At 40.8% G+C, this 144,179-nt stretch overlaps 6 protein-coding genes across 6 annotated transcripts in view; all 6 read left to right on the top strand.

Moving 5' to 3' along the window:
• Positions 1-283: 283 nt before the first annotated feature.
• Positions 284-12,150, top strand: LOC311170333 (fetuin-B-like; the record flags this gene model as incomplete). The annotated part of the gene is made up of 7 exons (XM_084232709.1): positions 284-511; positions 818-928; positions 2,207-2,294; positions 4,402-4,580; positions 6,117-6,218; positions 10,668-10,751; positions 11,686-12,150. Exons 1-7 carry the CDS (start codon positions 287-289, stop codon positions 12,148-12,150), a joined length of 1,254 nt encoding a protein of 417 aa, XP_084088835.1. The 5' UTR covers positions 284-286.
• A 14,529-nt stretch (positions 12,151-26,679) lies between these two features.
• LOC311170067 (fetuin-B-like) lies at positions 26,680-36,600 on the top strand (the record flags this gene model as incomplete). The annotated part of the gene is made up of 7 exons (XM_084232395.1): positions 26,680-26,904; positions 27,535-27,645; positions 28,904-28,991; positions 31,254-31,417; positions 32,110-32,211; positions 35,268-35,351; positions 36,238-36,600. The coding sequence occupies 7 exons, from the start codon at positions 26,680-26,682 to the stop codon at positions 36,598-36,600; spliced, it is 1,137 nt and encodes a 378-aa protein (XP_084088521.1).
• Positions 36,601-46,019: 9,419 nt separating this feature from the next.
• On the top strand, positions 46,020-92,790 carry LOC311170331 (kininogen-1-like; the record flags this gene model as incomplete). Its single annotated transcript, XM_084232707.1, is given in 22 exon segments — positions 46,020-46,214; positions 48,841-48,951; positions 50,351-50,432; positions 58,501-58,664; positions 59,052-59,159; positions 59,997-60,180; positions 60,503-60,690; positions 62,039-62,111; positions 66,069-66,232; positions 66,922-67,069; positions 72,051-72,171; positions 74,124-74,283; positions 76,425-76,535; positions 82,398-82,505; positions 87,408-87,492; positions 88,364-88,527; positions 90,301-90,408; positions 90,525-90,611; positions 92,035-92,175; positions 92,177-92,539; positions 92,543-92,726; positions 92,729-92,790. Coding segments are annotated over 22 exon segments (3,111 nt in total).
• Positions 92,791-98,089: 5,299 nt separating this feature from the next.
• On the top strand, positions 98,090-105,355 carry LOC311170330 (fetuin-B-like; the record flags this gene model as incomplete). The annotated part of the gene is made up of 6 exons (XM_084232706.1): positions 98,090-98,317; positions 98,631-98,741; positions 99,924-100,011; positions 102,230-102,393; positions 103,060-103,161; positions 105,287-105,355. The coding sequence occupies 6 exons, from the start codon at positions 98,090-98,092 to the stop codon at positions 105,353-105,355; spliced, it is 762 nt and encodes a 253-aa protein (XP_084088832.1).
• A 5,154-nt stretch (positions 105,356-110,509) lies between these two features.
• On the top strand, positions 110,510-130,503 carry LOC311170329 (kininogen-1-like; the record flags this gene model as incomplete). Its single annotated transcript, XM_084232705.1, is given in 13 exon segments — positions 110,510-110,704; positions 112,825-112,935; positions 113,911-113,992; positions 118,593-118,765; positions 120,100-120,207; positions 125,098-125,182; positions 126,086-126,219; positions 128,026-128,133; positions 128,250-128,336; positions 129,753-129,893; positions 129,895-130,385; positions 130,387-130,439; positions 130,442-130,503. Coding segments are annotated over 13 exon segments (1,830 nt in total).
• A 7,880-nt stretch (positions 130,504-138,383) lies between these two features.
• The window catches only part of LOC311169357 (fetuin-B-like), a gene marked incomplete at both ends in the record, with an annotated part of 7,611 nt that continues 1,815 nt past the window's right edge, over positions 138,384-144,179 (top strand). The window contains 5 exons of the mRNA XM_084231209.1: positions 138,384-138,608; positions 138,921-139,031; positions 140,246-140,333; positions 142,223-142,386; positions 143,044-143,145. Coding sequence (XP_084087335.1) covers positions 138,384-138,608; positions 138,921-139,031; positions 140,246-140,333; positions 142,223-142,386; positions 143,044-143,145 — 690 coding nt within the window. The remainder of the gene's footprint in view (positions 138,609-138,920; positions 139,032-140,245; positions 140,334-142,222; positions 142,387-143,043; positions 143,146-144,179) is intronic.

Here is a 144,179-nt window from a genome sequence, read left to right as displayed (position 1 = left end):
GGATTTCCTAGGAAAAGATTAGGAAACAAATTTGTTTACATGTACACATTAATAGAGATTAGGGACCTAAGGTTAGAAAATTTGGCAAATCTTCTCCCAAGTACTGACTCAGGGAAATCTACATTTGTTATTCAAGGAGATAAAATGGGACATCATGTTTCAAATACTGATCACAGGTTCTGATTGTGATTGTAAAACACCTCTGTTTGGCCTTACAGAGCATTATATAACGCCTCCTCTCTGCAGTTCCCTCCACTGCCACCTCGTGGGATCTGCTCCCCACAGAATGGGTCTGCTCCTGCCCCTGGTGCTCTGCGCCCTGGCTGTGGGCTCTGGGGCTACATCTCCACCCCAGCAAGTCTTCAACCCATCGCCTTTACTCTCCCGTGGCTGCAATGACTCAGATGTGCTGTCATTTGCTAATTTTGCCCTGGGGGACATCAACAGGGACCGCAAGGATGGCTACGTGCTGAGCCTCAACCGAGTGAGCGATGTCCGTGAACACAGACAGGCAAGTGATGGTCCCGTACCCGGGCAGGTGCTCGCTGGGCTGGCCAGGGCTGGAGACCAGGGACACATGTTGCCAGTGCGTTCCAAATTGGAAGCTGCTGAGCAGCTCTGCTCTCCTCTGCCAGGGTGTCTGCAATGCTCTCACTGTCACTAGAGACAAAGCTAATCGCTACCCTTGTCTAGTATTGCAGATGTGATGAGAAGTTTTGACAGGCATCTTAGCCTTGACTGTGCTATAAAACAGAGACTTTTGGGGCCAGTCCATAGGAGTTGCTGCTCATGTTTGTTTCTCCACCCCTGCCTACAGGATGGACCAGCAGCTCTGTACTATCTCACCCTGGACGTGGTAGACACTGACTGCCATGTGCTCAGCAGGAAGTCATGGAAGGACTGTAATGTGAGACCACTGTTGGAATCAGTAAGTGCTTGTGTCCAGGGACTCCAGGGGAGAAAAGAGGTGTCCTCTAGCTTTGGGGTAAAGATTGTTCAGGGTGCACCATCTTTCAAATGCCAGTCAATATCATCTCCTGGACATGGTGTCTTGTGCTCATTCTAGTTCTATAACCAGAACAGTGTTTAACTCATGTTCTGAGGGGTTTCTGAGAATCCACTTGGAATTGTGAAACCCAGAATTGGAAAGTTGCCTAATTTATTTTCTACCTCCAGGACTCTCCTGTAGATGCTAAGCCAGTGTTTAACTTGTGAAATAAAGGTCTGAGGTGAAGTCCTCTGTTGTGGGTGTAAGGAAAACTGTATAAATGATGATGGGATAGCATTTAGTTTTTGTTGCTTGATTTTATTTTAATGAGCATTGGTGTTGATTTGTTGCTGAGAGAGGGAAGCAGGATAGAATTCTCAGATATTTCATGGGAGAACTGACTAGAATGGCAAGTAAAGGGCTTCAGAGTTGAGTCTTTAAAAGATGACCACTGAAGAGTCTTGAAAATCACAGAATAAGTGTTTTTACTTTATACTTAATCATTCAGTGGTTTTTCTCCACGGTTTAATAAGAATTTTATAACTTGAATGCAAGATCGTATTAGTAAACTGTTTAAGATATCTTTCCTAATCATTTAATCACACTATCCAAGCTGACTTTTGAAAAGCAAATAATCTATTTACCTGCTGAAAATTTAATACTTTAAAAGGAGGTACTAGCTGTGTACTAGACTTAAAAGTGTGTGCTGATTCCAACATGACAGAAGTTTGTTTCCTGCTCATGTAAAGTTCAAAATAGAAATGTCTGAACAAGAAGGGGTTTTCTCCAAGAGTGATTAGGGGTCTTTCTGCTTTGTGGCTATGACTCTGCCACCTCCTAGTCCAGGCTTCTGGGGTCACCAGCACATCTGCCTCAGCTCTGGCAAGAGAACCAGCAGCAGGACAGATGGCTCAGGGGAGGTCTTCATGAGCCGGACCTGGCAGTGATTACAGTCACTTCCGCTCACCTTCCTGCGTTACAACACAGTTGTGCCCAGTCGCACGGGACCAGGAAGGAGTGTGGGGGATGAGGTCTGGCTGTGCCCTGGAAGTAGGTTAAACTGCTTGATAATCAGCTGGTGGTTTCCCACAGTCAAAGCCACCAGAATAGTCCTTCAGCTTTTCAGAACTTAAAAATAAAATGTTCAGTTTGGGTTTTTTTTTTTTTTTAAAGTCTTAGATTTTCTTCCATGTCATAAAATGCATGTGTTTGTTCCAGGTTTATGGTCAATGCAAAGCATTATTTTATATGCACAAGACAGCAAGAATCCTCTATACACTTTCTTATAACTGTACTCTTCGCCCAGGTAAGACATTCATTTGATTTTGCTCATTTTATTAAATAAAATAAGGGCAAATAGCATTTAAATAGGGCAATGCCCACATATATAGAATTTTTCCTTTCCTTACTATCTATTCATTCATTCCAAGACCATGTTCCTGCTATATCCAGTACTGGCACTTCCCACAATCACCCACAGTAATTACTCAGCATTGGGTATGAAATCCTAACTCTTTGGTCTGTTACAAATGTCATAATTTCTACATCTGGTGCTCAGGTGCCCTTTCTCACCATGTCTGAAAATATGGTGGCTATCTCTGTGAATGCACCACTCTGCACTCCACGCAGCTGGATGCCCCCCTCTTTTCTGAACACACCTTACACTTTCCAGCCTGGGCTTCTTGCTCATTTGGCTCCCTCTGCTGAGGATGCCACCCTGATAGCCTCTGTCTTGAACTCATAGCCATTCTGGGAGCACGTTGATGCAGCTACTTCTTCCACAATGTTCTCTGTTCAAGAAATGACTAGTGCTGTCCTCTCTACATCCCAGTAAAACCTTAATCAGCCCACTCCAGGAGCTCACATCATGCGTTGATTTACTTGCATTTTCTTCTTTATATAATGAAAAATTATCAATTCTTCCTCACTGTCACATGTTAGAAGTCCATAATTAATCTTTAAACTCACTTAAATGTATCAATGTTCTGGAATGAGGATAAGGCTCATGATTTTTGATATATGTACTGTCAATCATTCTGGGGCTTGCTTGGGGAAGCAGCATCCAAGGCCCAGGAAATAGGATATGACCAATTGTCAAGCTATTATGTGCATGGCTCTCCCCTGCTAGATCATGTTCAAGTGCAGATTCTGATTCTCTGTCTGGGGTGCTGACTTGAGTGTCTGTATTTGAAACAAGCTTCAGGTGATAACAATGTGGCTGGTTATTTGGAGGGACAAGGCAACAGAGCAAACATTTTATTTGCCACAGTTTAAGCTTCCTAGTTGTGAACATATGAGTCTCCTAAAAATAAATTAGAGAACAATTACTAAGAGTCAGAACATATAGCCACCGAAGGTATGAGAATGGAGGAAGTGACCCCTGGCGATGATTCCAGTTGACAAAACCAATGTGTTTGTGCTGCTAAAAACAAGTTAGAGTAAATTCCTTAGCCAACTGGCATACAGGGATTGCCAGCCCCATTTCCACCTAATCAGAAATTCTAACTGTACCATTAGTGTAATTATACTATCCAATATCATGGTGATTTAACCATTATTTTTCTGGTTCACTTGCACTTTCTACCGAAGAAGGTATGCACCCACCTTCTGTTAGTTCATTCAGTCACTCATTCATTCAATGAGCATTTGGTAAACAAGGAACATATTATATTTGGTGTTAGGCACCAAATTGTGAGTAAGACATGACAGTACTAAAATCCCAAGCTTTTAAGATATTCAGTCTCACTTAGAGGTGATGCTTTTAGAAGATGTTTAGCTAGTTGAGAAAAAAATGTTCATATCAATATAAATACATATAGCATGTGTTTTTGAATAAAATTCCTAGAGTAAATAAATATATGTGAAGTAAGAAAATATTAGTTTCTTAATTATAAAAGTAACACATGCATATACTAGAAAATTCATTTTTTATCCAGACAGCTTTCTATCCAGAAAATATCTTTTCTTTTTTTTTTTTTAAAAAAAGATTTATTTATTTATATATACAAGAACTGGGGTAGAGGCCAGAGGTGTGGTGGGGGGGGGGGTCAGGGGAGGGGTGAGTGGATTCACCAGAGACAGAGTGGGGAGCAGAACAGGCAGACTGACTGAAAAACACTGCTGAGGAGAGCAGCGGGCGAAGCAGGAGAGGTCTGCTGTGCCATGTGTGTTGCTACCTGGCTGACCAGGGATTGAACTCGTGCTGCAGAGGCTACAGATAGCTTCATAATGCTGTGCGTAACCCCTTGTGCCACCAGGGAGGCCACGGAAAATACCTTTTCTATTGCATCTTTGCTGAAATTTAGTATTATCTTTTTTTTTTCAGTCTTTGCCTCTGTTGTGTTTATATGGTTAGCAGGATTAAAAATCATTAAGGAGCTTTGTTTTAAAAGTGCTTTCTTTGGCATCAACAGTTTCTAGTGGAAGCATTCGTCGAATGTGCCCTGACTGCCCAGTGCCTGGTGGTTCTGTCTCCCGTGACTTCTCAGATCCCAAGGTCTTGGAAGCTGCCACTGAATCTCTTGCAAAATACAACAGTGAGAGCACTTCGAAGCAGTATTCTCTGGTCAAAGTCACCAAGGCTTCTAGCCAGGTGAGACTGAAAGCCCTTGGTGGTTACACCAACAGTGAGTCTCCCGCATGTAGCCATGGAGCCAGAGCTGAGAGGAGGCTGTCAGGGGTGCCTTTTGATAAGCAGCCTCTTGGGTTCTTGTCTTGGAATACCTGATGCCCGCACAATTATGTTTCAGTGTCTGAGCTAATCACATGATTTCCACAAGTGTGTGACTCCTTTATTTCATTGGTCTTAAGGCAGGGAGGGAAATGTGAAACCTAGTGTCTGGGTTTCTCTACTTGGGGTCACTGTTTATTGCTACATTTCAGATCTGAGTGACCAAGGGCCATTCAACAAGTCAGCTTCTGGTCATGTTAGGGTTGGGAGTGGATGCTGAGGGAAATGGAGGCTCAATTGTATTTGCATTGTATTGCGATCTATCAAAGTGGGGAAAATTAATCTAAAAATAAATTTACCTGAGGAAAAATAAGGTCACCCAAGTGAAGGCTGCTGCAGGAGGCCTTGTTGCTCCAGCCAGAGAGGATACTGACAAGCAGCAAAGAGAAAGGGCCTCACACCGTGGGGCTGAAGATCTGGCATCCCTTTGCTTTTTGTTCTTGGTCATAGAGAGAAAAATTTATCAGAAAGTATTTTAGGCAATAAATTATATGTATCAGCATACTGTAAGTAAATAGCACGAAAAATTGTTTGTTTAGAAATTAGTTGTTGGGCAGTTTGGCCCACTTGACAATGGGAGATGGTTTGTTGAACATGCCTGACAAGCATTACAATACAATAATTATAGTGGGTCCTTCTTTTGCCTTCCCTTGAAGTTTCTTGGGAAAGTTTTTAAATGAAGCTATTTGAGTTAGGAGTTTCTAAATAAAAAAAGTTCTGATAGCTGAGTAGCAGCCAGCTCCTGCTGCGAAGGCCATGAGAATAAGAAAAGTCCTTTCTTTGCTTAGGCTTTAGCTGATAGGGATGTACTGGCGGCTCTCAATTGTCTTAGGTTATTGTTTAGCTGAAACAATGAATTTTAGTGTAAGACTTAGTTTTTTTATTAACCTTGAAGGTTGCCTTCTTGCTGAGAGCACGGAAAAAGAGATGCACTAGTTGTTTCTGCTTTGTTTCTATGCACTTGATAATGTAATCTCAATGCTTGCAAAAAATGTATAAATAAAGAACCTGCTGAGCCTTTAGGCAGAAGATACTAGCACCTCACCAAGTGTCAGTGTCTCCTCATTCTACCTCATCTCCTTCCCCTCAGCCCTGTCGTTTTCGCTGACGCCTCTCATCCTTTCAGGAACCCCTGACAGGACATTTTGCCGGAGGCTGGTCCCCGGCAGAAGACTTTTAGAGCCCATTCATTCCTGAGAAGGGGAGGGAGGTGTGGTGGTTATTTTCTACATATCAGGATCCTGTTACATGCTTTGATAATGGTGGGGTTACAGGGACACTGGGATACCCCCGCTAACCCAACTTGGGCGTGTATGGTTCTGTAAAAATCATGCTGCCAATCAACATTTCCCCATGTGGAAAGTCTGATTTTTATTTCTCAACTATTGTCTCATTCAGTGGGTGGCTGGACATTTATACTCTGTGGAATATTTAATCAAAGAGGCACCTTGTACCAAATCCCAGGACAGCAGCTGCACGCATCAGTCTCCTGACTCAGAGGTGAGTATCTCTGAATTTCTTCAGAATTTAAGATTTGTGTTCACACGTGAGAAATATTTAGCAGGCTTATTTGTTAGTATAAATTACACATGAGGTTTTATAAGGCATGAGATGCTTTTGTTCACCTCAGGAAACAACGGGCTAGTTGGAGATTGTGCTGGCCCACACACATTAATAAGGTTTTATTCGCTTGTAAGGAGAATTTTCATCAACAATGTGATGCCTCTGAAAAAGAATGATCTTAGGAGACTCAAAAATATAGATGAATCTTCTCAGTGGTGTTAATGGTTCTGATTTTATGTAAAAAAAAGTCCAGTTACATTTGTAATACTGCTTGTGAAATAGAGGCTCAGTTGTAGTTGAATTATGTTGATATTATCAAAGTGAGGAAAATTAACCTAAAAAACAAATCTACATGAGGAAAAACAGCTCTTTCCACAGTTTTCAGAGGTACTTAATTTCTCTCAATGATATTTTGTAGTTTTCAGCCTACAGAGCTTTGTGAACCTAAATAGTTTATTCTCTCAGGTAGTAATGTGATGGAACGATTTCCTTAGTTTCATGTGGATTGTTCATTGCAAGTGTATAGAAATAAAACTTATTTTTTAGATTTATCTTCTATGCTATAAGTTTGATGAGATCATCTAATCATTTTCTGGTAGATTCCTTGTGGTTTTTTATATACAAGATTATGCCATCTACAAATTGGTGTTTTACTTCTTCCTTTCCAATCTGCACACCTTTTAATTCTTTTCCTTGATTTATTTTCCTGAGTAGAACTTACAGTACAATGTTGACTAGAAATGGGGGTAGTAGACATCCTTATGTTAGTCCAGATTTTAGGGAGGAAGCATTCAATATTTCATCATTTAATAAAAAGATTACTGTAGGTTTTCCATGCCCTTTATCAGAGTTGCAAGTTCTTTTCTATGCCTAGTTTGTTAAATGCTTTTATCAAGAAACATTGTTGGAGTATGTAAATGCTTTTCCTAGTTGATGAGATAATTGTGTGAATTTTTTCATCTTTAATATATGAGTATTACATATTACAATATTGTTTTTCATGTGTTAAAACAATATTGCACTTCAGAGATAAATCCCAGTTGGTCATGGTGTATAATCCTTTCAAAATGTTGCTGAATTCACTTTACTAGTGTTTTTTTCTTTTTTTTTTTTTTCTTGTGGGACCCTTGCTGGTGGCCGGGGAATGAACCGGCTCTGCAGAGGCTCGCAGCCCAGCACTCAACCACTGTGCCACCAGGGGAGGCCCTTTACTAGTATTTTTGTTTTAAGAATATTCAAATATATGCATTAGAGGTATTGGTCTTTTTAGTTTTTGATGTGGTCTCTGCCTGATTTTTCATGAGTTTAATATTCACCTTTAGAATGACTTAGACAATTTTTTCACCCTTATATTTTATTCTTGAGACTCTGAATTGGTGTGTTCATTCTTTTGAGACTCTGATTGGTGTGTTTATTCTTCTTTAAATGTTTGTTAGAATTCATCAGAGAAGTCATCTGCGCCGGGACTTTTCTTTATGGAAATTTTCTTTACATGAAAAAAAAAAAAACTACTCATTTTTTATAGTTCTGTTCATATTATCTACTGTTCTTCAATTTTTGTAGCATTTCTCCTCCTTGGAATATATTTAAGTTATCTAATTTGCCACCATTGTAAGGACCATGGGTTGTTCTTATATTATTCCCTTAGAATCCTTTTTATTTCTGAAAAATTGGTAGTAATGTTTCATTTTTCATTCCAGTTTTAGCAATTTGAGTAATTTTATCTTCATCAGTCTAGCTAATGTTTAGCCAATTTTATTATCTTTACAAAACCCCTTACTTTTAGTTTTGTCTATTCTTTTTTATTGTCTGGTTCATTTATTTCTTCCTTATTATTTATTACTGCCTTCTTTTTCTTGCTTTTGGCTTAATTTTTTCTTTTTCTAGCTTAATAAAGGAGAGATTTAGGTTACAGATGGCTAGTTTTCTTTTTTAACATAAGCATTATACAGGCAGAAATTTTTCTTTTCAGTAATGCTTAGATCCACCTCAGAAGTTGTGAATGTTTGACTCAAAGTATTTTCTAATTTCCTTTGTGATTTCTTCTCTCACCAATTGGTTCTTTTGGGTCATGTTTTTTCATTTACACATATTTATGAAATTCTAATTTCTTTCTGTTATTCATTTCTATTACTATTCCATTGTGGTTGGAGAACATACTTAGCATGACCTCAAATCTCTTGACTTTATTAAAGCTTGTTTTATGTTATACTTTAGTAAAAGGTGCATCTTGGAGAATATCCCATGTACACTGAGGAAGAATATATTCTACTGTTACTTTAGTTGGTTTATAGTGTTATTCACACTTCTATTTCCTTCTTGAGGTTCTGCATACTTATTCTAGTCTCTATCAAACTGGATATTCCAATTATTTTTGTAGATATGCCTACATGTCTCTTGAATGTTCTCAGTTTTTGCTTTGTTGTTAGCTGCATATGTATTTAAAACTGTTACATCTTCCTAATAAACTGATACTGTTACTATTATAAAACATATTTCTATTTCTAGTTACAAGTTTTGTCTTAAAGTCAGTTTTACCTGATACTTGCATAACCATTCCAACTTTCATTTTTTTATGATGATTTATTCATTTAAGCATACAAGAACTGGGGTACAGGCCAGATGTGTTGGGGGTGAGAGGATTCACCAGAGACAGAGTAGGGGACAGAACAGGTGGATTGACTGAAATACACTGAAGGGAGTTGCCGGCGAGTCAGGAGAGGTCTGTGCCATGTGGGTGGCTCCCTGGCCAGGATCGAACTCCTGCTGCAGTGGCTATGAATAGCTTCATAGGTTGTGACTTAATCCCTCATGCCACCAGGGAGGCCCATTCCAGCTTTCTTTTGATTCCTGTTGCATGTATATTCTTTCCATCTTTTTTTAAATTTCAACCTATGTGTGTGGGTTTGAATCTAAAATGTACTCTCAAAAAACCTTTGAAATCAGTCCATTGAATATTCTCAATTTGTTCAAGAAATAATTAGGGAAATTTCTTCACTCTCCTCTGTGTGACCTTTCTCATTTGCCAGTAACATCTTGAGCAGATTCCATCACTTTCTAGTCATTTTTAGAAGAAAATTTCACTTAGGTAACTAAGATTAACTTTCATATATGAAAAAAGTTTTCTTCAGTCAATTCTGAATCAAACGTTTATTTCTAATTCAATCAAAAAATTTTCCCTCTGTAGCTCAAGGTGGATGTAGAACTTAAGGTCTGCTGTAAAGAAGTGGTCAAGATCTGTTTCACTCTTGCTTTCTCTCTTCCATTTTTGCTTAACTTTGCTCTTCCAAGTTCTAAGAAGATTAGAGACAAGAATACAATGTCTTTCACATAACAAACTTGCATTTACAATTTTCTCTTGTTCTACATAGGCTCTCTATGAAATGCGCTCTTGCTGGTTCTCTTAAGTGTTACAGGTGTTGGTTCATCCAGAGATTCAAACTATCTTAGCAGGATGATGTATTCTATAGCTGACTCCTTTGAACCACCTCTGTGTTAACTATTTATTCCCCCTATTTAGTCTCTGAAAGATCACCCACTGGTAGTTACTAGCAAAATAGCTGTACCATGATATTTGCTTTTCCCATGAAACCCTTGTATATGTCTACTATCGCAAAGGTAGAAATAGCCTTCCTTGTGCTGTTCACTCCACTTACACACTAAGGTAGACTATTTAACCATGTTCCTGATCTCAAAAAGTTCTGAGAGAGAAACATACTAATTTCCATAGCGTATGTGTCCCCAAACTCTATAGTTCATATATTTAGTACAACAGCTAAGTCTATGAATTTTGGTAACTCAGTAAATCCTAGACAGAATCGGAGTGGCCAGGTTGTACTTACTGTGGTATCTGATTCTCTCCAGAACGTTCTCTTAGAGCCCTTCCCTTATGTGACTTGGTTATGAACAGGAGAAGGGAAGGGCTTATGTCCCATTCGCTAGGAACTTCCTACTTTAATGGAGTTTCAAGCCTGAAAAATTTCTAACCTGCTCATTGTATGACCTGGAGATAGGCAATAGAGAATCATTGCGACAATCTGTTTAAACATAATGTGGTGAATTCTAGATCATTGTTCTTCAGTGCTCTTGAAGTCAAGAGGCAGAACTACACAGATTTTCTCCTACACACACACACACACTAAATTCTAATAATCAGAGTTTGTTTGCCAGAAACACTTAGTTTCTTGTCATTGATCAACTTAGTATACTTTATGTGATTATTTGCTAAGGATCATTTTGCAGGAGTTAACAGATAGCCTGCCTATTGCATGCAGGTACATAAAAATGTTGATTGGTTGTGTGTCCGCATGAGCAAAAATCAAACTGTTTTTCATTTAAAATAATAGATAATCATAATATGCTTCACTGTATTTTTCCTTTCCTTAGGCTGTTGGCCTTTGCAAAGGTTCTCTGTTAGAAAATGGCAACGTAAAGTCTGTCTCTGTGACATGTGACTTCTTTAAATCACAGGTACTTTTCAATATATTTGTCTTGCTGAGAAGAAATGCAACTATACATATGTAAATTATATATAAATATGTATTATATTTGTGTTTAGCTGTGCCTACCTCACCTTACCTTTCACCTCCCTAAAATCCATGATCACCACTTTACTCATAGTGCTTTAAAGCCATACCCACAAGGTAGCTAGTAAAAGATCTGTTTCTAAAACATTGTTTTAGAAACAATGCTGTCTGCAGAATAAATAAGACTCCTTTAGAAAGAGGGACCTACTAGCTGGGATGACTCAGGCCTCTGCAGCATTATTAAATTCAGTTTCCTAAACCCTTATGCATACCTGTCGGGTTAATTGTTTCCAAAAGGCATTCAATCAATTCCACAATAATTACTTAGCACATACTTGGAGTAAGTATAGTGTAGTAAGGGGATGGTTGAGATGAGCCACCTGGGCTCCAGTCCTCCCATTTGTGAGTTGTGTGATCATGGGCAAGTTTGCCACTGTGAGCCAGGGGTTCCGCTATAGAACGAGATCGCAACAGCTCTCTCATTCAGATCCTGTAATAAACAAATGTGAGGACCTGAGTGGAGGGGACTGTACTTAACTTCTAAACGAAACTAAATTAAGCCATTAATTAGAGGTGGCTGTTGCTACCGCTGCTGGGAACAGGGGGACCGCTCATTGGGGACTGAACAAGTCATTTGACCTTCCTGGCCCATTGTCAGCTCTGAGTTTGCATGACTTGCTATCAAGCTTCTACAGGTCTTGGTTCCCCTGGCCCTTACTGGTCTTACTTTTTAATCCTTTATCCAAAGACTCATCCCTACAGCTGGTCTCTCTTTAAAACATTCCATCAGGAAGGCACAGACAGCTTAGCCTGGTAATAGGTATGGCAAGGATTTCAAATGGGGGGCAATCTCTTATTTGAAAGTGTTCTTATTTCAGACTTCTGCTCCTGGTGGTGAAAACTCTGCTGTTAACCTGGGTCCTGCGCAACTGCCCAAGGTGGAAGACTCCCAGCAGAAAAAGTCAGCTCCCACTGATGCACCAGCCACAGCAGTGCCAAAAGGATCTGTCCAATACCTCCCGGACCTAGGTGATGAGAAGCCCCAAGGGTCCCAGGAAAGTGTTCCTGTGGAGGCCTTCCCTGTGCATCTGGATCTAACCAGGAATCCCCAGGGAGAACCTGTGGATATCTCCTTCCTCTTCATGGGGCCTGAGAAGGAGACAGTGCTGGTGCTACCTTTCCCCTCCAAAGAACAACGCTCTGCTGAGTGCCCAGGACCAGCCCAGGAGGACAACCCTTTTCTTCTTCCTCCACAAGAACCACATAAAATCCTCTATAGTCATGTGGTGGCCAAAGGAGAAGGGATTGTGTGGGAAAGGGTGAAGGGGTCAATTCAAATGTAGAAAGTTGCCAATAAATACCTCTTTGGCTCTTCTTGGTCTCAGCATGTTGACTGGACATAGAAATAATGAAGTCAATTGTCCACTTGTGCACTGGGCCTCCGGCCTCCTAAACCTCCAAGGCCTCGGGCCGTGGCTAGATGTCTGTCTTGTCTTTCTCTCACTGATATTTTCACCCTTTCATCTATGGATATGCTTGACTCTTTCTATGACGGCAATTCATCTGTGATGAATCTTTCCCTAATACCACCTCATTCAAGGAACAGAGACCCAGCAGAGGGCTGCACTCTCTCTGCATCCCTTTCACTTCCAAGTTCATTAACTGAGCATTCCCTGTACCATTTCCAACCTCTGCCACTTTTCCTCTGCTTGGAAATCTGTGGCTTTCAAAGTTGGGGCAACTCATATTTGAGTAGAAGAGAAGTGCATCTGAACTGTGTTAACCACCTGGGAATAACAGCCACAACAGCTTTTATCATTTAGTTTCTCTGAGGACACGTATTAAAGGACCCATCATGACATTCAATCATAGCCTCTCCTCAGTTACAAATCTGTAGGACAGATTCTCCCTCAGTTAGCATGTGCACACACACACACACACACACACACACACACTTCCCTATGTAAAAGATATTGATATTTTGATGAAGACTTTCCAAGAGTAATCATTGTCTTCCATCCTGGCTGCTATTATCAAAAAGATGCCCATGGGCCGTGGCATCATTAGCTTGAGAGCAGTAGGCAATAGTCACTCTTACTTCCTTCATATAGATGGAGAAATGATTTTGCGGGGAGTCAGATTTCGTAGTGTCTCAGACCCCCTTTTGGAGTCTGGCAGAGTCACAATTGCATTTCTGTAGTTCAACTAAAGTCACCTCAGAGAAGCCTGTGCGCCAAGTGAAGGGACTGGCAAGGGTTGGGAGGCAGCTGATGAAGAGCAGCAGCAGGAACATTTACCAGCCTAGGCCTCCCAAGGCAGGAGGAGGCATGGCCTCACCCAAGCCAGGGAGCTGGCCTGTGGACAGGGACCCCTAGTGGAGAGGTGCAGCCATTGCCAGAACCTGGTTGAAGCAGAAGCAGGCAATGAACACCCTGACCTGTCCCTCCTTCCCTCTGATCTCTTTGGCCATTGGCTCTTTAACCCAATAGTAAACTTGCCAGCAGGGGAGCCTTCCAAACTACAGAGAGACATTTCACTGAACTTTATTCTTTACTTAGCAGTATCACTTTTCACAATCAAATTCATAACTTTCAGTTCCCTCGACAAGAGATAACTTATACTACCCCTATCACAACTCAGTCACTATACTTTGGTTCATAATCACACTGGTATAATAAAATTACTCTGGAGAACTGACCTCCTTATTTGCCAGACCACTGACCCTGTGATTTGTCATCTTACACTGTTCAATCTCTGCCATATTTGGAGCTATTGTCTACAACCTCTTTGGTGATCTTTCTTTCTATCTCCTCCACCCATCCCTAAATATTAGCGCCCCTGGGTTTCTGGTTTGACGTTTCTCACTTAATAGCTTCTGCCTGGCCAGCTTATCCACTAACAACTTCAATTCAACAGGTCTTATTCCATAAAATTTCTTCCTTCTGCCATAATTTTAATCTTCCCTCTCCAGTCCTATCTCAGCATATAAACTTAGACAAATATCTTCCATGTGTTGCTTTCTCTAGTTCAGTTAAGCTTTTAAATACAGACTACTACGCCAGCTTGCTTCCATTTCCTAAATTGCCATTCATTTACTGCAATTCAGCTTCACCCTTGCCACAGCACTGCGGCCAGCAAGAGGCAGCAGGGAACTCCTTCCTGATGAATCCAATGTACACTTGATTAACCCCAATTTGTTTTAGATCTTAGTAGCATCAGACCCTCTGAGCACCTTTTCCTTTTAAAACTCAATCCTTCCCTGTCCATGGACACTGGTTTCTTACATGCAGCTTTTCAATCTCATACTTTTTTTCTCTTTTAGTTTGTCTTCCTCCGTCCCTTAAATATTACCTTTTCCAGAATTCCACCTTGAATCTCATTTTATTACTTCTCCTGCCTTCCTACTGTGAGCTCATCCATAGCCATTGTCTCAGCCTCCTGCGTACTAATGCTCCTACTCATCCCACTAAATCTTCGAACCCCTGTATCCACGCACGACCATAAATCTCCACTCAGAGATCCTTCAGGTCCTCATTTTAACAGTCGCAGACTCAGTTCTCCATCTCCCTCTCCTGACCTGCTCCACACTTGTGATGGAAGCACCGCTTCTTGGCCCAGGCACGTAGCCTGAACCTCTGGGGTCATTCAATGCTAAAACAAAAGTTGCTGAGATATTGCCCATTATGTGCTACAAGCCAAGTGTCCCCCGTATCAAGAGGAGATCTCATGATAAAGCGCCTGACCCTGTGCTCCTCATTAGCTTACCCTCTTTGTCACAGAACCGTCACCTGCAGCCCCTGGTGTCTTATGCACGTGCCAGTGGAGCAAACGATGTTCTGATTGTTGCTTGGAGTGAATTGAAAAGCAGGCACTCACGAAAAGCCTCTCAGGGCTTGGATTTGTTGGTGTTTAGATGGCTGGGTACAATTCCCCCGGGTCTTCTGGCTCCCACTTCAAGACCTTTCACATGTGGTCCCTCAGCCTTACCCCATTTCCTCATGAAACTCACCCTGTCCACTCTTCCAAGCTGGTCTGGGAAGTCACATCCTCCAAGAAAGCTTTGCTTGTTCTTATTGCCCTTTCTGTACCCAGGTCTGGGCTAGGGCCTCGCCCCGGATTTACTTTTGTGGTTCAGGTGATCACATCCCTCTGAGCAGGTAGACACTTTTTGCTTCTTTATCCCCAGTATCTGCATGGTGCTAGGAGTGGTGATTCTATTTGCTAGAAAGGGACAATTGAAAGGGTGGGATTCTTTCTCCCAAAGTCCTAATATATCCATCTACTGAGCAGCCCAGAAATCCAAGTATCAAGGATCTCTCTGCCCTTTCAAGAGAAGGTGTAGAGGCAGGAATGGACATGGAGCAGGTTTCTAATCCACCAGACAGGGTAAAGGAGGAGTCCTGGAGGCCTCAGTGGCTTTTGCCGGATGTTATTGGGATTTACCAGGTACACAGCAGGCAGGGGTACTGGGTAGCCGGGAGGCTGGCATGCCTCCCAGCCCCCAGCAAGTCTTCACTCTATCTGGGCTCTCCAGTGTTCTCTGGCGGTCTCTGCTGCTCTGCTCTCTTCTGCTTCTGCTTCTGCTTCTGCTTCTGCTTCTGCTTCTGCTTCTGCTTCTGCTTCTGCTTCTGCTTCTGCTTCTCTGCTTCTGCTCGTTCTGGGCTTCTGCTTGTGTCCCTGTGATGCCGCCCTTATAAACTCAGTCTGTCAGCCCAGGTGTACCCATTTCAGGTGCCCGCCATCAGGCATGCGTTCAGGACCACAGGGTTCCCTTATCTATCCTAATGGCGGGAAGGCAGAAAAGCCTGATACTTTTCCTTACCTTACAGAAGGTTTTCTGTTTACCATGTGTGAGGCATTCAAATGAAGGCCATATCCTGGTGTTTTACACACTGTTGGTGTGTATGCTGTACCACCTTAATATACTTGGAAAGCAATGGGGCAAATTACACCATAGCTTTCACACGTGTAGGGCAAGGAAAAATGTCAGGCTTTTCTGCCCTCCCACCATCAGGATAGAGGATGGATCCTTGCGGTCCTGAATGCAAACCTGATGGCGGGCACCTGGAATAGGGTGTGGGCATAAGTAGATGGGATTCACCTGGGCTGATACTGGGCTTTTAAAGGCAGTGTCACGGGGATGTCAGCAGAAGCTACAAGAGAAGCCGAGAGAAGGCCGGGGAGCCCAGAGTGAAGACCTGCTGGGGGCTGGCAGGCCTGGCAGCCTACTGGCCCCCCAGCACCCCTGCCTGCCGTGTACCTGGTAATCCCAATAAAAAGCCTGCAAAAAACCACTGAGGACTCTGACTCCTCCTGTACCTGGTCTGCTGGATATTAGAAACCTGCACAGTGTCCAGTACTGCCCTGACAACACATATTGCCTTTAACTCAGTTATTCCAGTTAGAGGCATTGTACTAATAATCAAGGGTGTGAACAAAGATACACCCACAAGAATGTTAATTGCAGTGTTGGTTGTGACAGCAGAAATTTGAAATAATCTACATGACGTTGGTTTGAATAATTGAATTGACTCTCAATGGATTACTATGTAGTAATTTTAAAAACTTCTACATGTAGTTATTTACATTTTATGATGGCCCTCTTCGTGTAATGCTGGATTTTAAAAACAAATTAAAGTTAGCATAAATTGCTATCAGGGAGAAATGTGGGATACCCAGAAACTCCAAATTGCTAAGGTGAAAAACACATGTTGCCCTTCCTAAGGGTTCATGCCTTCCTACTCATACACATATAAACAACAAAACAATCATGTTCTAGTGTGCCCAAAGATTTTTAATTGGTGATCAGTTCAAAGGACTCCTGATCAATTTCTGAAATCAAATGTTCTTTCATAGGCAAATGTTCAACCAAATAGGCAGAGTCCAACGCAGAATGGCCCAAAAACAGGGGAACAAAATCAAAGACAATCTCCCAGCAGCAAACACAAGCAACAGGTTGCAGAGTGTCCAATGTCTGGGAGACAAGGAAAGAACCAAAGTTTAAAATATGCCAAACAAAGCCAAATCAGCCACAAGGTTAAGATATCAACTGGCTGCTGTTGTCTCTCAAGAGAGTGGGATCATACCACCAGCCAAAGCATGCAAGCCAGAAAAAGAGGTGTAGGCAAGAGCCAGCCTCAGGGGCATGTGTGGGACCTGAGCAGAAACAGAAGCCCCTCCTGTAGTGTAAAGAAAAAATGTCAGGCTTCTCTGCCCTCCTGCCATGAGGATAGGTGAGGGAACCCTGTGATCCTGAATGCATGCCTGATAGTGGGCACCTGAAGTGGGTACACCTGGGCTAACACTGTGCTTTGAAGGGCGGCATCACGGTGACGCCAGTAGAAGCCGAGAAAGCAGCAGTAGAAGTCAAGAGAGAAGCAGAAGAAGCCAAAAGAGAAGCCGAGAAGCAGCAGAACGAACGGAAGTGCAGAGAAGCAGAGAGAAGGCCGGAGAGCCCAGATTGAGTGAAGACTTGCTGGGGGCTGGGAGGACTGCCAGCCTCCTGGCCCCCCCAGCACCCTTGTCTGCTGTGTACCTGGGTAAATCCCAATAAAAAGACCTGCAAAAAGCCACTAAGGACTCTGACTCCTTCTTTACCCGGTCTGCATGGGATCAGAAAACCTGCACTGTGTCCAGTCCTGTCCTTACACCTCCCCAAGAGGGGCAGCCAAGAAGAAGTGGAAGCAGAAGCTGGAGGCTCCACCTCTAGGCTTCTGGATAGGTATTTTGTAGTCTACCTGAGGCTCTACTCTGCCCCACCATTAAAGCAGTCAGGATCCTGCGCTATTCATATGTTACTCTACTTAGTATCTGGCTCCTTAGCTGCTGAGCAGCTAAGGAAGAAGCAGCTAAGGAATGAACAACGACCTCCCATCTTCTGAAGCTGTTTGAGCCACACTGGAAATCCCTGGTCCACTGGATACCTCCCACGTGAGTCCTCATGTGATCGTTTCCTCAGTTCCCTTTGATGGTGAGTGTGGGAGGTGTCAAGATGAAGTCACTTGGAATAGCAAAGAATGAATAAAACAAATATCATCTTCATTGCTTCAGTTTTAGTCTCTGTCCTTGACCTTACACAGCAGACACAAGCCTTGGTTCCCTTGGGCCCCCCAACTTATATAAGTAAGATCAGATGGTCTCCTAAAGGATGAGGTTCATCTTATAAAGAAATGGGTTTTTGGGCCTCCCCGGTGGCGCAGCGGTTGAGCGCTGGGTTGCGAAGCTGCCCGCAGCCTCTGCGGCGCCGGTTTGATCCCCGGCTGCTCCCCGGCCACCAGAGGAGGGTCCCACATGGCGCGCAGACCTCTCCTGCTGCCCGCTGCTCCCCTCAGCAGTGTGCTTCGGTCCTTCTGCCTGCTCTGCTCCCCGCTCTGGCTCTGGTGAATTCTCTCGCCTTCCTCCCGCCTTCTGACTGTACCCAGTGCTTGTATAAATAAATAAATAAATCTTTAAAAAAAAAAAAAAAAAAGAAATGGGTTTTTCTCTTTAGAAAAATTACATGAATCTATTGGGCCCCCCAAGTTATATAAGTAAGATCAGATGGTCTCCTAAAGGATGAGGTTCATCTTATAAAGAAATGGGTTTTTCTCTTTAGAAAAATTACATGAATCTATAGAACTCTGACAGTCTCTAAAATCCTGAGAACGAGTATAAAATTCTGCCCTTTACATTTTGTTAATCTCAGTCCATCTCCTGGCTCTGGGCCCTCCTACTCTGTGACAAAACACTCACTGTGCTGGGGCTGTCTATGAATGTCATTTGATATCCTGCCCTCCCTAAACCCATTATTTATCCCAAAATTCAGCTCCTCATTTCTCTCCTGTCTTTCCCTCAATCCAGCCTATTGTCCTGGTACATCTCTTTCCTGGTACTCTTTCCTCTTATTTCCCCCAATCATACCTCTGCTACCATTTCTGGTCTTTTTTTCTCCCATGTTCCCCACCAGCTCCCTCCTGCAGTCCTTCCCAGCACCTCATATGTTGAATGAGGGGACAGACTGAGAAGATAAATCAGTGGTTCAGCACCGAGTTCAAATTGTGAAAGATTCCTCCTTGTTGGTATCAGGATCTCAAGAGTATGAGGCAGAAATTATTACAAATAATGGCAGGAGGAAGGCTCAGTGATGGTGGCTGAGTCAGCTTAGGCACAGAGACAGCTTCCTGAAGAGCTACAGGGAGCACCTGTGTGGTGATTCATTTAATAGAAAAGTAAACACCTGTACTCATACAGTGTTACTGGAAATGTGAATTGGACCTTTTGAGGTTCATGTATAATGCTGATGTTGAAAATGTCTCAAGCTATTAGCATTTAGCCCCCAAACTAAAATCTCATTGGGAGATCACTTCATATTTAGGATTTCCTGTTATTAGTGCTTTTTGGCCTATAACTAATAGTTATAATAGTAATGGAACTAATAGCATAGACTGAGTGGTGTGAACAGAAATTTATTTCTTGAAATCCTGGATGCTAGAAACCTTTGGCTACAAGTTCAATGTTGGTTGAGTAATTGATGAGGACAATTCCAAGCTTGGAGCCAGTCACCATCTTGCTGCATCATCACATGACAGGGAGAAAGTGAAAGAGCTGATCTTTTCATAAATTTCTTGTACATCTATCCCTTCTGGAGGGCTCTACTCCATGAAATTACTTAAACCTAATTACCTCCCAAAGTTCCCATATCCAAATACCATCTCATTGGGATTTATGTGTATTTGTGGTGAACATAAACATCCAGTGCACAATATTTGCTCCTTTAAGGTAAATAATAACATTAATAATTCCCTGCCTCTTAATCATTATCTTGTATTCCTATAACTAGCAAATCTAAAATGTCATAGTACAGCTAATTTTTAATTTTCATTATCTTCATAATTACAGAACAATTATAGTAGTACAAAGATCTTTCATGCATTCTGGTACAATGCACACACCTTCACATGCACATTTGTTTCTGAACCATTTGAAAGACAGTGACAAATATGTAGTTTCCTTTGTCTCTATGTACTCCAGGTCTATTTTCTAAGAACAAGCACATTTTCTTATAGAATCACAGTATAATTAACAAATTCAGGAAATTTAACATATATAATATTATATAATGTCATTCAATTTAAAATATTTTGCTTTCTGTCCCTGAAGTGCTTACAGTTATCTTTCTTTCTCATCCCAAGTTTCATCCAGGGTCAAACTGCTTTCCAATGCTCTCTGCCAGGGCCAAACTGGAATCACGCAGTATGTTTAGTAATAAGGTCTTTTTCATCTCCTCTAGTCTAAAATAGTTTTTGAGACTTTCTTTGTCTTTAATGAGCCGATATTTGGAACAATACAAGCAAGAGATTCTGCAACATGTCCATCAGTTCATGTTCCTTCATCTTTTCTCATGATTAGATTTAAGTTCGTATTCTTCTCCTCTCAGGGATATCAGAGAAATAAGGTTGTGTCATCAGTGCATTGCATCAGGAAACACATGCCTTTTCTCCCATAATTGGTGATGTTTTGATCATTTGGTAACTGTGGTGTCTTCTACATTTCTCTGTTATTATGTTTCCCCCTGCATAATGAATAAGTATTTAACAATTATTAAATTCATTAATAAGCAGTTAATGGGGAGATACTTTGAGATTCTACAATCTATTTCATATAAAATTTTTACTCAATAGTTTTTTTTTAAGATTTATTTATTTATTTATACAAGCACTGGGTACAGTCAGAAGCACGGGAGGGTGAGAGAATTTACCAGAGCGGGGGACAGAACATGCAGACTGATGAAGAAATACACTGCTGAGAGTAGCAGCAGTCACAGCAGGAGAGATCTGCGCGCCATGTGGGACCCTCACCGGTGGCCAGGCATCGAACCGGTGCTGCAGAGGATGCGGGCAGCTTCGCAGTCTAGCGCTCAACCGCTGCGCCACCAGGGAGGCCCGTCACTTAATAGTTTTAACATACACTTATGATTCTTGCCTGAATTACTTATTACAATGATGGATGTTCTTTTCATTTTCTAACTTAATCTTGTATTCTATGTGTAGTAATTGACATCATATATCAGTGAAAGTTTTTCTTTTTTTCTTATTTAGTGTCAATATGGACTCGTGGATCACTATTTTATTCAACAGATTTAATTCACTGCTCTCATTATTTGTTTTGATGCGTAGGTTTTCCCAGATTTGGCAATGGATTTCCATAGCACATAGCAATCTTGGGCTTTTCCTTGTCCTGGAATTGCCCATTTCTCAAGAAATTTTTTTCCCTGATGGGGGCTAGTAATTAGAAACCAAGTTCTGAGCATTAGTGGAACTCTTTGCTGTTGAGTGCCCTTGCTCCTAGGCCTTCACTAAATTGGAAAGAAAAGTAATTTCATATAGTTCAATTCTCACTCATATAGAACAATATGAACACATTCTACTGTCTGTAGTGGTGCTCAGAACTCACAGAATTTTCCTTGTGTTTCTCCATTTTCACTCTCTCCCTCAGTGATCCCTTTGTTCCCAAACAGCAAAAGAACATCACTGATTCAAAATTACAACACAGAAAAATAGTACCCAGAATCACTACACTCTTCCATTGCAGAAAAACAAAATTACTAAATAGAGTTCAAAATTTGTTGGCACTTTTTTTCCTTTTGACTAATGATACATAATCAAAGAACTTGTTTAAAAGTTATGTGGATGAATTCTCTTTTGTACCCTTTTACTAATCCGGTTGGTATTCATTTTAAAAAGGTAAATTCACTTGTTTCTGCTCATATTCAGTTTTAGTTACTTTGCCACCGTTATGCTGAATTAGTTTTACTGTTATTTAAAATGTAAAACATGAACAAGTTTCCAAAAGTCAAAAACTATATAAAAAAAGAATACTCTGAAAAATATTCCTGCCAATTTTGAGTCATTTTTTGGTCTTATTTATATTTAGAACTTTCTTTAGCTTTTTGCTAAGCACACATCCCTCTGAGAGGAACTTGTAAGATCTCCCATTAACATACCTTCTCCCAACTGACATTGGCTGTCCCATGCCCCTTCATTGAGCTATACTTGGCATATTGTGTACAGGGCAGTTTACAACACGATGATTTGATTTTCATACATTTTGCAAAATGATTGCCACAATGACATTAATTAACATATCCACCAACTCGCATCTCACACAATTTTTTTCTTTATTCTTGTGGTGAGAACATTTAAGATCTACTCCCTTGGCATCTTTCCAGCATAGAACATAGCACTTCTACCTATAGTCACCACACTGCATGGATCTAAGGATCCTCAGAAAGTTTATTCATCTTACAACTGGAAGTTTGAACTTTGGTACCATCACTCATTTCCCCCACCCTCCAACTCATACCCTTTGTCTTTCTTCATCAAAATCTCCTTAATCCCCAAACATTTGGGCTAAATCCAAGAAAAGCAACTAAATCATACCTGCGCTTCCACTGAAGAAAAAATTGCCAAGTCTGCAACTTCTGCATGAGAGTGACCTACAATCAGGGTCTGCCTCTGTCACTTTGGCAGGTGTTAGCACATGTGGAGTACTGGAAAGTATCCATGCTTTGGGGTGACAGTCATCGAATGGAAATGAGGATACCTCCTAACAACGACTTAGGAAGATTGCGTGTAAGTACCTTACATTCCGTGCAGAGCTGGCATGCACTAGGCACTCAGCAGTTTTAATACCCCTCCCCTCCATGGTCAATGCATGACAATGCTGAGTAGGGTGGAATTTAGCGATAAAGCCACCCTTTGGGTGTGGAGCCCATGAGAACCAGCACGTCTTGTTAAGGATCCCTTTGAGTCTGCAGGGTGCCATACCCTTTGAGTGAATTGTTGGCGAGTGAGTGTTGGTGAGTTAACTTTTGAAGTGCTCAGGTCTGAGCAAGGTGCTGGGAGGATCCTTAGAAAGAGCCTGATTTAATTAAGCTCAGCCTTCCGCCTTGGACCCCACCTATCCTGCACGAACCAGGATGTACGCAGCAGTGGAAGTCGACTAATGAAGCTGCAGCTCGATGAGTGTATTGGTGACTGGCATTTTAAAGTGATAACGTAGTCTATTTGCAGGATATAAATGATTAATCAGAGAGGAAGAAATTATCAGTGTTGTCTGGTCCCACTGGGGAAGACACAGAGAGGCATTCCTCTTGAGTATAAATTAGCACCAGGTTTCTGGTTTATTATATCAGTTGCTTGTACATAGGCTCAGTGTGTAGGTCCCAGGTCGTGTGACTCCGGGTCTGAGGGACAACTGGATGGTGTGATCTGCAAAGCCGAAGCATCCTTGACATCTCTTTATAAACCGGCACTACTGCCTCCAACCTCATTTACAACAGTGAGTATGAGATCTGGGCATGGAGAGCCTACCCACCTGGCTTCATACCGCTTATCTTTCAGAACCTCTTCGGTGAGGTGCCCAGGATGAACTGTGTGCCAGGCACTGTACCAGATACTTGATTTAGGTATGGGATCCCACTCTCACATCCATCTTGTTGTGACCTCAGCTTATCGAGGAGGAAGCTGAGAGTCAAAAAGGGCACACAGCTGATGAGTGGAATAGCTGGGATTCCAAGCCAGGTTTGAGCCCAGAGTCTCTTCTCTTGGCCACAAAAGTGGGGAAAACACGTTTGATACTACAAGGCACATTTGCCCTAATGATGTTTTCAATACTGAAAAAATGTGCTCTCAACATTTCTAATGGCAGGAGGACACAGAGCAGGATCTCTATGATCCGAGCAGGAGGGGTCAAGGAGTCCTGGAGCCCTCATTGGCTTTTGCAGGCTTTTATTGGGATTTACCAGGTACACGGCAGGCAGGGGTGCTGGGGATCCGGGAGGTTGGTAGGCCCCCCAGCCCCCAGCAAGTCTTCACTCCATCTGGGCTCTCCGGTGTTTTCTCATGGCCTTTTCTTCTCTGCGCTCTGCTCTACTGGCGACCCCATGAAACCGCCCTTATAAGCCCAGTCTCTCAGCACAGGTGTATCCACTTATGCATGCCCACACCCCTCTCCAGGTGCCCGCCATCAGGCATGCATTCAGGACTGCAAGGATCCATCATCAATCCTAATGGCGGGAGGGCAGAAAAGCCTGATACTTTTTCACTTACCCTACAACATTCTACATTTTTTTTCATACATTGCTTTTATATGATTGGCAAAGGTAAGAGAGAAAGAAGTTTAGTCACAGGGTACTTTAGGAGACAAACTGCTAAAAGGTGGCCTGGAGTTAGTGAGTGGTTTTGGGATGACAAACACCATCCAGTTTATAGAGAGGGCAACTAGAAGGGTTTGGAAGCACATGGCAGGTGAACTATGTAATTCATATTTTTTACTTTTACTGTTCTTTCTCCCACTTCCCAGAAAAGACCTATCTACCCAGCATGCACAGAAACTGATATCATGATATTGGGCTTGGAAAAGAAAATGAAGTTTTATTGTAAATTAATTGGCAGGGAGGTAGGAGACAAACTGAAACCTACCTCCCAGATTAAGAGGGGAAATGAGATCATATGTTTGGGAACTAGAATGCAGCACAAAGGAGTTAAATTTTGTCGGCAAAAAAGTGGGTAGAGGCAAAGAAATGTGAATTTGGCTGAAGTTTATTGACAAGTCACAGGACAGTTCATACATGGAGCAGTATAAAGAGGCTTGCTTTTTTTTAGGCAATTGGACTTGTGACCTTTTGCAGGGTGGCCCTCATCTGTAGGTAGCCCCCTTCTGTGTTTATAAACTCCTGGTCAAACAGCACCTATTAAGCATCCCAGATAGGGAAGATTCTCTGACCTTGAAGATAAGAGACACTGCTCCCCTGTGTGTCTCCGGGTAACTGGAGACCTAGCAGAGGTGTTTAGATCTACCTCAAAAGAGACTAGCAGATTTCTGTACTAGCCCTGTACTAATTCCTTCATGATTTCTGTGCACTCTACTTTCAACCTCGGTTTTCTCACCTGGAAATAGGCCAGTTGGATTTACTAAATTACACTTGAGGGTAGTCTACTAATTTACCTTTAAATCAGCTATTGTGTCATTTACAATGCCATGTTGAACTTTCCAAGAGCAGCTACATCAAATGAGAAAAGAAGTTTTTTCCACTTAACTTTTTATTTATTTATTTATTGGATTTATTTATTTTTACACAAGAGCTGGGGTACAGGCCAGAGGCCAGGAGGGTGAGAGGATTCACCAGAGCCAGAGCGGGGAACAGAACAGGCAGACTGACAGAAATACACAGCTGAGGGGAGCAGCGGGCGAGACAGGAGAGGTCTGCTGCGCCATGTGGGATTCTCACCAGCCCGCCTGGATCTAACCCGCACTGCAGAGACTGTGAACAGCTTCACAGCGTGGCACTAAACCCTCTGTGCCATCGGGGAGACTTTCCACTTAGCTTTTTAATAAAATTTAAATTTTATCACAATAGTTAATTCCAGTAGTTGTAACTAGAAACTAGCAACACGAATCATTTATATTTGTTTAGTGTGAAGTTAAAATTTTGAATAAAGATCAGATTAAATACCTTGCTTATGTTTAGATCACTGTTATCAAGCATGACTTACCAACCTGTGGATTTTGGGGCCCATCCAGAGGTTCATTCTTTCAATCTATTTGGAAAATCTTCACTTCCAGTCAAAGTTCCCCTTTTGACTGATGTACTATCAATAAACCACAGAAAATGATCCTATCTGCTAGGGCAGCAATTCCAAAACTGTGTTTGGGGTTTCATTACAAAAACCACTTATTGTCAAGTAAGTGTAGGAAATTGTATTTTAAAATTGGTTTCTTCCCTAAAGCATGTGGGGGACTTTAATTTGCTAACGAATGTGATGCTGTAAGAGGCAGGAATGACACAGTGCAGGTTTTCTAGGATCCAGCAGTCCGGGTAAAGGAGGAGTCAGAGTCCTCAGTGGTTTTTGCAGGTCTTTTATTGGGATTTACCCGGTACACAGCAGGCAAGGGTGCTGGGGGGCCGGGAGGCTGGCAGCCCTCCCAGCCCCCAGCAAATCCTCACTCTATCTGGGCTCTCTGGTGATCTCTGCTTCTGCTTCTGCTTCTGCTTCTCGGCTTCTGCTGGCGTCCCTGTGACGTCGACCTTAAAAGCACAGTCTCAGCCCAGGTGAATCCCATCTACCTATGCCCACACCCTACTCTAGGTGCCCGCCATCAGGCATGCATTCAGGACCGCAAGGATCCATCATCTATCCTGATGGCGGGAGGGCAGAAAAGCCTGACATTTTTCCTTACCCTACAGATGCACTCCTAGATCCTGCTTCTGTGGGTGCAGCAGGACTTACACTTACCTGAGCAAAGACCACTGGGGACAGGGGTAGGAGGAGGGGGAGAAGGGAGGGCAGGAAGCTGATCCATGGACTACACTTCCATGATATTCCAATCTAGACACGTCCCTCCATTTCTGACTCTTTTCTCAGAGAGTCTGAAAGCACTTGTCACCACGGGCACCAGGGCCCTAAGCCGGGACATGTCCAAGTGTGGCCGAGGACATCCGCTGGAGGGAGGTGCAAGGGGACCGGGGAGGGTGTGAGAATCCTGCATGTTCTGATGCAGGCGGATCCCTGGACACGTGGAATCCAATCACCACCAAGAGGGAGACTTGACACAGGTGTTTATTATAATTTCATGGGCAACAATTAGGAAACTGTTTGACACACACAGGATTAGGTCCTGTAGAAGAAATAGATGATTTAAGGTTAAAAATATTGGCAAATGTCATCCAAATTACTGACCGAGATACATAAAATTTAAAAGTTCGTATCCTGGTCACCCGTTCCAATTAGAATTATAAAACTGTTTGGACTGGTCTTTGAAGTCCTTATAAATAGCTTTTCCTTATAAATAGCTGCCTGTACTGACATATCCTGTGATCTGCTCCCCACAGAATGGGTCTGCTCCTTCCCCTGGTGCTCTGCGCCCTGGCTGTCGGCTCTGGGGCTACATCTCCACCCCAGCAAGTCCTCAAAACATCACCTTTACTCTCCCGTGGCTGCAATGACTCAGATGTGCTGTCATTTGCTAATTTTGCCCTGGGGGACATCAACAGGGACCGCAAGGATGGCTACGTGCTGAGCCTCAACCGAGTGAGCGACGTCCGTGAACACAGACAGGCAAGTGATGGTCCCCTACCCGGGCAGGTGCTCGCTGGGCTGGCCAGGGCTGGGGACCAGGGACACATGTTGCCGGTGCTTTCCAAATTGGAAGCTGCTGAGCAGCTCTGCTCTCCTCTGCCAGGGTGTCTGCAATGCTCTCACTGTCACTAGAGACAAAGCTGTTGCCCTTGTCTAGTATTCCAGGCTTGATAAGAAGTCTTGTGTAGGGTAGATGGATTAATCAGACTTTTACACCACTAGAATTTGTGGCTATCACTTGTGGCCTTGATCATACTCATGTAGAAGGTGCTTGGGAACATGGATGCGGGGCACCTGTGCTTGATGTTGGACACCTGGAGTATGGGTGAGGACATGTGCAAGAGCCTAGATGCCAGGGATATAAAGGCAGAGTCACACAGAGGCAGAGAATGGCTCCGAGAGGGCGGGTGGTGTGACTCCAGAAGAGGTGAGACCACGGAGAACACCAGGTCCCTGGTCCCCTTCCTCCCCACGCTACACCTGGTTGTCCCACTAGATCTTGGCAAGCATCTTAGCCGTGACTCTGCTATAAAACAGAGATTTTGGGGGCTAGTCCGTAGGGGTTGCTGCTCATGTGGAATGTGATTCCTTTTTCTGCCCCTGTTACAGGACGGACCGGCAGCTCTGTACTATCTCACCCTGGACGTATTAGAGACTGACTGCCACGTGCTCAGCAGGAAGCCTTGGAAGGACTGTGGGGGGAGGTCACTGCATGAATCGGTAAGTGCTTGTGTCCAGGGGCTGCAGGGGGCAAAGAGGTGTCCTCTGTGTATGGATGAAGGTTGTTCAGGTTGATCATCTTTTAAAAGCCAATCAATATCATCTCCTGGACATGGTGCCTTGTGCTCATTCTAGTTCTATAAACAAAATAATGTTTAGCTCATTTTCTGAGGCGTTTCTGAGAGACCCTTGGGGTTATGAAATTCAGAATTGAAAAACTGCCCCAAATTATTTTCTACCTCCAAGACTCTCTTTTAGATGCTAAGTCAGTGTTTAACTTGTGAAATAAAGACCCTTAAAATTGTGTGTTTAAGGAAAACTGTGGGAGTGGTGGAGGGAGAGTTTTTGTATTTTTTTAAATTTTATTTTCACAAACACTGATGAGGCTTTCTGCTGGGGAGTAGAAAAGTTATATTGTGGCAACTCTCAAAGGATCTTCCAGAATCAAAGAACTAAAATGACTTAGAATGAATCCTTTTAGTGATGATCGTGGGAGAGGCTTAAAAATAAGTCAGTTTTCAATAATCTCATTATGTGGGCATTATTTCCATTTATCAATAGAAAGTTCATAACATGAGTGCAGGATCATGTTATGAAGCTGTTTGATCAACATAACTTTTCCAATTATTTACTCAAATTTGTCAAATTGCAACTACTTGATTTTGATAAGCAAATAATCTATTTACCCTGCTGAAAATTTTATACTTTTAAAGGAGGCACTAGCTGTGAAAATAATAGACTCCAAAGTGTGTGCTGATTCCAACATGACACATGTAAAGTTCAAAATAGAAATGTGTGATCAAGAAGTCATTTTCTCCAGGAGTGATTAGGGGACCTGGGGTCTTTCTGCTTTGTGGCTGTGACTCTGCCACCTCCTAGTCCAGGCTTCTGGGGTCACCAGCACATCTGCCTCAGCTCTGGCAAGAGAACCAGATGCAGGAGGGCAGATGGCTCAGGGGAGGTCTTCATGGGCCCGACCTGGCAGTGGTTACAGCCACTTCTGCTCACCTTCCTGTGTTACAACTCAGTTGTGCCCAGTCACACGGGACCAGGAAGGAGTGTGGGGGATATAGTTTAGCTGTGCCCCGGAAGTAGGTTAAACTGCTTGATAATCAGCTGGTGGTTTCCCAAGGTCAAAGCCACCAGAATAGTCCTTCAGCTTTTCAGAACTTAAAAATAAAATGTTTAGTTCGGTTTTTTTTTTTTTTTAAGTCTTAGACTCTTCTTCCATGTCATAAAATGCATGTGTTTGTTCCAGGTTTATGGTCAATGCAAAGCATTATTTTATATGCACAAGACAGCTAGAATTCTCCATATACTTTCTTATAACTGTACTCTTCGCCCAGGTAAGACATTCATTTAATTTTGTTCATTTTTTTAAAATAAGGGCAAAAAGCATTTAAATAGGGCAATGCCCACATGTGTAGGAATTTTCCTTTCTTACAATCTATTCATTCCAAGACCATGTTCCTGCTGTATCCAGTATTGGCACTTCCTACTTCCACAATCACCCACAGTAATCACTCAGCATTGGGTATGAAATCCTAACTCTTTGTTCTGTTACAAATGTCATAATTTCTACATCTGGTGCTCAGGTGCCCTTTCTCACCATGTCTGAAAATATGGTGGCTATCTCTGTGAATGCACCACTCTGCACTCCACGCAGCTGGATGTCCCCCTCTTTTCTGAACACACCTTGCACTTTCCAGCCTGGGCTTCTTGCTCATTTGGCTCCTTCTGCTGAGGATGCCTTCCCTGATAGCCTCTGTCTTGGAACTCATGTCCATTCTGTGAGGACCATTGACACAATGTTCTTCCACAATGTTCTTCCATTGTGTTCTCTTCCACAATGTTCTCTGTTCAAGAAATGACTAGTGTTTTCCTCTCCACATCCCAGTAAAACTTTAATCAGACCACTCCTGGAGCTCACACCATGCACTGCCTTGATTTGGGGGGTCTTTAGTCATATATCATGGAAACCTTTCATCTCTTGCTGCCTGCTACAAACCTCCCTTAATCCTGCCATATGTATTTAGTCCATTATGATGTCTAAAAGACAAATGTCCTAAGATAATGCTAAAAGTCATGATTTTTGAAATATGTAAGTACATGGATTCTGGATCCTGCTTGAATAAGCAGCATCCAGGACTTGGGAAATGGGATATGACTGCTCAGTAAACTATTATATGCATGCGATTCCCCTGGACAGTCTTGTTCAAGTGCAGATTCTGATTCCCTAAATCTGCAGTGGGGCCTGAGTCCATGTTTCTAACAAGCTCCAGGTGATAGTTGCTGCTGGTTTCTTGGAGGGACAGGCAACAGGGCAAATATTTTACATACCACTATTTAAGCTTCTTGGGTATAAAAATGGGACTTGTCTAATATAAATTGGAGAACAACAATTAATCAGGCAGAGTGAACATAAATGTTGGTATAGTGGGTCAGAAGTGAACCCTGGAATAGTGTCAAGAGTGGTAAGCTGGACTCCTCCATAATCTCCATCAGTTCTCAAATTCCCCCACACATGACTAAAACAAATATTTTTTTAAAAAAGTTGTCTGTCTGAACAATATATTTACTCTAAAAATTGAACTTCAGTCAAGTCCCCTGATGAATTTTCTCACTAGATTTGTCACCCCCACCTGCTTCCCATCAGAAATTCTGACAGTACTGCTAGTGTAATAATTCTATCCAGCCATACAGTGACTTAATCAATTTTTGTTTTCTGACTTATTTGAATTGCCTAACAGAACACTTTCGGAGCTTCCAGCTTCTATTGGGTTGGGTTATTCATTCACTCAACAAATACTTGCTAAGCATTACTGTGCATTAGATATTATGTTTGATGTTAGGGACTAAAAGGTGAAAAGATATGACAGTAATGAAATCTCAACCTTTTAAGACACCCAAACTCCCTTACAGAGGCAATGTTTCAGGAAGATATTGAAATAATTTTAAAAAGTCTTTATATCAATATAAACATATATATCATGTGTTTTAAACAAAATTCTGTCTCATACATAAATGTGTGATGGGGGGAAAACCTTGTCTTGATTTTTCTTTAATTGTGAGTGTAATACATTCTTATTGCACAAAACTCACTGCTGGGTTTCTCTACTTGGGATCACTCACTGTTTATTGCTACCTTTCACAATGTAGCACTCATTGTACAAAACTCATTGCACAAAACTGACAGCTTTCTATTCAGAGAATGTCATTTCCACTCCATCCTTGATGAAACTCAGCATTATTTTTTATTTACAATCTCTGTCTCTGTTGTGGTCATATAAATGTAGGATTAAAAATCATGAAGGATTGGGCCTCCCTGGTGGTGCAGCAGGTTGAGCACCAGCACTGTGAGGCTGTCCACAGCCTCTGCAGCATGGTTTGATCCCGGGAGGGGAGGATCCCACCTGGTAAGGCAGACCTTCCCTCAGCAGTGTGTTTCTTCAGTTGCCTGTTCTGTTCCCTGCTCTGTCTCTGATGAATCCTCTCACCCTCCTGTGCATCTGGACTGTACCCCAGTTCTTGTGTAAAAATAAATAAATCTTTAAAAAAAAAATCATGAAGGATCTTTATGACTCAAGTGTGCTCTTTGACATTAACAGTTTCTCGAAGAAGCATTCACCTAATCTGCCCCGACTGCCCCAGCCCCAGTGATTTATCAGATCCCAAGGTCTTGGAAGCTGCCACTGAGTCTCTTGCAAAATACAACAGTGAGAGCACCTCAAAGCAGTATTCTCTGGTCAAAGTCACCAGGGCTTCCACCCAGGTGAGACGGAACGCCCCTGGTGGTTACACCAACAGTGAGTCTCCCGCGTGTAGCCATGGAGCCAGAGCTGAGAGGAGACTGTCAGTGGTGCCTTTTGATAAGCAGCCTCTTGGGTTCTTGTCTTGGAATACCTGATGCCCACGCAATCATGTTTCAGTGTCTGAGCTTCATAGGATTTCCACAAGTGTGTGACTCCTTTATTTCATTGGCCTTAAGGCAAGGAGGGAAATGTGAAACCCAGTGTCTGGGTTTCTCTACTTGGGGTCACTGTTTATTGCTGCATTTTAGATCTGAGTGACCGAGGGCCATTCAACAAGTCAGCTTCTGGTCATGTTAGGGTTGGGAGTGGATGCTGAGGGAAATGGAGGCTCAATTGTATTTGCATTATGTTGCTATCTATCAAAATGAGGAAAACTAATCTAAAAATAAATTTACCTGAGGAAAAATGAGGTCATCCAAGTGAAGGCTTTTAGAGCCTGTTTATTCCTGAGAAGGGGAGGGAGGTGTGGTGGTTGATTTCTACATGTCAGAATCCTATTGCATGCTTTGTTCATGGTGGGGTTACAGGGACACTGGGATACCCATGCTAACCCCAACTTGGGCATATATGGTTCTGTAAAAATCATGCTGCTAGTCAACATTTCCCTACATGGGAAGTCTGATTTTTATTTCTCAATTATTGTCTCATCCAGTGGGTGTTTGGACCATCATACTTTGTGGAATATTTAATCAAAGAGGCACCTTGTACCAAATCCCAGGCCAGCAGCTGCACGCATCAGTCTCCTGACTCAGAGGTGAGAATCTCTGAATTTCTTCAGAATTTAAGATTTGTGTTCACACGTGAGAAATATTTATTAAGCATACTCATTTTCTATTCTAAATTGTAAATGAGGTTTTATAATGTATGAGATGCTTTTGCTCACCTCAGGATGCAACTGACTAATAGAGATTGTGCTGGCCCACCTGCACTGATAATATTTTATTTTGTTACAAATGCCTCCCATCAGCAAAGTAATGGTTTTGTAAAAATGATCACAGTAGGCTGTAAAGTGTGGATGAATCTCCTCAATGACTGTCCTTAGCTGGACAAATCCAGTTATATTTGGAATCCATCTTGGTGTTCCTTTCCCTGGACTACTCCTTCAGAAGGAGCAAGTCAATACAAGTCTTCATTGACAGAAAGCATCCGAGGTGAGGAGGGAAACTTGAAGCCATGAGAATTCCCACACTTGCTGGGAATGTCAGTGGCACTCTGTGGTGTAACACAGTTGGGCAAAATGCATCGAAAATTCTATTTTGTTCTTAGTGAAATTATTTGGGGTATTTTGGATCCCTTGTGTTTTCCTAATAATTTTGCATTCAGCTTGACAGTTTTGTTCTTAAAAAGGCAGTTGGAAATTTCATAGGAGTGTATCAAATCATCATTAAGTCTTCCTAATCTATGAACATGAGACTTAATTTCTTTCAATTGTGTGTTCAGTGATTTCTTTTCCTTGTACAAACTTTTCACTATTGTATATTTAAATATTCCCTTCTCTTTGATACTGATGTAGTGGAAATACCTTCTTAAATTCATTTTTGGGTTCTTTATTGCAAATGTGTAGATATACAGTTACTTTTTTATATTGACCTTGTAACCTTTAAACTTGCTGAATTCATTTATTAGCTCTAATAGCTTTCTAGTGGATTCCTAAGGATTTCTCATACAGGCTTAAGTCACCTGCAAATAGAATTTTTTTTTTACTTTTTGCTTTCCAATCTGCATACCTTTTGATTCTATTTCTTTCCTAATTTCTATGACTAGAATTTCTAATACAATGTTGGATAGAAGTGGGGAGATTGGACATCTTTATCTAATTCCTGATTTTAGGGAAAAAACGTTCTGTATTTCTTTTAGCATGCTGTTAGTCATAGGTTTTACATATGTCACCTTTTTTTAGGTTGAGAAAATTCTTTCTATTCATAATTTATTGAATGTTTTTATAAGAAAGCAGTGCTGGACTTTGTCAAATTCTTATCTGTTTGATTGACATAATCCTTTGATTTTTCTCCTTAGGATTAAGTTTATTCTTTTTCTACTTTCTAAAGGTAGAAAATTAGGTTATAGATTTACAATGATTTGTTAAAATAATCTTGAATTTTGGGAATGAATCCCAGTTGATCATGGTGTATAAACCTCTTTAAATATTGCTGAAAGCAGTTGTCCAGTAATTAAAAAAGGATTTTTAATGTATATTCAGAGGAAATATTGCCACTGGTTTTCTTGTGTTGACCCTGTAAGATTTTTATAAGCATTTAATAGTGACCTAATAGAATGAAGAGAAATTTTTGCTCTCTTCTATTGTTTTGGGAAAGTTTGTGAAGGATTGATGTTTATCCTTCTTTAAATATTTAGTAGAATTTACCAGTGATGCTGTCTGCACCTGGGTTTCTCTCTCTCTCTCTGTCTCTGTGTGTGTGTGTTTGTGTTGATAATTCAATCACTTTTTGGTAGAAGTTCTAGTCAGATTTTCCAATTCTTCTGTTACTCATTCCTAATATCATTGCATTGTGGTTGGTTGGAGGACATATTTTGCATGATCTCAGACATTTTAATTTTATTGGGGCTTGTCTTAGGTTTTGATATGAGATATATCCCAGAGAATGTTCCACATATAGTTGAGGAGAATATATTCTGTTCTTAGGTAGAGTATCCTGTGTTTGTCTCTTAGGTTTAGTTCACTTTCATAGTGCTGTCCATTATTTTATGAAATAATGCTATTTCTATTTCCTTGTTGGTGTTCTGTATACTTATTTTATCCATAATTGAAAAATGAGGTTTCCAATAATTGTTTAACTGTCCACACATCCTTGAGTTCTATCAGTTTTGACATGTATACATTGGGTTGTATTACTTACGAGCACATGCATTTATACCTGGCATATCATTCTTACTGAATTGACATCATGTGAAATGTGGGTTTTTTTTTTTGTGTGTGTGTGTGTGTCTCTAGTTACAGTTTGTCTGAAGTCAATTTTGTCTGACATTTGTATAGCCATTCCAGCTCTCTTTCGATTACTGTTTGCATTGTAAATATTTTTCTTTTTAAATCTCAGTTTTTGTGTGTCTTTGAATCCACAATGTTTCTCAATAGCCTTCTGTAACCATTCAATTGAATATTCTCAATTTATTTAAAAATGAATTGGGAAAACAATTTCACCATATTCTGCGGAATCTCTTTCTCTCCTAGCAATGATATCTTGGGATTTCTGGTCATTTTCAGTAAGACTGATTTCACTTAGGTAACTAAGGATGACTTTCAGGTATTTTATGAGATAATGCTGTTCAGTCAATTCTGAATCAAAGACTATCTCATGTCCAGTTCAAACTTTTCTCTCTGTACCTCAAGCCTGATTTAGAGTTAAGGCCTCATGTGAGGAAGAGGGGCAGGACTATTTCACTCTTTCAACTCTGTCATTTTTTGCTTACCTTTGCTCTGCCAACTTCCAAGAAAATTGGAGAAAAGAGTACAAAGGCATTTTACATAACTTTCAGTGGTAGAACTAAAGCCAACAGGTCAGAATTGCATTAACATAGATTTCTACTCATTTCAAAGAATTTTCTAGCAATCAGATTTGTTCTCAGAAAATCCTGAGTTTCCCATCACTGAAGGAAATTTAGCCTAATATCCATGATGATTGATAGGATGATCTAAAGGAGGGTGGCACATAGCCTGCCTTTTACATAGTAGGAGCATAAAATATTGATTGTTGTGTATCTATGTAAGCAGGAAGCAAGTTGATTAGCTTTATGATCACTATAATTATATTCACACCACATCATTTTTTTTCTCCTTTTTTTTTTTTTCAGCCTGTTGGTCTGTGCAAAGGTTCACTGAGCCGAAATAGAATAGAAACTTTTGTCTCCGTGACTTGTAACTTCTTTGAATCACAGGTAATTTAAAAATTTATTTGTTTCTCTTCCGGTGGCAGAAACTGCAGATTTATCTTTATTTTAACTTCCCCTCCCTCATCTCTCCTTTCAATTTCCTAAAGCTTATGATCACCACTTTACTCATGATGCCCTAATACCACACCCAAGGGTGGCTGGTGAAAGATCCGTCAGGCTGTGTTTTAGAAACAGTGTTGTCCTACAGAATAAGCTAAGCTCCTTCAGTGCTAGGAACCTACTAGATAGGATGACTCAAGCTTCTGACATTAAATTCCATATCCTAAGCACCATTATGCAGAACCACGGGCTTAGTTGTTTCCAGGGAAATAATCTCTTCCCAGAAGTATGTGTTTATCAATTACTGAAGTATAGTATAGGGGGTGGAGATCGGCCTCCTGGGGTTCAGTCCTGTCTGCCAGCTGCAAGCTGTGTGACCAGGGGTGCAGACTGCCTCTCTGAGCCTTAATTGTCTCACCTACCAGGGGGATTACAACAGCTCCCTCTTTCAGATCACTGTAAAAACTACCATTAAGACCTGAATGGGGGTCACTGTACTTGGCCTGGAAGAAAAGCCATTAACAATAAGTGGCTTTGTTACCTCTGCTGGGAGCAGGGGGACAGATCATTGGGGAATGAAAAAGTCATTAGACCTCACTGCACCATTGTCAAGTCTGAGTTTGCACGACTTGCCATCACGTTTCTACAGGACTTGGTTCCCCTGGCCCTTACTAGTCTTACTTTTTAACCCTTAACCAAAGATCCATCCCTACAGCTGGTCTCCCTCTGAAACAGTCCATCAGGAAGGTACAGAATAGCTTAGCCTGAATCCCTGGCAGGGATTTCGAGGGGGATGGGGGAAGTCTTTTATTTGAAAGTGTTCTTATTTCAGGCTCCTGCTCTTGGTGGTGAAAACTCTGCTGTTAACCAAGGCCCTGCACACCTGCCCAAAGTGGAAGAGTCCCAGCAGAAAAAAGCAGCTCCCACTGATGCACCAGCCACAGTGGTGCCAAAAGGATCTGTCCAATACCTCCCGGACCTAGATGATGAGAAGCCTGAAGGGTCCCAGGAGGCCTTCCCTGTGTATCTGGATCTAACCAGGAATCCCCAGGGAGATACCCTGGATATCTCCTTCCTTTTCATGGGGCCTGAGAGGGAGACAGTGCTTGTGCTACCTTTCCCCTCCAAAGAACAACGCTCTGCTGAGTGCCCAGGACCAGCCCAGGAGGACAACCCTCTTGTTCTTCCTCCATGAGAACCACATCGAGGACCCCGTGGTCATCTGGTGGCCAAAGGAGATGAGAAGTGGTGGGAAAAGGGGAAGGAGGCAGTTCAAATGTAGAAAGTTGCTAATAAATACCTCTTTGACACCTGTTGGTCTCAGCATGTTGACTGGACATAGAAATGATGAAGTCAATTGTCCACTTGTGCACTGGGCCTCTGGCCTCCTATACCTCCAAGGGCCCGGGCCATAGCTGGATGTCTGTCTTGTCTTTCTCTCACTGATATTTTCACCCTTTCATCTAAGGATATGCTTGACTCTTTATATGACGGCAATTCATCTGTGATGAATCTTTCCCTAATACCATCTCATTCAAGGAACAGAGACCCAGCAGAGGGCTGCACTCTCTCTACATCCCTTTCATTTGCAAGTTCATTAACTGAGCATACCCTGTACCATTTCCAACCTCTGCCACTTTTCCTCTCCTGGAAATCTGTTTCTCTTGCAGTTGAGTTGGATTTTCCTTTCTTATTCTGCAAATTCCATGCAGGCAGCTAATCTAACAGTGTTTACTATAGTCTCAAAGTGCTGCAATCATGAAGCATTTGATGTCTTTGTGTTACAATAATCAGTGATTTTAAATTGCCAACATCAATATTATACTGAAGAGGTGATGAGATATATGTAATATTAAAAGTTCTCTTTGGGGCCTCCCTGGTGGTGCAAGGGGTTGAGCACAGCACTGTGAAGCTACCTGCAGCCTCTGCAACATGAGTTCAATTCCTGGCCCAGGAGCTACCCACATGGCGTGGCAGACCTCTTGTGTCTCGCCCGCTGCTCCCCTCAGCAGTGTATTTCAGTCAGTCTGCCTGTTCTGCTCCCTACTCTATCTCTGGTGAATCCTCTCAACCCCCACACCTCTGGCCTGTACCCTAGTTATGTATGCATAAATAAATAAATTTTTAAAAAAATAAAATTTCTCTTTGATGAACTTTTTAAAATGACTTGTCCAGCTATAATATAATGAAACACCTGATTGTGAAAAAAAGGCAAAAGATTGGAGCAGACATCTCCATAAAAATGATATTCAGCAGCAAAATAAGCATATGAAAGCATGCTCCACATGCCACTAGGAAATGAACGCTTAAAACAACAATGGATACCACTGTGTACCTTTTAGAAAGTGCAAAATCCAGAACAGTGACAATATTCAACGTTGGTGAGAATATGGAGCAGCAAGAAAGTTCATTGCTTTTGGGCATACAAAATGGTACAGTCACATTGGAAGACAGTTTGGCAATTTCTTACAATGATAAACATAATGTTACCATATGTTCCAGCAGTTGTGTTCCTTGTTATTATCCAAATGATTAAAAACTCATGTCAAAATAAAAATCTGCATGGGAATGCTTATATCAACTCCTCTCATAATTGCTGAAACTTGTTCAATAGTGTGATAGAGAAACTCTGGTCCATACAGGGAGTGGAACATTATTCAGTGCTAAAAAGTAATGGGCTCTCAAATCACAAAGAGATGCAAAATAATGATATTAGATGTTAATAAAAGGAAGTAACTTGGGAATTTCACCAAAACTGAAGATTTTAAAACACGGCTATGTAGCCAAATTGCCAAAGAAGAAATCATAAAGAAAATTGTAAAATATTTTGATATAATTAGAAACAAAACACATAAGCAATTATAGATGCAACAAAAATTTTGCTTAGAGGGATATTTGAACAGGTAAGTGGTTATGTTTAAAAAGAAAAAGATTTCATATCAAGAGCCATCCCTGACAATAAAATAACAATTATTAAATGTTGAAAGCATGATAGATTTAGAAAATTTAACATTATTTCTATCATTGTAGTAACTAATTCAGGCAAGTATCATCAATTGATGTTAATATTAAGTGACAATTTTACATAAAATGGATTATTTGTTTTATCTCAAAGTATCTCTCCACAATCTATTATTAGCCATTAATATTAAATTAATATAATTAATCTAACTTGTTTAAATAATCAATTATAATTAGTAATATCTAATTCTTATAAATCAGGTGTAATAAAATAACTTATAGTAAGTTAATTAAAAATAAGTTACTCAACAAATTATTGGGTAATTATAATGATATTCATTATATAAAAATAAATATATAAATATATATAAATGTATATAAATATAATATATTTCTTATAATTCAATTAATTATAAGAAAATATGACTAAAATGAAATAAGAATAACAAAATTATCAATAATTATAATAAAATAGTCAATGAGTATAACAAAATAATTATTATAGTAAAAAATTATTAACCACGTATTATTTATACAGTGGGAAATTATGATTATCAACAGACTTGAACAATCCCTATTGGTGCTTTAAGAGTGGGGGTGCACAGCCAAGCCAGGGTTGAACTCAAAATCCCCAAATCTGTTGTTTTGTCAGTGAGTGGGTGGTGTTTGTTGTTCTCCTTCATTATGGATCTTGTTGGCTCAGTACTATTATCCATTAACTGCAGGGCAAAGCCAATATACGCCCCCATGTTTTGATCTAGTTCCTGTTCATGCAAGAGGCCCTCGCCTCAGGTGGGCTTACCTCAGAGGCCATGGCCTCCAGGTAAAGTCTGCTGTCACCCTTTTCAGTGCCCGCCTGGCCTCAGAGGTGGGTGCTCTCTAGTGACACCTCCCCTGGGGTTGATGAAAGACATTTAAAGAAAGAAAAGAGATTTGAGTACATTTATATGCTGTCGGTGTGAAGTCATTAAAGAAGGAGCAATTAAAAATACAGCAGAAAGAAGGAAATGTATAGGGTAAAATCTCTCTTATTTTTTTTAGGGTAAAATCTCTTAGAGAATTGAGTCATGGAATCTGCCATAGACCCAGGTAGAGCATTTCAAGTGAGAAGAGTCACAATAGAAACCCAGGGACTCTTACATTTAGGGATGACTGGAGGAGGTAGAGGTAGAGAAAGAGCAGGCAATAGGACGTAGACAACAGCAGCAAATACGCAGGAACTGAACAATATAAGATGATGTAACAAATCAGTGAATCAGTGTTTTGGAAAATAAGGCCATCAATAGCTCCAGATCAATTCTGTTGTATTAGAATAAATATAAACTGAAATACAATGGATTGAGATGTGACAGAGATGAAATAAATTATTACTTAATTCCTAAGGCTATTATCTCTTTGACAGAGACAATGATAATGTTGAGTGATGGCAAAATTTGAGTATACTGGGCACTTGTCTTTTGGTGGTATCCTTTGGCAAAATCTATTTGGAGAATAATTTGATAATAAAATCAATGACCTTAAAATATTCTGCGGGGGCTTTGATTGTTCCATGCTTCAACTACTCTGTCTTTGCCATGATTATTCTGTGCCTTGTCTATTCTGTGCCTCTCACCCAGAGTGCGAACAGGGAAGGTCTGAGATAAGGAAACTCTCATGAAAAAAGTCCTTGTATGAGGATCTATACATTCTGAGAACAGCAATAGATGTTATGCTTAGATTAGTAAAAACACTGAGGCTTCCCTTGAAGCACCCTGATTTCCTAGCCATGGCTGGAGCAAACTGGTTTCATGTCCTCCACACACTTATGCATTCTGTTTGCCTGTTTGATCTTTTTTTTTTTAATCTCATGCTTGATTCTAAATAAAAATGAGATTGCCCTTGGAGCTGGGCTGCACCTCGGACTCCTCTCTGTGTTGTCCCTATAGGCTTATTGCTCCAATTTCCGCTTGGACTCTGAGAAATCTTTTTTCATCCTGCGACACATGTCTTAATGAGACAATATTAATTTTATGTTGTAATCTTAGTTCTATTTCTGGGCCTCTCACCTTGGAAGGTATTCATAAACATTGAGAATTGTATGCATAATAATTTTATTATGCTTGTTACTTACCACAATGAGGAGATGGTAACCCTAACTATCCAACAATAGGAGAATGGTTAAGTAAGTGATGGTATGTCCATTTGCTTGAATACTGACAAATTATGTTAGCTAGGTTTGTGCAGTAACAGAAAATGTTTATGTTAAGGTATTAATTTACAAAACTGGATAGACCAAAGAATGTACAGGGTGATTATACTGTTTTATAAAATCCCCCTAGGGATTGGGAGTGAGCAATAGAATCACCACAACACAAAAAATTATTATTAGTGTTGGTGTTTGAGATAAAAGACTATGGAGGCATTATATTTATTCTTTTGCTCTCCTGAATTTTCTTTAATGAGCTTTTAGCATTTTTAAAAAATTTAAGAGAACTTTTTTTAAAGGAGATTTGATGATAAAGGGAAAGCAAGGAATGGGGAAGTGGCTTGACAGGGAGGCAGGATCAAAGGAAAGAGTCTTTTTAGGATGGGGATTACCTACCAACATTTGTGTCAGTGGAAAAGGGGAGGCTGTTGATCAGGTAGAAAGGATACTGGGAAGATGAAAATTATTAGGGGAGATAAGGGGGTTGGTGGAGTGTAGGCTGAGGCAGGAGAAAGACAGTTACTCTGAACAAGAGAGGACATTAGAATGGGTGACTTTGGAGCTATTGGAGGGAATTTCTAACTGAGGACATTTATTTAATATAGAAAATAGGAATTTCCTGTTGACGGTCAATAGGAAGGCTGGGGACAGGTTTGGGAAGCCATGGATATGAACCCTAGAAAGGCATGTGATGAAGAAAACACTTCAATATTCAAAAAGATACTGATAAAGGATCATTGAGATGACTGACTGGGGTTGGGACTCACAGACAAGGAGGTGAAACTAGGAGAGTGCAGTGGATTAGACTAATCAGACAGATGAACTAAAGGGGTCTGAGGCTGAAAATCAGGTTGAACCTGACCAAGGATTAAAGAGAGGTGGATGAAAAGGTGGTTAAAGGCAGAGAAACAGTGCAGCAAGCTTTGCTGTCCATGAAGGAGACCCGTGTTCCATGAGGGTGTGACTGTAGGGACATGAGTGTGCAGAAACAGAGGCGTCATAGAGGAGGGGAGGTGGGGGAGAAACTCAGATGTTGGGTCGGTGGCCATCAGCAGGGAGTTGATGGTGATGGGACAGCAGAGGACAGACTAAAGCTGTGGATGAACGTGGGGGCGGCTCCAGGGATGTCAGAGTAATAGAGACAAGTATGGGAATGGGCAGCCCAATGGCAGAGGAGATGAGCATGTCAGGGACCTTAGTAAAATATCCTCAGTGTGGTGCAGAGGGCAAAGTGTCAACCCCTGTTGTGGGCCCTGAGGGTAGCAGAGAACACTGAGCCTCCCTGCTCTCCCTCTGCCCCTGGGTGGGGTGCCCCTGGGTGGGCAATGTCCTGTGTAGGCTAAAGAATAAATGGATGAGTTAAATAGACCAGAGAATCTGAGACATGTCATCGAATAGCCACAAAAATACAATTAAAAGGCTTTATGCATAGAATAGTTCAGGAAAAAGTGAGGTTTTTCATGTGAACATAGGGGAGACTTTTTGAAGAAGTAGGGATTTGAGGTGGGTCTTGGAAGGGCGCTGAGACAGATGGTGTTGGGGAGCGGAGAGGAGGGAGTGCGGACAGGAGAAGTGTGAGGTGGCCCAGGGACAAGAAACACCAAACTTCTCAGACTGATGTAGCAGCTGAAGCTGTGTAAAGCCCAGCATGTACAGGAAGTAGGACAGAGCAGGGGAAGGAGCAGATTTTGTAAGACTCTGAAGGCCATTTAAGGAATCTTGACTTGTTCCAGGCATTAGTGGTTTCTAAATTTTTAGATCATTCACCCTATTACTTGAATATGCATCTAGCAAGCACATGTATGACCATTTATTATGTGTATTTACATCACTAAGATATAGTCTAAATCATATCCAGCTTAATTCCTTTGTGGTAAAGAAAAAAAAATAATTGCTTGAGAGGCTAAGTGATACGCCACAGACTAGGAAAACATGTTTACAAAAGGCACGTGTGGTAAAGGTCTGCATAGAAAATAATGAACCCTCAAAAATCAAGAATAAGGAAATGAGTAACTCCATTAAAAAGAGGTAAAAAATAACTTGAGGTCACCAGAGAGAGAGACAGATGGCAAATAAGTACATCGAAAGGCTCTCCACATTGTGTCATCAGGAAACTAACACTTAAAGCAGCACTGACCTGGAACCACACTTCATTAGAAAGGCCAGAATCCAACGTGACAGCAGCCAAGGCAGGTGGGGACATGGAGCAACAGCGCTGTTCCTGGCTGGTGGGAAGCAAGAGGACAGTCACTTTGGAAGACAGTGGGGCAGGTTCTGCAAAATTAAACATGCTCTTATCACATGGTCCAGTGGTCACAATTTACTCAATTTACTCAAATGAGCTGAAAATATATGTCCACACAAAAACTGCCACAGATGTTTATGGCAACTTTATTCACAATTTCCAGCACTTTACAGCAACCAAGGATGCTTTAGTCGGTGAATGGATAAACACACTGCCATATAACCTGACTATGGAATGTTATTCAGAACCAAAAATCATGCTCACCAAGCCATGAAAATAGATGGAGGACTCACACATGCATATCACTAAGTGAAAGAGTTAATGTGTTAGGCTGGCGGGGTGGGGGGGAGGGGGAGGCGCAGGTGTGCTGAACACAGGTCAACAAAGAATCAGTCCAAAAGGTAAAAGCAGGGCTTCCCTGGTGGCGCAGCGGTTGAGCGCTGGGTTGCGAAGCTGCCCGCAGCCTCTGCAGCGCCGGTTCGATCCCCGGCCACCAGAGGAGGGTCCCACATGGCACGCAGACCTCTCCTGCCGCCCGCTGCTCCCCTCAGCAGTGTACTTTGGTCCTTCTGCCTGCTCTGCTCCCCGCTCTGGCTCTGGTGAATTCTCTCACCCTCCCGTGCTTCTGACTGTACCCAGTGCTTGCAGAAATAAAGAAATAAAGAAATAAAGAAATAAATGAATAAATGAATAAATAAATCTTTAAAAAAAAAAAGGTAAAAACAGGTATTATTTAGCAACAAACACTACAAGCAGAGAGGGCTGCACCCCCAACTAAGTAGTAAAATGCCGGGACCAGCCTCTGCAAACTGTCGTGTCAGGGGTTCCCCTAAGGATGAGAACGTGTGGATGAATCTGAGGAATTAGGGAGGGGGAGTGAGGAGATGCAAACACTTGATCAGGGTGCAGCCATCATCCTGCTAAGGGTCTCAGCAGCCCTTTATTTATACATTACAAGGTACATAAGCATATGTATTAGAGTAGTAAGATAACAATCATCACATCTTCCTCTAGAACTGCCAGGGGTTTATTTGCCCTTCAACAGAGGTTGTAACCAATGTTATCAATAAATCACGCAGTGCCATTTGCCATCAAATTGATTATTCACTAATTGATCAAAAAGCATTTGCAGTTTTACTTTTAAATGTGTATTTTAACAATGGTAGAAACAAGCCATAAACAAATGAGGAGAAACTAGCAGGAGTCAGCTAATGGGATTCCTGACTTTTTTTTTTTTTTTTAAAGATTTATTTATTTATTTATATATATATACCAGCACTGGGTACAGTCAGAAGCACAGGAGGGCGAGAGAATTCACCAGAGCCAGAGCGGGGAGCAGAGCAGGCAGAAGGATCGAAGTACACTGCTGAGGGGAGCAGCGGGCGGCAGGAGAGGTCTGCCATGTGGGCGGCAGGAGAGCGCGCCATGTGGGACCCTCCTCCGGTGGCCGGGGAGCAGCCGGGGATTGAACCGGTGCCGCAGAGGCTGCAGGCAGTTTCGCAACCCAGCGCTCAACCGCTGCGCCACCAGGGAGGCCCCGAGATTCCTGACTTTTTAGGAATCTGCCCCATGCCTGGACCTTTGTCAGACAACATGAGTAGCATGACTCCCAGCAGTAAAATCCTTTTATTGCATGAGCAAGACAAAGGTAGAGGGTGACAGTTTGGGTCATATTTTTGGGTGCAGGAAATAGCAGTGGTTCCTCCTGCTTGGGAGCAAGATATCTGGCAGCCTTGGTATAGCCGGGCATCAGCAGGTGAAAGTCTGAGCAGAATTTTTGCTGAATCTGTTTCTTGTCTAGCTCTGTGGTTGCTGCAAGCGGGTTCCAACCTGCTGGCAGAAGTACAGTTATGAGAAGTCTATTTTTTTCTTTGCACCTAGTTGCTCTGCTTTCCTTCCAATATGAAAGGCTACAAACTGAAGATCCCAACTCTATGATATTCTAGAAAAGGCAAAGTTATAGAAATAGTAAGAGAAGATCAGTGGTTACCAGGGAATTGAGGGGAGAGAGGGAGGCACAAGCAGAGTACAGAGGACTGTTATGGCGGTGAAACTATTCTTTGGTGGAGACATGTCCTTATACATTTGTCTAAACCCAAGAAGTGGACACTAATATGAACTAAGGACTTTGGGTGATAGTGAGGAGTTGGTGTGGCTTCATTGATGATGCCAAATGTTCCATCTGATGTGAATTTACAGTACAGGAGAGTGAGAGGGTGGAGCCTAAGCAAGGAGTGAATTGCAAATCTTTATACCTTCCATTCAAGTGTGTCTTACCGCCTCTCTGCAGAATGATAAGAAATTGTTTAAATTGAGATAATGTTTGTTTACATTGTTGTTTATATTTTGGGAATTGTAAGATGGCTCCCTTCAGGTGTAATTACTATAGTGCATCTACCAGCAAAGCACCCATAGTCCTCACCACCATAGTCCATTGTGCTTCCTTCCTACCCTATTCTCTCCCTCTCCTCCTCCCCCACTACATTCCACATTTCTAGAGTCAACTTTCAAGGGTTAATTTTTAACTTAGGCTTTATTCAACCTTTGTTTGATTTCTCTGTATTTCCCGTACAAGCCAACTATCATTATTTGTCTTTCTACTTCCAAATAATTTCACCTAATATAATTCCTTCCAGTTCCTTTCATGTTGCCAAAAAATGGCATGAGTTTATCTCTTTTGATCACTGACAACTAGTCCTTGTGACTATATACCACATCTTCTAGATCTGTTCATCTATTTCTGGGCACTTAGTTTTTTTTCATATCTGGGCTATTATAAACATTGCTGCCATGATCTTGAAAGTCGTTTGCACATTGGACTCATTGTTGCCACATGTAGTGACCTTGTAAATAACTTTGAGAAAGTTCCATGAGGCTGACAGTGATGGTTAGGGTTTTTTCTTCCTCCTTTATTAGATTCTGCTCTGATCTGCTATATAAATTTATGTAATTACCTGGAAACATGGGCCATGTGCCCGCAAGGCTTCTCAAGTGCAAACAAGCAGGTCAACAAACCCAGTGTTGTAATGCTTGTCTAGCCCACCAGAGAGTTATTTGTCCTTTTGGAATAGGGTAAATAATGTATGAGGGCAGGGATCCAATCAGGGTCCCAGAGCACTGAAGCAAGGATATAAGAGGATGGAGATAGTTAAAATCAGCATCTGGTCTGGCTCCCAATTGTTGGGGGGGAAGTTCTCAGTGCCTAGAAGGAGACTCTTAAATCATGAGATTAATTACCATCCTTTTCTTCTGCTCCAGGCTGCTATCAAGTTTAAGTCAGGAGTCCTTCTCACAGGAAATTGACTGCAATGATGACGATGTACTGATGGCTGTGGATGCTGCTCTGAAGAAATATAACGACGGAAACCAAAGTGGCAACCAGTTTGTATTGTATCGTACAAGTAATGCCACCAAGATGGTGAGTATGCTATGAAACTTTGACATTTGGAATATGTTTTCACTTGGAGCCCTGGCACCCTTCCCTCTCCCTCCCTGCCCACCACAAGAAACAGCAAAGAACTTTGATGAGAGAAGTAGACAGGAGAATGAAAATCCTTTGAAAGGGATATGCAGATGGGAGACCCCAGGAACTCCAGGAGTCAGGCTGCAGCAAGAGGATATGCTGGATAACTTGTCCAAGACAAGTAAAGACCTCTAGACCTTAAGTGGACAGGGGTGCTTGAGGCGGGATTCCTACAAATACTCTGTGATCTTACTTATACTGGATTGTAAAAAATGAAATTCGCAGAAGCAGAATGTAGAATGGTGTTTGTAGGGTCTGGGTAGCAGGGAAAGTGCAAAGATTTTGGTCAAGGGTACAAAGTTTCAGTTGTAAGATGAATAAATTCTAGGAGCTGGTATATAGTGTGATGATTGCAGTTATAACATTGTATTTTATATTTTAAATTTGCTTAAAAAGTGATCTTGAATGTTTTCACCACTAAAAAAAGGAATGGATATATTAATTAGTTTGTGTATGGTAATCATTTCACAATGTATACTTATATCAAATTATGTTATATAACTTAAATAAATATAATTTTTGTCAGTCATTGCTTGATAAAGGGGCAGGAGAGATGGAGTTACATTCAAAGCCATTAGTATCTACCCTGAAGCCATTGGCTGAATGTATCAACAGTAAAACCATATTCTGAGTGGTTTTTAATATTTTCTAATCACTGATTCGCATATGCAGGGTGGTGACAAACTGACAATATATTTGATTTCAGAAATGCTGTGGGGGGGAGTCTGGGGTAGGCAGGAAGAACAGGGGTGAAAGAATTCACCAGAGACCAAGTGGAAAACAGAACAGGCAGATTTGCCGAGCTAAGAGAGGCAGCAGGCAAGACAGGAGGGGTCTGCTGCACAGAGTGAAGGTCTCAAGACTCTGTTTATACTCCTAGCATGACTGGTTAGGGTGACTATGACTAGTCTTGGGTGTGTCCTGAATTAGCACAGAGGATCATCAGCTCTTCAGATCATCAGTTTAATGTTCAGGTTCCCATGGGAGTTCCATGGACTCCCTTCAGCCATTCAAGCCTCCCAGACTTGCCTGCTGGGCAAATGGAAGCTTGGATTTTAAATTAGCAATTATACCATGGCAAGAAATACAACTCTTGCAATAGTTTGTTTAAATGAATTTCACTGTAAAACACTGTGTCTCTGTGATAGCTGTTCAGTTGTTTACTTTGGTGAAAAATAAAATCAGTCATTTGACATGTGGATTAAGACAAAAGCCCAGGAGGACAGCTTTTTCTGAAAATGAAAGGAGTCATGTGGTTCCATAATCTAGAGTCCTCAGGCAGGAGTTCTGCTTCTAGGTCTGTCCAGTGTGTTGGTGGCGTTTTCACTGGCTGCCATGGCAGATGTCAACTTTCATTCAAAAATATCTGTAGAATCACTTATCTCTCCTTTCCAGTGTGACCACCACCCACATTGAAATCTGAGACCTGGAGTGGACCTCAGAGAGGGCCTGTCTGACTCCAGCCCCTCCAGGTGCTAAGGTTATGACCCACCAGGCTCTGAGAGAATGGCCTAAGGTGTCAGGAGCCCAGGACCCTCGGCCTCTGCTTCTCGAGGTGGCGAGGCTGCCTCCTCCTGCCCAGAATGCTGGCCTCCTGGCTCTCACCTGCAAAGTGGAGGGCTGGACAACACCACCTCTCAGGTCCTGCATGCCAGGATTGTGCATTGGAAAGCTCATCCAATTCACCACCTTTGAGTTTTAAAAGTTTTATTCACCATTATGACATGGTTCAAATATTGACAGTAAACACAAAATCCAAATAAACACACTAAACTCACCTACAATCCATCCTACTATCCAGAAATAACTGTTACAATTTTTCTCAAAAGTGAAAAAGCGCCCTTTAATTTGTTTGTTATCTAATTATAAAACTAATATTTTTTTGTTTAAAAAACAGCTTAACAACTCAAGAATGTTTGTTTAAAGAAGAAAGTGAAATGCAGATGCGATCCTACCACTGAGAGACATTTTAACCCCTTTGTAGCACAATTTTTCAGACATTTAAAAATCACATATCTACACATAAATTGATTTCTACAAATATGACCTAATGCTATGGATACTACTTTGTAACTTAAATATATATATATATATTATATATATATGTATGTACCTGGCAAAAATTTTGTGACTTTATTGAATGAATAAATTAACTGTGTTATATAAACATGTGTATATACATACATGCATACATGTAAATACATTATGAATATTTGTCCAAGTCAATATATGAAACTTTTGGCACTTCTGGCAGACAGGAGAGGTCTGCCGCGCCATGTAGGATTCTCCCTGGCCGGCTGGGATCGAACCCACACTGCAGAGGCTGCGGACAGCTTCATAGAGCTGCACTCAACCTCCTATGCCACCAGGGGAGGCCCAACTTTTGGCACTTTTAATGTATGTTGGCCCCAATTTAATCAAACCAATATCAAATATTCATAACCACACCAGACCACACTCAAATGATTCACTGTGCATCAGTAGGATGACCGTTAAATATCTTTGTTTTGCCTTTTCTCAGGATGACTTGGATACATTTTATTCCTTCAAGTACCAAATCAAGGAGGGTGATTGTCCTGTTCAAAGTGGCAAACCCTGGCAGGAATGTGGCTACAAACAATCTGCAGATGCTGTAAGTCTGTCTGCTATTTCCAAGTCTCTGGTTTTGTGTGTCAAGTCTGCCAGAAATTTCTTCTAGTGCTGGGGTGAGAAATATTGTGAATCGTTTCTGAGGTTGCTTGTGAACCATCTAATGTACAGAAAAGTCCCATGCTTGATGTCTGTGTTGTCACATAGACACAAAGGGCAGGGAGAGGCCAGGGCTTAGACATGGAGAAAGCCCCTTTTAGTGCCAGGAAGGCACAGAGCTGGTTCCCTATTATCTGAGCAGACCAGTAAAGGAGAGTCCTGGAGCCCTCAGTGGCTTTTCAGGCTTTTATTGGGATTTTACCAGGTACACAGCAGGCAGGGATCGGGGAGGGGGGCAGGAGGCTGGCAGGCCTCCCAGCCCCCGGCAAGTCTTCACTCTATCTGGGCTCTCTGGCCCTCTACAAGTTTTCCATGGGGCACATAAATCCTGCAGCCATGGCCCATGAAAGTAAACAATACAACTGAATATAATAATGTAACAAAATCCAGGTTCATCAAGCATGCATTCAGGACCTCAGTGATCCATCATCATCAATGCTAAAGGCAGGAGGGCAGAAAAGCCTGACAATCATTTGAGAAGGTGACTCTACTGACATACTGGGACACACGGATAGGCCCAGAGACATCAGAACCCTTGGGTGCACGTCAAGGGCTGGTGAAAAGGGAGTGGGGCACTTCCCTTCATTGACGTAACCCCAAAGCTCTCAGCCTCCAGCTAGCTGCCCACTCTGAACTGCCTCCTCCCCTGTAACAGGGAGAGCTCACAGGGACCCCATGGATGGAGGGAGGAGGAAAGGAGACATGCGAAGAACCCTCATGCGAAGGTCCCTCATATGAAGGATCTTGTTGTCATAGCAGTGCTCATCTTAACCAAATGCTTGGCAAGGGCCTGCCACTCCACAGCTGGTTGTTTTGCCTCAATTCAGGGAGAATGCAGATGGGATCTTCTCAGCAACAAGCTAGTGTTTTCACTGCCGTTGCATTCACCTCTTCAGTGTGAAACATGGGCATCTTCTACGCAGTTTGAACATGGAAACTGAAAGGTACATCAAGAGGAGAGTCAGCAGTTTGGTTCTAAGGCATTGTGTGCATCTTGGTAAAAAAGGAAATATTTCCAGGCCTCAAAGCAAAGACTGAGATTTAAAGCCTCACCATTTATATTGCCTCGCCTCCAAGCTCTCATGAATATCAGTGGTCGGTAAAAAAAAAAAAGTAATTATTCCGTTATATAAACATTCATTCTTTTGCCTCAGACTTCTGTTAGGAAAAATCTTAACAAGCCATTTTTTTTTAAGGTAAAACTGGATTTAGTCCTGGTACTAGGTGGATGTCTCCATCTGAAAGATTAAGATAAATGGTGTCTTTTAATTTTTTATTTTTAGGCCACAGGAGAATGCACAGTCACCGTGGCAAAAAAAAATAGGACATTCACCGTAGCTACCCAGACCTGCCAGATCACTCCAGGTAGTGGATATATCTGGTGGGGCTGCCCTGGGGGGACAATCAGTCATTTCTATGCTAGGAGCACAGCCTGGGCAGAGCCCCCCACCCCTGCAGGGCGGGCAGTAGGAACTGTGCCATTTGCAGCCTCAGGGAGAGTGGGGTGGATGTAGCCCCACACTCCTGACCTGGGGCGCAGGCTGCTTCCAGTCACCACCTCAGGGCTACTTCCACTCTCTCCCTGCAGTGCTGCATTGTATGGATGTGCAGTGGGGTGCCCTGCCTTCAATTGTAGGCCCCTTCCCAGAGAGTAAAAAACAGAGGCCTTAGGATCAGACCAAGTCTGCAATCTCACAAAGTTCTTCACCTTCTTGGCTTTCCTTTTCTTATGTATTCAATATAAAAATGGATAACAGTAATCCAGCTGCCCAGGATGCCAATTTTTTAAAAAAACATTAATTTTCTTACATCGTTGTTAATGTTTATACAGTATTTTCTTTCTCCCTCAGGTGTAGACCCCGTAGTTCTTCCCTCCCCTGTTTTGACCCGTCTTTCCCCCTCCCCTGCTCCATTCCTCAGATCTATTGTCAGCTTGCACCTTTTTGTCTTTTTCCTGACCCTTTGTTAGTTTTGTTCTCTCTAAATTCTGCCCATTGAAATGATCCATCTATAGTTCTGTCTCTCACATTAGAGTTTGCCCAGGTCCTCTGTGGCAACAACTATTACTAAGGAATTAATGGATTCAAGTTAGCCCCCAGTGCCTGGCATCACAGCAGGAGCAAGAGTCATGTTTGGTGGATTGGATTGTTACAAAATGTGTTGTATCCCAAGCCAGGGTACAACAACTTTATAAGAAATTAAAACATTGCAGATTTTTTTGAAGACCTCTAATTAGCATTGAAAAAAATCTGCAATGTTTTAATTTCTTACAGAGGATAAATTCATGTATTCTATAATTAATGAACTTTAAAATAAATGTAAAGTGGTTGTACACAATGCTGTACTATGCATATAACAAGTTGTAAGAGAATGGCAGTTTTTTTTTACCTCTGACTAGAAGCAGACTAGTGTTTTCTTTTTATAATTCTTATCTAGATTTAATGTAAAATTTGTTTCTCAGGACCTTCTAGATTGTCCGACTTATTTAGGGGAATGTATTTTAATGCTGCTTTCTCTCATTAATATTGTCTCTTATTTTGCCTCTCTTTGCCAAGCGGAGGGACCTGCACTGATTTCCCAGCACACCTGCCGTGGTTGCAGGTATCCCATATCAACAGAGGACTCCAACGTGAAAGAAATCCTGAAACATGCTGTTTCACATTTTAACAACAACAGTGCTCGTTCCCATCTCTTTGTTCTTGGAAAAACAAATCGCGTTTATAAAGAGGTTTGTTCTTTCATTTTGCACAGTATTGTTAAAATTTGTTAGATTTTTATGCTTAGGATTTCATTAACTGAAGTAATCTGTTGTCTGAACAAAAACACTGGCTCTTCTGTGTCCTCCTGTAACTAACTCGGGCAACAAACGGCTTCTGCTTTGGTCAAAGTGACCAGGAAACTGCAACATGTAAAGCTTTGCGGTGGCTCATCAGGCTCCCTACTTGCAAATTTGTTTGGAATGAAAGGGTGGTCAGCATTAGAAGTTCTTTCTAGAGCTGGTGAAAGAAGTCATTCTGGCCTGAAAGTTTTAAGAAAACTCTAACAACACCTAGCTATCAAGACAAACATAGCTCCAAAATATCAAATTGTACCTTAAAAAAGTTGGCATTGCTTCCCGGACACCCTCTAAAATAGTTCTTGTATTACTGGGGTTGGCAGGCAAACAAATATCTATAGAACATCCTTTCATTGCCTCAGATCACTAAGCCTTGGCTGACAATCTGCTGGGTCCCTTGTAGTTCAACTTCTAATCATGATGACTCAGCTTTGGCTAGCAACATTCCCTGCTTTTGCTCCGCCTTCCAACTTGCCTTCCTGAAGGATACATGAGCTGCTCAATTATGTCCATGTCCAGCTATGACAGCAGGACTGGCCCACATTAAAGCAAGATAAATGTTATTGCCAGCTAGTCCAAGGGCCTGAGGACCTAAAGGTTACTTGAGCTCCAAGTTTTCTTAATCTGCCCAGTACAGCATTGTTAATAATTCACAAAATGCAATAGAAAATGTTTTTCTGCATCCTGGCAGAGTCTTCCATAGTAACTCCAACTTCACACTGCTTTTTATTTTCAGATGTATACACGTGTATATGAGTGTGTGTGTATGGTGATAAGGGTTGTGTGAATCATAAAATGCTTGATAATTTTTAGTAATGACTTTTGTCTATTAGTAATTACTGTTGATACTTCTTGGGTGTTTATGATATCCCAGGCAGTATCTTAAGCTACTCATAACATTGTGAATAATATTTCAACTGCCCTTTAAATATTTGATCCAAAATTGTTTCAGGTGGTAGATGGATGGAACTTTGATGTTTCCTACTCAATTATGCAAACAAATTGTTCCAAGGCAGACTTTCCATTATTAACTCCAGACTGCCAGATCCTTTCCAATGGAGTAAGTAAGCAACAATCTAATTATCTTCTTAGCATTTTGTGCCCAGGTTTTTTTGGTGTGGGAACTCTCCAGCTGTGTTAGAACTCTGCCACTAAAATGTTAGATGACATTCACATTCCCTTGGGTGGCTGAAGCTCACATCACTGGTCTATATGCCCTTACCTACATGGTCAAAGAATCTGCAATTCTAGCAATAGCACAGATATAACCAGGGAATGGGTATAGCGTGAGACAATGTGATGTCATTGTCAAGTTTGTCTTTTCCCATCTTCACACCTTCCTCCCTCCTTTCCTTCCCCACGTGCTCTGTCCCTCTGTATCTGACATGGCTAAGGCCTAACCCTCCCTGGAGTATTTGCATTTTAGCAGAAGACTGTGCTTTAAGCAAAGGTTTGCTGCAAGGTCTTTAATCTAGTAATTCTACTTCTAAATTCCCTTATATGAGAGAGAGAGATCTGTACTGTAAGATGTTAATTTCAGTGTTATTATTATTAGGAAAACATTGGAAATAAAGTCTTTCAACATTATGAAATGGCTAAGTAAATTACAATATATCTGTACAATAGATGATGCTGCCATCAAAAATTAGGACTTATGGTTTGATTAATTAATCAAAAATTTAAGAGTTTTTGTGATGTAATAAAATGGCTATAAGTAAACAAAAAATTGTATATGAAAATATATACAGTCATTCAATTATATAAAGTAAACTGAGATAAATCTGAATGATTTGAAAAATAGTATTCATATTATAAAGGTATCAGTGCTTTATTGCTTGTCCTCAGTTATTTACATTTTAGTTTTCATTACAATACTACTGACTTACAAATAGTTTTGTTTATAAGTCACCAAATCTATGGCTATTTTCCTTCTAAATTCTTCCACCATTTGTTTTGCAGTTATTTTAGTTTTCTTTCTATTTGTCAATGTTTTTCAGAAATAGTTTTAAATTTTATATGGAATTAATTTTGTTTGAGGTAGCCAACTGATTTTTCCCAAGAGAATACCAGATATCTCAGTATTTGTCCCTTCCACATACATTTGAGATAACATTTCTCCCATAGAGGGTTCATATGAAAGTTTTGTCCTCTATTTTTGTTTTAAACCCACCATTTGTTCACAGCTATAGCTTTAAAATAAATTTAAATGAGGGGTATATTTTTCTGGTATTTATACCTTTAAAACCAACCTTAGAATACAATTACAAGAAAATCTTATTACATAGATTGGAATTACAGTACATTTCTCAAATAAATTTGAGAGTTGGCATAAACACTGTATTTAGTCTTTGCAGTTAAGAACTTGGTATGCCTCTCTTCTTCCAAGTTTTATTTTATATTTCTAAAGTTGTGATTTTTCTTTACATATATTCTGGACATTGCTTCCCCAAGATTCCTAAGTTTCATTCTGTTTTGTTTATTTGTTTTGTGTTGTTCTTTGGTTATTGCTTCTAAGAATTACATTATTTTATTCCTTTTTAATAAATAATTTGCTATATGTAAGGGTATCAATTTTGATCCTTTACCTTATCTCCAGCAATTTTCCTGAACTGTCGTTAACAGCTTATCATTGACTCTTAATTGTTCTAGGTATAAAATAATATCTTCTCTAAATAATACTTTTTCTCCTCTTTTCCAAGGCTTGTTTTTTTGTTCCATGTCTCAATAAATATACTCAAGTTTCCAATGATATTTTTGAAGTAACAGTGATCATGCATGTTCTGATTTGATTAGGAATGCCTCTAGAATTTTGTTGCTACATAGTGTGTGCTAAGGTGCCAGGCAGACCTTTTGTCAAATTTAGGGAGCTTTTTTACTTTCTTTAAGAAGGTTTGTTTTATTTAGTTTTCAAATAAGAAATGGATATTGAATTTAACAAATGTTTTAGAATATGTATTAAAATACCATATTGTGCTGTTATATCTTAAACTGTTACGCTGTTTTGACAACTTTCCTAATAGTCATCTTTAAATTCCAAAATAAATTTTGTTTAATGTGAATTTTTCTTTAAATAGGCATTTGGATTATACTTTTGTTGATCTATATTTATAAGTGAAAGTGGTGTACAGTTTTCTAGGTGTGTGTTTGTGTGTATTCTTTTTTTCAACTTTTTGTAAACAAAGTATAGCTTTAATGAATTGGGTAGTTTGCCATTTTTTTCCATATGCAGAAACAGTTAATACAGCATGGGGATAGGCAGACAAACCAGATAATATTGACAGATTATTTTAATTTTAAATTATTATTCTTCTGTAAAACATTCTTAAGTTAGTGCTGATCATTTATGGTTTTCCACAAAAGTACTTATTTCTTTGGGATTTAAATTTGCACACACCTGTTGATAATATTCTTTTATACATTTATACCTCGTTATATCTTTTGCTGTGTTGCCTTTTTTATGCGTTTGGGTTTTTCCTTTCCCCAAGAATGATCATTTGGATTTATTTATTATTGCTAGAACTTTCTATATTCTAATTCCTTGGTTTTGCTTTTATCTTAATTTTTTTTCACCTTTCTTGTATTCCTGGAAGCTGTTGATTATTCATTTTCTTTTTCTAACTTCCTTTTTTTTTTTAAGATTTTATTTATTTATTTATACAAGCACTGGGTACAGTCAGAAACATGGGAGGGTAAGAGAATTCACCAGAGCCAGATGGGACCCTTGTCGGCAGCCGGGGATCCAACCAGCCCTGTAGAGGCTGTGGGCAGCTTCTTAGCCCAGCGCTCAACCGCTGCACCACCAAGGGAGGCCCTTTTTCTAACTTCTTGAGATAAGCACCAATGTTTGAGGTTATTTTATTTTGTTTCTTGCCTCTCCTAAATTATGAAAGCAGAACAAAGAGGGAAGGAAGCACAATGGACTATGGTAGAAGAGTAAGGGTGATTTGGTGGCGGATGCTCTACTGATGGGGAGAATGCTAACATTACCTCAATTTAAAAAATTAATTTTATAAATGCATGGCACCTAAAATAGTTTTTAACATAAAAATAATAATAAATTATGAAAGCTATGAATTAACTGCTGTTCTAGCAATTTTTTTATGGAATTATTTGTTCAATTTGTAAAAAAAAAATAGCCTGTATTATTTTTGATTTGCAAAATTTATTTGAGTCTTTCTTGTGACCTAATATAAAATCAATTTAAATTATTTGTGTCATCCACATGAAAGTATTTTAAATCATATGTACTATATGAAAATACCTTTTATATAAATACTACATTATGCAAGTCTTATTTTTAATCCATTTGACCTGTCTTACATTTATGGTTTATATTAAATTCTCCCATCACAATTTATTTATTTATTTATTTTAAAGATTTATTTATTTATTTATACAAGCACTGGGTACAGTCAGAAGCACAGGAGGGTGAGAGAATTCACCAGAGCCAGAGCGGGGAGCAGAGCAGGCAGAAGGACCAAAGTACACTGCTGAGGGGAGCAGCGGGCGGCAGGAGAGGTCTGCGCGCCATGTGGGACCCTCCTCCGGTGGCCGGGGAGCAGCTGGGGATCGAACCAGTGCTGCAGAGGCTGCGGGCAGCTTCACAATCCAGCACTCAACCGCTATGCCACCGGGGAGGCCCCATCATAATTATTTTTATCCATTTTTATTCATATAGCTAATGTTTTCTGCTTCATGTATTTTGACTCCATGTTTGAGGACTGTATCCTCTATTAGAATAAATGATGTTTGTCACTTCCTTTTTGAACATTTTGCTACCTTGAATTTTATTTTACCCAATATTAATAATATTCTGTGCCATTTTTATTCGTATTGGCCTCAGTTAGCTTTGTTCATCCTTTGTTTAATCTTTCTTTACCCTTTTAATTACAAGATATTATTCTGTATTTGCTATGTTTTTCTTGAATTTGAATGATTTGCCAATTGTTTACATAAGGATAATTTGGGGAGCACAAGTTGACACCTCCTTCTATGCACATTCTTTACTTACCTTCCACCAAGGCTTTAGACGGATGCCGGACCCCCAACCTGTCACTTAACCCCTCTTGCCTCCCGGCATCCTTTTGGTACCCAGAACATTTTTCACAGAGCCTAAGAATGATTTTTGTTGTACTTCACCAGTTTTTTTCCCTACATTTATATTCTGCAAATAAGTGAAACCATCCAAAAACTATCTGTGAAACCATCCAATTTACTTTCTGCCCTTACTACACTTTGCATGTTTTGTACTAAACGGTACTTTCAGTGATCATTTCTATAGTTTTACAAGATATTTTACTTAAAGGTATAATTGATTTTGTTTTTTAACTTATCTGAAAGTCTTTTCCTTTCTAAATTAAAATGTTACCATTTACTTATATGGTTATTATGTCTACATTAGATTTTCTTGTCATCTTATTATTTCATATTTCTATGTATATGGGTATGTGTGGATTACTGTTTTTTGATGCTATCACATAACTCTTATTTTCTCTTTTAAATTAGACTATGTATTGTTTTCTGTATAGTGAGTTGAAAAGTTTAACTCCTATTAGTAAGTTTATTTTAGTACTTATATGAGACTTCTTAAAAAAACTTTAAATCATGTACTTGTTACTTTTTAAAAACCAGGTGATCGCTACATGCACAGATAGAGCACACATTGACCTTTCGCAAAGAATTGCTTCCTTCTCACAGCAATGTTACTTCTTACCAGGTATGAGAGAAAAACATTGGTCCTTTAGTCTTGCATGCTGACATACACTACCGTCTGGGTCTGGTCACCGACCCCTACATTGGTTCCCACGTTATACCTCAAAGTGCGTGTGGCCTCAGAGCCCTGCTGTGGACACTGTACCCCATCTCTGCCCTTCTGACAACACTGTACCCTATCTTTGCCCAGCTGTGTGGCAGCAGGTGCAGCTGAGAGAGCTTGCCCAGGGGTCCAAAAGGGATATTGTGCCACATGGGGAAATTTCTGTTCTCTGAGCCTGCTGGTCCTCCTTGTTTACCAGATGTCCCTATGCCCAGTGATGTTTTGTTGGCGAAAGCTAACCACATTTTTAACCACTCAGAATAAAAACCTCCCAATTAAAGATTTTTTGTTTCTCTCCATATTATAATTGGGGTGAGAGAGTTGATTGAATTTATGGTCAAGTCAGTATTTCTTATACCAAGAGTTGGCTTTTCTCCCACCTGCTAGGTAGTTGTATTGTCCACAGTGAGGAGGAGTCCAGAAGCTGCCAGCTTGCCAGGGTCATAGGACTTAACATTTTCCCATTTGAGAGTCATCCCTTTAAGTTAAGCATGCTTTTCACAGTCTCCAACAAAATACAAAAAGTTATGAAAAGCACAGCATATTGATTGAGATATTAACACCTGCTTGGCTGTCTCCCTAAATACACTGGGCTCAGAGGAGAGGAATAGAGGAAAGGCAGAAGGCAAAGGCCAGAGAGCCAGCTTCCACCTACTGACACCTGGGTTTTGGACAGCCTCACAACCCTCTCTGTAAATGGATGATGGATCATGTACAGGATGAGTACTTGTCTAGATTGCTCTTTCTGTGTACACAATGAATTAAAACCTTATTTTTTTCAGAGTATGATTTTGATGCAGGCCGTTGTGTAGGCTGTCCCAAAGATCTACCTCTCAACAGCTCAGATCTGAATGAGATTCTGAATCATACGTCCACAAAGCTTAATGCAGACTATGGTAGAACATTCTATTTCAAGATTGACAACGTGAAAAAAGCCACAGTCCAGGTCTGTAAATTTTGCTACAAAAATAGTGATATTAGAATCCATGTGCAAATTGCTTACTAATTTTGCCACTGATCTTTGTTCTGGATTGGAAAATAATATATCTGATGAATGAGAGTTGGAGGATTTCAATTTCACATCATAATGTCATTGTAATCTTGGTGTGTGATGTTGAACAAGTCACTCATAATATTCTGTCCATTTTACACATGCATATAAGACAGTAATTTTGTTGTCAGGCATTTAAATGATCTGATTGAATGATTTACATAGCCCATTTAGTCAGTGTATAATTAAAATGTCAATATTCTCCCTTTTAAGTCCTTAAAGTAAAAGCAGATGATCAGTAGCTCTTTATTGAGAACTTGCATTACATAATTAATTTTTCAGGTGGTGTCTGGACTGTCGTATAGAATAAAATTCACTGCCAAGGAAACCATTTGTCCCAAGGAAAGTAACACAAAGTTTACCAGTAGTTGTGAAACCAAAGAACCTGGGGTAAGCAGTAATGCAATCATCTACTTATATCCTGAAAGTTTATTTGATGTTTCAGACTTGTTTAAATATCTCATGAATAACAGTGTTTTCTCTTTTGGCTTCTGTTTTCTTGATAGCAAGTTCTAATCTGTGATGCTAACATTTATATAGTACCTTGGATGAACAAAACTGAATCTACTGTCAACTGTGACCTCAAAACAGTGGTATGATTCTGATTATAGTCAGCTTGGGGTCAAATTGCCTCTTTCGAAAAAGTCGTATTTGGGGGTTTATCATGAACTATTATTGAAATTAATTGGGTCACTATCTTTTTCAAATGAGGAGAAACCTCACATTTCTCTGCTTACTCTCTTTTTTGTGACTGGAAATAAGAACAGCAGTCCTCTTAATACTTCTCATACATTGCCAGTGTCCATGGGGAGATAGATTCTCTCCTAGTACAGTGCAGACTCTGCTCTGGGGTGCTAACACTAGCTGCACACCTTCCAGGGGTGCCTGAGGTGAGGCACAGGACTTCACTACCTCTGTTTATGGCTAAGGAGCTTGGGAGAATAGCAGATCTCAGCCCCCATGCTGCATCTCCTGAGTCAAAACCATCCCCAGGGGATCATATTCATGATCATATCCATGTAAAAAGTATTAGTTTGTATCGCCTTTTAAATTTTTTAATAGACTCCTGGGAGGTGAGTAGTACTTTCCCTATTATCTAGGATAAGACACTGAAAATTACAAAGATCTGTGCTCCTAGAGTAAATAATAACATTATCAAGTGAATCCTCAATCCTAGGCTCTGGCCTGAGGATTTCAAATACATTTTTCTCCTGAAAACTCTACAAGGAAGATGCTGTTATTATCAGTGTACAATTAGAAAAAGTGAAGTTAGTGGTGCATTGGATTCAAATCCAAATCAAACCAGGCTCCACCCTGTCTGACACCATGCCCATGACTACAGGGTCCGACTTGTTTGACTCCAAAGACCGTGCTCTTTATATCACTGAACCCTGCCTTAATCACCACACAGGTAGTAACAGTACAGGGAAGGAAAAATCCACAAATCCACATCTTCAATACTAGTTGCCTCTTTTTTTTTCCTGGTTTAGGGTTTGTTTTTTTTTTCTTTTTCTTTTTTTTTTTTTTTTGCTCTGTGTAGGTTATACATAGTCGAACACAAGCAATATAGTCCAAAGGCTACATGGCAAGCTTGTGAACATGTCTTGAAGTGTTCACTCCAACAAAGTACTTGTGGATATATGGTATCTATATATTCAACTCATGGAGCCAGTTAGAGACTTTCAGGATGAAAGCAGTAATGTGGTAATAGCATTTGGCAATCTCTTCTAAAGACAGCACTACACCTTCTACACAGACACAAGAGAAGACAGAAGGGCCAACGCCCACTCCTTCCCTAGCCCAGCCAGGGGTAGCAGTCACCTTTGCTGACTTTCAGGACTCAGATCTCTATGCAGCATTGATGCCTAATCCATCACCAGCTCCCACGGAGAGTGATGATGATTGGCTCCCTAACATCCAGGTAGAACCAGATAGCTTTTCCTTTAGCCTGATACCTGATTTTCCAGAAACAACTTCTCTCAATTGTCCTGGGTGCCCCTGGAAAGCAGTGACTGGAATGAATCCAGCTGTGGAAATGAAAGAATTTCACAACTTTGATCTCTGTTTTGCTTTGTCTAATTAATGCTGCCATGGGGATTTCTTTAGCACCTCATCATCCTTTTTTCCCCATTTCCAAAAATCTTGATGTGGTGCACCAAACCCCATAAAACTTCTGGACAGCCTAGAGAAAAGTAGTGAGACTCTCAACGGGGACACCATCAATCTCTATGGACAACATAAAGCCGAACAGAATTCTAAATCCTTTCTGAGTCTTTGTCACAAGTTTTTTAAACAAGCATAGAAAATGGACAAATGAATGTGACTTATGGCCTACTTGCTTTTCTATTAACAAATGTCTACCTTAAAATGGACATCATTGTTTTCATACAAAGACTTTTGACATTCAGAATAAACTGTGGCATCTGGTACCTGAACATGTGGCCATAAGGGAAGTCAAGACACTGAAAACTGGGCTCCCTGGGGAACAAAAAATAAAAATTTCCAAAGGTCAAAGAGAAACAACAGAAATAAATACTGGTTAGAGGGAGAAAATGGGAAGTCAGTGAATTGTCATCTGCTTCTAAATTTGGGCTATATAATTATCCCCTCTTGACAACGCTAGTCTGCTAATCCTCTCTCAACGAGAGTGTTTCTCATAAGTCAACAGTGTGTTTAATCACTGATGACTCTTTGCAACAAGGATCCAAAAGGAGTTTTCTGTTTATTGCTGAGTCTAGTTTGAGTAATCCTTTGTTTTCAACAGGTCTGAGTTTAATGAAAAATATGGAAAACAGAGGAAGTAATATAGAGGCAAGCTTGCTAGAAACTCCCCTTTTTTAATAATTGATAAAGGAATATCACACGATGTGATACAAATTTTGTTCAGGAACAAAATGAGGAAACAAAATGAGGAAATGCCTCTGTAATCTTACTTTATAATCACATCATCTTTTTGTTGCTACAACAAAGAGCTGGTCTTTGCAAAAGAGAAAATTTAACTATCTTTAATTGTTTTATAATGTGAGGGGGCCATGCATTTTATAACCTGTACTATGATTTTGCCTGGAGAAACAAGATATGGCTTTAGACAGCTAGTTCAGTTTATTGCATGCTTCTGAGCCTCTGAGTTTTAATTTCTTTTCAAATATTATCTGTACTTGTAAATAAAGAACCAACAATGTCAGGAAAAAAGTCTCATCAACCAATTGATTCGTTTCTCTTTTATTGAATGCTAACATCAGATTAACAGAGTTCTGCTACATTTACAGGAGCTCCTAGCATCCTGCGAGTACATGGTCCGCCCTCTTCCTCGGGAGGCAGGGGCTGGAGCAGCTCCTGAGAGTGAGGCAGTGCCCCCACAGCAGGCACAGTAGCCTCAGCAGCCCCAAGTGCACAGACAAGAAGATGAGATGGAGTTTAAAGAAAGAAGAATGTCATTTCATCACTCTGTTGCTGAGCCAAATAAAGTTCTGTCTTGATAGTCTCAGTCCTGATTAATTCACAGTGGTTTCCTTTCAACCACACCCTCCTACAACAGTCAGGTGATGGAGTGCCATGGCTGGCACTGCTGGGACTCAGAGCTCGCCTCTGAAGCACCCTTGCTGATGAAGGCAAGAATCTGTAGATATTGTGTTTTTCCCATGGCAAAGGTAGGAGAACACATCTAGGTATCATTCACACGCAGAATACATAAAGTAATTTGTTATGTATTGGGTAGTAGGCATAGAGTTGGCTTATACTTAACTTTTTATTCATGTATTATAACATGAGAGCCATTCCTTTTAACTTCATTTAAAGGAAGTCTTAACTCTTCAAATGGAAGCTATACCTTTATAAGTAATCATTTTATAATTATTGTAGATTTGTTAATCTTTTTTACCTGGCCATTTTATAACTTAGGTTGGCATCAATTTGCCTATCACTACTTTTTCATTATAACATTAAGGGGAATAGCAGATTATTCAATGGATGTTAAATTTTCATTATTCTCATCAAAACATTTTGAAACATTTATTAAAAATTTATTTTCCAGAGGCAGGGACAGACGATACATAATGATTAAGGAACAGTACATAAGGAAACATAATACTCTTCAATTTATACACATGTGTAGGGCCAGGAAGGACCATGGAGCAGTTTTTCTATGATCCAGTAGATCCAGGAGGAGTCAGAGTCCTCAGTGGTTTTTGCAGGTCTTTTATTGGGATTTACCCGGTACACAGCAGGCAAGGGTGCTGGGTACACAGCAGGCCTCCCGGCCCCCAGCAAGTCCTCATTCTATCTGGGCTCTCCAGCATTCTCTGCTTCTCTCGGCTTCTGCTGCTTCTCGGCTCCTGCTGGCGTCCCCGTGATGCTGCCCTTAAAAGCCCAGTCTTAGCCCAGGTGAATCCTATCGACATCTTCCCACACCCTATTCCAGGTGCCACCATCAGGCATGCATTTGGGACCGCAAGGCTCCATCATCTATCCTGATGGCGGGAGAGCAGAAAAGCCTGACATTTTTCCTTACCTTGCAACATCAAATGAAGGAACATAATGTATCAGGTAATTACTATCAAACACGAATACAGGCACTGGGAAAAACACATTAGTTGCTGGAGACTTCACTTTTACCAATGGAAGACTCAGCCACACAGTAAATAAGGACACAATAACCTTAAACAAAGAATTACACTGCATAGGAAGGGCAGGATGGGCAGCACCAGACACCAGACCAGACAACAATGGAGGCAGCAGCACCGAGAGGTGGTGCCGGAAGGTCAGGAGCTGTTACAGTCCTCAGTGGTGACCCGGACACAGAGTGCTGGTCACCCTCAACAATACTGGGTAGCGCTGGCCAGTAGTTCAGCTCACCACTGGTCACTAGGCAGCAGCAGTGTAAGAAACACCAGCTTAACATCTCTTTGTTAGTTGTTGCCCACCCCGACAACAAACAACTCTTAGGACACCGGGCCAGGCCTTTGGTGCTGCTTTCAGGTGGTGTCAGAGACAGGCTAGAGGCAGGTGCAGCCGGCCCAGCACCTGGGAAGCTCTTTGGCTTCTTTGCAGAGCTTTCAGCATCTCTTCTTCCTTCTGAGGTCAGCTGCTCATCCTTTCTTCTTCAGAGGTTAGGAACAGAGTCCTCCCGTGAGAGTCCCAGTGTCTGAGCATCTCAAACTGTCTCGTGCACTGCCTTATATTCTCTTCCATGTCCCCCAACCCCCCCAAATCCAATTGGAACATTTTGAATTTATGGCTGATTGAATCATTCCCCAATCAGCTCATAATTCATACCTTATCGCTCCATGTTACAATCCAGGCACCAAATCCACGGGCCTCTCTACTGTCTGTAGCTGGAGCCACAGCATTAGGGCAGGCCCTGTGGGGATCCGTGCTCCTCCCTGCAGCCCCTGAAGCAGTGTGGTAGGGGAACCACTGCTGCCTGCCATCACTGCCAAACTCTGCCTGCAGCCTGAGCCCCAGTGGGGCCACTGGTGACTAGTGGTAAAATGCCCACCACCCGCAGCTGTTGCAGTGCCTGCAACAGTTTCTGGGGCCAGCCACTGGTCTTGCCCTGCACAAGCTTTGAGACTCTGGCTTCAAAAGCACTCTCAGAAAGTGCGTAGTTCTAAACCTGACTTCACAGATAGGAAAACTGGGCTTCAGAGTGCTTATGCCACTCACATTTCATCACACAGCTAAGGGTAGAACCACGACATCTGGGTCTGCTTTCCTCCCCCATCAGGGTCAGTCACCATTTAATCCATTTTGAATTGTTTATTGCAGTCCTGTTTTTATGTATATATGTATACTTTCTTATGTTGTTGTTAATTTTTGCACAGTATTTGATTTCTACCCTCAGGTGTAGTCCCGAGTTCTTGGGAGTCCTGCTTTTCATTCTAGCTGGAGTAATGCTCCTTCAGCGTGCACACCTGATGCGCTTCCTCAGGCCTCACACCTTTCTTCCCCTCCTCATGCCTGTGGTCCCATCTTTCCAACCTCTTACCATCCAAAGCACAAGACCTGTGAATGATTGTTCACTCACCGGTTGAAGCTAACTCTTTGTTGTGTGCAGAATTTGAACATACAGTGTCTGTAACCACTGCCATTGTGGATAAAAAGCAATGTCCAATGCCCAGCTTGAAGGAGTTCAGTTCATTAATTTGGGCTTGTTAATCAAGCCTTGAAAACAGTGTGTCTGGAGTTATTCAAGAACTGTAGATTAGTAATCTAATTAGATTTATTGCCCCTTGATTCCAGAGAACCTAACGATTCCTAGCATTGTGGAGTTGCACAATAAGGTTTGTTAAGTTTCCAACAACTATCATGATTATGCTTGTAGCACAGCTGTCACTGTGTGACACATGTGGGTCTAGCCCTCTGTAGGGGCAGGAATGGACACTAAGCAGGTTTTCTATGATCCAGCAGACCGGGTAAAGAAGGAGTCAGAGTCCTCAGTGGTTTTTGCAGGTCTTTTATTGGGATTTACCCGGTACACAGCAGGCAAGAATGCTGGGGGGCCGGGAGGCTGGCAGGCCTCCCAGCCCCTAGCAAGTCTTCACTCTATCTGGGCTCTCTGGCGTTCTCTGCTTCTCTCTCGGCTTCTGCCGCTGCTGGCATCCCTGTGACACTGCCTTTAAAAGCTCAGTCTTAGCCCAGGTGAATCCCATCTATCTATGCCCACACCCTATTCCAGGTGCCCGCCATCAGGCATGCATTCAGGACTGCGGGGTTCCGTCATCTATCCTAATGGCGGGAGGGCAGATGATACCTTTTACCTTACCCTACACCCTCCCTGCACAGAATCTCCTATGAGGCAGGTGCTATGATATGATAAACCCATTTTACAGATCTGGGTATGAGGCTTTAGTAGTTAAGAGACTTTCCAAGTACTTTCGTGAATAATTGAAGAGTTATAATTAGGCTCGTGGTTTGATGTTTGGTCTGATGAACAGAGTTAACACTAGCAGATTTCTGTACTGGTTCTGTACAGAACCAGTATTTCATTCATGATTTTTATTTAGACATGCTTCCTTTCCACCCTCAGTTTTCTCACCTGGGAAATGGGCCACCTAGATTTATTAAACTACATTCAGAGGTGATTGACTAATTTACCTTTAAGACAATTATCACCAGTCATTGACAATGCTGTGATTGAGTTTTCAAGAGCAGGTTTATCAAATGACACAAAAAAAATCCACTCAACTTCTTAATAAAAACTTAAATTTTATCACAATAGTTGATTATAGTAATTGGAACTAGCAACACAATTTATTATATTTAAGTGTAGTGGCTCAGTATTCTCTTTGGCATCAATAGTTTCTCAAAGAAGCATCTACCTAATCTGCCCCGACTGCCCCAGCCCCAGTGATTTATCAGATCCCAAGGTCTTGGAAGCTGCTACTGAGTCTCTTGCAAAATACAACTGTGAGAGCACCTTGAAGCAGTATTCTCTGGTCAAAGTCACCAAGGCATCTACCCAAGTGAGACTGAACGCCCCTGGCGATCACGCCAACAATGAGTCTCCCGCGTGTAGCCATGGAGCCAGAGCTGAGAGGGCTGTCAGGGCTGTCTTTTGATAAGCAGCCTCTTGGGTTCTTGTCTTGGAATACCTGATGCCCACATAATCGTGTTTCAGTGTCTGAGCTTCATGGGATTTCCACAAGTGTGTGACCCCTTTATCATTGGCCTTAAGGCAAGGAGGGAAATGTGAAACCCAGTCTCTGGTTTCTCTACTTGGGGTCACTGTTTATTGCTACATTTCAGATCTAAGTGACCAAGGGCCATTCAACAAGTCAGCTTCTGGTCATGTCAGGGTTGGGAGTGGATGCTGAGGGAAATGGAGGCTCAATTGTATTTGCTTTATGTTGCTATCTATCGAAGTGAGGAAAACTAATCTAAAAATACATTTACCTGAGGAAAAATGAGGTCACCCAAGTGAAGGTTTTTTAGAGCCTGTTCATTCCTGAGAAGAGGAGGGAGGTGTGGTGGTTGTTTTCTACATGTCAGGATCCTATTGCATGCTTTGTTCATGGTGGGGTTATAGGGACACTGGGATACCTGTGCTAACCCCAACTTGGGGGTGTACGTTTCTGTAAATATCATGCTGTCAAATCAACATTTCCTCACTTGGAAAGTCTGATTTTTATTTCTCAACTATTGTCTCATCCAGTGGGTGGCTGGACCTTCATGCTTTGTGGAATATTTAATCAAAGAGGCACCTTGTACCAAATCCCAGGCCAGCAGCTGCACGCATCAGTCTCCTGACTCAGAGGTGAGTATCTCTGAATTTCTTCAGAATTTAAGATTTGTGTTCACAGGTGAGAAATATTTAGTAAGCATATTTATTTTTTATTCTAAATTACACGTGAGGTTTTCTAATGCATGAGATGCTTTTGTTCAGCTCAAGGTGCAACTGACTAATAGAAATTGTGCTGGCACACCTGCACTGATAAGATATTATTTGGTTACAAGTGCATCCCATCAGCAAAGTGATGAGATTGTAAAAATGATCACAGAAGGCTGTAAAGTGTAGATGAATCTCCTCAATGATTGTCCTTAGCTGGACAAATCCAGTTATTTTTGGAATCCATCTTGGTGTTCCTTTCCCTGGACTACTCCCTCAGAAGGAGCAAGTAACACAAGTCTTCATTGACAGAAAGTATCCAGGTGAGGAGGGAGCCCTGAATCCATGGGAATTCCCACACCTGCTGGGAATGTCAGTAGCACCCTGTTTTGTAGTATAGTTGGGAAAATTGCATCAAAAGTTGTTTTGTTTTTAGTCAAGATTATTTGGGATATGATTGATCATTAGCATTTTCACAATAATGTTGAATTCAACTTGGCAGTTTCATTCCTAAAAGGGCAGTTGGAAATTTCATAGGAGTATAAATTCATTTTTGGTTTCTTTATTGCAGATGTGTAGAAATACTATTGCTCTCTGTATATTGACCTTGTATCCTTTACTTTTTTTATTTATTTATTTTCCAAACACATGCTCTTTATTTTTAGTGTTATAGAAATAATTTCACATTTACAGAAAATATAAGAATAATAAAAAAGCCTATATGCTCCTCATGCAGGTTGTTATTATAATAGTTAATTTATTACACTTAATTTATAATAATTATGTGTAATGATAATTTAAATTAATTATATTACTTAATAATACTAATTTCTTATTAATGACTATTATAAGTTAATTAAATGTTAGCAAATAGTAATAATTTTAGGTAATTATATAACCAATTAATTATAATAATATGACTAAAATAATATAATTACATTATTGTATCATAATTATTATGTTATATATTTATAATTACATAATTTATAATTATATAATTATAAATACATGATTACTGGGATAATGTGATCAGTGATTATAATAAAATAATTATAATAAATTATTGTCTACTTATTAATTATTGTCTACTTATTAATATAAATTATTGTCTACTTATTAATTTTACAGGGAGAAATTATAATTACCACCTAACCTAAACAATTCCTGTTGGTGCTTAAGAGTCGGGGTGGATGGGAAGAGAAAAGGCAGTGGGAGCAAGGAATAGGAGTAAGAATACCAGGCTAGGTCGATAGAATAGGAGGGAAGACTAAAAAGCACTTCATAACTCTGGAGGGAGCTGGTGAATGTTTTACATTTCCTCTCCCTTCCCCACTATACCAGAATCTTCAATCAGTAGACTGAACAGAGAACAAATATCTAAAGTTTTTTTGTTGTTTCTAAAGTATAAGCATTGCCATACCATTTTTCAGTGTTCAAGATATTTACACATTTTCCTTCACTATCATGGTCTTACTTATTTGTGAAATATAAACAACCAAAGAGAACAAACCGGCCAAAGAGCAGAGTGTTCCTAGGCTCCATGAATAGGAGACCGGTTACCACACAGAATGGAGGAGGGGCGCATGGAGGCAGGGAGGCCACATGGAGGTGGTGCTGAGCTTTGGTGCAGGATGGGTGAGGCATGTACAACTTGTGAAACTACACCCAAAATTATATTCAGGTAACCAGAGGCAAATCAACATTTTTTTTTTTTTTAAAGGAAAAGCCCAATGCAGACTCCATGGGACTCAGGGCAGGGGGCTCAGCAGCGCTCGGTGTCAGACCCTCAGGATCCAGCTGCTGGAAACACATAAAGGAAGGAGACTGTTCAGAAGAGGGTCTCCTACACGCAGTATAATTCAGGGAAATCAGACAAAAATAAATCAGCTTCCACTAATGCTCCTTTTAGAAACATTTGGTCTTGGGTCCCCTGATCCAGAGGAAGGCCCTGCGGCTGAACTGAGCAGAGACTTTTGTGGGTCTGTCAGGGGAAAAAAGGTGTCAGCCCTTTGCCACTCTGTTACAGAAAGCATCGGTGGCCTTCACTAATGTTTTCAAAATTTGGAATTTATAGATTCAGATTCTGGAAAAGAACAAAGAGGAGAAGGAGAGTGTATTTCTATGCAGAAAGTCGCACATAGCTTAAGAAATTGTCCCTTAGAGTTCCAGAACGTCAGTTTCCTTATTTTAAAAAAATGAATAAGATAAAAAAAAAAAAAAATCTCTGAGCGTGGGTGGAGATGGGGTGTTTGACACAATAGACTAGTTTCTGTTTATCTTCCTTCCCATTAGATGTCATTCCGACATGCTGTGTGTGATGCTATCTTATCAGAGAATCATGGAGGGTTAGACACTGGGCAGGCCAACCATCCCTTCCTTTAAATGACACAATCACTTCCTGAGAAATTTGATGACAGGCCTGAAACTACACAGGCAACCAGGATTAAACCCCAACCTCCCAACCCACTCGATGAGTGGGTGTTGTTTGCTGTTCTCCTTCTGGTGGAACTTGGGTCAGCTCTTGAGGCAACAGACTTGTACCATTAACTACAGGGCAAAGTCAACAGACGCCCTCACATTTTGCTCCATTTCCTGCACATTTCCTGTAGGTTTGCCTGGAATCCAAAGCCCTCAGGGAGGAAGGTGCTTTCACCCTAGTCAGGGCCACTGGCCTGGGCACTAGACACTCCTGGGCATTTGGGGAAAGTCGTCATCACACGCAGTTGCTAGAGCTGCTGAGTGGACTCTGTCCCAGGCTGTGTGACTTCAGGCATAGGTACAGTTGACCCCTCTGCCAGCCACTTACTTCATCCATAAAAGCAGAGACACTGTGTCTATTTTATAGGACTAAATGAGAGAGAGAATCAGAGACACTCATGTGTTGGTTGGGCAGCCAGCAGCAAGGGAGTTTATATTTACTGGGACAGCAGAGGGCAGGCTAAAGCTGTGAATGAATGTGGGGGAGGCCCTGGGGGAGCAGAGTAATGTGACAAGATGGGAATGGACAACCCAGTGGCAGAGTGAACATTTCAGGGTCCATGGTAAGATATCATAAATGCAATGCAGCACCTGTCGTGGGCCCTTAGGGGAAAGGAACAGAGAAAACTGAAGTTCCCTGCTCTCCACTTTGTCATTGGAAGGGTGGAGAGGGAAGTGGTGCCATTTTGTCATGTGTCCTCTAAACAAAATCCTTATTTGAGCCATTATAAGAGCAGACAATGTCCAATGTAGGCTGAAAATAAGAGGATGAGTTAAAATGGCCAGACAGTCTGAGACACGCAAACAAATAACCACCACAAAATACAATTAATAAGACTGTGCCACGAAATAGTCCAGGAAAAGGTGAGGCTTTTCAGTGGAAACACGGGGAAGGATTTTTGAAGAGGAGGCAGTTTGATGTCGGTTATGGACTAGCATTTAGACATATTGTGGAGGGCAGAAGAGGACGTTCAGATAGGGAGAAGCATGAGGTGGCCCAGGGATTAGAAATGACAAACTTCTCAGATGAGATGTAGCATCTGAAATGGCTGGGAGTGTTGTATGTACAGCAGCCTTGGCTGCTGTCACGTTGGATTCTGGCCTTTCTAATGGAGTGTGGTGTCAGGTCAGTGCTGCTTTAAGTTTTAGTTTCCTGATGACACGATGTGGAGAGCCTTTCGATGTGCTTATTTGCCATCTGTCTCTCTGGTGATCTCAAGTTATTTTTTACCTCATATTCATGGAGTTGCTCCTTTCCTTATTCTAGATTTTTGAGAGTTCTTTATTTTCTATGCAGTCCTTTACCATACGTGCCTTTTGTAAACATGTTTTCCTAGTCTGTGGATTATCAGTCAAACCCTCAAGGCAATTATTTTTTATCTTTACCATAAAGAAAGGAATTAAGCCTGGGTATGATTTAGTCTATGTCTTAGTGATGTAAATACACATAGTAAATGGTCATACATGTACTAGATGCATATTTTGAAAAAGTAAAAGAGCATGGAATTTAGAGTCAACACTGATGGGACAGAATCATGTCTTCATCACATTTTGTCCTTATCTGTCATACTCCATATGGATTCACAAGGAAGATCTTTTAACAATTTCTTATTATGTACAGTTTAAATGTTATATTTTCCCTTCAGGTTATACCAAGAGGATTTTCCCAAGTCAATAAATATTCTTCAAAAAGATTATTTTCAAAGGTCACATGATATTCTATGTTACATATTTGATAATCCATATGTATTATGGTGTGTAATATATTTACCTTTCCTTCTTTTTTTCCCTTTGTCCATGTGTACCTTCCAATTACTTCTTTCTATAAAAATACTACGGTAAACATCTTTTTAAATTGTAAATTCTTTGAGAATCAATGTATTAGTTGACAAAAAACTTTATAACATTAGCTTTTTGTACTAGACATTCCATTTTAAAAAGAAAAGATTCAGTTTTTTATCAGGTGTTTGATGTATGTATTTTGTTAATTTATTTTGAAAAAATAGGCTTTATTTTTCAGAGTACTTTTAGGGTAAGGCACACTTGAATGGAAGGTATAAAGAGTTGCAATTCACTCCTTGCTTATTCTCCACTCACCCTCCTGCACTGTAAATTCACATCAGGTGGAACATTTGACATCATTAATGAAGCCACACCAACTCCTCACTATCACCCAAAGTCCATAGTTTATATTAGTGTCCACTTCTTGGGTTTGGACAAATGTATAAGGACATGTCTCCACCGAAGAATAGTTTCACCGCCATAACAGTCCTCTGTACTCTGCCTGTGCCTCCTTCTCTCCTCTCAATTCCCTGGCAACCACTGATCTTCTCTTACTATTTCTATAACTTTGCCTTTTCTAGAATATCATAGAGTTGGGATCTTCAGCTTGCAGCCTTTCATATTGGAAGGAGGGCAGAGCAACTAGGTGCAAAAAAAAAAAAATAGACTTCTCATAACTGTACTTCTGCCAGCAGGATGGAGCCCACTTGCAGCAACCACAGAGCTAGACAAGAAACAGACTCGGCAAAAGTTCTGCTCAGACTTCCATCTGCTGATGCCCGGCTATACCAAGGCTGCCAGACATCCTGCTCCCAGGTAAGAGGAACCACTGCTATTTCCTGCACCCAGAAATATGACCCAACCTGTCACCCCCTACCTTTCTCTTGCTCATGCAATAAAAGGACTTTACTACTTGGTTGGGGGTGCAGCCCTTTCTGCTTGTAGTTTCTGTTGCTAGTAAACAGCTGCTTTTACCTTTTGGACTGATTCTTTGTTGACCTGTGTTTACTACTCATCTCCCCCCATGTCGCACCCCCTCCTCCAGACTAACATGTTAACTCCTCCCACTTAGTGATTAAGTTTGGCTACATCTGACCTTTAGTTTCTCTGTATTCCACCGACAAGTCAACTATCGTTATTTGTCTTTCTCCTTCCAAATTATTTCACCTACGATAATTTCTTCCAGTTCCATCCATGTTGCCAAAAATGGCATGAGTTTATCTCTTTTGATCACTGACTACTATTTGTTGTGGCTATATATGACATCTTCTTGATCTACTCATCTATTTTGGGGGCACTTAAGTTGTCTTCCTATTTGGGCTATTATAAAAAGTGCTGCCATGATATTGAAAGTCGTTTGCACATTTGTAGGGTAAATGACTGTCAAGCTTTTCCGCCCTCCCGCCATTAGGATTGATGACGGATCTCTGTGGTCCTGAATGCATGCCTGATGGCGGACACCTGGAGTGGGGTGTGGGCATTCTGAGAAAATATATTATTGAGCAAATGAATATAATAAAGATTCCAGCAGAACTTCCAGCACAAGTGCAATGAACACTCCAATGCAGGCATAATCAGCAAGTTTGCTTACTTACAGCTCCTTCCCTTTCAAGATTCATGCCCAGGGTCTCAGCACTCTTATCTGCAAGGTTGGGCAGCCAGCCAAGCTGGTCTCTATTCAAGGCCATCCATGAATGCCTGCATCTTTTCCCCCTTGTATTGCCCCCCTTGTCTGGGGACTTTGCTGCAAATGGTTGTGCCTGCTGAAAAACGATGTTATCAATGTAACAGATATGGACACAGTTGTGTATAAAAGAAACTCTTGGTCTTTAGACGGGTGCTCAGACCTTATGGGACTTCCCAAGTCTGGGACCTCATGCCTGTGTAATAAAGCTTCTCCTGAACTCACCATTCCTGAAGTACTTCTTGTTCCTCCTCTGCCTGGGTAAAAGGCTAGAATTTATTTCTATAACAGGCAGACATGGGTGGGTACACCAGGGCTGAGACGGAGCTTCTAAGGGCGGTGTCGCAGAATGGAACAGAACCAGAAGGAGAACAGACGAGAGAGCAGAATGAAAGAGAATCAGAAGAGAGAGACCAAGACCACGAGAGAACCCAGGAGAGTCCAGGAAGAGTGAGGATTTGCCGGGGGCTGGGAGGCGTGCCAGCCTTCTGGCCCCCCAGCACCCCTGCCTGCCTTGTACCTGGTAAATGACAATAAAGGCCTGAAAAGCCACCGAGGGCTCCAGGACTCTCCTTTACCCGTCTGCACAGGGATTATAGAGATCCTGCACCATGCCTTCCTGCCATTACAACATTGTCCTCAGTATTGCATTGTTGCCATATGTAGTGACCTTGTAAATAACTTTGAGAAAGTTCCATGGAGATGACAGAGATGGTTAGGGTTTTTTCTTCCTCCTTTATTAGATTCTGCTCTGATCTGCTATATAAATTTTTGTAATTACGTGAAACATGGCCTACGCTCCCACACGCCTCCCAAATGCAAACAAGCAGGTCAACAACCCCAGTGTTGTAATGCTTGGACAGCACAACAGAGAGTCATTTGTCCTTTTGGAATAGGGCAAATAGTGTAAGAGAGCAGAGATCCAATCAGGGCCCCACAGCTCTGAAGCAGAGGATATAAGAGGATGGAGATAGTTAAAATCAGCATCTAGATTGGCTCCCAGTTTTGGGGGGAAAGTTTCTCAGTGCCTAGAAGGAGACTGTTAAGTCATGAGATTAATTACCGTCCTTTTCCTCTGCTCCAGGCTGCTCTCAAGTTTGAGCCAGGAGTCCTTCTCACAGGAAATTGGCTGTGATGAAGAGGATGTATTTAAGGCTGTGGATGCTGCGCTGAAGGAATATAATGATGAAAACCAAAGTGGCAACCAGTTTGTATTGCACCGTATAAGTAATGTCATCAAGATGGTGAGTATGCTATGAAACCTTGACAGAATTTGGAATATGTTTTCACTTGGAGCCCAGGCACCCTTCCCTCTCCCTCCCCCACCACCACAAACCAGCAAAGAACTGATAAATATATATAATTTTTATTTGTCAATTATACCTTGATAAAGGGGCAGGGGAGATGGAGTTAGATTCTAAGCCATTAGTATGTACCTTGAAGCTATTGGCTTGAATGTGTCAAGAGTAACAGCTATATTCTGAGTGGTTTTTAATATTTTTAGTCACTGATTGATATAGGCAGGACAAAATCTGACAATATATTTGATTTCAGAAATGTTCTGGTGTAGGTGGGAGGAAGGGTGTGTGTGTGTGGGGTGTGTGTGTGTGTGTGTGTGTGTGTGTGTGTGTGTGTGAAGGAATTCACTAGAGACTATGTAGAAAATGGAACAGCCAGATTTATTGAACTACACTGCTAAGAGAAGCTGTGGGTGAGACAGAAGAGGTCTGGTACACAGATTGAGGATCTCAAGGCTCTGTGTATACTCCTGGCGTCATTGCCTGGCTACAATGACTAGTCTTGGGTGTGACCTGATTGATGATCCAAATTGGCATAGGAGAGCATAAGCTCTTTGGATCATCACCTTAATGTCCAGGTTCCCATGGCAGTTTTATGGACTCCCTCTAGCCATTCAAGCCTCCCAGACTTACCTGCTGGGCAAATGGGAGCTTGGGATGTAAATTAGCAATTATACCATGACAAGAAATACAACTCTCTCAATAGTTTGTTTAAATGAATTTCACTGTTAAACACTGTGTCTCTGTGATAGCTGTTCAATTGTTTACTTTGGTGAAAAATAAAATCAGTCATTTGACATGAGGATTAAGACAAAAGCCCAGGAGCACAGCTTTTTCTGAAAATGAAAGGAGTCATGTGGTTCCATAATCTAGAGTCCTCAGGCAGGAGTTCCGCTTCCAGGTCTGTCCAGTGTGTTGGTGGCGTCTTCACTGGCTGCCATGGCAGATGTCAACTTTCATTCAAAAATGTCTGTAGAATCACTTGTTATCTCTCCTTTCCAGTGTGACCACCGCCCCCACTGCTACCACTTCCTGTTTTATTAAAACTGAGACCTGGAGTGGACCTCAGAGAGGGCCTGTCTGACTCCAGCCCCTCCAGGTGCTAAGGTTATACCCACCAGGCTCTGAGAGAATGGCCCCTGGGTGTCAGGAGCCCAGGACCCTCGGCCTCTGCTTCTCCAGGTGGCAAGGCTGCCTCCTCCTGCCGTGAATACTGGCCTCCTGGCTCTCACCTGCAAAGTGGGGGGCTGGACAACACCACCTCTCAGGTCCTGCATGCCAGGATTGTGCATTTGAAAGCTCATCCAATTCACCACCTTTGCGATTTAGAAGTTTTATTTTCCATTATGACGTGATTGAAATATTGACAGTAAACAAAAAACATACTAAACTCACCTCCGATTAATTCATCCTACTCTCCAGAAATAACTGTTACCATTTTGCTCAAAAGTGAAAAAACATCCTTTAATTTGTTGGTTATCTAACTATAAAACTAATATATTTTTGTTTAAAAAACACCTTGACAATTCAGGAATTTTTTTTTTAAGGTTTAGAGTAGCATTCTAATTTATTTTTTTTAATTTTTAAATTTTTATATTCCCCATAAAATTGAACCCAGGAATGTTTGTTTTACAGAAGAAAGTGAAAGACAGCTGTATTCCTACCACTGAAAGACAAACATTATAACAACTTTGTTGCACAACTTTTCAGACATTAAAAAATCATATGTCTACATATAAATTGATTTCTACAAATATGTCCTAATGCTACAGATACTACTTTGTAACTTAAATATATGTGTGTGTGTGTGTGTGTGTGTGTGTGTATTTACCTGGCAAATAATTGCTCCATTTATTGAATGAATAAATTAACTTTGTTATACATACATGTGTATATATATACATACATGTAAATACAAAAAGAATATTTGTCCAAGTCAATATATGAAACTTTTGGCACTTCTAATGTATGTTGGCCCCAATTTAATCAAACAAATATCAAATATTCATAACCACACCAGATCACACTCAAATGATTCACTGTGCGTCAATGATGGACCTTAGGTATCTTTGTTTGCTTTTTCCCAGGGTGGCATAGATCCATTTTATTCCTTCAAGTACCAAGTCAAGGAGGGTGATTGTCCTGTTCAAAGTGGCAAATCCTGGCAGGACTGTGACTACAAACAATCTGCGGATGCTGTAAGTGTGTCAGCTATTTCCAAGCCTCTGGTTTTCTGTGTAAAGACTACCAGAAATTTATTCTGGTGCTAGGATGAGAAATATTGTGAGTCTGTTTCTGAGGTTACCCGTGAACCATCAAATGTACAGAAAAGTCCCATGCTTGATGTCTGTGTTGTCACATAGACAAAAGGGCAGGAAGAGGCCAGTGGTTAGACATGAGGAAATTCCCCTTGAGAAGGTGACTCTGCTGACCCCCTGGGACATGTGAACAGGCCCAGAGACATCAGAGCCCTTGGCACAGGTCAAGGGCTGGTGAGAGGGAAGTGGGGCCCTTCCCTTCACAGGCCTAAGCCAGAAACTCTCTGCCTCCAGCTAGCTGACCACTCTGAACTGGCTCCTCCCCTGTAACAGGAGAGCTCACAGGGACCCCATGGATGGGGGAAGGAGGCAAGGAGACACCTCCTCAAAGGACTTTGCCTGGCAAGGGCTTGCCACTCCACAGCTGGTTGTTTTGCCTCAGTTCAGGGAGATTGTAGATGGGATCTTCTCAGCAACAAGCTAGTGTTTTCACCGTCATTGCATTCACTTATTCAGTGTGAAACATGGTATCTTCTATGCAGTTTGAACATAGAAACTGAAAAATGCATCAAGAGGAGAGTTAACAGTTTAGTTCTAAGGCATTGTGAACATCTTGGTTAAAAAAAAAAAAAAAAAAAAGTATTTCCAGGCCTCAAAGCAAAGACTGAGATTTAAAGCCTCACCATTTATAGTGCCTCTCCTCCAAGCTCCCATGAATCTCAGTGGTTGGAAAAAAATGATGATTCCGTTATACAAACATTCATTTTTTTGCCTCAGAATTCTGTTAGGAAAAATCTTGACAAGCCCTTTTTTTTTTTAAGATGAAACTGTATTTAGTGCTGCTAGGTGGATGTCTCCATCTGAAAGATTGAGATAAATGGTGTCTTTTATAAATTTTTTTTAGGCCACAGGAGAATGCACAGCCATCGTGGCAAAAAATAATAGGACATTCACCGTAGCTACCCAGACCTGCCAGATCACTCCAGGTAACGGATATATCTGGTGGGGCTGCCCTGGGGGGAGAATCAGTCATTTCTGTGTGCCCGGAGTGCAGCCTGGACAGAGCCCCGTCCTGCAGGGTGGGCAGCAGGAGCTGTGCCATTTGTAGCCTCAGGGAGAGTGGGGTGGGTGCAGCCCCACACCCTGATCTGGGCCCAGGCTGCTTCCAGTCACCACCTCAGGGCTTCCCCCACCCTCTCCCTGCAGGGCTGCATTGTATGGATGTGCAGTGGGGTGTCTTGCCTTCAGTTGTAGGCCCCTTCCGAGAGAGTAAATAACAGAGGCTTTGAGATCAGATGAACTCTGCAATCTTACAATGTTCTTCACCTTCTTGGCTTTCCTTGGTTCCCCCCCCCCCCCCCCCCCCCGCACTGTTTATTAAAGAGACAGTCTTTGTTCCCAGGTATAGTCTTTGCTCCCTTGTCTTAGGCTAGTTGACTGTTTTCTATTTCTTTTTTATTCAGCCCTGGGTGATTGTATAATTGTAAGAATTTGTCTATTTCATCTAGATTGTTGAACTTGTTTACATATAAGTGTTCATAGCAATCTCTAATTATCCTTTAGATTTTTGCTGTGTCTGTTGTAATTTCTCCTCTTTCATGTATGACCCTATTTATTTTAGTTTTCTCCTTCTTTTTCTTTGTGGACCTGGTTAGAGGTTTGTCTATTTTATTTTTTCAAATAACCGGCTTTTGGTTTCATTGATCATTTGGATTATCTTTTAATTTCTGTTCATCTATTTCTACTTTGATTTTATTATTTCTTCTACTGTGTTTGGCTTTTTTGTGTTGTTGCTCTTGTTGCTCTAAATTTTTCTAGTTCCTTAACATGGGAGATTAGGTTGTTTTTAGGGTTCTCCCCTTTTCTTGATGTGGGCCTGTATTGCTCTATATTTTCCTCTTACTACTACTTTTGTGTGTGTCCCATATATTCTGGAAGATTGTATCCTCCTTTTCACTTGTCTCTAGGTAATTTTTCATATCTTCTTTGATTTCCTCATTAACCAGCGGTCTTTCAGTAGAACGTTGTTCAGTCTCCTCATTATGGGGGATCATCTTCCTTTCTTTTCATAGTAGATTTTTAGTTCAATACCTATATGGTCAGAGAAGACATTTAGTAAGATTTTAATCTTCATGTTCTTGTTGATGTTTGTCTTGTGGTCCAGTGTGTGGTCTATCCTGGAGAATGATTCATGTGCACTTGAGAAAAATATGTATTCAGATTTTGGGGGGTGCAGTGTTCTATTGATGACTGTTAGGCCCATGTGGTCTAGATCTTGGTTTAGTGCAATTGTGTCCATATTTATTTTCCATCTTGTTGATCTGTCCATTGCTGAGAGTGGGGTGTTGAAGTCTCCTACCACATGTGTATTTTGTCCAAAGGCTGTTTTCAGAGATGATAGTAATTATCTAATGTATTTTGGTGCTCCTTCATTTGGTGAATATAAATTGATTAGTGTTACAACTTCCTGGTGTACTGTCCCCTTGACCATTATGTAGTGTCCATCTATGTCTCTTATCACCTATTTTAGCTGGATGTCTGTTTTATCTCATATGAGTATGGCTGCATCTGCCTTCTTTTGGGTGCCATTTGCTTGTAGAATTGTTTCCAAGCCTTTACTTTCAATCTATGGTTTTCTCTGGAACTTAGGTGTGTTTCCTGGGGGCAGCAGAAGGTTGGATTCTGTTTTCTAATCTAACCTTCCACTCTGTGTATTTATATTGGTGAATTTAGTCCATTAATGCTTAAGGTGAGTATTGCTATGTGGAAATCTGTGACTGTTATTCTGTTCATCATATTGCGGTTCTCTCAATTCCTTGTTCAGTTTTTCATATTCATTCCTCTGTTGGGTTAGATCCAAAAGCTCCTTGTAATTTACTTGCAGTGGGGAGTTAGGAGTAGTGAATCCCTAAAGAATTTGTTTGTCTGTTGGCGCAAGGGGTTAAGCGTCTGCACTATGAAGCTATCAGCAGCCACTGCAGTAAACAAAAAAGAAATGTATTGTTAGGCCATGTCGTCATTACCTGAATGTCTCAGACTATACAGACACAAACCTGAAAGATGAAAGATGGTTTAGCATATTTCATACCTAGGTTATACTCATGACCTATTGGGACCACTGTCATTTATGCCATCCATGCCGTTGCCGACCAAGACAAGGCTAGGGTAATGAAGACATGGCCTACCAATACATTTCTTTTTTTTTTTTAAAGATTTATTTATGCATACAAGAATTGGAGTACAAGCCAGAGGTGTGGGGGGTGAGAGGATTCAACAGAGACAGCGTGGGGAACAGAACAGGCAGATTAACTGAAATACCCTGCTGAGGGGAGCAGCGGGCAAGACAGGAGAGGTTTGCTGTGTCATGTGGGTTAACTCCCTGGCCGGTGATCAAACTCGTGCTACAGTGGCTGCCGATAACATCATAGTGCAGATGCTTAACCCCTTGCGCCACCAGGGAGGACCCCTAACAATCCATTTCTCAGAACAATATCACCATTGTTGAACAACACATATCACCAGTGTGCCACCCAGTTCTCAACAGCAAAGGATGCTCCCAACTGCTCAGACCACATGTCATGCCTCCCTGCTTCCACTTTAAGCTCAGGTAAAATGTATGTACCCCACACCCCACACTGCTGTCCCTGTCATCCTGCTGTCTCAGGAGCTATCTGCTCCTCCTCCTCAGGCCTCGTGCCTCAGGTTAGCCAGCTAACTGGCTTTACCCTTCTTATCGCAGGCCTCATCATCTCAGGAGTCTCCCCTGTGCTCATTCTGGGCTCTTGCCTTTCTAAAGTCTTGCCAAATTATATTGAAATGATCCATCTACAGTTCTGTCTCTCACACTGGACTTGGCCCAGATCCTTTGGCAACAACTATTACTAAAGAATTGATGAATCCAAGTGAGCCCACCAGCACCGGGCAAGTTGTGTTTAGTGGATTGGATTGTTACAAAATGTGTTGTACCCCAAGCCAGGCTTCAAAGACCTTTAATAAACATTGAAAAAAAATCTGCAATGTTTTAATTTCTTATAAAGGATAAATTCATGTATTCTATAGTTAAAGAACTTTAAAATAAATGTAAAATAGTTTTGCACAATTCTGTACTATAAGAAGGTCTAAGAGAATGGCAATTTTTTTCATCTCTGACTAAGAAGCAGATTAGTGTTTTCTTCTTATAATTCATACTTAGCTTTAATGTAAAGTTTGTTTTTCAGGACCTTCTAGATTATCTGACTTATTTAGGGCAATGTATTTTAATGCTGCTTTCTCTCATTAATATTGTCTCTTATTTTGCCTCTCTTTGTCAAGTGGGGGGACCTGCACTGATTTCCCAGCACACCTGCCCTGGTTGCATGTACCCCATATCAACAGAGGACTCCAGTGTGAAAGAAATCTTGAAGCATGCTATTTCACACTTTAACAACCACAGTGCTCATTCTCACCTCTTTGATCTTGGAAAAGCAAAACATGCTTATAAACAGGTTTGTTCTTTTATTTTGCACATTGTTAAAATTTGTTAGATTTTTATGCTTAGGATTTCATCAACTGAAGCAAACTGTTGACTGAAAAAACACTGGGTTCCACAACTGGAGGGAGGCTCTTCTATGTCCTCCTGTGACTAACACAGGCAGCAAACATCTTCTGCTTTGGTCAAAGTGACCAGGAAACTGCAACATGTAAAGGCTCCAAGGTGACTCAGGCTCCCTGCTTGGAGATTTGTTTGGAATGAAAGGGTGGTCAGCATTAGAAGTTCTTTCTAGAGCTGGTAAAAGAAGTCATTCTGGCCTGAAGGTTTTAAGAAAACTCTAACACCATGGGGCCTCCCTGGTGCAAGGGCTTAAGACTCAATACTATGAAGCTATCCACGGCCACTGCAGCACGAATTCAATCCCCGGCCAGGGAGGTGACCCAAATGGCACAGCAGACCTCTCCTGACTTGACCGCTGCTCCCCTCAGCAGTGTATTTCATTCAGTCTGCCTATTCTGTTCCCCACTCTGTCTCTGGTGAATCCTCTCACCCCCTGTACCTCTGGCCTGCACCCCAGTTCTTGTACGTATAAATAAATATTTAAAAAAAAAAAAAAACCCTCTAACACCACCTAGCTATCAAGAGACAAACATGGCTTCAGAATATTAAATTGTACCTAAAAAAAGGTTGACATTGCTTTCTGGGCACCCTCTAAATTAGTTTTTGTATTTCTGGGGGTTGGCGGGCAAGCAAATATCTATAGAACATCCTTTCATTGCCTCAGATCACTAAGCCTTGGCTGACAATTGGCTGGATCCCTTGTAGTTCAACTTCTAATCATGATGACTCAGCTTTGGCTGGCAACATTCCCTGCTTTTGCTCTCCCTTCCAACTTGCCTTCCTGAAGGATACATGAGCTGTTCAATTATGTCCATGTCCAGCTATGACGGCAGGACTGACCCACATTAAAGCAAGAGAAATGTTATTGCCAGCTAGTCCAAGGGCCTGAGGACCTAAACATTACTTGAGCTTCAAGTTTTCTTAATCTGCCCAGAACAGCATTGTTAATAATTCACAAAATGCAATGGAAAATGTTTTTCTGCATCCTGGCAGAGTCTTCCATAGTAACTCCAACTATATACTGCTTTTCATTTTCAGATGTATACACGTGTTTATGAATATTTGTGTGTTGTGATAAGGGTTGTGTGAATCATAAAATGCTTAATATTTACTTAGTAACAACTTTTGTCTATCAATAATTACAGTTGATACTTCTTGGGTGTTTATGATATCCCAGGCAGTATCCTAAGCCCCTCTGAAAATTGTTTCAGGTGGTAGCTGGATGGAACTTTGATGTTTCCTACTCAATTCTGCAAACAAATTGTTCCAAGGCAGACTTTCCATTATTAACTCCAGACTGCCAGATCCTTTCCAATGGCGTAAGTAAGCAACAATCTAATTATCTTCTTAGCATTTTATGTCCAGGTTTTTTGGTGTGGGAACTCTCCAGCTGTGCTAGAACTCTGCCACTAAAATGTTAGATGACACTCACGTTCACTTGGGAAGGCTCACGTCATTGGTCTCTATGCCCTTACCTATGTGGTCAAAGAATCTGCACATCAGCAAAAAGCACTTACAGAGATAACCAGGGACTGAGAATAGCGTGAGACAATGCGATGTCATTGTCAAGTTTGTCTTTCCCCATCTTCACACCTTCCTCCCTCCTTTCCTTCCCCACTTGCTCTGTCCCTCTGTATCTGACATGGCTAAGGCCTAACCCTCCCTGGAGTATTTGCATTTTAACAGAAGACTGTGCTTTAAGCAAAGGGTTGCTGCAAGGCTTTTAACCTGGTAATTCTACTTCTATATTCCCTTATATGAAAAAGAGAGAGAGAGAGATCTGTACTGCAAGATGTTAATTTCAGTGTTATTATTATTAGGGAAACATTGGAAATAAATTCCTTCAACATTATGGAATGCCTAAGTATATGACAGTATATCCATACAATAGAAGATGGTCCCGCCATCAAAAATTAAGTTTTATGGTTGATTAATTAATTAATCAAAAAATTAAGTTTTGTGACATAATAAAATGGCTATAAGTAAACAAAAAACTGTATACAAAAATATATAGCCATTAAATTATATAAAGTAAACTAAGCTAAATCTGAATAATTTGAAAAATAGCATTCATATTATAAAGGGATCAGTGCTTTATTGTATATCCTCGATTATTTACATTTTAGTTTACATTACAATACTACTGACTCACAAATAGTTTTGTTTATAAGTCACCAAATCTATGGATATTTTCCTTCTAAATTCTTCCACCATGTGTTCTGCAGTTCTTTTAGTTTTCTTTCTATTGTCAAAGTTTTCAGAAATAGTTTTAAATTTAATGTGGAATTAATTTTGTTTGAGGGAGCCAACTGATTTTTCCCAAGAGAATACCAGATAGCTCAGCATTCTTCCCTTCCACGCACATTTGAGATGACATTTCTCCCGTAGTGGTTTCATATGAAAGCTCTGTCCTCTATTTTTGTTCCAAGGCCATCGTTTGTTCACAGCCAGAGCTTCAAAGTAAATTTAAATATGCGACTTATGGGTCTGGTATTTATACCTCCAAAACCAATCTTTCTTGTGACCTAATGCAAAGGTGATTTAAATTATTTTGTGCCCTAGCTATAAAATTATTATAAATTGTATATTATATGAAAGTGCCATTTAAATAAATGTTTATTATCTTATTCAACTCTTTTATAACCGTATTTTTTATCATTGGCCTTCCTTCATTAATAGCATATATAAAATTCTCCTACCGCAATTATTTTTATCCATTTCAACTCACAAAGTTTATAGTTTCTACTTAATTTTGATTCCATACTTCTGGACTGTCTCTTTTAAAAGAATAAATTAATCTTTTCACTACTTTCATGAAATTTTTGCTACCTTGAATTTTGTTATTCCCAGTATTAATAGTACTCTGCTCCTTTTTTGTTTGTATTTGTTTTAAGTTTCCTTTATCCTAGTATAAGATATTATTCTTTATTTTTATTTTTAAGATATTCTTTTTTAATATCATAGCTTTTATTTTATTGGTTTACAAATGGTTTGCATAGTAATATTTTGGGGAGTACCAGTTGACATGTCCCTAGGCGCACATGCCTCACTCACCTGCCACCAAGGCTCCAGTCCCATGTCTGACCCCCCTCCTGTCCCTCAACCCATCACTTCTCCGTTCCCGCTCCAGTAGCCAGTACATTTTTCACAGAGCCTAAGAATGATGTTGTTGTGCTTCATCAATTTTTTTTCTGTATCTATATTCTGCAAGTGAGTGAAACCATCTTTCACTTTCTGACTTATTACACTTTGCACAATCACCTCAAGATCCATCCATTTTGTACCAAAAGGAACTTTCACGGATCATTTCCTTTTTTTTTTCCATTTTTTTATTTTAACATTTATCATTTTTTACATTTTTATACAATATCTGCCTCCCTCCCACCCCCTCAGATTCAGTCCCCATAGAATTTCCTTCCCCAAGGCACCCGTGCACCATCACCACAGTCCCCTGTGCTCCTCCCTCCCTCCCTCTCACCCCTCTCCCTCCTCCTCCCCTGCAGGATGTCTCTGGTTTATAATTGTCTGTTTTTGCTTTGTTGTATTTTGTACTGTTATTATTATTATTTTTAATGTCTTATTTGGTTCCCCTATATTCCTGTTATAAGTGAAACCATCTCATACTTTTCCTTTTCCTTCTGGCTTATTTCACTGAGCATAATTCCTTCTAGCTCCATCCACGTTGCTGCGAATAGCATGAGTTTATCTTTTTTGATTGCTGAATAATAGTCCATTGTGTATATATATAACATCTTCTTGATCCAGTCATCTATTTTTGGGCATTTAGATTGTTTCCAGGTTTTACCTATTGTAAATAGTGCTGCAATAAACATAGGTGCTGGAGACCAGCTCCGGGTAGATGTTGTGTCAGGGATCTCAGAAAGGAGAGGACGGCTTACTTCGGTGAAATTTTTGGAGGGCTGAGGGGAAGTGGAATGAAGTATTGAGGGGACACTGACACCCTCTCTGGTGCAAATATCTCCTGCTGAGGGTCTCAGTGGGTCTTTATTTATACCTTAAGGCAAGTGGTGGGATTACATCAGTGTAAGCATTGAAGCAGAGCAAAGACAATCAATACATATTTTCTCATAAACATGTAGCAACTCCCTTGGTCTCATACCAAAAGGGCATTTCTTTGGTTACCTCAAAAAACATCAAGAACAATTAGTTTCCTAGGTACAGCTAATTTTCTAACATGATCAATTATATAAGACAGCACAACATTTGGCAACGATTAAGCATTCTATTGAATTTTCCTAGTTTCCTAGTGGGCGTAAAAGTTCTATTCTATACTCTATTACTAAAAATCAACCTATCTCCTCAGCACTCAATTACTTCAAAGTGGCCTAAAGCAACTCATCAAATCCATGTTAGTTCTACTGAAGTCTAAGTCTTAACTAGAGTTTCCTAACCTCCACATGGCCTGCGAACTATTGACCTTTTGCATACACCAGGAAATGCACTGCTGCAGCAAACATGTACCCCCTGATTAGGCTAAACCCCCTGTGTTAGGCTACTACGGTTTCCAAGCACAGCTGGTTCAGGGCGACTTGTTTTCCATAGTTCTCAGGGCCAAAACATTTCTTTCCTAACTATACCTTTAGCAGTTTGTACTTTCTTTGATACTGATTCAAGTGTAAGAACAATAAATCAATTAATGTCTAGGTCCAAATTGGGTTTTCACAAGCCAATTAATAACTAACTTACTTTAGCATTAACCAAGAACAAAGAGGAGAGCATTAGCAGGCAGTGCCATGGAGACTCCCTAGTTCAGATCTTGGGAAGTGCAAGAACTCCCCTCTTGTGGGAAGTACAATTTTCCCTCTTTTGGGGATCACAGGGACTCCCCTCTTCTCTGGGATCTTCCCCAATGCCCAGACCTTGTCAAGAAACAGCATAAGTAGCGCAGCCTGCCGCACATAGGTATATAGTTGTTCTTTTGAATCGCTGTTTTTGTGTCCTTTGGGTAGATCCCTAGGAGTGGAATTGCCAGATCATATGGTAGCTCCATTTTCAGTAGACTGAGGAACCTCCAGACAGCTTTGCACAATGGGTGGACCAGTTTGCACTCCCACCAGCAATGTAGGAGAGTTCCTTTTCACCACATCCTCACCATCATTTGTTGTTGCTTGTTTTTTGATATGTGCCATTCTTACTGGTGTAAGGTGGTATCTCAATGTGGTTTTGATTTGCATTTCCCTGAAGATAAGGGATATTGAACATTTATTCATATGCCTGTTGGCCATTTGCTTTTCCTCTTTGGAGAAATGTCTTTTAAGTTCTTTTGCCCATTTCTTGACTGGATTGTTTATTTTGTTTTTGTTGAACCATGTGAGTTCTTTGTATATCATTGTGATCAGTCCCTTATCACTTGGATGGAGTGCAAACATTTTTTCCCAATTAGTGGGGTGTATCTCTGTTTTGGTCCTGAAACCATAAAATATATAGAAGAAAATATAGGTAAAACACTACAAGACATACATCTCAAAAACATCTTTAAAGACTCATCACCCAAAGCAGTGATGGTGAAGGCAAAGATAAACACCTGGGATTACATCAAACTAAAAAGCTTCTGCACAGCAAAAGAGACAATTTTTTTTTAAGACTTATATTTTTATTTATTTATTTATACAAGCACTGGGTACAGTCAGAAGTGCGGAAGGGTGAGAGAATTCACCAGAGCCAGAGCAGGGAACAGAACAGGCAGACTGGTGAAGTGCAATACTGTGGGGAGCAAAGGGCGCGGCAGGAGAGGTCTGCACACCATGTGGGACCCTCCCCTGCTGCTGGGGACCAAGCGCGCACTGCAGAGGCTGTGGGCAGCTTCGCAGCCCAGCACACAACCGCGGCACCACCGGGTGGGCCTGTCACAGATCATTTATATGGTTTGTTACAAGATATTTTTCCTAAAGTTAACAATTGATTTTTTTTAACTTAACTGAAAGTCTTTGCCTTTCTAAATGAAAATGTTGCCATTCATTTATATGGTTATTATTTCTACATTAGATTTTCCTGACATCTTATTTCATATTTCTATGTATATGTTTTGATTATTAGTTTTGATGCAATTACATAACTTTCTTATTCTTCTTTAAAACTAGACTTTTTTTTCCATGCAAAGATTGTAAAGTTAATTTATTAGTAAATTTATTTCACTACTTGTATAAAGTTTCTTAAGAACATTTTTTAACTTATGCTCTTGTGTACTTTTTTAAAACCAGGATATCGGTGAATGCACAGATAAAGCATCCATGGACCTTTCACAGAGAATTATTTCCCTCATACAGAAGTGTGAGACTTCTCCAGGTATGAGAGAATTCACATTGGTGCTTCAGCAGTGTGTGCTGAGCCACACCACTCTGATCATGTCACAGCAGCTGTGATATGTGCTCCCATCCTGTGCCACAAAGTCTGTGTGGCAACAGAGCCTGCTGAGGACACTGTACCTCATCTCAACCTTTCTGACAATACTGTACCCCATCTCTGCCCAGCTGTGTGGCAGCAGGTAGAACTGAGAGTGCTCGCCCAGGGGTCCATAAGGGATATTGTGCCACAAGGGGAACTTTCTGTTCTCTGAGCCTGCTGGGCCTCCTTGTTACGAGATGTCCCTAAGCCCAGTGATATTCAGTTACGTAAAGCTGACCATATTTTTAACTGCTCAAAATAAAATCCTCTCAATTAAAGTTTTTTTTTCCTCTCTATCCATGTTATAGTCAGGAAAATGGTTGAGTTTATGATCAAGTCAGTATTTCTGTACCAAGAGCTGGCTTTTATCCCACCTGCAAGATAGTTGTATGGACTCCACAGTAAGTAGCATTCCTGAAGCTGCCAGCTCACCAGGAACAAAGGACTTAAAATTTTCCCACTAGAGAGTGATCCCTTTAAGTTAAGAATTGCCTTTGACAGTCTCCAAGAAAAATATGTAAGTTATAAAAAGCACACCATTTTGGTTGAGGTATTAAGACCTTCTGATTGGCTGATTCCCTAAATACCCTGGGCTCAGAGGAAAGAAATAAGAGGAAAGGCAGCAGGCAAAGGCCAGAAAGTCAGCCTCCACCTACTCACCCCTTGGGCAGCCACACGACCCTCTGTAAATGGATACTGGATCATGAATGAGACAGGTGCAAAGCTAGATTGCTCCTTGTATATACACTTACTTAAAACCTGATTCTTTCAGCGGTGAATTTTCCTCCCAAGGTGTGTGCAGGCTGTCCCACAGAGATCTCTGCAAACAGCCCACAATTGAAAAAGGTTCTGAATCTTTCCATCAAAAAGCTGAACGCAGAAAATAATGGAACTTTCTATTTCAAGATTGACAATGTGAAAAAAGCCACAGTTCAGGTCTGTTAATTATGCTACAAACGAAGTTAATATTGCAGTATGTGTGCAAATTGCTTGCTAATTGTGCGAAGATCTTGATTCTGGATTGGGAAATAATAGAGCTGATGAATGAAATTTGAAGTATTGGAAGTTCACATCATAACCTCACTGCAAGGTTGGTGTGTGATCCTGAATAAGTCACTCTCAATTTTCTATCTGTAAAGTCTGCAGTGATGATCAAATAAGGGGATGTGTGGTCATCACTTCTCAAACGCTCAAGTGCTATATAAATACTAGTAGCAGTTATATAATTAATCAAATTCAGGGCTAGAAAAAGGAAGACTTATTTTATGCCTTTCTAGATTCATCTCTCATTGTAACATACTTAGTACCCTGAGCTCAGTCACAACAGTGAGTTGCTATTATCCAGACTCTTCACATTTTCATGTCCATGTCATTTTTCCCCAATCTCCCTGTCTGGGGTAACCTCTGGGATGTCCTCTGTCTTCCACACTGGTCAGCAGAGTATAAGGTGAGCCCTGGTCTGGGGCTCAGGACACCCAACTCTATCACTTATCTAACCACTCACGTCCTGGATGCCCCTGGACTGTCCTTCAGGTTCACACAGCCTTAGTTGTCCCATCTGTAGCAGAAGCGGCTGGTTGAGTGGAGCCCAAATCCCTTCCAGCTCCAGCAGCCTGATGTGATGTGGGCAGATTACTATTATAGAACCTCAAAATTCATTTCCTTAAATACAGGCTTGAAAAAAAGTAATCAGAATAGAACCAACTGTTAGACCAAACCAACATTATCTTTATCTTTATAATTGGGACAAAAAAATCTTACTAAATAATTTCATGCTTCTGACTCAGGGTGTCTAGAATTCTAAAATAGGAGTTTTTAATTTTTCTCTCTCTCTCTCTTTTCTTTCTGTCTCTGTCTCTCTCACACACACACACAAACACACTTAAATCCTGGATGAAGTGCTCAATAACTTGGTTTAGAATTGGGTAATATCAGCTAACTTTAAAAAATATAATTTCAAAATATTTTATCAAGTGCCTTTTTCAAGTATGTAAAAGATAGAGGAATACTATTATTAAATGTTGAAAATATCACAATTGTGATTTTGTTGAAATCAGAGTATTTTTAAAACACAATGAGTTTAATTTTTACAATAAATAAATTGTGTGCTTCTTTAAGGCACTCCAAAACAGAAGAAAAGAACTTGGACCACATATTGCTTGATGGAAAACACCATTGTATAATGATTTAAACTATCAGTGCAATGGAAATAGTTTTCTAATATAAAAAAGTTTGGGGAGAAGCAAAACTGAAAACCCAAAGTGTTTTCCTAATCATGTCATTTAATTAACATAATATCCATAGTGAGACTAAGTGTTTTTCTGATTCTTTTAGCAAGACAAGTCATGTATAGAGAAAATGTTTTAAGTTTTTTTCCTACTCCTTTTAGATTCCAGTACAACCTGAACCTTGAATTACCCGTGAATTTTGTAGTTGTTGAACAATGAAACTCAGAAAATTATTAACATTACATCCTGCTCTTCTTTTCCCATTAGGAAAAGAAATAGGACCAGCCAATAGTAAAATATTTCACACATGCATATAAGCCAGAAGTTTTGCTGTCAGACATTTGAATGATTTGTTATAGCTCCTAATTAGCATGTAATCAAAATGTCAGTGTTCTCTCTTTTTAGTCCTTAGAGTAGAAGCAGATGTTTGATACAATTTTATTTAAACTGTATACCTGCGTTATGCTAATTAATATTCCAGGTGGTGGCTGGAATGATCTACAGAATAGAATTCACGGCCAGGGAAACCACATGTTCCAAGGAAAGTAATACAGAGTTCACCAGTAGTTGCGAGACCAAAGAACCAGGGGTAAGCAGTAATGCAATTGTCTGCTTATTTCCTGGAAGCTTATTTGATGTTTCAAACTTGGTTAAGTATCTCATGAATTACAGTGTTTTCTCTTTTGGCCTCTGTTTTCTTCATAGCAAGCTCTAATCTGTAATGCTAATGTTTACATGAGACCTTGGATGAACGAAACTACAACGACTGTCAAGTGTGATCCAAACACAGAGGTATGATTCTGTTTATAGTCATCTTGGGTTCATCTTGGCTCATTCGAAAAAGTCATATTTGGGAGCTTAACCTAAACTATTAATGAAATGAATTGGGTCATTATTTTTTACAAATGGGAAGAAATCTCATGTTTCTCTGTTTACTCTCTTTTGTGGCTGGAAATGAGAACAGCAGTCCTCTTAATATTTCCCACACATTGCCAGTGTCCAGGGCGGGATAGATTCTCTCCTCGTACAGTGCAGACCCTGCTGTGGGGTGCTAACATAGCTGCACATCTTCCTGTGGTGCCTGAGGTGAGGCACAGGACTCCACTGCCCTCTGTTTGTAATTAAGCAACTTGGGAGAATTGCAGATCTCAGCCCCCATGCTGCATCTTCTGAGTCAAAACCTGCATTTTGACACCATCGCCAGGGGATCATACCTATACTCAAGTATAAAAAGCATTATTTTTCATCACTTTTTAATATTTTTAATAGAATTCTGGGATGTGAGTAGTATTTCCCCATTCTCAAGACACTGAAAATTAGAAAGATCTGAGCTCCTACAGTAAATAATGACATTACCAAGTGCATCTTCAGTCCTAGGCTCTGACCTGAGGATTTCAAATACATTTTCCTCCTGAAAACTCTACAAGAAAGATGCTGTTATTGTAAATGTGCAATTGGAAAAAGTGAAGTTAGTGGTGCTTGGATTCAAATCCAGATCAAACCAGGCTCCACCCTGGTTGCCACGATGCCCATGACTACAGGGTCCAACTTGTTTGACTCCAAAGACTGTGCACTTTATACCACTGAACCCTGCCTTAACCACCACACAGGTAGTAACAGTATAAGGACAAATAATCCACAAATCCATATCTTCAATACAAATTGCCTCTTTTTACTTTTCGCTGATTTAGGTTTTTTGCTCTGTGTAGGTTATACATAGTCTAACATAAGCAATATAGTCCAGAGACTGCATGGCAAGCTTGTGGACGTGTTTTGAAGTGTTCACTCCAACAAAGTACTTGGGGATATGTGATACCTATATATTCAACTCATGAAGTCAGTTAGAGCCTTTCAGGATGAAAGCAGTAATTTTGGCAATAGAAATTGTATCAATTAATAATGTGTTGCAGATTTATATAATAAGAGGCTTGAAAGTTACCCTGATATTATATATTTTTTCCAGATGAAATAAAGACTCCCCAGCTTGCTTTAGTATATTATTAAAAACAGTAATTAATGTCTATAAATTAAAGTTAATCAGAAGAGGAAAAGATATTATTCATCCCATATTTTCCAGAATAAAAATACAGTATTTAAAATCTGGCAAAGACATGCACCCTGTAACTGAGTTAGCCTTGCCTGGTCTCTGTCCCTTCTTTCTTCATTGACAGTGTGGTTTTCAGAGTAACACATTCATCTTAATATTTCTGTTTAGATTAAGTTGATGAAAAGGCCTCCAGGTTTTTCACCTTTTCGATTGTCAGTGATGACGGATGAAAGAAAAGAAACAACTGTAAGTTCACCCCACACTTCCATGATACCTGTACAAGATGAAGAACAGTATTCAGGAAAAAAGCCAAGAACACACTCGTGGGCATGCCAGGGCCCATAAAGAACAAATAAAACATGGCCTTGGTCATGGCCATAAACATGAGCATGACCAAGGCCATGGGCACATAAGGGATCATGGCTTTGGTGTTGAACATCAAAGGGGTCATGGCCACGCCCATGGGCATAAACATGAGCATGGTCATGGCCATGGAAAACACAAAAATAAAAACAAAAGCAATGGAAAGCACAAAGGAAGGAAAACAGAGCATTTGGCAATCTCTTCTGAAGATAGCACTACACCCTCTACACAGACACAAGAGAAGACAGAAGGGCCAACGTCCACTCCTACCCTAGCCCAGCCAGGGGTAGCAGTCACCTTTGCTGACTTTTAGGACTCAGATCTCTTTGCAGCATTGATGCCTAATCCATCACCAGCTCCCACGGAGAGTGATGATGATTGGCTCCCTAACATCCACGTAGAACCAGATAGCTTTTCCTTTAGCCTGATATCTGGTTTCCAGAAACACTTCTCCCAAACACTTCTTCCCGGGTGCCCCTGGAAGCCAGTTAATGGAATGATCCAGCTGTGGAAATGAAAGAATTTCATGATTTTGATCTCTCTGATGCACTCTATAATTAATGCTGTCATGGGTATTTCTTTTGCACTTTATCACCTTCTTCCTCCATTGTCCCAATATCCTGATATGATGCACCGAACCCATAAAATTTCAAACAGCCTAGTGATATTTACAATGGTGACACTTGATCTCTATAGACAACGCAAAACTGAAAGCTAAGTCCTTTCTGAGTTTGCCTCACACATTTTCCTACTGTCACAGAAAATGGACAAATGAATATGCCTTATGGTCTGTTTTCTTTTCTGATAACAAACCTATACCTTAAAAGGAACGTCACTGATTTTGACAATCTAAATAAACTGGCATCTAGTCCCTGACACATGAGAAAATAAAAGAAGTCAAGAGACTGAATGGTGAACTTACTGGGTAAATAATAATAATCTCCAAAAGTCAAAGAACAATCAAAAGAGAGACTGGTCAGAGGGAGGGAAATGGGCAGTCAATGAATTGCCATCTGTTTTTAAAATGACCTATATTATTTTTATTTATTTTATTATTTTATTTTTACATCATTGTTCATTTTTAAACAATATTCCCCCCACGCCCTCATGTGTAGTCCCCATAGAATTTCCTTCACCAATGCAGCCCTTTACCATCACCTCAGTCCCCTGTGCCCCTCCCTCCCGCTGACCCGTCTCCCTCCTCCTCCCTTGCAGGATGTCTCTGATTTATAATTGTCTGTTTTTGTTTTGTTGTGTTTTGTACTGTGGATCATAGCAGGAATCTAGAAACCTAAATAAGGGACCAGGAAAATGAATAACTATAAGAAAGCGAAAATCAAAATCAACAAAAAACTAGGAACCAGAGACACTCTATGGGGGGTAGAGGGCAGGAAGGGAGGGAGGGGAGGGATTGGGGTCCAAATAAGGGGGTTGCAATTGTGCAATTGTATGGGGAATATAAAAATAAAATTTATTATTAAAAAAATGGGCTATTTTATACCATATTTTATACCATATAATTACTCCCACTTGACAAAGCTAGTCTAATAATCCTCTTTCTCAGTGGGAGTGTTTCTCATAAGTCAACAGTTTCTGTTTATTCATTAACTATTCTTTGCAACAGACTCAGAGTTTTCTGTTTATTGCTGAGGCTAGAATGAGTAATCCTTCGTTTTCAACAGATCTGAGTTTAATGAAAAATACGAAAACAGAGGAAGAAATATAGAGGCAGACTTGCTAAGAAACTCCCCTTTTTTAATAATTAGTAAAGGAATATCACAAGATGTGATACAGATTGTTCCGGGACAAAATGACCTTACTTTATAATCACATCATCTTTTTGCTACTAAAATTCCATTGCCTTATCATGAGAAGGAGACGTACATTTTATAACCTGTACTGTGATGTTGCCTGGAGAAACAAGAGAGGGCTTTCGACGCTACATTCACCTGTGCGTGTGTGCACCACTGCCATCACTTTATTGCATGCTTCTGAGCCTGAGTTTAAAATCTTTTCAAATATTATCTGTATTTCTAAATAAAGAACCAGTGCTTATTGGTTCTTAAAGTCTCACCTTGTCAACTTCGTTTTTCTTTCATTGAATGCTAACATCAGATTAACAGTTCTGCTATATTTACAGGGGCTCCAAAAATCCTGCGAGTACCAGGTCCATCCTCGGGAGGCAGGGGCTGGAGCAGCTCCTGAGAGTGAGGCAGCGCCCCCACAGCAGGCACAGTAGCCCCACCAGCCCCTCTCAGCAGCCCCAAGTGCACAGACAAGAAGATGAGATGGAGTTTAAAGAGAGAAGAATGTCATTTCATCACTCTGTTGCTGAACCAAATAAAGTTCTGTGTTGATAGTCTCAGTCCTGATTAATTCACAGTGGTTTCCTTCAACCACACCCTCCTGCAACAGTCAGGCGATGGAGTGCCATGGCTGGCGCTGCTGGGACTCAGCTTGCTTCTGAAGCACCCTTGCTGACCAAGGCCAGAATCTCATAGATATTGTATTTTTCCCATGGCAAAGGTAGGAGAACACATCTAGGTATCATTCACATGCAAAATACATAAAATAATTTGTTATGTATTGGGTAGTAGGCATAGAGTTGGCTTATAATTAACTTTTTATTCATGTATTATAACATAATATGAGACCCATTGCTTTTAACTTCATTTTAAGGAAGTCTTAACTCTTCAAATGGAAGCTATACTGTTATAAGCAATCATTTTATCATTATTGTAGATTTATTAATCTTTTTTACCTGGCCATTTTATAACTATTAGGTTGGTATCAATTTGCCTATCACTACTTTTTCATTATAAAATTAAGGGGAATAGCATGTTACTCAATGGATGTTAAATTTTCATTATTCTCATGAAAACTATTTTGAGTTTATATTAGACAACAATAAACATACAGGCAGGGATGGATGATACATATAATGATTAAGGGAACAATACATAAGGAAACATAATACTCTTCAATTTATACACATCAAATGAAGGAACATAATGTATCAGGTAATTACTATCAAACATGAATACAGACACTGGTAAAAACACATTAGTGGCTGGAGACTTCACTTTTACCAATGGAAGACTCAGCCACACGGTAAATAAGGACACAATGACCTTAAACAAAGACTTATGCTGCATAGGAAGGGCAGGGTGGGCAGCACAGGACACCAGACCAGACAGCAATGGAGGCAGCAGCACCGGAGGTGGTACCAGGAGGTCAGGAGCTGTTGTTAACAGCCCTCAGAGGTGACCCGGACACAGAGTGCTGGTCACTCTCAACAATAGGACACTACTGGTCACTAGGAGGCAGCAGTGTCAGAAACACCATCTTTTTTTTTTTTTTTTTTTAAAGATTTATTTATTTATTTATACAAGAACTGGGTACAGTCAGAAGCGCGGGAGGGTGAGAGAATTCACCAGAACCAGAGCGGGGAGCAGAGCAGGCAGAAGGACCGAAGTACACTGCTGAGGGGAGCAGCGGGTGGCAGGAGAGGTCTGCGCGCCACGTGGGACCCTCCTCCAGTGGCCGGGGAGCAGCCGGGGATCGAACCGGCGCTGCAGAGGCTGCGGGCAGCTTCGCAACCCAGTGCTCAACCGCTGTGCCACCGAGGAGGCCCCAGAAACACCATCTTAACATTTCTTTGTAAGTTGTTGGCCCATCGCAACAACAAACAGCTCTTTAGGACACCGGGCACGGCCTTTGGAGTTCTTTCAGGTAATGTCAGAGACAGTCTAGAGGCAGGTGCCGCCTGCCCAGCTGCTGGGAAGCTCTTTGGGTTCTCTGCAAGGCTTTCAGCATCGTTTCTTTCTGAGGTCAGCTGCTTGTTCTTCTTTCTTCTTTAGAGGTTAGGGACAGAATCCTTCTGTGAGAGTCCGAGTGTCTGAGCATCCCAACCTATCTTCTGCACTGCCTTATATTCTCTTCCCGGGTTCTCCACCCCTCCCTCAAATCTGATTGGAGTGTTTTCAATTTTATGGCTGATTGAACCATTCCCCAATCAGCTCATAGCACACACCTTATGGTTAAAACAGATGTGGGTGAGACACTGTGGGGAGGTGACAATGGCGGGTTTTGTCTTGATTTTGATTTTGCTCTTTTCCCTCCAGACTTGTCTGCTTGTTTCTGATACTTTTCTGTGCGTCCCCACTGGAAGGTGCTTTAGACTTGTGACAGGCTTTGGGGCCTTGCTCTGGGCCAATCCTGCTTGGGTGGACTTTTACCCATGAAGGGATGGGTAACTTTGAATACTTGATTTAGAAACTATATTCTTTGCCTTTCCTGTATTGTTTCCTAATTGTATTAAAGTTCCTTCCCATTAAAGTCTCATATGTTTTGTGTTGATGTGGCGGATGGCAGAATCTATTTAAAGCAGGCAGGTTTATATTCCATGGTATATATGGAATATTACTCAGCATTCAAAAAAGATAAACACATGCAATTTGCAGCAACATGGATGGCGCTGGAAGGGATCATGCTCAGCGAAATAAGCCAAAAAGAAAAAGAAAAATACCGGATGGTCTCACTCATAGCAGGAATCTAGAAAACTTAAATAAGGGACCAGGAAAATGAATAACTATAAGAAAGTGAAAATCAAAATCAACAAAAAACTATGAACCAGAGACACTTTTAGGGGGGCGGGGGCAGGAGGGGAGGGATTGGGGTCAGAATGGGGGGGCTGCAATTGTATGGGGAATATAACAATGAAATTTATAAAAAAAAAAACACACACAATAAAGAATAACTGATGAATAAAAAAAAAACACAAAAGAACACCTGCACCCTTATGTTTATTGCAGCACTATTTACAATAGGTAAAACCTGGAAACAACACAAATGCCTAAAAATAGATGATTGGATGAAGAAGATGTGGTCTATATATACAATGGAATACTATTCAGCCATCAAAAAAGATAAACTTCATGCCATTCACAGCAACATGGATGAATTTTGATGGATGGGATTATGCTCAGTGAAATAAGTCAGAAGGAAAAAGAAAAATATTGGATGGTTTCACTTATAGGAGGAATATAGGGGAAACAAATAAGACATCAGGGGAAAAAATAATAACAGTACAAAGCACAACAAAGCAAAAACGGACAATTATAAATCAGAGACCTATTGTAGGGGAGGAGGAGGGAGAGGGACTAGAGGGAGGTAGGGAGGGGCACAGGGGACTGTGATGATGGTTCACAGGTTCATTGGTAAAGGAAATTCTATGGGACTACACCTGAGGTGGAGGGGAAGAAAATATTGTTTAAAAATGATCAATGATGTAAAAAATAAATAATAATAAAGAAAAAGAAAAAATAAATTTAAAAAAAAAATAATAAAGCAGGCAGGTTTGCGGGGTCTGGGAGGCACCTCGCCCTGCCCTGTAACATAACCACTGGCACCAGGGCCCCAAGATAGTTAATGTCTGAGCATGGCTGAGGATTTCAGCTGGAAGGAGGTGCAAGAGGACCAGGGAGGGTGTGAGAATCCTGCATATTCTGATGCAGGTGGATCCCTGGACACAGCAGAATCCAATCACCACCAAGAAGGAGACTTGACACAGGTGTTTATTATGATTTCATGGGCAAAAATTAAAAGACTTAAATTTGTTTGCACACACACACATACACACACGATTAGGTTAGGTAGGATTGATGGGGAGATCTAAAGTTAGAAATACTGGCAAAACCATCCAATACTGACTTAGAAATATAAAATTTAAAATTCAAACTCTGGTCACCAGATTGGACTCGAATTACGAAACTGTTTGACTTGACCTTTGAAAACCTTATAAATAGCTCGTCCTTAGAGCTGCCTGCACTGCCGCCTTCTGGGATCTGCTCCCCACAGAATGGGTCTGTTCCTGCCCCTGGTGCTCTGCGCCCTGGCTGTGGGCTCTGGGGCTACATCTCCACCCCAGCAAGTCTTCAACCCATCGCCTTTACTCTCCCGTGGCTGCAATGACTCAGATGTGCTGTCATTTGCTGATTTTGTCCTCAGGGACATCAACAGGGACCGCAAGGATTGCTACGTGCTGAGCCTCAACCGAGTGAGCGATGTCCGTGAACACAGACAGGCAAGTGATGGTCCCCTACCCAGGCAGGTGCTCGCTGGGCTGGCCAGGGCTGGAGACCAGGGACACATGTTGCCAGTGCGTTCCAAATTGGAAGCTGCTGAGCAGCTCTGCTCTCCTCTGCCAGGGTGTCTGCAATGCTCTCACTGTCACTAGAGACAAAGCTAATCACTACCCTTGTCTAGTATTGCAGATGTGATGAGAAGTTTTGACAGGCATCTTAACCTTGACTTTGCTATAAAACAGAGACATCAGTGGCCAGTCTGTAGGGGTTGCTGCTCATGTGGGATGTGGTTCCTTTCTCCACCTCTGCCCACAGGACGGACCAGCAGCTGTGTACTATCTCACCCTAGATGTGTTAGAGACTGACTGCCACCTGCTCAGCAGGAAACCTTGGAAGAACTGTGGAGGGAGATCACTGCATGAATTAGTAAGTGCTTGTGTCCAGGGGCTCCAGGGGAGAAAAGAGGTGTCCTCTGTGTATGGGATGAAGGTTGTTCGGGGTAATCATCCTTTTAAATGCCACTCTTTATAGTCACCTGAACATGGTCCCTTGTGCTCATTCTAGTTCTATAAACAAAATGGTTTAACTCATTTTCTGAGGGGTTTCTGAGGGTCCCTTTGGAATTATGAAACCCAGAATGAAAAGTGGCATCCTGTAGATGCTAAGCCACTGTTTAACTTGTGAGATAAAGTTCTGAGGGGAAGTCCTCTGTTGTGTGTTTAAGGAAAACTGTTGGGTGATTGAGGGAGATGGATGGATTTGCCAGAATCAAATAACCTAAAGATTTAAAGGCCTTCAGAATTAATCATTTTAATGATGACCATGGGAGAGGCTTAAAAATAAAAATCAGTTTATTCTCAACATGCTGAGCTTATTTCCATTTGTCAATAGAAAGCTTATAATATGAGTGCAGGATCACGTTAACAAGGAAGTTATTGGATCTAGATATATTTTCTAATTATTTATTCAATTTGTCAAACTGCACCAACCTGATTTTGATAAGCAAATAATCTATTTACCCTGCTGGAAATTGTATACTTGTTAAGGTCGCACTAGCTGTGATAACAATAGACTTAAAATTGTATACTGAGTCCAACATGACAGAAGTTTGTTTCTTATTCATGTGAAATTCAAAATAGAAATGTGTGATCAAGAAGTCGTTTTCTCCAGGAGTGATTAGGGGACCTGAGGTCCTTCTGCCTTGTGGCTGTGACTCTGCCACCTCCTACTCCAGGCTTCTGGGGTCACCAGCACATCTGCCTCAGCTCTGGCAAGAGAACCAGCAGCAGGAGGGCAGATGGCTCAGGGGAGGTCTTCATGGGCCCGACCTGGCAGTGATTACAGTCACTTCCGCTCACCTTCCTGTGTTACAACACAGTTATGCCCAGTCACACAGGACCAGGAAGGAGTGTGGGGGATGAGGTCTGGCTGTGCCCCGGAAGGAGGTTAAACTGCTTGATAATCAGCTGGTGGTTTCCCACAGTCAAAGCCACCAGAATAGTCCTCCAGCTTTTCAGAACTTAAAAATAAAATGTTCAATTTGGGTTTTGTTTTTTTTTAAGTCTTAGACTCTTCTTCCATGTCATAAAGTGCATGTGTTTGTTCCAGGTTTATGGTCAATGCAAAGCATTATTTTATATGCACAAGACAGCAAGAATCCTCCATACACTTTCTTATAACTGTACTCTTCGCCCAGGTAAAATGTTGCTTTGGTTTTCTTCATTTTAGTTAAAGATGAGTGAGAAGCATTTAAGCAGGGCAATGCCCACATATGCAAGGTTTTCTTTTCTTTGCTATCATCATTCCAAGACCATGTTTCCACTATATCCAATACTGGCACGTCCCACTTCCACAAGTCACCCGCAATAATTGCTCAGCATTGGGTACTGTATGAATCCTAACTCATTCGTAAGTTAAAAATATCATAATTTCTATGTCTGGTGCCCAGGTGCCCTTTCTTGCCTGTTTGCCAATATTCTGACTTCACCGCTCTGCACTCCACCAGGCTGGATGCCCCCCTGTTTTCTGAACACAGCTAACATTTTCCAGCCTGTGCTTCTTACTCATTTGGCTCCCTCTGCTCAGGATGCCTCCCCTGATAGCCTCTGATTTGGAATTCATATCCATTCTGTGAGGACCATTGACACAGATGCTTCTTCCACAATGTTCTCTGTTCAAGAAATGACTGCAATGACTGGTGCTGTCCTTTCTACATCCCTGTAAAACTTTAATTAGGCCACCCCTGGAGCTCACACCATGCACTGCCTGGATTTGCGGGTCTTTAGTCACCTATCATGGAAACCTTTCATCGCTTCTTGCTGCCTGTTACAACCCTCCCTTATTTCTGTCATATGTATGTCATCCATTATGATGTCTAAAAAACAAATATCCTGAGATAATGCTGCTAAAAGTCATGATTTTTGAAATATGTAAGTACATGCTTTCTGGATCCTGCTTGAATAAGCATCAGTCAGGACCTGGGATATAGGATATGGCCACTTATCAAGCTATTATGTACATAGGATACTCCTTGCCAATTATATTCCACTGCAATTTCTGATTCCCTAAGTCTGGGGTGGGACTTGAGAGTCTGTATTTCTAACAAGCTCCAGGTGATAACTGTGTTGCATTTTTCTTGAGGGACAATGCAACAGAGCAAATATATTACTTACCATCAGTTAAGGTTCCTGAGTATAAAGATGGGACTTGCCTAATATAAATTAAATAACAACAATTAATCAGAATCAGGACTTAAATAATTTAGTCAGAATTGACCCCAGAATGGTGCCAAGAGTGATAAGCAGGACATAACTACCCCTTAATCTAAATCACCCCAAACTCCAGCACAATAAATATGCAAATAACTAATACAATTGTCTAATAACAGTTGTCTGACTATATATACTCTAGAAAATGAACTTCAGTCAAGTCTCTGACCAATTTTCTCACTAGATTTGCCACCCCCTTCTGCTTCCAGTCAGAAATTCTGACTGTACCACTAGTGTGATAATTCTGTCCAGTCACAGACTGACCTAATCAATTTTTGTTTTCTGATTCATTTGCATTTTCTAACCAAACACCTTCTGCCTCCACCTTCAGTTGGGTTATTTCTTCTTTCAATCAACAAATATTTGCTAAGAATTATCATGCATTAGATATTACGTTTGATGATAGGGACTTAAAGGTAAAAAAACCATGGTGGTAATGAAATCTCAAACTTTTTTTTTTTTTTATAGAGGCATGTTTTATTTTATTTATTTATTTGTTTGTTTGTTTGTTTTGTTTATACATGCACTGGGTACAGTCAGAAGCGCGCGAGGGTGAGAGAATTCACCAGAGCCAGAGCGGGGAGCAGAGCAGGCAGAAGGACCGACGTACACTGCTGAGGGGAGCAGCGGGCGGCAGGAGAGGTCTGCGCGCCATGTGGGACCCTCCTCTGGTGGCCGGGGAGCAGCCGGGGTTCGAACCGGCGCTGCAGAGGCTGCGGGCAGCTTCGCAACCCAGCGCTCAACCTCTGCGCTTCCGGGGAGGCCCGAAATCTCAAACTTTTAAGACACCCAGACTCCCTTACAGAGGCAATGCTTCTGGATGATATTGAACCCACTGGAAGTGAAGTCTTTAAATCAATGTAAACATGAGTTTTCAGCAATATCCCATCACATACATAAACCAATGTGTGAGAGGGAAAAAAACTTACTTTGATTTTACTTTAATTATCAAAGTAATACATTCTATTGCACAAAACTCACTGCTGACAGCTTTCTATTCAGAGTGCTATTTCCATTCCATCCTTGATGAAACTCTGCATTATCATTTTTTACTTACAATGTCTGTCTCTGTTGTGGTCATACAAAATTGGGATTAAAAATCATAAAGGATCTTTGTGGCTCAAGTATTCTTTTTGTCATCAACAGTTTCTCGAAGAAGCATTCACCAAATCTGCCCCGACTGCCCCAGCCCCATTGATTTATCAGATTCCAAGGTCTTGGAAGCTGCCACTGAGTCTCTTGCAAAATACAACCGTGAGAGCGCCTCAAAGCAGTATTCTCTGGTCAAAGTCACCAGGGCTTCTACCCAGCTGAGACTGAACACCCCTGGCGTTACACCAACAGTGAGTCTCCCGTGTGTAGCCATGGAGCCAGAGCTGAGAGGGGGCTGTCAGGGCTGTCTTTTGATAAGCAGCCTCTTGGGTTCTTGGGATACCTGATGCCCGCACAATCATGGGATTTCCACAAGTGTGTGACTCCTTTATTTCATTGGCCTTAAGGCAAGGAGGGAAATGTGAAACCCAGTCTCTGGTTTCTCTACTTGGGGTCACTGTTTATTGCTACATTTCAGATCTAAGTGACCAAGGGCCATTCAACAAGTCAGCTTCTGGTCATGTCAGGGTTGGGAGTGGATGCTGAGGGAAATGGAGGCTCAATTGTATTTGCTTTATGTTGCTATCTATCAAACTGAGGAAAACTAATCTAAAAATACATTTACCTGAGGAAAAATGAGGTCACCCAAGTGAAGGTTTTTTAGAGCCTGTTCATTCCTGAGAAGAGGAGGGAGGTGTGGTGGTTATTTTCTACATATCAGAATCATATTGCATGCTTTGTTCATAGTGGGGTTATAGGGACACTGGGATACCTGTGCTAACCCCAACTTGGGGGTGTACGTTTCTGTAAATATCATGCTGTCAAATCAACATTTCCTCACTTGGAAAGTCTGATTTTTATTTCTCAACTATTGTCTCATCCAGTGGGTGGCTGGACCTTCATGCTTTGTGGAATATTTAATCAAAGAGGCACCTTGTACCAAATCCCAGGCCAGCAGCTGCACGCATCAGTCTCCTGACTCAGAGGTGAGTATCTCTGAATTTCTTCAGAATTTAAGATTTGTGTTCACAGGTGAGAAATATTTAGTAAGCATATTTATTTTTTATTCTAAATTACACGTGAGGTTTTCTAATGCATGAGATGCTTTTGTTCAGCTCAAGGTGCAACTGACTAATAGAAATTGTGCTGGCACACCTGCACTGATAAGATATTATTTGGTTACAAGTGCATCCCATCAGCAAAGTGATGAGATTGTAAAAATGATCACAGAAGGCTGTAAAGTGTAGATGAATCTCCTCAATGATTGTCCTTAGCTGGACAAATCCAGTTATTTTTGGAATCCATCTTGGTGTTCCTTTCCCTGGACTACTCCCTCAGAAGGAGCAAGTAACACAAGTCTTCATTGACAGAAAGTATCCAGGTGAGGAGGGAGCCCTGAATCCATGGGAATTCCCACACCTGCTGGGAATGTCAGTAGCACCCTGTTTTGTAGTATAGTTGGGAAAATTGCATCAAAAGTTGTTTTGTTTTTAGTCAAGATTATTTGGGATATGATTGATCATTAGCATTTTCACAATAATGTTGAATTCAACTTGGCAGTTTCATTCCTAAAAAGGCAGTGGGAAATTTCATAGGAGTATAAATTCATTTTTGGTTTCTTTATTGCAGATGTGTAGGAATACTATTGCTCTCTGTATATTGACCTTGTATCCTTTACTTTTTTTATTTAATTTTTTCCAAACACATGCTCTTTATTTTTAGTGTTATAGAAATAATTTCACATTTACAGAAAATATAAGAATAATAAAAAAACCTATATGGTCCTCACGCAGGTTGTTATTATAATAGTTAATTTATTACACTTAATTTATGATAATTAGGTGTACTGGTAATTTAAATTAATTATATTACTTAATAATACTATTTCTTATTAATGACTATTATAATAAGTTAATTAAATGTTAGCAAATAATAATAATTTTAGGTAATTATATAACCAATTAATTATAATAATATGACTAAAATAATATAATTACATTTATTTTATCATAATTATTATGTCATATATTTATAAATTATTATGTTATATAATTATAAATATATGATTATAATATATTATATATTATATTATATCATAATATAATATAATAAATTATTGTCTACTTATTAATTATTGACTATTTATTAATATAAATTATTGTCTACTTATTAATTTTACAGGGAGAAATTATAATTACCACCTAACCTAAACAATTCCTGTTGGTGCTTAAGAGTCGGGGTGGATGGGAAGAGAAAAGGCAGTGGGAGCAAGGAATAGGAGTAAGAATACCAGGCTAGGTCGATAGAATAGGAGGGAAGACTAAAAAGCACTTCATAACTCTGGAGGGAGCTGGTGAATGTTTTACATTTCCTCTCCCTTCCCCACTATACCAGAATCTTCAATCAGTAGACTGAACAGAGAACAAATATCTAAAGTTTTTTTGTTGTTTCTAAAGTATAAGCATTGCCATACCATTTTTCAGTGTTCAAGATATTTACACATTTTCCTTCACTATCATGGTCTTACTTATTTGTGAAATATAAACAACCAAAGAGAACAAACCGGCCAAAGAGCAGAGTGTTCCTAGGCTCCATGAATAGGAGACCGGTTACCACACAGAATGGAGGAGGGGCGCATGGAGGCAGGGAGGCCACACGGAGGTGGTGCTGAGCTTTGGTGCAGGATGGGTGAGGCATGTACAACTTGTGAAACTACACCCAAAATTATATTCAGGTAACCAGAGGGAAATCAATAATTTTTTTTTTAAAAAAAGGAAAAGCGCAGCGCATACTCCTGGGACTCAGGGCAGGGGGCTCAGCAGCACTCGATGTCAGACCCTCAGGATCCAGCTGAGGAAGGAGACTTCAGAAGAGGGTCTCCTACACGCAGTATAATTCAGGGAAATCAGACAAAAATAAATCAGCTTCCACTAATGCTCCTTTTAGAAACATTTGGTCTTGGGTCCCCTGATCCAGGGGAAGGACCTGCAGATGAACTGAGCAGAGACTTTTGTGGGTCTGTCAGGGAAAAAAAGGTGTCAGCCCTTTGCCACTCTGTTACAGAAAGTATCAGTGGCCTTCACTAATGTTTTCAAAATTTGGAATTTATAGATTCAGATTCTGGAAAAGAACAAAGAGGAGAAGGAGAGTGTGTATTTCTATGCAGAAAGTCGCACATAGCTTAAGAAATTGTCCCTTAGAGTTCCAGAACGTCAGTTTCCTTATTTTAAAAAAATGAAAGATAAAAAAAAATCTCTGAGCATGGGTGCAGATGGGCTGTTTGACACAATAGATTAGTTTCTGTTTATCTTCCTTCCCATTAGATGTCATTCCGACATGCTATGTGTGTGATGCTATCTTATCAGAGAATCCCTTCCTTTAAATGACACAACAACGTCCTGAGAAATTTGATGACAGGCCTGAAACCACACAGGCAACCAGGATCGAACCCCAACCTTCCCACCCACTCGGTGAGTGGGTGGTGTTTGCTGTTCTCCGTTTGGTGGACCTTGGGTCAGCTCTTGAGGCAACAGACTTGCACCATTAATGGCAAACCATTACAGGGCAAAGTCAACAGACACCCTCACATTTTGCTCCATTTCCTGCACATTTCCCGTAGGCTTGCCTGGAATCCAAAGCCCTCAGGGAGGAAGGTGCTTTCACCCTAGTCAGGGTCACTGGCCTGGGCACTAGACACTCCTGGGCGGTCGGGGAAAGTCTGTCATCACACGCAGTTGCTGGATCTGCTGAGTGGACTCTGTCCCTGGCTGTGTGACTTCAGGCATAGGTACAGTTGACCCCTCTGCCAGCCACTTAATTCATCCACAAAAGCAGAGACACTGTGTCTATTTTATAGGACTAAATGAGAGAGAGAATCAGAGACACTCATGTGTTGGTTGGGCAGCCAGCAGCAAGGGAGTTTATATTTACTGGGACAGCAGAGGGCAGGCTAAAGCTGTGAATGAATGTGGGGGAGGCCCTGGGGGAGCAGAGTAATGTGACAAGATGGGAATGGACAGCCCAGTGGCAGAGTGAACATTTCAGGGTCCATGGTAAGATATCATAAATGCAATGCAGCACCTGTCGTGGGCCCTTAGGGGAAAGGAACAGAGAAAACTGAAGTTCCCTGCTCTCCACTTTGTCATTGGAAGGGTGGAGAGGGAAGTGGTGCCATTTTGTCATGTGTCCTCTAAACAAAATCCTTATTTGAGCCATTATAAGAGCAGACAATGTCCAATGTAGGCTGAAAATAAGAGGATGAGTTAAAATGGCCGGACAGTCTGAGACACGCAAACAAATAACCACAAAATACAATTAATAAGACTGTGCCACGAAATAGTCCAGGAAAAGGTGAGGCTTTTCAGTGGAAACACGGGGAAGGATTTTTGAAGAGGAGGCAGTTTGATGTCGGTTATGGACTAGCATTTAGACATATTGTGGAGGGCAGAAGAGGACGTTCAGATAGGGAGAAGCATGAGGTGGCCCAGGGATAAGAAATGACAAACTTCTCAGATGAGATGTAGCATCTGAAATGGCTGGGAGTGTTGTATGTACAGCAGCCTTGGCTGCTGTCACATTAGATTCTGGCCTTTCTAATGGAGTGTGGTGTCAGGTCAGTGCTGCTTTAAGTTTTAGTTTCCTGATGACATGACGTGGAGAGCCTTTCGATGTGCTTATTTGCCATCTGTCTCTCTCTCTGGTGATCTCAAGTTATTTTTTACCTCATATTCATGGAGTTGCTCCTTTCCTTATTCTTGATTTTTGAGAGTTCTTTATTTTCTATGCAGTCCTTTACCATACGTGCCTTTTGTAAACACGTTTTCCTAGTCTGTGGCTTATCAGTCAGCCCCTCAAGGCAAATATTTTTTATCTTTACCATAAAGAAAGGAATTAAGCCTGGATACAATTTAGTCTATGTCTTAGTGATGTAAATACACATAATAAATGGTCATACATGCACTAGATGCATATTTTGAAAAAGTAAAAGAGCATGGAATTTAGAGTCAACACTGGTGGGACAGAATCATGTCTTCATCATTTTGTCCTTATCTGTCATACTCCATATGGATTCACAAGGAAGATCTTTTAACAATTTCTTATTATGTACAGTTTAAATGTTATATTTTCCCTTCAGGTTATACCAAGAAGATTTTCCCAAGTCAATAAATATTCTTCAAAAAGATTATTTTCAAAGGTCACATGATATTCTATGTTACATATTTGATAATCCATATGTATTATGGTGTGTAATATATTTACCTTTCCTTCTTTTTTTCCCTTTGTCCATGTGTACCTTCCAATTACTTCTTTCTATAAAAATACTACGGTAAACATCTTTTTAAATTGTAAATTCTTTGAGTATCAATGTATTAGTTGACAAAAAACTTTATAACATTAGCTTTTTGTACTAGACATTCCATTTTAAAAAGAAAAGATTCAGGTTTTATCAGGTGTTTGATGTATGTATTTTGTTAATTTATTTTGAAAAAATAGGCTTTATTTTTCAGAGTACTTTCAGGGTAAGGCACACTTGAATGGAAGGTATAAAGAGTTGCAATTCACTCCTTGCTTATTCTCCACTCTCTCACCCTCCTGTACTCTAAATTCACATCAGGTAGAACATTTGGCATCATTAATGAAGCCACACCAACTCCTCACTATCACCCAAAGTCCATAGTTTATATTAGTGTCCACTTCTTGGGTTTGGACAAATGTATAAGGACATGTCTCCACCGAAGAATAGTTTCACCACCGTAACAGTCCTCTGTACTCTGCCTGTGCCTCCTTCTCTCCTCTCAATTCCCTGGCAACCACTGATCTTCTCTTACTATTTCTATAACTTTGCCTTTTCTAGAATATCATAGAGTTGGGATCTTCAGCTTGCAGCCTTTCATATTGGAAGGAGGGCAGAGCAACAAGGTGCAAAAAAAAAAAAATAGACTTCTCATAACTGTACTTCTGCCAGCAGGATGGAGCCCACTTGCAGCAACCACAGAGCTAGACAAGAAACAGACTTGGCAAAAATTCTGCTCAGACTTCCATCTGCTGACGCCCGGCTATACCAAGGCTGCCAGATATCCTGCTCCCAGGTAAGAGGAACCACTGCTATTTCCTGCACCCAAAAATATGACCCAACCTGTCACCCCCTACCTTTCTCTTGCTCATGCAATAAAAGGACTTTACTACTTGGTTGGGGGTGCTGCCCTTTCTGCTTGTAGTTTCTGTTGCTAGTAAACAGCTGCTTTTACCTTTTGGACTGATTCTTTGTTGACCTGTGTTTACTACTCATCTCCCCCCATGCCGCACCCCCTCCTCCAGACTAACATGTTAACTCCTCCCACTTAGTGATTAAGTTTGGCTTCATCTGACCTTTAGTTTCTCTGTATTCCACCGACAAGTCAACTATCGTTATTTGTCTTTCTCCTTCCAAATTATTTCACCTACGATAATTTCTTCCAGTTCCATCCATGTTGCCAAAAATGGCATGAGTTTATCTCTTTTGATCACTGACTACTATTTCTTTTTTTTTTTTTTTTAATAGAGGCATGCTTTATTTATTTGTTTGCTGGCTTGTTTGTTTGTTTTGTTTATACATGCACTGGGTACAGTCAGACACGCGGGAGGGTGAGAGAATTCACCAGCGCCAGAGCAGGGAGCAGAGCAGGCAGAAGGACCGAAGTACACCGCTGAGGGGAGCAGCGGGCGGCAGGAGAGTTCTGCACGCCATGTGGGACCCTCCTCTGGTGGCCGGGGAGCAGCCAGGGATCGAACCGGCGCCGCAGAGGCCGCGGGCAGCTTCGCAACCCAGCGCTCAACCGCTGCGCCACCGGGGAGGCCCTGACTACTATTTCTTATGGCTATATATGACATCTTCTTGATCTACTCATCTATTTTGGGGCACTTAAGTTGTCTTCATATTTGGATATTATAAAAAGTGCTGCCATGATATTGAAAGTCATTTGCACATTTGTAGGGTTAATGATTGTCAAGCTTTTCCGCCCTCCCGCCATTAGGATTGATGATGGATCTCTGAGGTCCTGAATGCATGCCTGATGGCGGACACCTGGAGTGGGGTGTGGTCATTCTGAGAAAATACATTATTAAGGAAATGAATATAATAAAGATTCCAGCAGAACTTCCAGCCCAAGTGCAATGAACACTCCAATGCAAGCATAATCAGCAAGTTTGCTTACTTACAGCTCCTTCCCTTTCAAGATTCATGCCCAGGGTCTCAGCACTCTTATCTGCAAGGTCGGACAGCAGCCAAGCTGGTCTCTATCCAAGGCCATCCATGAATACCTGCATCTTTTCCCCCTTGTATTGCCCCCCTTGTCTGGGGACTTTGCTGCAAATGGTTGTGCCTGCTGAAAAACGATGTTATCAATGTAACAGATATGGACACAGTTGTGTATAAAAGAAACTCTTGGTCTTTAAACGGGTGCTCAGACCTTACAGGGCTACACAAGTGTGGGACCTCATGCCTGAGTAATAAAGCTTCTCCTGATCTCACCATTCCTGAAGTACTTCTTGTTCCTCCTCTGCCTGGGTAAAAGGCTAGAATTTATTTCTATAACAGGCAGACATGGGTGGGTACACCAGGGCTGAGATGGAGCTTCTAAGGGTGGTGTCGCAGAATGGAACAGAACCAGAAGGAGAACAGGCGAGAGAGCAGAATAAAAGAGAAGAAGAAAAGAGAGAACAAGACCACAAGAGAACCCAGGAGAGTCCAGGAAGAGTGAGGATTTGCCGGGGGCTGGGAGGCGTGCCAGCCTTCTGGCCCCCCAGTACCCCTGCCTGCCGTGTACCTGGTAAATGACAATAAAAGCCTGAAAAGCCACCGAGGGCTCCAGGACTCTCCATTACCAGTCTGCACAGGGATTACAGAGATCCTGCACCATGCCTTCCTGCCATTACAACATTGTCCTCAGTATTGCATTGTTGCCATATGTAGTGACCTTGTAAATAACTTTGAGAAAGTTCCATGGAGATGGCAGAGATGCTTAGGGTTTTTTCTTCCTCCTTTATTAGATTCTGCTCTGATCTGCTATATAAATTTTTGTAATTACCTGAAACATGGCCTACGCTCCCATACACCTCCCAAATGCAAACAAGCAGGTCAACAACCCCAGTGTTGTAATACTTGGACAGCACAACAGAGAGTCATTTGTCCTTTTGGAATAGGGCAAATAGTGTATGAGGGCAGAGATCCAATCAGGGCCCCAGAGCACTGAAGCAGAGGATATAAGAGGATGGAGATAGTTAAAATCAGCATCTAGATTGGCTCCCAGTTTGGGGGGGAACGTTTCTCAGTGCCTGGAAGGAGACTGTTAAATCATGAGATTAATTACCATCCTTTTCCTCTGCTCCAGGCTGCTATCAAGTTTGAGCCAGGAGTCCTTCTCACAGGAAATTGGCTGTGATGATGAGGATGTATTTAAGGCTGTGGATGCTGCGCTGAAGGAATATAATGATGAAAACCAAAGTGGCAACCAGTTTGTATTGTACCGTATAAGTAATATCGTCAAGATGGTGAGTATGCTATGAAACCTTGACAGAATTTGGAATATGCTTTCACTTGGAGCCCAGGCACCCTTCCCTCTCCCTCCCCCCCCACCACAAACCAGCAAAGAACTGATAACTTAAATATATATAATTTTTATTTGTCAATTATACCTTGATAAAGGGGCAGGGGAGATGGAGTTAGATTCTAAGCCATTAGTATCTACCTTGAAGCTATTGGCTTGAATGTGTCAAGAGTAACAGCTATATTCTGAGTGGTTTTTAATATTTTTAGTCACTGATTAATATAGGCAGGACAAACTCTGACAATATATTTGATTTCAGAAATGTTCTGGTGTAGGTGGGAGGAAGGGTGTGTGTGTGGGGTGTGTGTGTGTGTGTGTGTGTGTGTGTGTGAAGGAATTCACCAGAGACTATGTAGAAAATGGAACAGCCAGATTTATTGAACTACACTGCTAAGAGAAGCTGTGGGTGAGACAGAAGGGGTCTGGTACACAGATTGAGGGTCTCAAGGCTCTGTGTATACTCCTGGCGTCATTGCCTGGGTACAATGACTAGTCTTGGGTGTGACCTGATTGATGATCCAAATTGGCATAGGAGAGCATAAGCTCTTTGGATCATCACCTTAATGTCCAGGTTCCCATGGCAGTTTTATGGACTCCCTCTAGCCATTCAAGCCTCCCAGACTTGCCTGCTGGGCAAATGGGAGCTTGGGATTTAAATTAGCAATTATACCATGACAAGAAATACAACTCTCTCAATAGTTTGTTTAAATGAATTTCACTGTTAAACACTGTGTCTCTGTGATAGCTGTTCAATTGTTTACTTTGGTGAAAAATAAAATCAGTCATTTGACATGAGGATTAAGACAAAAGCCCAAGAGAACGGTTTTTTCTGAAAATGAAATGGAGTCATGTGGTTCCATAATCTAGAGTCCTCAGGCAGGAGTTCTGCTTCCAGGTCTATCCAGTGTGTTGGTGGCGTCTTCATTGGCTGCCATGGCAGATGTCAACTTTCATTCAAAAATATCTGTAGAATCACTTATCTCTCCTTTCCAGTGTGACCACCACCCACATTGAAATCTGAGACCTGGAGTGGACCTCAGAGAGGGCCTGTCTGACTCCAGCCCCTCCAGGTGCTAAGGTTATGACCCACCAGGCTCTGAGAGAATGGCCCCTGGGTGTCAGGATCCCAGGACCCTCGGCCTCTGCTTCTCCTGGTGGCAAGGCTGCCTCCTCCTGCCAGAATGCTGGCCTCCTGGCTCTCACCTGCAAAGTGGGGGGCTGGACAACACCACCTCTCAGCTCCTGCATGCCAGGATTGTGCATTTGAAAGCTCGTCCAATTCACCACCTTTGCAATTTAGAAGTTTTATTTCCCATTACGACGTGATTGAAATATTGACAGTAAACAAAAAACATACTAAACTCACCTCCAATTAATTCATCCTACTCTCCAGAAATGACTGTTATCATTTTGCTCAAAAGTGAAAAAACACCCTTTAATTTGTTGGTTATCTAACTATAAAACTAATATATTTTTGTTTAAAAAACACCTTGACAATTCAGGAATTTTTTTTAAGGTTTAGAGTAGCATTATAATTTATTTTTTTTAATTGTTTGAATTTTATATTCCCCATACAATTGCACCCAGGAATGTTTGCTTTAAAGAAGAAAGTGAAAGACAGCTGTATTCCTACCACTGAAAGACAAACATTATAACAATTTTGTTGTACAACTTTTCAGACATTAAAAAATCATATGTCTACATATAAATTGATTTCTACAAATATGATCTAATGCTACAGATACTACGTTGTAACTTAAATATATATATGTGTGTGTGTGTGTGTGTGTGTGTGTGTGTGTATTTACCTGGCAAATAATTGCTCCATTTATTGAATGAATAAATTAACTTTGTTATACATACATGTGTATGTACATACATACATGTAAATACAAAAAGAATATTTGTCCAAGTCAATATATGAAACTTTTGGCACTTTTAATGTATGTTGGCCCCAATTTAATCAAACAAATATCAAACATTCATAACCACACCAGATCACACTCAAATGATTCACTGTGCGTCAATGATGGACCTTAGGTATCTTTGTTTGCTTTTTCTCAGGGTGGCATAGATCCATTTTATTCCTTCAAGTACCAAGTCAAGGAGGGTGATTGTCCTGTTCAAAGTGGCAAATCCTGGCAGGACTGTGACTACAAACAATCTGCAGATGCTGTAAGTGTGTCAGCTATTTCCAAGCCTCTGGTTTTCTGTGTCAAGACTACCAGAAATTTATTCTGGTGCTAGGATGAGAAATATTGTGAGTCTGTTTCTGAGGTTGCCCATGAACCATCAAATGTACAGAAAAGTCCCATGCTTGATGTCTGTGTTGTCACATAGACAAAAGGGCAGGGAGAGGCCATTGGTTAGACATGAGGAAAGTCCCCCTTGAGAAGGCAATTCTGCTAACCCACTGGGACACTTGGACAGGCTCAGAGACATCAGAGCCCTTGCCTGAAGGTCAAGGGCTGGTGAGAGGGGAGTGGGGCCCTTCCCTTCACAGGCCTAAGCCAGAAACTCTCTGCCTCCAGCTAGCTGACCATTCTGAACTGGCTCCTCCCCTGTAACAGGAGAGCTCACAGGGACCCCATGGATGGGGGAAGGAGGCAAGGAGACACCTCCTCAAAGGCCTTTGCCTGGCAAGGGCTTGCCACTCCACAGCTGGTTTTTTTGCCTCAGTTCAGGGAGATTGTAGATGGGATCTTCTCAGCAACAAGCTAGTGTTTTCACTGTTATTGCATTCACTTATTCAGTGTGAAACATGGGCATCTTCTATGCAGTTTGAACATGGAAACTGAAAAGTGCATCAAGAGGAGAGTTAACAGTTTGGTTCTAAGGCATTGTGTACATCTTGGTAAAAAAAAAAAAAAAAAAAAAAAAAGTAGTATTTCCAGGCCTCAAATCAAAGACTGAGATTTAAAGTCTCACCATTTATAGTGCCTCTCCTCCAAGCTGCCATGAATCTCAGTGGTTGGAAAAAAAATGATCATTCCGTTATACAAACATTCATTTTTTTGCCTCAGAATTCTATTAGGAAAAATCTTGATAAGCCTTTTTTTTTTTTAAGATGAAACTGTATTTAGTGCTGCTAGGTGGATGCCTCCATCTGAAAGATTGAGATAAATGGTGTCTTTTATAAATTTTTTTTAGGCCACAGGAGAATGCACAGCCATCGTGGCAAAAAATAATAGGACATTCACCGTAGCTACCCAGACCTGCCAGATCACTCCAGGTAACGGATATATCTGGTGGGGCTGCCCTGGGGGGACAATCATTCATTTCTGTGTGCCTGGAGTGCAGCCTGGACAGAGCCCCGTCCTGCAGGGTGGGCAGCAGGAGCTGTGCCATTTGTAGCCTCAGGGAGAGTGGGGTGGGTGCAGCCCCACACCCTGATCTGGGCCCAGGCTGCTTCCAGTCACCACCTCAGGGCTTCCCCCACCCTCTCCCTGCAGGGCTGCACTATATGGATGTGCAGTGGGGTGTCCTGCCTTCAGTTGTAGGCCCCTTCCCAGAGAGTAAATAACAGAGGCCTTGAGATCAGATCTAGTCTGCAATCTTACAAAGTTCTTTACCTTCTTGGCTTTCCTTTTCTTTATGTATTCAATATAAAGGTGGATAACAGTAATTCAGCTGCCCAGGATGCTAATTTTTAAAAATTTATTTATTTTCTTACATTGTTGTTAATATTTGTACAGTGTTTTCTTTCTCCCTCAGATGTAGACCCCCTAGTTCTTCCCTCCCCTGTTTTGACCCCCTGTCTTTCCCCCTCCCCTGCTCCATCCCTCAGATCTATGGTCAGCTTCCACCTTTCATCTTTTTTCTGACCTTTTGTTTGGTCTCTATATTCCACCTATAATGAAACCATCCAATATTTACCTTTTCCTTCTACTTATTTTCCTTAGTATAATCCTTTCCCGCTTCAACTATGTTGCTGCAAATGGCATGAATATAACTTTTTTGATGGCAAAGTGGTATTCCAGTGTGTGTGTGTGTGTGTGTGTGTGTGTGTGTGTGTGTGTGTGTGTGTTATGTATCTCATCATATCTTGATCCAATCATGTGTTTTGGGACATTTAGGTTGTTTCAATATTTTGGGCATGTAAATATTTCTGCAATAAACATAAAAATGCAGGTTTCCCTTTGAATTAGTGTTTCTGTGTCCTTTGGGTAGATTCCTAGGAGAGGAACCAGTGGGTCATATGGTAGATCCATTTTTAGTGTCTTGAGGAAACTCCATACCTTTTCCATAGTGGCCAGATGAGTTTGCATTCCCAGTAGCAGTGTAGGAGGGTTCCTTTATCACCACAACCTCACCAGCATCAGTTATTTCTGGTTTTCTTTGTTTGTTTGTTTTTTTGGTTTGTTTTTAAATATGGGCCTTTCTCACAAATGTGACATGGTATCTCATCGTGGTTTTGATTTGCATATCCCTAAGGTCATGAGGGGTATTGAACATTTCATATGCCTTTTGGACTTCTGTGGTTCTTCTCTGAGAAGTGTGTTTTTGATTCTTCTAGACTTTCTTGGATTGGGTTACTTGCTTTGAGTTTGTTGAGTTGTGCAAGCACTTGCAGATTTTTTATCTTGTTCCTTTCCTCAGTTGTATGAAGTGCAAATATTTTCTCCCATTCAGCAGAGTGTTCATTTTGGTTGCTGTCTCTTTTTAGTTTGATGTAGTTCCAGCAGTTTATCTTCCTTGTTTTTCTTGCTTGTGGGGAAGGGTGCTCAAAAGTATTTCTGAGTTTTATGTCATGGAGAGTTTTGCCTAAGTTTTCTTCTATACATTTTATGGTTTTAGGTCTTACATGCAAGTCTTTTACCCATTTTGAGTGATTTTTTATGTATGGTAAAAGAAAGTAGTCTAGATTCATTCTTTTGCATGTGGCAGCCGAGTTTTCCCCGCACTGTTTATTGAAGAGACATTCTTTGTTCCCAGGTATAGTCTTTGCTCCCTTGTCTTAGGTTAGTTGACTGTTTTCTATTTCTTTTTTATTCAGCCCTGGGTGATTGTATAATTGTAAGAATTTGTCTATTTCATCTAGATTGTTGAACTTGTTTACATATAAGTGTTCATAGCAATCTCTAATTATCCTTTAGATTTTTGCTGTGTCTGTTGTAATTTCTCCTCTTTCATGTATGACCCTATTTATTTTAGTTTTCTCCTTCTTTTTCTTTGTGGACCTGGTTAGAGGTTTGTCTATTTTATTTTTTCAAATAACCGGCTTTTGGTTTCATTGATCTTTTGGATTATCTTTTTAATTTCTATTCATCTATTTCTACTTTGATTTTATTATTTCTTCTACTGTGTTTGGCTTTTTTGTGTTGTTGCTCTTGTTGCTCTAAATTTTTCTAGTTCCTTAACATGGGAGATTAGGTTGTTTTTAGGGTTCTCTCCTTTTTCTTGATGTGGGCCTGTATTGCTTTATATTTTCCTCTTACTACTACTTTTGTGTGTGTCCCATATATTCTGGAAGGTTGTATCCTCCTTTTCACTTGTCTCTAGGTAATTTTTCATATCTTCTTTGATTTCCTCATTAACCAGCAGTCTTTCAGTAGAACGTTGTTCAGTCTCCTCATTTTGGGGGATCATCTTGCTTTCTTTTCATAGTAGATTTTTAGTTTAATACCTCTATGGTCAGAGAAGACACTTAGTAAGATTTTAATCTTCATGTTCTTGTTGATGTTTGTCTTGTGATCCAGTGTGTGGTCTATCCTGGAGAATGATTCATGTGCACTTGAGAAAAATATGTATTCAGATTTTGGAGGGTGCAGTGTTCTATTGATGACTGTTAGGCCCATGTGGTCTAGATCTTGGTTTAGTGCAATTGTGTCCATATTTATTTTCCATCTTGTTGATCTGTCCAGTACTGAGAGTGGGGTTTGAAGTCTCCTACCACATGTGTATTGTGTCCAAAGGCTGTTTTCAGAGATGATAGTAATTATCTAATGTATTTTGGTGCTCCTTCATTTGGTGAATATAAATTGATTAGTTTTACAACTTCCTGGTGTACTGTCCCCTTGACTATTATGTAGTGTCCATCTATGTCTCTTGTCACCTATTTTAGCTGGATGTCTGTTTTATCTCATAAAAGTTTGGCTACCTTTGCCTTCCTTTGGGTGCCATTTGCTTGTAGAATTGTTTCCAAGCCTTTACTTTCAATCTATGGTTTTCTCTGGAACTTAGGTGTGTTTCCTGGGGGCAGCAGAAGGTTGGATTCTGTTTTCTAATCTAACCTTCCACTCTGTGTATTTATATTGGTGAATTTAGTCCATTAATGCTTAAGGTGAGTATTTCTATGTGGAAATCTGTGACTGTTATTCTGTTCATCATTTTGCAGTTCTCTCAATTCCTTGTTCAGTTTTTCATATTCATTCCTCTGTTGGGTTAGATCCAAAAGCTCCTTGTAATTTACTTGCAGTGGGGAGTTAGGAGTAATGAATCCCTGAAGAATTTGTTTGTCTGGTGGCACAAGGGGTTAAGCGTCTGCACTATGAAGCTATCAGCAGCCACTGCAGTAAACAAAAAAAAAATGTATTGTTAGGCCATGTCATCATTACCTGAATGTCACAGACTATACTGACACAAACCTAGATGGTTTAGCATATTTCATACCTAGGTTATACTCATGACCTATTGGGACCACTGTCATTTATGCCATCCATGCTGTTGCCGACCAAGACAAGGCTAGGGTAATGACGACATGGCCTAACAATACATTTCTTTTTTTTTTTAAATATTTATTTATGCATACAAGAATTGGGGTACAGGCCAGAGGTATAGGGGGTGAGAAGATTCAACAGAGACAGAGTGGGGAACAGAACAGGCAGATTAACTGAAATACACTGCTGAGGGGAGCCGCGGGCAAGACAGGAGAGGTTTGCTGTGTCATGTGGGTTAACTCCCTGGCCGGGGATCGAACTTGTGCTGCAGTGACTGCCGATAACTTCATAGTGTAGATGCTTAACCCCTTGCACCACCAGGGAGGCCCCCTAACAATCCATTTCTCAGAACAATATCACCATTGTTGAACAACACATATCACCAGTGTGCCACCCACTTCTCAACAGCAAAGGATGCTCCCAACTGCTCAGACCACATGTCATGCCTCCCTGCTTCCACTTTAAGCTCAGGTAAAACGTATGTACCCCACACCCCACACTGCTGTCCCTGTCATCCTGCTGTCTCAGGAGCTATCTGCTCCTCCTCCTCAGGCCTCGTGCCTCAGGTTAGCCAGCTAACTGGCTTTACCCTTCTTGTCTCAGGCCTCATCATCTCAGGAGTCTCCCCTCTGCTCACTCTGGGCTCTTGCCTTTCTAAAGTCTTGCAAAATTATATTGAAATGATCCATCTACAGTTCTGTCTCTCACACTGGACTTGGCCCAACCTTTGGCAACAACTATTACTAAAGAATTGATGAATCCAAGTGAGCCCACCAGCACCGGGCAAGTTGTGTTTAGTGGATTGGATTGTTACAAAATGTGTTGTACCCCAAGCCAGGCTTCAAAGACCTTTAATAAACATTGAAAAAAAATCTGCAATGTTTTAATTTCTTATAAAGGATAAATTCATGTATTCTATAGTTAAAGAACTTTAAAATAAATGTAAAATAGTTTTGCACAATTCTGTACTATAAGAAGTTCTAAGAGAATGGCAATTTTTTTCATCTCTGACTAAGAAGCAGATTAGTGTTTTCTTCTTATAATTCATACTTAGCTTTAATGTAAAGTTTGTTTTTCAGGACCTTCTAGATTATCTGACTTATTTAGGGCAATGTATTTTAATGCTGCTTTCTCTCATTAATATTGTCTCTTATTTTGCCTCTCTTTGTCAAGTGGGGGGACCTGCACTGATTTCCCAGCACACCTGCCCTGGTTGCATGTACCCCATATCAACAGAGGACTCCAGTGTGAAAGAAATCTTGAAGCATGCTATTTCACACTTTAACAACCACAGTGCTCATTCTCACCTCTTTGATCTTGGAAAAGCAAAACATGCTTATAAACAGGTTTGTTCTTTTATTTTGCACATTGTTAAAATTTGTTAGATTTTTATGCTTAGGATTTCATCAACTGAAGCAAACTGTTGACTGAAAAAATACTGGATTCCACAACTGGAGGGAGGCTCTTCTATGTCCTCCTGTGACTAACACAGGCAGCAAACATCTTCTGCTTAGGTCAAAGTGACCAGGAAACTGCAACATGTAAGGCTCCAAGGTGACTTAGGCTCCCTGCTTGGAGATTTGTTTGGAATGAAAGGGTGGTCAGCATTAGAAGTTCTTTCTAGAGCTGGTAAAAGAAGTCATTCTGGCCTAAAGGTTTTAAGAAAACTCTAACACCATGGGGCCTCCCTGGTGGTGCAAGGGCTTAAGACACAACACTATGAAGCTATCCACGGCTACTGCAGCACAAGTTCAATCCCGGCCAGGGAGGTGACCCAAATGGCACAGCAGACCTCTCCTGACTTGCTCGCTGCTCCCCTCAGCAGTGTATTTCATTCAGTCTGCCTATTCTGTTCCCCACTCTGTCTCTGGTGAATCCTCTCACCCCCTGTACCTCTGGCCTGCACCCCAGTTCTTGTACGTATAAATAAATATTTAAAAAACAACAACAACAAAAAAAAAAGCCCGCCTCTAACTCCACCTAGCTATCAAGAGACAAACATGGCTTCAGAATATTAAATTGTACCTAAAAAAAGTTGGCATTGCTTTCTGGGCACCCTCTAAATTAGTTTTTGTATTTCTGGAGGTTGGCGTGCAAGCAAATATCTATAGAACATGCTTTCATTGCCTCAGATCACTAAGCCTTGGCTGACAATTGGCTGGATCCCTTGTAGTTCAACTTTTAATCATGACGACTCAGCTTTGGCTGGCAACATTCCCTGCTTTTGCTCCGCCTTCCAACTTGCCTTCCTGAAGGATACACAACTGACTCAATTGTGTCTATGTCCAGTTATGACAGCAGGACTGGCCCACATTAAAGCAAGAGAAATGTTATTGCCAGCTAGTCCGAGGAACTGAGGACCCAAAGGTTACTTGAGCTCCAAGTTTTCTTAATCTGCCCAGTACAGCATTGTTAATAATTCACAAAATGCAATAGAAAATATTTTTCTGCATCCTGGCAGAGTCTTCCATAGTAACTCCAACTATATACTGCTTTTCATTTTCAGATGTATACACATGTTTATGAATGTGTGTGTGTATTGTGATAGGGTTGTGTGAATCATAAAATGTTTAATATTTACTTAGTAACAACTTTTGTCTATCAATAATTACAATTGATACTTCTTGGGTGTTTATCATATCCCAGGCAGTATCCTAAGCCCCTCTGAAAATTTTTTCAGGTGGTAGCTGGATGGAACTTTGATGTTTCCTACTCAATTCTGCAAACAAATTGTTCCAAGGCAGACTTTCCATTATTAACTCCAGACTGCCAGATCCTTTCCAATGGCGTAAGTAAGCAACAAACTAATTATCTTCTTAGCATTTTATGTCCAGGTGTTTTGGTGTGGGAACTCTCCAGCTGTGTTAGAACTGTGTTAGAACTCTGCCAATAAAATGTTAGATGACACTCACATTCCCTTGGGAAAGCTCACGTCATTGGTCTCTATGCCCTTACCTATGTGGTCAAAGAATCTGCACATCAGCAAAAAGCACTTACAGAGATAACCAGGGACTGAGAATAGCGTGAGACAATGTGATGTCATTGTCAAGTTTGTCTTTCCCCATCTTCACACCTTCCTCCCTCCTTTCCTTCCCCACTTGCTCTGTCCCTCTGTATCTGACATGGCTAAGGCCTAACCCTCCCTGGAGTATTTGCATTTTAACAGAAGACTGTGCTTTAAGCAAAGGGTTGCTGCAAGTCTTTTAACCTGGTAATTCTACTTCTAAATTCCCTTATATGAAAAAGAGAGAGAGATCTGTACTGCAAGATGTTAATTTCAGTGTTATTATTGTTAGGAAAACATTGGAAATAAATTCCTTCAACATTATGGAATGCCTAAGTATATGACAGTATATCCATACAATAGAAGATGGTCCCACCATCAAAAATTAAGTTTTATGGTTGATTAATTAATAAAAAAATTAAGTTTTGTGACATAATAAAATGGCTATAAGTAAACAAAAAACTGTATACAAAAATATATAGTCATTCAATTATATAAAGTAAACTGAGCTAAATCTGAATAATTTGAAAAATAGCATTCATATTATAAAGGGATCAGTGCTTTATTGTATGTCCTCAGTTATTTACACTTTAGTTTTCATTACAATACTACTGACTCACAAATAGTTTTGTTTATAAGTCACCAAATCTATGGATATTTTCCTTCTAAATTCTTCCACCATTTGTTCTGCAGTTAATTTAGTTTTCTTTCTATTTGTCAAAGTTTTCAGAAATAGTTTTAAATTTAATGTGGAATTAATTTTGTTTGAGGGAACCAACTGATTTTTCCCAAGAGAATACCAGATAGCTCAGCATTCTTCCCTTCCACGCACATTTTGAGATGACATTTCTCCCGTAGTGGTTTCATGTGAAAGCTCTGTCCTCTATTTTTGTTCCAAGGCCATCATTTGTTCACAGCCAGAGCTTCAAAGTAAATTTAAATATATGACTTATGGGTCTGGTATTTATATCTCCAAAACCAATCTTTCTTGTGACCTAATGTAAAGGTGATTTAAATTATTTTGTGCCCTAGCTATAAAAGTATTATAAATTGTATATTATATGAAAGTGCCATTTAAATAAATGTTTATTATCTTATTCAACTCTTTTATAACCGTATTTTTTATCATTGGCCTTCCTTCATTAATAGCATATATAAAATTCTCCTACCGCAATTATTTTTATCCATTTCAACTCACAAAGTTTATAGTTTCTACTTTATTTTGATTCCATACTTCTGGACTGTCTCTTTTAAAATAATAAATTAATCTTTTCACTACTTTCATGAAATTTTTGCTACCTTGAATTTTATTATTCCCAGTATTAATAGTACTCTGCTCCTTTTTTGTTTGTATTTGCTTTAAGTTTCCTTTATCCTAGTATAAGATATTATTCTTTAAGATATTCTTTTTTAATATCATAGCTTTTATTTTATTGGTTTACAAATGGTTTGCATAGTTACAATTTGGGGAGTACCAGTTGACATGTCCCTAGGTGCACATGCCTCACTCACCTGCCGCAAAGTTTCCAGTCCCATGTCTGACCCCCTTCCTGTCCCTCAACCCATCACTTCTCCACTCCTGCTCCAGTAGCCAGTACATTTTTCACAGAGCCTAAGAATGATGTTGTTGTGCTTCATCATTTTTTTTTCTGTATCTACATTCTGCAAGTGAATGAAACCATCTTTCACTTTCTGACTTATTACACTTTGCACAATCACCTCAAGATCCATCCATTTTGTACCAAAAGGAACTCTCACGGATCATTTCCTTTTTTTTTTCCCCATTTTTTTTATTTTAACATTTATCATTTTTTACATTTTTTATACAATATTTGCTTCCCCCCACCCCCTCAGTGGGGAGTCCCCATAGAATTTCCTTCCCCAAGGCACCCATTCACCATCACCACAGTCCCCTGTGCTCCTCCCTCCCTCCCTCTCACCCCTCTCCCTCCTCCTCCCAGGCAAGATGTCTCTGGTTTATAATTGTCTATTTTTGCTTTGTTGTGTTTTGTACTCTTGTTATTATTTTTTTTACACTGATGTCTTATTTGGTTCCCCTATATTCCTGTTATAAGTGAAACCATCCGATATTTTTCTTTTTCCTTCTGGCTTATTTCACTGAGCATAATTCCTTCTAGCTCCATCCACGTTGCTGCGAATAGCATGCGTTTATCTTTTTTGATTGCTGAATAATAGTCCATTGTGTATATATATATATAACATCTTCTTGATCCAGTCATCTATTTTTGGGCATTTGGGTTGTTTCCAGGTTTTACCTATTGTAAATAGTGCTGCAATAAACATAGGTGCTGGAGACCAGCTCCAGGTAGATGTCGTGTCAGGGATCTCAGAAAGGAGAGGACGGCTTCATTGAGATTTTCTGAAATTTTTGGAGGGCTGAGGGGAAGTGGAATGAGGTAGTAACTGACACTCTCTCTAGTGCAAATATCTCCTGCTGGGGGTCTCAGGGGGTCTTTATTTATACCTTAAGGCAAGCAGTGGGATTACATCAGCATAAGCATTGAAGCAGAGCAAAGACAATCAATGCATATTTTCTCATGAACATGTAGCAGACTTCCTTGGTCTCATACCAAAAGGGCATTTCTTTGGTTACCTCAAAAAACATCAGGAACAATTAGTTTCCTAGGTACAGCTAATTTTCTAACATGATCAATTATATAAGACAGCACAACATTTGGCAACGATTAAGCATTCTATTGAATTTTCCTAGTTTCCTAGTGGGCGTAAAAGTTCTATTCTATACTCTATTACTAAAAATCAAATTATCTCCTCAGCACTGAATTACTTCAAAGTGGACTAAAGCAACTCATCAAATCCATGTTAGTTCTACTGAAGTCTAACTCTTAACTAGAGATTCCTAACCTCCACAGGGCCTGCAAACTATTGACCTTTTGCATACACCAGGAAATGTACTGCTGCACAAATGAGTACCCCCTGTGTTAGGCTAAGGTTTCCAAGCACAGCTGGTTCAGGGCGGCTTGTTTCCATAGTTCTCAGGGCCAAAACATTTCTTTCCTAACTATACCTTTAGCAGTTTGTACTTTCTTTGATACTGATTCAAGTGTAAGAAGAATAAATCAATTAACGTCTAGGTCCAAATTGGGTTTTCACAAGCCAATTAATAACTAACTTACTTGAACATTAACCAAGAACAAAGAGGAGAGCATTAGCAGGCATTGCCATGGAGACTCCCTAGTTCAGATCTTCTTGGGAAGTGCAAGAACTCCCTTCTTCTGGGAAGTACAATTTTCCCTCTTCTGGGGAGCACAAGGACTCCCCTCTTCTCTGGGATCTCCCCCAATGCCCTGACCTTGTCAAGAGACAGCATGGGTAGCGCAGCCTGCCGCACATAGGTGTACAGGTGCTCTTTTGAATCGCTGTTTTTGTGTCCTTTGGGTAGGTCCCTAGGAGTGGAATTGCCGGATCCTATGGTAGCTCCATTTTTAGTAGACTGAGGAACCTCCAGACAGCTTTCCACAATGGTTGGGCCAGTTTGCACTCCCACCAGCAATGTAGGAGAGTTCCGTTTTCACCGCATCCTCACCAACACTTGTTGTTGCTTGTTTTTTTGATATGTTCCATTCTTACTGGTGTAAGGTGGTATCTCAGTGTGGTTTTGATTTGCATTTCCCTGATTATAAGGGATTTTGAACATTTATTCATATGCCTGTTGGCCATTTGCTTTTCCTCTTTGGAGAAATGTCTTTAAGTTCTGCCCATTTCTTTACTGGATTGTTTATTTTGTTTTTGTTGAGCCATGTGAGTTCTTCATATATCATTGTGATCAGTCACGTATATCATTGTAATCAGTGCAAACATTTTTTCCCAATCAGTGGGTGTCTCTCTGTTTTGGTCCTGAAACCATAAAATATATAGAAGAAAATATAGGTAAAACACTACAAGACATACATCTCAAAAACATCTTTAAAGACTCATCACCCAAAGCAGTGATGGTGAAGGCAAAGATAAACACCTGGGATTATATCAAAGTAAAAAGCTTCTGCACAGCAAAAAAGACATTTTTTTAAAAAGATTTATATTTTTGTTTATTTATTTATACAAGCACTGGGTACAGTCAGAAGCGCGGAAGGGTGAGAGAATTCACCAGAGCCAGAACAGGGAACAGAACAGGCAGACTGGCGAAGTGCAATACTGTGGGGAGCAAAGGGCACCACAGGAGAGGTGTGCACACCATGTGGGACCCTCCCCTGCTGCTGGGGATCAAACCGGCACTGCAGAGGCTGTGGGCAGCTTCGCAGCAGCCCAGCACACAACCTCTGTGCGACCGGGGAGGCCTGTCACAGATCATTTCTATGGTTTGCTACAAGATATTTTTCCTAAAGTTAAACAATTGATTTTTTTTAACTTATCTGAAAGTCTTTGCCTTTCTAAATGAAAATGTTGCCATTCATTTATATGGTTATTATTTCTACATTAGATTTTCCTGACATCTTATTTCATATTTCTATGTATATGTATTGATTATTAGTTTTGATGCAATTACATAACTTTCTTATTCTTCTCGAAAACTAGACTTTTTTTTCCATGCAAAGATTGTAAAGTTAATTTATTAGTAAATTTATTTCACTACTTGTATAAAGTTTCTTAAGAACATTTTTTAACTTATGCTCTTGTGTACTTTTTTAAAACCAGGATATTGGTGAATGCACAGATAAAGCATCCATGGACCTTTCGCAAAGAATTACTTCCCTCATACAGAAGTGTGAGACTTCTCCAGGTATGAGAGAATTCACATTGGTGCTTCAGCAGTGTGTGCTGAGCCACACCACTCTGATCATGTCACAGCAGCTGTGATATGTGCTCCCATCCTATGCCACAAAGTCTGTGTGGCAACAGAGTCTGCTGAGGACACTGTACCTCATCTCAACCCTTCTGACAATACTGAACCCCACCTCTGCCCAGCTGTGTGGCAACAGGTGGAACTGAGAGTGCTCACCCAGGGGTCCATAAGGGATATTGTGCCACAAGGGGAACTTTCTGTCTCTGAGCCTGCTGGGCCTCCTTGTTACGAGATATCCGTAAGCCCTATGATATTCAGTTAGGTAAAGCTGACCACATTTTTAACTGCTCAGAATAAAATCCTCTCAATTAAAGTTTTTTTTTCCCTCTCTCTCCATGTTATAATCAGGAAAATGGTTGAGTTTATGATCAAGTCAGTATTTCTATACCAAGAGCTGGCTTTTATCCCACCAGCAAGATAGTTGTATGGACTCCACAGTAAGTAGCATTCCTGAAGCTGCCAGCTCACCAGGAACAAAGGACTTAAAACTTTCCCATTAGAGAGTGATCCCGTTAAGTTAAGAATTGCCTTTGACAATCTCCAACAAAAATATGTAAGTTATGAAAAGCACACCATTTTGGTTGAGGCATTAAGACCTTCTGATTGGCTGATTCCCTAAATACCCTGGGCTCAGAGGAGAGAAATAAGAGGAAAAGCAGCAGGCAAAGGCCAGAAAGTCAGCCTCCACCTACTCACCCCTTGGGCAGCCACACCACCCTCTGTAAATGGATACTGGATCATGAATGAGAAAGTTGCAAGGCTAGATTGCTCCTTCTGTGTATATACTTACTTAAAACCTGATTCTTTCAGCGCTGAATTTTCCTCCCTTGACGTGTAAAGGCTGTCCCAGAGAGATCTCTGCCAACAGCCCAGAATTGAAAAAGGTTCTGAATCTTTCCATCAAAAAGCTGAACGCAGAAAATAATGAAACTTTCTATTTCAAGATTGACAATGTGAAAAAAGCCACAGTCCAGGTCTGTTAATTATGCTACAAATGAAGTTAATATTGCAGTGTGCAAATTGCTTACTAATTGTGTGAAGATCTTGATTCTGGATTGGGAAATAATAGAGCTGATGAATGAAATTTGAAAGATTTGAAGTTCACATCATAACATTACTGCAAGCTTGGTGTGTGATCCTGAATAAGTGACTCTCCATTTTCTATCTGTAAAGTCTGTGGTGATGATCAAATAAGGGGATGTGTGGTCATTACTTCTTAAACTCTCAAGTGCTATATAAATACTAGTAGCTGTTACATGATTAATCAAATTCAGGGCTAGAAAAAGGAAGACTTATTTTATGCCTTTCTAGATTCGTCTCTCATTGTAACATACTTAGCACCCTGAGCTGAGTCACAACAGTGAGTTGTTATTACCTAGACTCTTCACATTTTCATATCCATGTCATTTTTCTCCAATCTCCCTGTCTGGGGTAACCTCTGGGATGTCCTCTGTCTTCCACACCTGTCAGCAGAGGATAAGGAGAGCCCTGGTCTGGGGCTCAGGACACCCAGCTCTATCAGTTATCTAACCACTCACGTCCTGGATGCCCCTGGACTGTCCTTCAGGTTCACACAGCCTTAGTCGTCCCATCCGTAGCAGAAGCGGCTGGTTGAGTGGAGCCCAAATCCCTTCCAGCTCCAGCAGCCTAATGTGATGTGGGCAGATTACTATTATAGAACCTCAAAATTGGTTTCCTTAAATACAGGCTTGAAAAAAAGTTATCAAAATAGAACCAGCTGTTAGACCAAACCAACATTATCTTTATCTTTATAATTGGAACAAAAAAATCTTACTAAAAAATTTCATGCTTCTGACTCAGGGTGTCTAAAATTCTAAAATAGGAGTATTTAATCTCTCTCTCTCTCTCTTTCTCTCTCTCTCTCTCTCTCTTTCTCTCTCTCTCTTTCTCTCTCTCTCTGTCTCTCTCTCACACACACACACACAAACTTAAATCCTGCACCAAGTGCTCAATAACTTGGTGTAGAATTGGGTAATATCAGCTAACTTTAAAAAATATAATTTCAAAATATTTTATCGAGTGCCTTTTTCAAGTATGTAAGAGATGGAGGAATACCATTATTAAATGTTGAAAATATCACAATTGTGATTTTGTTGAAATCAGAGTATTTTTAAAACACAATGAGTTTAATTTCTACAATAAATAAATTGTGTGCTTCTTTAAGGCCCTCCAAAAACAGAATAAAAGAACTTGGACCACACATTGCTTGATGGAAAACACCATTGTATAATGATTTAAACTATCACTGGCAATGGAAATAGTTTTCTAATATAAAAAAAAATTGGGGGAGAAGCAAAACTGAAAACCCAAAGAGTTTTCCTAATCATGTCATTTAATTAACATAATATCCATAGTGAGACTAAGTGTTTTTCTGATTCTTTTAGCAAGACAAGTCATGTATAGAGAAAATGTTTTAAGTTTTTTTCCTACTCCTTTTAGATTCCAGTACAACCTGAACCTTGAATTACCCGTGAATTTTGTAGTTGTTGAACAATGAAACTCAGAAAATTATAAACATTACATCCTGCTCTTCTTTTCCCATTAGGAAAAGAAATAGGACCAGCCAATAGTAAAATATTTCACACATGCATATAAGCCAGAAGTTTTGCTGTCAGACATTTGAATGATTTGTTATAGCTCCTAATTAGCATGTAATCAAAATGTCAGTGTTCTCTCTTTTTAGTCCTTAGAGTAGAAGCAGATGTTTGATACAATTTTATTTAAGCTGTATACCTACGTTATGCTAATTAATATTCCAGGTGGTGGCTGGAACGAGCTACAGAATAGAATTCACGGCCAGGGAAACCACATGTTCCAAGGAAAGTAATACAGAGTTCACCAGTAGTTGTGAGACCAAAGAACCAGGGGTAAGCAGTAATGCAATTGTCTACTTATTTCCTGGAAGCTTATTTGATGTTTCAAACTTGGTTAAGTATCTCATGAATTACAGTGTTTTCTCTTTTGGCCTCTGTTTTCTTCATAGCAAGCTCTAATCTGTAATGCTAATGTTTACATGAGACCTTGGATGAACGAAACTACAACGACTGTCAAGTGTGATCCAAACACAGAGGTATGATTCTGTTTATAGTCATCTTGGGTTCATCTTGGCTCATTCGAAAAAGTCATATTTGGGGGTTTAACCTAAACTCTTAATGAAATGAATTGGGTCATTATTTTTTACAAATGGGAAGAAATCTCATGTTTCTCTGTTTACTCTCTTTTGTGGCTGGAAATGAGAACAGCAGTCCTCTTAATATTTCCCACACATTGCCAATGTCCAGGGCGGGATAGATTCTCTCCTCGTACAGTGCAGACCCTGCTGTGGGGTGCTAACATAGCTGCACATCTTCCTGTGGTGCCTGAGGTGAGGCACAGGACTCCACTGCCCTCTGTTTGTAATTAAGCAGCTTGGGAGAATTGCAGATCTCAGCCCCCATGCTGCATCTTCTGAGTCAAAACCTGCATTTTGACACCATCCCCAGGGGATCATACCTATACTCAAGTATAAAAAGCATTATTTTTCATCACTTTTTAATGTTTTTAATAGAATTCTAGGAGGTGAGTAGTATTTCCCCATTCTCAAGACACTAAAAATTAGAAAGATGTGAGCTCCTACAGTAAATAATGACATTACCAAGTGCATCTTCAGTCCTAGGCTCTGGCCTGAGGATTTCAAATACATTTTCCTCCTGAAAACTCTACAAGAAAGATGCTGTTATTGTTAATGTGCAATTGGAAAAAGTGAAGTTAGCGGTGCTTGGATTCAAATCCAGATCAAACCAGACTCCACCCTGGTTGCCACAATGCCCACAACTACAGGGTCCAACTTGTTTGACTCCAAAGACTGTGCTCTTTACACCACTGAACCCTGCCTTAACCACCACACAGGTAGTAACAGTATAAGGATAAATAATCCACAAATCCATATCTTCAATACAAATTGCCTCTTTTTACTTTTTGCTGATTTAGGTTTTTTGCTCTGTGTAGGTTATACATAGTCTAACATAAGCAATATAGTCCAGAGACTGCATGGCAAGCTTGTGGACGTGTTTTGAAGTGTTCACTCCAACAAAGTACTTGTGGATATGTGATACCTATATATTCAACTCATGAAGTCAGTTAGAGCCTTTCAGGATGAAAGCAGTAATTTTGGCAATAGAAATTGTATCAATTAATAATGTGTTGCAGATTTATATAAAAAGAGGCTTGAAAGTTACACTGATATTATATATTTTTTCCAGATGAAATAAAGACTCCCCAGCTTGTTTTAGTATATTATTAAAAACAGTAATTAATGTCGACAAATTAAAGCTAATCAGAAGAGGAAAAGATATTATTCATCCCATACTTTCCAGAATAAAAATATAGTATTTAAAATCTGGCAAAGACATGCACCCTGTAACTGAGTTAACCTTGCCTGTCCCTTCTTTCTTCATTGACAGTGTGGTTTTCAGAGTAACACATTCATCTTAATATTTCTGTTTAGATTATGTTGATGAAAAGGCCTCCAGGTTTTTCACCCTTTCGATTGTTGGTGATGACGGATGAAAGAAAAGAAACAACTGTAAGTTCACCCCACACTTCCATGATACCTGTACAAGATGAAGAACAGTATTCAGGAAAAAAGCCAAGAACACACTTGTGGGCATGGCAGGGCCCATAAAGAACAAATAAAACATGGCTTTGGTCATGGCCATAAACATGAGCATGACCAAGGCCATGGGCACATAAGGGATCATGGCTTTGGTGTTGAACATCAAAGGGGTCATGGCCACGCCCATGGGCATAAACATGAGCATGGTCATGGCCATGGAAAACACAAAAATAAAAACAAAAGCAATGGAAAGCACAAAGGAAGGAAAACAGAGCATTTGGCAATCTCTTCTGAAGATAGCACTACACCCTCTACACAGACACAAGAGAAGACAGAAGGGCCAACGCCCACACCTTCCCTAGCCCAGCCAGGGGTAGCAGTCACCTTTGCTGACTTTCAGGACTCAGATCTCTTTGCAGCATTGATGCCTAATCCATCACCAGCTCCCACGGAGAGTGATGATGATTGGCTCCCTAACATCCAGGTACAACCTGATAGCTTTTCCTTTAGCCTGATATGTGATTTCCAGAAACACTTCTCCCAAATGTCCTGGGTGCCCCTGGAAGCCAGTTAATGGAATGATCCAGCTGTGGAAATGAAAGAACTTCATGATTTTGATCTCTCTGATGCACTCTATAATTAATGCTGCCATGGGTATTTCTTTTGCACTTTATCACCTTCTTCCTCCATTGTCCCAATATCCTGATATGATGCACCAAACCCATAAAATTTCAAACAGCCTAGTGATATTTACAATGGTGACACTTGATCTCTATAGACAACGCAAAACTGAAAGCTAAGTCCTTTCTGAGTTTGCCTCACACATTTTCCTACTGTCACAGAAAATGGACAAATGAATATGCCTTATGGTCTGTTTTCTTTTCTGATAACAAACCTATACCTTAAAAGGAACGTCACTGATTTTGACAATCTAAATAAACTGGCATCTAGTCCCTGACACATGAGAAAATAAAAGAAGTCAAGAGACTGAATGGTGAACTTACTGGGTAAATAATAATAATCTCCAAAAGTCAAAGAAGAACAATTGAAAGAGAGACTGGCCAGAGGGAGGAAAATGGGAAGTCAATGAATTGCCATCTGTTTCTAAAATGACCTATATTATTTTTATTTATTTTATTATTTTATTTTTACATCATTGTTCATTTTTAAACAATATTCCCCCCACGCCCTCATGTGTAGTCCCCATAGAATTTCCTTCACCAATGCAGCCCTTTACCATCACCTCAGTCCCCTGTGCCCCTCCCTCCCGCTGACCCGTCTCCCTCCTCCTCCCTTGCAGGATGTCTCTGATTTATAACTGTCTGTTTTTGTTTTGTTGTGTTTTGTACTGTTATTATTTTTTTACACTGGTGTCTTATTTGGTTCCCCTAAATTCCTCCTATATGTGAAACCATCCAATATTTTTCTTTTTCCTTCTGACTTAGTTCACTGAGCATAATTCCTTCTAACTACATCCACGTTGCTGTGAATGGCATGAGTTTATCTTTTTTGAATGCTGAGTAATATTCCATTGTGTGTATATACCACATCTTCTTGATCCACTCATCTATTTTTGGGCATTTGGGTTGTTTCCACATTGTACCTATTATAAATAGTGCTGCAATAAACATAGGGGTACAGGTATTCTTTTGAATCAATGTTTTTGTGTCCTTTGGGTGGATCCCTAGGAGTGGAATTGCTGGGTCATAGGTAGCTCCTAAAATGGGCTATTTTATACCATGTAATTATGCCCACTTGACAAAGCTAGTCTAATAATCTTCTTTCTCAGTAAGAGTGTTTCTCATAAGTCAACAGTTTCTGTTTATTCATTAACTATTCTTTGCAACAGACTCAGAGTTTTCTGTTTTTGCTGAGGCTAGAATGAGTAATCCTTCGTTTTCAACAGATCTGAGTTTAATGAAAAATATGAAAACAGAGGAAGAAATATAGAGGCAGACTTGCTAAGAAATTCCCCTTTTTTAATAATCAGTAAAGGAATATCACAAGATGTGATACAAATTGTTCCGGGACAAAATGAAGAAACAAAATGAGGAAATGCCTCTATGACCTTACTTTATAATCACATCATCTTTTTGCTACTAAAATTCCATTGCCTTATCATGAGGAGACGTACATTTTATAACCTGTACTGTGATGTTGCCTGGAGAAACAAGAGAGGGCTTTCGACGCTACATTCACCTGTGCGTGTGTGCACCACTGCCATCACTTTATTGCATGCTTCTGAGCCTGAGTTTAAAATCTTTTCAAATATTATCTGTATTTCTAAATAAAGAACCAGTGTTTATTGGTTCTTAAAGTCTCACCTTGTCAACTTCGTTTTTCTTTTATTGAATTGCTAACATCAGATTAACAGAGTTCTGCTATATTTACAGGGGCTCCAAAAGTCCTGTGAGTACCAAGTCCATCCTCGGGAGGCAGGGCCTGGTGCAGCTCCTAAGAATGAGGCAGCGCCCCCACAGCAGGCACAGTAACCCCACCAGCCCCTCTCAGCAGCTCCGAGTGCACAGACAAGAAGATGAGATGGAGTTTAAAGAGAGAAGAATGTCATTTCATCACTCTGTTGCTGAACCAAATAAAGTTCTGTGTTGATAGTCTCAGTCCTGATTAATCACAGTGGTTTCCTTCAACCACACCCTCCTGCAACAGTCAGGCGATGGAGTACCATGGCTGGCACTGCTGGGACTCAGAGCTTGCTTCTGAAACACCCTTGCTGACCAAGGCAAGAATCCCATAGATATTGTATTTTTCCCATGGCAAAGGTAGAAGAACACATCTAGGTATCATTCACATGCAAAATACATAAAATAATTTGTTATGTATTGGGTAGTAGGCATAGAGTTGGCTTATAATTAACTTTTTATTCATGTATTATAACATAATATGAGACCCATTGCTTTTAACTTCATTTTAAGGAAGTCTTAACTCTTCAAATGGAAGCTATACTGTTATAAGCAATCATTTTATCATTATTGTAGATTTATTAATCTTTTTTACCTGGCCATTTTATAACTATTAGGTTGGTATCAATTTGCCTATCACTACTTTTTCATTATAAAATTAAGGGGAATAGCAGGTTACTCAACGGATGTTAAATTTTCATTATTCTCATGCAAACTATTTTGAGTTTATATTAGACAACAATAAACATACAGCTGAAACATTTATTAAAATTTACTTTCCAGAGGCAGGGATGGATGATACATAATGATTAAGGGAACAATACATAAGGAAACATAATACTCTTCAATTTATACACATCAAATGAAGGAACATAATGTATCAGGTAATTACTATCAAACATGAATACAGACACTGGTAAAAACACATTAGTGGCTGGAGACTTCACTTTTACCAATGGAAGACTCAGCCACATGGTAAATAAGGACACAATAACCTTAAACAAAGACTTACACTGCATAGGAAGGGCAGGGTGGGCAGCACAGGACACCAGACCAGACAGTAATGGAGGCAGCAACACCGGAGGTGGTACCAGGAGGTCAGGAGCCGTTAACAGCCCTCAGAGGTGACCTGGACACAGATTGCTGGTCACTCTCAACAATAGGTCACCACTGGTCACTAGGAGGCAGCAGTGTCAGAAACACCATCTTAACATCTCTTTGTAAGTTGTTGGCCCATCGCAACAACAAACAGCTCTTTAGGACACCGGGCCGGGCCTTTGGAGTTCTTTCAGGTACTGTCAGAGACAGGCTAGAGGCAGGTGCCGCCCGCCCATCTGCTGGGAAGCTCTTTGGGTTCTCTGCAAGGCTTTCAGCATCGCTTCTTTCTGAGGTCAGCTGCTTGTTCTTCTTTCTTCTTTAGAGGTTAGGGACAGAATCCTTCTGTGAGAGTCCGAGTGTCTGAGCATCCCAAGCTATCTTCTGCACTGACTTATATTCTCTTCCCGGGTTCTCCACCCCTCCTCCAAATCTGATTGGAGTGTTTTCAATTTTATGGCCGATTGAACCATTCCCCAATCAGCTCATAGCACACACCTTCTGGTTCCATGCAATGATCCAGGCACTAAATCCATGGGCCTCTCTACTCCTGACAGCTGCAGCCAAGGCATTGGGGCTGGCCCCATGGAGGTCTGTGTTCCTCCCTACAGTCTCCCTGTAGCTGCATGCCCTGGGGCAGTGTGGTAGGGGAACCACTGCCAGCCACCATCACTGCCCACCTCTGCCTGTAGTCTGAGCCCCAGTGGGGCCACTGGTGACTGGTGGTAAAATGCCCACCACCCACAGCCGCTTGCAGTGCCCATAACAGCTTCTGGGGCCAGCCACTGGTCTTGCCCTGCACAAGCTTTGAGACTCTGGCTTCAAAGTCACTCTCAGAAAGTGCGTAGTTCTAAACCTGACTTCACAGATAGGAAAACTGGGCTTCAGAGTGCTTATGCCACTCACATTTCATCACACGGCTAAGGGTAGAACCACGACATCTGGGTCTGCTTTCCTCTCCCATCAGGGTCAGTCATCATTTAATCCATTTTGAATTGTTTATTATAGTTCTGCTTTTATGTATATCTGTATATCTATCTATATATCTATCTCACTATATATAAATATATATTCTTACATTGTTAATTTTTGCACAGTATTTGATTTCTACCCTCAGGTGTAGTCCCGAGTTCTTGGGAGTCCTGCTTTTCATTCTAGCTGGAGTAATGCTCCTTCAGCGTGCACACCTGATGCGCTTCCTCAGGCCTCACACCTTTCTTCCCCTCCTCATGCCTGTGGTCCCATCTTTCCAACCTCTTACCATCCAAAGCACAAGACCTGTGAATGATTGTTCACTCACCAGTTGAAGCTAACTCTTTGTTGTGTGCAGAATTTGAACATATAGTGTCCATAACCACTGTCATTGTGGATAAAAGAAAATGCCCAATGCCCAGCTGGAGGAAGCTCAGGTCATTAGCTATGGGTTTGTTAATCAAGCCTTGAAAACAGTTTGTGTCTGGAGTTATTTAAGAGCTGTAGATGAGTAATCTAACTAGATTTATTGCCCCTTGATTCCAGAGAACCTAACAATTCCTAGCATTGTGGAGTTGCACAATAAGGTTTGTTGAGTTTCCAACAATTATTGTGATATTCTTGTAGCACAGCTGTCACTGTGTGACACGTGTGGGTCTAGCCCTCCCTGTACAGAATCTCCTATGAGGAAGGTGCTATGATATGAAAAACCCATTTTACAGATCTAGATACTGAGGCTTATAGTAGTTATGTGACTTTCCAAGTACTTTTGTGGATAATTGAAGAGTTACAATCAGGCTAGAGGTTTAATATTTGGTCTGATGAACAGCGTTAACACGAGCAGATTTCTGTCCTGGTTCTGTAACTATTTCATTCATGATTTTTATTTAGACATGCTTCCTTTCCACCCTCAGTTTTCTCACCTGGGAAATGGGCCACTTGGATTTATTAAACTACATTCAGAGGTGATTGACTAATTTTCCTTTAAGACAATTATCACCAGACATTTACAACACCGTGATTGGGTTTTCAAGAGCAGGTTTATCAAATGACAAAAACAAAATTTCCACTCAACTTCTTTTTTTTTTTTTTTTTTTTTGTGGGACCCTCGCCGGGGATCAAACTGGCACAGAAGAGGCTGCTGGCAGCCTTGCAACCCAGTGCTCAACCGCTGCACCACCAGGGGAAGCCCTCCACTCAACTTCTTAATAAAAACTTAAATTTTATCACAATAGTTGATTACAATAATTGTAACTAGCAACACAACTCATTATATTTTAGTGTGAAATTAAAGTTTTGAATAAACAGATAAGATTAAATAGCTTGATTATGTTTAGATCACTGTTATCAAACATGCCTTATCAAACTATGGATTTCAGGGCCAGTCCAGAGGTTCATTTCTTTCATCCATTTGAATGAAAATGGATTCCAATCAAAATTCCCTTTTTGACTAGTTTATTATCGAAAACCTCAATGAGAATGATCCCTGTTTATCTGCTAGTGCAGCAATTCCAATACTTTGTGGTTTTGTGTTTTGTGGTTCATGGCAAATACCTAGCGTATAGTCAAATAAATGTAGGAAATTGTGGTCTAAAATAGGTTTCTTCCCCTCAAGGCATCTGAGGTGATACCTTTAACGTGCTAATGAATGAGAAACCATCCTAGATCCTGCTTCTGTGGGTGCAGCAAGGGCTACACTTACTTAAGCAAAGACCACTGGCGTCAGGGGTGGGAGGAAGTATGAAGTGGGGGGGTGCAGGATACAGATCCATGGACTACACATCCATGATTTTCCAATCTAGATGCTTCACTCCATTTCTGACTCTTTTCTCAAGCAGTGTGAAAGCACTTGTAACTGCAACAGGGTGGTCCCCAGGAAAGGGGGAGGTTCCAGGTTTCTTGCCCCACCCAAGGGAGGGTGGAGCTGAGCAGAGAGAGAGGAAGCTGCAGAGGAGACTGAGGAAGGAAGGAAGCAGGATGGGGAGCCCGAAGCAGACCTGAAGGAGGCACATGGAGCCGAGAGACACATGAAGAAACTACACTTGCCTTTTGGTCGTGGACTGGTTAATACAGATGTGGGTGACAGACCCATGGGGAGGTGACAATGGCGGGTTTTGTCTTGATTTTGATTTTGCTCTTTTCCCTCCAGACTTGTCTGCTTGTTTCTGATCTTGTTTCTTGTCTGCTTTTCTGTGGGTCCCCACTGGAAGGTGCTTTAGACTTGTGACAGGCTTTGGGGCCTTGCTCTGGGCCAATCCCATTTGGATGGACTTTTACCCATGAGGGGACGGGTAACTTTGGGTGCTTGACTTAAAAACTAGATTCTTTGCCTTTCCTGTATTGTTTCCTAATTGAATTGAAGTTCCTTCCCATTAAAGTCTCATGTTTCGTGTTGATGTGGTGGATGGCAGAAACTATTTAAAGCAGGCAGGTTTGCGAGGTCTGGGATGCACCTCACCCTGCCCTGTAACAATACCACTGGTGCTGGAGACCAGCCCCAGCTAGAAGTCGTGTCAGGGATCTAAGAAAGGAGAGGACGGAGTCGGTGAAGTTTTTTCTCTTTCTCTTGGAGGGCTGAGGGGAAGTGGAGCGAGGTCGGAGTGAGGAAGACACAGATACATTATTTCCTGCAAGTATCTCCTGCTGAGGGTCAGCGGGTCTTTATTTATACCTTAAGGCGAGCGGTGGGATTACATCAGTGTAAGCATCGAGGCAGAACAGAAAAAATCTATACATATTTTCTCATGAACATACAAAGACTCCCTAGGTCTCACACCTAAAGGGCAATTCTCTGGTAACCTTAAGAACAATTAGTTTCCTAGGTACAGCTCATTTACTAACATGATTAATCATATATGACAGCACAACATTTGTCAGCAATTAAACTTTCCCAGTTACAAAGTGGGTGCAAAATTCCTATTCTATATTCAATTATTGAAATCAATCTATCTCAATTAACTGGTTAATATATTGATTACTTCAAAGTGGTCTGAAACAACTCATCAAATTTAAGTAAGTTCTACCGAAGTCTAACTCCTAATTAGAAATTCCTAACCTCCACACGGCCTGTGAACTATTGACCTCTTGCAAACACCAGGAAATGTACTGCTGGTGCAAACTTGCACACACCCCCACCCCCACCCCCCCCACCCCCGTGTCAGGCTATGGCTTCCAAGCACAGTTGGTTCAGAGCAGCTTGTTCCCCATAGTTCTCAGGGCCCGAACATTTCTTTCCTAACTATACCTTTTGCATTATTTACTTTCTATGATACTAATTCAGGTGCAAGAATAACAAATCAATTAATGTCTAGGTCCTAATTGAGTTTTCATATGCCAATTAATGACTAACTTCTGCATTAACCAAGAACAAAGAGGAGAGCATTAGCAGGTGTTGCCATGGAGACTCCCTAGTTCAGATCTTCTTTGGGAAGTGCAAGAACTCCCCTCTTCTGGGAAGTACAACTTTCCCTCTTCGGGGGAGCACAGGAACTCCCAGGTTCTCGGGAGTCTCCCCCAATGCCCAGACCATGTCAAGAAACAGCATGGGAGGCACAGCCTGCCACAACTGGCACCAGGGCCCCAAGCCGGTTCATGTCCGAGTGTGGCTGAGGATTTCAGCTGGAAGGAGGTGCAAGGGGACCAGGGAGGGTGTGAGAATCCTGCATATTCCGATGCAGGTGGATCCCTGGACACATTAGAATCCAATCACCACCAAGAGGGAGACTTGACACAGGTGTTTATTATGATTTCATGGGCAAAAATTTAAAAACTTAAATTTGTTTGCACACACACACACACACACACACACATCCACACACGATTAGGTTAGGTAGGATTGATGGGGAGATCTAAAGTTAGAAATATTGGCAAATGCCATCCAATACCGACTTAGAAATATAAAATTTAAAATTCAAACCCTGGTCACCAGATTGGACTCAAATTACGAAACTGTTTGACTTGACCTTTGAAAGCCTTATAAATAGCTCATCCTTAGAGCTGCCTGCACTGCCACCTTCTGGGATCTGCTCCGAACAGAATGGGTCTGCTCCTGCCCCTGGTGCTCTGCGCCCTGGCTGTGGGCTCTGGGGCTACATCTCCACCCCAGCAAGTCTTCAACCCATCGCCTTTACTCTCCCGTGGCTGCAATGACTCAGATGTGCTGTCATTTGCTGATTTCGCCCTTGGGAGCATCAACAGGGACCGCAAGGATGGCTACGTGCTGAGCCTCAACCGAGTGAGCGATGTCCGTGAACACAGACAGGCAAGTGATGGTCCCCTACCCGGGCAGGTGCTCGCTGGGTTGGCCAGGGCTGGAGATCAGGGACACATGTTGCCGGTGCTTTCCAAGTTGGAAGCTGCTGAGCAGCTCTGCTCTCCTCTGCCAGGGTGTCTGAATGCTCTCACTGTCACTAGAGACAAAGCTAATCGCTACCCTTGTCTAGTATTGCAGATGTGATAAGTTTTAACAGGCATCTTAGCCTTGACTCTGCTATAAAACAGAGATATCAGTGGCCAGTCTGTAGGGGTTGCTGCTCATGTGGGATGTGGTTCCTTTCTCCACCTCTGCCCACAGGACGGACCAGCAGCTGTGTACTATCTCACCCTAGATGTGTTAGAGACTGACTGCCACGTGCTCAGCAGGAAACCTTGGAAGAACTGTGGAGGGAGAGCACTGCATGAATTAGTAAGTGCTTATGTCCAGGGTCTCCAGGGGAGACAAGAGGTGTCCTCTGTGTATGGGATGAAGGTTGTTAGGGGTAATCATCTTTTTAAATGCCACTCTTTATAATCACCTGAACATGTCCCTTGTGCTCATTCTAGTTCTATAAACAAAATAGTTTAACTTATTTTCTGAGGGGTTTCTGAGGGTCCCCTTGGAATTACAAAACCCAGAAAGAAAAGTGGCCCCAAATTTATTTCTACCTCCAGGACCCTCCTATAGATGCTAAGCTACTGTTTAACTTGTGAGATAAAGTTCTGAGGGGAAGTCCTCTGTTGTGTGTTTAAGGAAAACTGTTGGGTGATTGAGGGAGATGGATGGATTTGCCAGAATCAATAACACTGCATGGATTTGCCAGAATCAAATAACCTAAAGATTTAAAGGCCTTCAGAATTAATCATTTTAATGATGACCATGGGAGAGGCTTAAAAATAAAAGTCAGTTTATTCTCAACATGCTGAGCTTATTTCCATTTGTTAATAGAAAGCTTATAATATGAGTGCAGGATCACGTTAACAAGGAAGTTATTGGATCTAGATATATTTTCTAATTATTTACTCAATTTGTCAAACCAACCTGATTTTGATAAGCAAATAATCTATTTACCCTGCTGGAAATTGTATACTTGTTAAGGTCGCACTAGCTGTGATAACAATAGACTTAAAATTGTATACTGAGTCCAATATGACAGAAGTTTGTTTCTTTTTCATGTGAAATTCAAAATAGGAATGTGTGATCAAGAAGTCGTTTTCTCCAGGAGTGATTAGGGGACCTGAGGTCCTTCTGCTTTGTGGCTGTGAATCTGCCACCTCCTACTCCAGGCTTCTGGGGTTACCAGCATATCTGCCTCATCTCTGGCAAGAGAACCAGCAGCAGGAGGGCAGATGGCTCAGGGGAGGTCTTCATGGGCCCGTCCTGGCACTGGTTACAGTCACTTCTGCTCACCTTCCTGTGCCCAGTCATGTGGGACCAGGAAGGAGTGTGGGGGATGAGATCTGGCTGTGCCCCAGAAGTAGGTTGAACTGCTTGATAATCAGCTGGTGGTTTCCCACAGTCAAAGCCACCAGAATAGTCCTCCAGCTTTTCAGAACTTAAAAATAAAATGTTCAATTTGGGTTTTGTTTTTTTTAAGTCTTAGACTCTTCTTCCATGTCATAAAGTGCATGTGTTTGTTCCAGGTTTATGGTCAATGCAAAGCATTATTTTATATGCACAAGACAGCAAGAATCCTCCATACACTTTCTTATAACTGTACTCTTCGCCCAGGTAAAATGTTGCTTTGGTTTTCTTCATTTTAGTTAAAGATGAGTGAGAAGCATTTAAGCAGGGCAATGCCCACATATGCAAGGTTTTCTTTTCTTTGCTATCATCATTCCAAGACCATGTTTCCACTATATCCAATACTGGCACGTCCCACTTCCACAAGTCACCCGCAATAATTGCTCAGCATTGGGTACTGTATGAATCCTAACTCATTCGTAAGTTAAAAATATCATAATTTCTATGTCTGGTGCCCAGGTGCCCTTTCTTGCCTGTTTGCAGATATTCTGACTCCATTGCTCTGCACTCCACCAGGCTGGATGCCCCCGTTTTCTGAACACAGCTAACACTTTCCAGCCTGTGCTTCTTACTCATTTGGCTCCCTCTGCTCAGGATGCCTCCGCTGATAGCCTCTGTCTTGGAATTCATATCCATTCTGTGAGGACCATTAACACAAATGCTTCTTCCACAATGTTCTCTGTTCAAGAAATGACTGAAATGACTGGTGCTATCCTTTCTACATCCCTGTAAAACTTTAATTAGGCCACCCCTGGAGCTCACACCATGCACTGCCTTGATTTGGGGGTCTTTAGTCATATATCATGGAAACCTTTCATCTCTTCTTGCTGCCTGTTACAACTCTCCCTTATTTCTGTCATATGTATGTAGTCCATTATGATGTCTAAAAAACAAATGTCCTGAGATAATGCTAAAAGTCATGATTTTTGAAATATGTAAGTACATGCATTCTGGATCCTGCTTGAATAAGCATCAGTCAGGACCTGGGATATAGGATATGGCCACTTATCAAGCTATTATGTACATAGGATACTCCTTGCCAATTATATTCCACTGCAATTTCTGATTCCCTAAGTCTGGGGTGGGACTTGAGAGTCTGTATTTCTAACAAGCTCCAGGTGATAACTGTGTTGCATTTTTCTTGAGGGACAATGCAACAGAGCAAATATATTACTTACCATCAGTTAAGGTTCCTGAGTATAAAGATGGGAGTTGCCTAATATAAATTAAATAACAACAATTAATCAGAATCAGGACTTAAGTAATTTAGTCAGAATTGACCCCAGAATGGTGCCAAGAGTGATAAGCAGGACATAATTACCCCTTAATCTAAATCACCCCAAACTCCAGCACAATAAATATGCAAATAACTAATACAATTGTCTAATAACAGTTGTCTGACAATATGTATATCTAGAAAATGAACTTCAGTCAAGTCTCTGATCAATTTTCTCACTAGATTTTCCACCCCCTTCTGCTTCCAGTCAGAAATTCTGACTGTACCACTAGTGTGATAATTCTGTCCAGTCACAGACTGACCTAATCAATTTTTGTTTTCTGACTCATTTGCATTTTCTAACCAAACACCTTCTGCCCCCACCTTCAGTTGGGTTATTTCTTCTTTCAATCAACAAATATTTGCTAAGAATTATCATGCATTAGATATTACATTTGATGAAAGGGACTTAAAGGTAAAAAAACCATGGTGGTAATGAAATCTCAAACTTTTAAGACACCCAGACTCCCTTACAGAGGCAATGCTTCTGGTTGATATTGAACCCACTGGAATTGAAGTCTTTAAGTCAATATAAACATGAGTTTTCATCAATATCCCATCACATACATAAACCAATGTGTGAGAGGGAAAAAAACTTACTTTGATTTTTACTTTAATTATCAAAGTAATACATTCTATTGCACAAAACTCACTGCTGACAGCTTTCTATTCAGAGAGTGCCATTTCCATTCCATCCTTGATGAAACTCTGCATTATCATTTTTTACTTACAATGTCTGTCTCTGTTGTGGTCACACAAAATTGGGATTAAAAATCATAAAGGATCTTTGTGGCTCAAGTATTCTTTTTGTCATCAACAGTTTCTCGAAGAAGCATTCACCAAATCTGCCCTGACTGCCCCAGCCCCATTGATTTATCAGATTCCAAGGTCTTGGAAGCTGCCACTGAGTCTCTTGCAAAATACAACCACGAGAGCACCTCAAAGCAGTATTCTCTGGTCAAAGTCACCAGGGCTTCTACCCAGGTGAGACTGAACACCCCTGGCGTTACACCAACAGTGAGTCTCCCGCGTGTAGCCATGGAGCCAGAGCTGAGAGGAGGCTGTCAGGGGTGCCTTTTGATAAGCAGCCTCTTGGGTTCTTGGGATACCTGATGCCCGCACAATTGTGGGATTTCCACAAGTGTGACTCCTTTATTTCATTGGCCTTAAGGCAAGGAGGGAAATGTGAAACCCAGTCTCTGGTTTCCCTACTTTGGGTCACTGTTTATTGCTACATTTCAGATCTGAGTGACCGAGGGCCATTCAAAAAATCAGCTTCTGGTCATGTTAGGGTTGGGAGTGGATGCTGAGGGGAATGGAGGCAAAATTGTATTTGCTTTATGTTGCTATCTATCAAAGTGAGGAAAACTAATCTAAAAATAAATTTACCTGAGGAAAAATGAGGTCACCCAATTGAAGGCTTTTAGAGCCTGTTCATTCCTGAGAAGGGGAGGGAGGTGTGGTGGTTGTTTTCTACATGTCAGAATCCTATTGCATGCTTTGATAATGGTGGGGTTACAGGGACATTGGGATACCTGTGCTAACCGCAACTTGGGTGTGTACGTTTCTGTAAATATCATGCTGTCAATCATTTCCCCATATGGAAAGTCTGATTTTTACTGCTCAACTCTTGTCTTACAGTGGGTGGTTGGACCGTCATACTTTGTGGAATATTTAATCAAAGAGGCACCTTGTACCAAATCCCAGGCCAGCAGCTGCACGCATCAGTCTCCTGACTCAGAGGTGAGTATCTCTGAATTTCTTCAGAATTTAAGATTTGTGTTCACACGTGAGAAATATTTAGTAAGCATATTTATTTTTTATTCTAAATTACACGTGAGGTTTTATAATGCATGAGATGCTTTTGTTCACCTCAGGATGCAACTGACTAATAGAGATTGTGCTGGCACACCTGCACTGATAAGATTTTATTTCGTTACAAAAAAGTGATGGTTTTATAAAAATGAGCACTTAAGGTTGTAAAGTATAGATGAATCTCCTCAATGACTGTCCTTAGCTGGACAAATCCAGTTATATTTGGAATCCATCTTGGTGTTCTTTTCCCTGGACTACTCCTTCAGAAGGAGTAAGTCAAAACAAGTTTCATCAACAGAAAGCATCCCAGGTGAGGAGGGATCCTTGAAGCCATGGGAATTCCCACACCTGCTGGGAACATCAGTGGCACCGTGTTTTGTAGTACAATGGGCAAAATGCATCAAAAGTTCTGTTTTGTTCTTAGTCAAGATTATTTGGGGTCTGATTGATCATTTGCATCTTCACAATAATCTTAGTTTCAACTTAGCAATTTCATTCTTTAAAGGCTGTTGGAAATTTCATAGGAGTATAAATTCATTTTTGGTTTCTTTATTACAGATGTGTAGAAATACTATTGCTCTCTCTATATTGACATTGTATCCTTTAAACTTGCTGAATTCATTTATTAGCTCAAAGCACTTTCTACTGGATTCCTCAGGTTTTCCTGTACAGGATTATGTCTTCTGCAAATAAACAACTTTACTTCTTTCGCAACCGCTCAATCAACTATTTTCAATTTGCTTAAGGACTAATTGGGAAAACATCTTCACCATATTCTGGGGAATCTCTCTTTCCTGTCAATGACATCTAGGGATTTCTGATCATTTTCAGTAAGACTGATTTCACTTAGGTAACTAAGGTTGACTTTCAGGTATTTTATGAAAGAATCTGTTCAGTCAGTTCTGAATCAAAATCCTATCTCATGCACAATTCAAAGATTTTCTCTCTGTACTTCAAGCCTG

This window comes from Talpa europaea (assembly GCF_964194135.1).
Source record: "Talpa europaea genome assembly, chromosome: 4".
Taxonomy (NCBI): domain Eukaryota; kingdom Metazoa; phylum Chordata; class Mammalia; order Eulipotyphla; family Talpidae; genus Talpa; species Talpa europaea.
This window is presented reverse-complemented; position numbering and strand designations above follow the sequence as displayed.